The sequence below is a fragment of the Zootoca vivipara genome, chromosome 7 (genome assembly GCF_963506605.1).
Source record: "Zootoca vivipara chromosome 7, rZooViv1.1, whole genome shotgun sequence".
Taxonomy (NCBI): Eukaryota; Metazoa; Chordata; class Lepidosauria; order Squamata; family Lacertidae; genus Zootoca; species Zootoca vivipara.
The window spans coordinates 63341294-63485472 of NC_083282.1; the positions used below are offsets into that span (position 1 = coordinate 63341294).

The following is a 144179-nucleotide window of genomic DNA, read 5'->3' on the forward strand; positions in this document are numbered from 1 at the left end:
TGTCCTGCCCTTCTCCTCCTGCTAGTTGCTATTTTGAATAAAGGGGGAAAACAGACACATTAAACGCAACCACACACACACATACGCATTGTCTAGCTTGGCCCTGGAACTCACAGACAGAACTGATAATAAATAAAATCAGATGGTTGCTGAGACAACATACTTTGTGACCTGGGCATGGAAGCACTTTCTTCCAGACATAGAGCTTGGATGCAGGAGAAACAAGGACAGACTAAAAGCCAGAGGCTGAGCCTCAATGAACTTTGAAGACAAAATGGGCTTTATTTTTAAAATAAAGGACATTTTGAAATAGACAACTTTGTGGTTTTGACGGCTGGAGTGGAATCTGGAAACCTTGGGTTTTGTTCCCAGGTCTGTGACTGAACTGATGTTTGGAAACCACAAAGTGTGTGCTCTGCTTCTTATGCATTCTTCATCTGGACATTGAGGACAATAAGCACCCATATTTGCAAAATGATGACATGTGTGCTCTGTATGTACAACTCCTAAGGCATGTGTGTGTTGAAATGACTCACAGCTCATCCATTGCATTCATGCAGCCATCCTGGAGAATCTGAATAAGCAAAATGACTTCTTTCCCCTTCCCTTTCCCCTCCAATAAGCTGACTGCTCCATTCTCTGAATCATCTAACCTTTCATCCAGTTTTGTGCAATTGCTGCCTTCACTGAGATTGCACAGAGAGTAGTGTGCAATCCTACTATACAATGTTTTGCTTGGATTGTATGTCTCTGTGATTCATTAAGGTCTTCCCCAGTTTTGATTCACCGACTGATATTTAAAACATTTAGACAACACCTGCATTTTTTTTTAAAAAAAGCTCGATGTGATATGCAATTCTAAGCGGCCAAAAGAAAAGGATGATCATATCATGAAATATAGAAAACAGGTAAAAGCAGAAATGTTAATTATCCTCTCACTACAGAAACATCCAATAACTTCTGTTTGATGACAGCTGGTTAACTAACTGTAGGTCCAGAAGCTGTTTCAGTGGACAACATGCCCCAAGACAAACAATCATGCCAGTATGATGGGTATGTGTATACCTCTGAACAGTTGCTGAGGAACAGAAGTGGACTTAGTAGTGTGAGAACAGGATACTGGACCATATGAGCCACTGTTCTGATCAGCAGGACTCAATGGGGCTTTCTCTCAAATGTTAATATTTCATTTGGTAAGGTTTAGTCATTTCACCTGGATTCACGATGCTGTGATGCAAAATATAAATGGTTAATCCTGAATCAAGGTGTCACAAATGCCAAATGTCAATGTAGCCTTCAATGTATCTGGGGTGGCTTGGGCCAGTCACTTTCTCCCAGGCTAAATTCTCCACCTGTAAAATGGAAACAAACACATGAAATCTGCTAGATTGGCTGCAACTCGAAAGCAAACTAGAAAAGCCGTTTGTATGCTGAAAATGGTTATGGAACTGACCTGTGATAGTAATATGCACACATTTTGTTCAGCTCATGATAAATATACTTGCAGTGATTACCAATTCAGACAGGACTTTGGATTTGAGCCAATTGAATTGAGCTTGGTTGTGTGTTTAGCTCATCAGTACTTCAGCTGATACAAGGCTTCTTCCAAGGTTATTGGCACCTACTTATCCATTTCTGGGCGTGTGGCGAGTTTTATTTACAAAAGTGGAAGTGCATCTGCTCTTGATTCCTTCTAGATTTCTATTTCTGTGAACTGGTGCAATCAGTTATCAAAGAACAGTTGGCTATTTGATTGCTACCTTTAAAGAAACAGAGTAATCCCTCTGGGGTTTGTTGTATTTGGCTCCAGACTTTTTGCTTTGAGAGAACTGGGGTAAACTTCAGTCTCCATCAGTTCAAAGAATGAAAGCTTGTTGCCATAAAGTCAATAAACATCACACTCCAGAAGAAAGTTTTTCCATGGACTCTGCTGGCTTCCCCACATACTGATGGTTCAACACACCAGTCAACAATGTTTGAATTAGAGTTGATGGTACCTTCTCTTCTTTCTGTCTGGAGAATCTTGGTTTCTTTCCCTCAGTTTTCTTTCTTTGATTAGAATCCCCAACCATCACACACCTTGCCACTTACTGAAAAAATGATTCTAATGAAGATCCGCTTTGTTTAATAGATCATTCAAGTCTGATTAGCTAAAATATTTCCTGGCTAGTTGCCCCAGCTGAAAGAGTTGCAGAAACATTCTGGCAAACTGACACTATACAGTATATTCTAGCTGGAAAGGAAACCATAGCGTTTCTAATATACTCAGTGGTTGTCTGAGACAGACTGTTCAGCTACTAATTGTGTTTTTTTATTTTCAGACATAGCTGTGGATGAGGGCAAGGGGTGCTGGATTTTTCATTAGTGTTGCTGGAGCCCTTTGCTTTGGCAGGGAAGACACTAAAGCAGACTTCCTCAACCTCAGCCCTCCAGATGTTTTGAGACTACAATTTCCATCATCCCTGACCACTGGTCCTGCTAGCTAGGGATCATGGGAGTTGTAGGCCAAAAACATCTGGAGGGCTGAGGTTGAGGAAACCTGCACTAAAGGAAGCCACTCATGAGCAATGAATTACAAGCAGGCCTTTCCTTTACATTTCCTTATAATCCCAGGTCCTCAGGAATTCTACCCAAGTTCTCACCTGAGGGGGCATGCCCAAACTTTATAGAGTAGGAAATGAGTTGAACGCACAGCATAATAATTGCAGCTAGGCTGATTCACTGGCACCTCCACATCTTTCGCATTTCTGAAAATTGAAAGTAGTAAGGTGAATACATTTATTCAGTCCCACTGCTCCTCTGACACAAGAGCATTTTGCATTGTGTACCTCAATTGCCTGGTCCAGCTCAGATCTGTATGAAAACCAGGAGTAGGGCCAAATCTCCACGATTTCCTTGCAGAAGGGCCCAGGTTCATTCCCCGAAGAGTTGCTTCATGTAAGTGAAGTCAATATAGATCTAGATGAAACAATGGCCTGAATTGACACAAATTAGCAAACCCTTGGCAAATGGGCATCTCAATTCACTATGTAGCTCCAGCCGTAGTTGGGATGCCTGGCATTCGTGAATTGTGCTGCCCCTTTTCTGGATTCTAAATTGGGGGTCCCTTTCAAGATTGTCCGAGTTAAAAAGTTGTGATTAGAATGTGGTGGTGAATAATTGCTTTCCTTTGAGGTCCTCTAATTTTGGGTTAGTGCATAGTTAAATTCCTAATTTAATACTTCTCCTGTCACAATCAGAGCCAATAATGAACATCCTTATATTTATTGGCTAGTGGGTCTTCCCTTACAAGGGCTTTGGGTTTGAGAGATTGGATGCATTCTTTCCTTTCTTCAGCTGTTTAAATCATCTCCATAGACTTTGAAACATTCCAGTTGTTTGTCCTGGCTATGTGAAATCTTGCGTCAACAGGGGAAGGAAAACCCTCATCTTCATGCATGTGGCCAGGAGCAAACACCAGCTATATGAAGAGTTCATAAAGTTTGTGGATTGCTGAAAACTTGCTGAACCTACCTCGGTGTCTCTAGTGCCTTATTAGTCCAGTGCTGTGGGGATGCTATATTTATTGTGTCCGATGAAGTTAGCGACATTGCTGCAGAGGACACTGTTGGTTGTCAAATGCTCACTTAAATAAGCAGTGGTGGCAGGTAAAACTACCAGTGACACCACAAACCCCATATGATTGCATGGGGACTGAGAGGAAATTGTCTGGCAATTTGAATGCAACCAACAGAGGCAGATGCCTGAGTTTTGCAAGCAGGTTTTCGAGTTGGGGGAATACTGCTGATTTTGCTTGTCAGAAACTGGTCCTGCTTTAAATAAGATATCTTTATTGTCATTGTCCCCTTGCGGGAACAACAAAATTACTCGGTTGCTACATCCACTCAGATAAAGCATTCCGCATAATCCAAAATTACAAAACCTAATTAAAAACAGTAAATATAATAATAAAAAATAAGTAAAATAAGTAAAATAAGATGACTTCAAAGTCCAGGCTTTCCATTTAAGGCCAGAATCGCTCTAAAGAAGAAACTGTTCCTGAGACGGCTCGTTCTTGCCTGCATTGTTCTATATCTCCGTCCCGATGGCAGGAGCTTAAAGAAATGGTGACCAGGGTGCGTTGGATCTCTTGATATGTCTAGTGCTTTTCTATGGCACCTGGTGGTGTAGATTTGTTCTAAGGTGGAGAGTGAGCAGCCAATAATGCTCTCTGCTGTTTTAATAATTCTACACAGCCCTGCTCTGTCCTGAGAAGTACAGCTTCCGTACCACACACATAAACCGTACGTGAGCACGCTCTGTATGGCACAGTGATAGAAGGCAAGCAGCAGCTTTTGTGGAAGATGGGTTTTCCTTAAAATTCTCAAAAAATACAGTCTCTGCTGCGCCTTCTTCACAAGCCCCCTTGTATTAACACTGCAGGACAGATCCTCCTGTAACTCAATGCCTAGAAATCTAAATGTTGTTACCCTCTCCACACAAATTCCGTCAATCAAAAGTGGCTGGACCTCGTTCTTCTGTCTCCTAAAGTCCACCACAAGCTCCTTTGTTTTCTTTGTATTTATGAGCAAGTTTTTAACTCTGCACCACTCTGTCAGCCACTCCACCTCATCTCTATAGTCCGTTTCACCCTCCTTATCAGAGGTGAGCCCGATCACGGTTGTGTCATCTGCAAATTTGACAACCCTATTACTAGGGTGGGCAGCGACACAATCATACGTATAAAGAGTATAAAGGAGCGGACTAAGCACACATCCTTGTGGTGTTCCTGTGTTAGTCCTAAGCATGTTAGACATATAAGGGCCCAACCGGACCCTCTGGAGCGATCTGAAAGAAAGTCCAGTATCCACCCACAGAGTGATAGTGGGAGCCCCAGATTTCCCAATTTAGTTATCAGACGTCGCGGTAGAATGGTATTGAATGCCGAGCTGAAATCTACAAAGAGCAGCACTGTATGGCTGAATAACTGATTGCCCCTCTGCTCAACTTATGCAAATGTGAATTAAAAAACAACCTCACATGCATCTATGCTGTTTTCTATTTCCAAAGAAAAGGACCCTATAATGGTTAACTCTTGAACCTCCTGGCCTCAGTGTGTCATCTATAAATGGGGCTTATGGCTGCTTATATGACAGGGTTGCATCAAGGGTAGAGATGATAGATGGTACATCGTTTTGAGAACTAAGTCATAAATATATATAGTTTTTATAATGTTTTATGTATGTCTTAATTGTTTTGTGAAATTGCTTTGAGATGAATCATTAGGAAGTAATTCATGAATGAAATATATAAATTGCAAAAAGGCATTGCAATGACTAACTGCATGTGGAGCCCCTTTGATATGTGAAATTACAAGCAAATTGTTCCCAGCTCTAGGCAGGCCTGGACGGGGCTACAATCTATGTAGCAGGCAAGGAGACGAGAGGGAGGGAACTATTAAATGCCCAGTGTGAATTTCTGCTTTATTCTTAAAACTTAACATGCTTGCAAGAGTGGAAAACAGCCAAGGTTGTCCATAGATATTTTTTTCTTCTTCATTTGCACAGGAAAGGGAAGCTTGAGCCACTGGTAAATGAGCATGAGGATCAGTAGCTAAGAGCTTAGTGTGAGCAAGGATTCCCAGATGAGAACAAGTGGTGATTGTCTGTGAGTGAAAAGGGACTCTTGGGAGATCTGTAAACCTATTGAAGTCACCTCCTGGTCACCTAATTCTCTTTTATGAGCAACATAGAACAGAGAGGCGTGTAGGACGGAGAGAGGAATTTTAACGAAGTATACGAAGTATCAGCTTCTTCTAGCTCTCTGCAGGGTGCCTTGATCTCTGCTTGGCCAAAAGTTCATGTAATTAGTACAGAAGGAGATGGCTGAATGTGGCCCACAATGTAATAACCAAAGAGCTGGTGTTCTCAGAGCCCAGAAGCCTGAAAAGGTTCCCCCTGCCACACACCAAATTCGTTCTGCTCTTTTGTCACAGAAAATGCCACCAGGATTTGGCTACTACAACGGGCAAATGGATTTATTTTATTTTCAGAGCATTTCCCTTGGAACAGTCAGAGATTATCCTCCTCTGTGGAATGTCTTTTCCTGATTCAAGATTAGAATAAGATTAGTGATTCAAGATTAGAATAGGGAGTGAGTGAAAATGAGCAGTTCTTTTAACCTCTTCATAGATATATATATATGACTGTTACCTGTATGCTGGAATTAAAGGCTAACTTGAAGATACCAGGTATATCCATCAAATCCAAGCCACGCTTTCTCCATCACTTTATATGGTGGAACAAGCAGTTGTACTACTTGTGAAATTATTTAGCTGAATATTGCCCTGTGTAGTGTTGACAATTTTTTAGAAAAAGATTTCCCTGGAAGACAACACATAATTCAAGGCTTTTGACAGTCTCAGAAGTAAAACCTTTATTTTTAAAAAGCCCAGCTCCAGCCATTTTCGTATGTGGATGCTTCAGCTGAGAATACTTCCTTTTTTGGGGACATTTTTATCATCCCCAAAACACCCCCCTGCTACAAAGGTGTCAGAAATCACATATTATTTACTCTTGGGTGTGTCATTGTTTGCCCCGGGCCTCCTGCAAAGTGTGAAGTATGGATTTGGGGGACCTGGGGTCAGAAATAGTTTAGAATAGATTATGTCAGCTTGATTTGTTTCTCAGTTGCTGCCTTTTAGGTAGCAGACTCCTCAATTGTATTTTGTGAAAGCCAGTTTATTGATGGTAAAAGGCAATGAGTGTTGGAAGCTCCAGAGTACGAAGGCCTCTGGATAGCTTCAAAATAAGCAACAGCCATCGGTTTGAGGGAACCAAACATGTTGGGTTCTCACAATAGATGCATCCGAGGCACGATCAGATGATGAGAACAACTGTAACAGGATAATCAAGCTCTCAATGTGTACAATGCTGTGGAAATGGGAACACTCATTACAAACATTTTTTTCCCTTTCTGTTGCTGCTGCCAGTGTTGAGCAGGCCAACAGAATTAGCCAGGATCTGGAAGGGAGTGTTTTCCAAGAGTTAACGGCACAGATGTTTTGGAAATTTAAACAGGCTGTCAAATGTAACATTTGGGAAGCAAAAAAAGCTGTTTGTGTTTAAAGCAATAATAACACCACTGTTTAGTTCTGGGTTTTTTATTTTTTTAAGAAAGCCTGTCTTTCCAATTCACACATGAGTCTTTCATTCTACAGCTCTTGCCATGGGGTAAATGCAGCATCTACACAACATAGATACCATTGGGTAATGACATTTGCCCCCCCCCCCCGGAACAACTAATGGGAGTGTCCATGTGAACCAAGTTTAAAAAGCAAAGCTAAACTCTCTCTCCCTCCCCCCCTTTACAGGATGGCAAAACATGTAGGCAGTTTTGCCCCCCTTCTCCAACGTTCCACAACTTTGAACAGCTAGGAGATCACCAGAGAGACGCAACAGTGTCTGTGTGGGAAAAATCATAATTTCAAAAATATATTTAAAGAATTTCTGAATGTTGAAGCTGAAGCAATTGAAGCCATCCAGTTGTGCAGATGCACTGTGGTATTCCTTCACTCGGTGTCATAGCTGTCAAGTTCTCCCTTTTTTTTAAGGGAAATTCCTTTATGCTGAATAGGCTTCCTCGCGAGAAAAGGGAAAACTTGACAGCTATGCTGTGTTCATTCCTACTCTGGTCACTGCTGTGGATGCACAACCAGACTTGTCAAGTCCCCTCTCTGAGGCTGCTTTCTAAGAACAGAGAAAGGCCCTGTTGGGCCTATCCAGTTCAGTATTCTGTTCCCATAATAGTCAACCAGATGCCTATGGGAAGCCCATATGAATATTATGGCATAATAATATGTGGGCAGTAGCTATTGTTCCCCAGAAAATAATATTTAAAGGCATACTGCCTCTGACACTGCAGGTTATATATGTTCATCATGACTAGCAGTCATGGGATACTAGTGATCATAGCTATTATACTGTTCTAAAGGTAAAGTCACGAAAGACTCTGGGGTTGTGGCGCTCATCACGCTTTACTGGCTGAGGGAGCCGGCGTACAGCTTCTGGGTCATGTGGCCAGCATGACTAAGCCGCTTCTGGCGAACCAGAGCAGTGCATGGAGACGCCGTTTACCTTCCCGCCTGAGTGGTACCTATTTATCTACTTGCACTTGACATGCTTTCGAACTGCTAGGGTGGCAGGAGCTGGGACTGAGCAATGGGAGCTCACCCTGTAGCGGGGATTTGAACCACCGACCTTCCGATCGGCAAGCCCTAGGCTCTGTTCTAGTGTGCAGCAAATACTATCCATGCCTTTCCCCAAAAGAAACTGGGATATCTTCAGGTGAGGGGAAAAGATGCACAGGGCTGGGATGGCTCTATTGTTTGTAGGACAGGAATATGGTGGAGCATGCTGTAACACCAAATTGAATAGTTTTCAGGATCCTGGCCCCTGCATTGCAAATAAATCAGATTTGTGGGATCTATTTTACAGTATAATGGTCCTAGAAGTCCCCTGTAACAGAAATAATGACTCAAGTAGTGCAACAACAACAATGATAATTATTTAAAAGTAACTAGACTGAAAACCTAGGACTCAGCTATACAGCTGCAAATAAACGTTTTAAATGTGTTGTAAAGCACAATATACAAATGTGACACTAGATGGCGAAGGTGAGCTATGCCAAATTCAATGCATTTTTCAAAGCATTTTTAAATGTGTGTAGATTCCACCCTAGACATATCAGCCTGAGCTCAATGGGACTTGTTTCTGACATGTATAAGGTTGCACTTTATTTGCTGTTATTACTGTGTAGGGATAATACTCTGCCTCATTCAAACTATATCAGTATCCATCTTTTTGCTACCTTAGAAATACTTCTCTTGGCTTTTTTAATGAAAAAAATAATATTAGAAAGCACTAATGCAAAACTGAAAAAAGTTGCAAAACCAGAAACTTATCTTCGAAAGTGCAAGGCCCCAGTTTACTTGATTAATTAAAGTTTGCTAAACTTTGTTGATAAGAGCTCAAGCACTAGATACATAACTAAGCATCATGCAAAGTCAACACTGCTGTAAACATCTTGTGAAACACAGTCTTGCGCAGAAGTCCCGCTGGGACACATTGAGCCATTAAGACTTCAGTCAATGACATGCTGAAGCTTTCGTAATATCTATCGCTGAGAAGTTGTCTGATTTTGAGCTCGCTGAGTATAGCAAGTGAACAAGACCTTTCTGTTGCTTATACAAGCCATCCCTCTTACATCTGCTGGGCGGGTTTCAGCCAAAGCCAAATAACATTTTAGCAGATTGTCACTGTTCTCTAGTCTGCAGGTGTTTGGCCTGAAGCTTGTCCAAGTAACTTGTTACAGTTCTCGTGGAAGATCTCTTTCTCAAAATTCCTTAAAACATGTTCTTACCATACCAAACGTCCACAGCCTTTGATATGCACGGTGATCTGTGCCACACACAGCAGTGCTCATTTGAAGTGCCCATTTCCAATGGAAAAAAATGCTCAGTGATCAGTATCAATTAACCAAAGAGACTACAGTTATCCTGCCAAGGTGGAACCTCACATCTTAGAAACTTCTATGACTTTCCTGATCTGGGTTAATTGCTATTTTGTTCCACAAAGCACCTGGATCTGATCAGTCTTTTTCATTAACAAATCCTGGCCAGCATTTCTGGAGGCTTAAAAAAAATCATGAGGAAAGTCCCCTGGCAGCCAAAAAGATGCAAATTGAGAGGGAGAAGCACCAAGTGAAGTCTAATTTCAGATGTAGTTCCAGGAAGCTATTAGGCATGTTACACAATGTGTCAGGTGCAGTTGGCAAATGAGTAGACAGGGCAGGGTGTTCCCTTTCCTTTAATCTCCTGGTTAGGCAGGTAACTGCAGGGTGAAAAGGCAGCATGTTCACCGCATGGGGTTTTCACCCAGAGACGGTATGTTGCTTTCTTTAAATGGCAATAAATTTTGAGGCACTGTCCAGGGACTGGTAATCTGCTTCTTTACTCCAGGGCAAAGGAATACTGTCAGCTGGGTAATTACTATCCATGCATTAACTCTTTGATGTTGCAAAGGTTCCAAAAACTCATTACAAAGGGAACTGATGAGAAGGTGATTCCCCTGGTTAGAGATAGGATGCCCTGCTAATCCCCACCCACTTCTTCCTACAAAAAGAAAAATGGCCTGCTTTTATCACAGGGAACCCTGTTCTCTCTGTTCTCCTGTAGGTCTTTTACCTGGACCTTCTGTGATGAATGCAAATGATTCTCTAGTAGGAAGAAGTAGGTGAGGAATTTCTCCTTTGTGCAACAGGCCTTTTAGCTAAACAGCTAGATGTTCAAAGGTCTTTAAAGGGGTTGTGCTGGTTTCCTCTGACTGTTTTTAATTAATGCCCCCCATTGGGCTCTAAACCCAGGAAAATTACCACAAGGGGGCATTTACAGGGGAGAATTGTCTCACACAGGACGGATTAAGCAGCACTCGTCCCTCACAACCATTGTGAAAGTTCATGACTTCTGAGCATCTCTTGAAGTTCTTCAGCCCAGTAAAGGGCCCAGTGAGAAGAACTCTTTGGACTTGCTTCTGTTCAGCCTGCTTGCTGAACATCAGGCCAACAGCTCATCTAGTCCAGTGTCCTGTTCTCACAGTAGCTAACCAGATGCCTGTGGAAAACTTGCAAGCAGGACCTGAGCTCAAAAGCACTCTACCTTGTTGTAGATTTCGACTCGGCATTCAATACCATTCTACCGCGACGTCTGATGACTAAATTGGGAAATCTGGGGCTCCCACTATCACTCTGTGGGTGGATACTGGACTTTCTTTACGCTCCCAGAGAGACCGGTTGGGCCCTTATACCTCTAATATGCTTAGGACTAACACAGGAACACCACAGAGATGTGTGCTTAGTCTGCTCCTTTATACTCTTTATACGTATGATTGGGTCGCTGCCCACCCCTAGTAAAAGGGTTGTCAAATTTGCAGATGACACAACCGTGATCGGGCTCATCTCTGATAAGGAGGGTGAAACGGACTATAGAGATGAGGTGGAGCGGCTGACAGAGTGGTGCAGAGTTAATAACTTGCTCATAAATACAAAGAAAACAAAGGAGCTTGAGGTGGACTTTAGGAGACAGAGGAACAAGGTCCAGCCACTTTTGATTGACGGAATCTGTGTGGAGAGGGTAACAACGTTTAGATTTCTAGGCATTGAGTTACAGGAGGATCTGTCCTGGAGTGTTAATACAAGGGGGCTTGTGAAGAAGGCGCAGCAGAGACTGTATCTTTTGAGAATTTTAAGGAAAAACCATTTCTACAAAAGCTGCTGCTTGCCTTCTATCACTGTGCCATACAGAGCATGCTCATGTATGGTTTATGTGTGTGGTACGGAAGTTGTACTTCTCAGGATAGAGCAGGGCTGTGCAGAATTATTAAAACAGCAGACAGCATTATTGGCTGCTCACTCTCCACCTTAGAAAAAAATCTACGCCACCAGGTGCCATAGAAAAGCACTAGACATGTCAAGAGATCCAATGCACCCTGGTCACTACAGTAGTACCTCTACTTACAAATAACTCTACTTACAATTTTTTCTACTTACAAATGGAGCTCCGTCCGCCATCTTGGATGCGGTTTAGCTAGGATTTTTTCTACTTACGAATTTTTAGATAGGGTTGCTTCGACTTACGAATTTTGCCTCCCAATGCATTCCTATGGGAATTGACTTACAATTTTTTTCGGCTTACAAATGTGTGTTCGGAACACATTAAATTTGTAAGTAGAGGTACCACTGTATTTCTTTGAGCTCCTGCCATTGGGATGGAGATTTGGAACAATGCAGGCAAGAACGAGCCGTCTCAGAAACAGTTTCTTCTCTAGAGCGATTTTGGCCTTAAATGGAAAGTCTGGACTTTGAAGTCATCTTATTCCACTTGTTATTTTGTATCATATTTACTGTTTTTAATTAGGTTTTGTAGTAATTTTGGATTATGTGCAATGCTTTATCTGAGTGGATGTAGCAACCAAGTAATTTCCGCAAGGGGACAATGACAATAAAGATATCTTATATTATCTTCCTGTGATTTCCAGGAACTGGTATTCAGCAGCATTCCTGCGTGCGACTGCATTGTTCATTCTCCTGTTGCTCTCATCCCGGCAATAGTGGTGGTGACAAGGAAAAGCAGTAGATGACTCTGCCTGAATGTTCATTGCTTCTCTGCCAATCATGTACTTAGAGAGAGGGAGGCCCATGGAGAGGGTCTTGTACAATGACCCTCCAATACCTGGAGCTGGCACTGCTAGAAATCAAAGTCATATGAAGAATGGTCAATTCAGCAGAAAGAACAACAAAGCTGGCATCCATCTGTCTCAGCAGACAATGGAAGATGAGGGGACGAGGTCTAGCAGTTGTAAGGTTGCAGTACCTGCTGTGGCTGTAGAGACGGATGTGGGAGAGACATGTTTTGTTGCATCTGGAACAGATGAATGTGTCCGGTTGTGCTACTGAACAACAGCAAGAAGAAATCATTCAAAGTCTTCAAATATTATACACATCCAAAAGTAACAACTAGTGAAATATTTATTCTGCTATAAACCCAGTTACAACCAGCTAGCTTTAATCATATTGCCAACAAAGACTTCCTAACCATGAAAAAGAATGAAAAAATAATAATTTGCATAAAAATCCTTTGTCTTTAGTGCCTAGGGTTGTGTGCAAGAAACATAGTACCTGCACAATATGCCACCTTTGGTTAAGACATTGCTTACTTTTTATAGTTTTGTTCAGGCCACCTCTAACAAACTGTGCTACTAGGAAGCTGCTGCAGGGGTGATCCATGGAATTTTGCTGCCTGAGGCAAATGACATGATGCCACCCTCACATTCCAGAGACTGGCATTTGAGTTTTAATTCAATGCTGGTGACAGGACCAGCATACCACACCTGGGGGCAGCAGACCAGCTTATGGGCTGCAGGGTAGACCAAGTTAGATGTTTCAGAAGGAACGGTGAGAGGCTGCATCTCTACCCCGCAACATCTACCACCTGAAGTGAATGCCTCTAATGCAGGGGTCAGCAAACTTTTTCAGCAGGGGGCCGGTCCACTGTCCCTCAGACCTTGTGGGGGGGCCGGACTATATTTTGAAAAATATATATATATGAATGAATTCCTATGTCCTACAAATAACCCAGAGATGCATTTTAAATAAAAGGACACATTCTACTCATGTAAAAACATGCTGATTTCCGGACTGTCCGCGGGCAGGATTTAGAAGGTGATTGGGCCACACCCGGCCCCCGGGCCTTAGTTTGGGAACCCCTGCTCTAATGGTAGGGCAGTCTTGGGCTAATGTCTGCTTCTTAAGTAGATACAGTCAGTTGAGCCCTTGTGCTGTACCTTGAGGAAAGTTGTGCGTGATTAATGAAGTGCAGGCCTGTGTTTACTTGCATTTCTGCTGTTGAAAATTATCTAGCAAGAGCCCACAAGGAGGGATGATTTATATATAAACAGCATCCTGTTGATAGGTGGGAATGGCAGTGGATTTTTTTTACAAAGAACTTGTTAAACATTATATAGCACTTTATGCCTTTGAGCTATACCAGTCACAATGAAGTTTTTTCCTTCTTCAAAAAAAAATTGCAATGCTCAGTGGAGGAAATCAGACCACTAATTAAATTATTTTGAAATGGAAGAAAGTAAGCTGTTTCCCTTAGAAACTGTCTTTTTTCTTTGTTTCTGCCTTAATCAAAAACAAACACTTGTTGCTGCAGAGGCAGCTCACCCCAGTGATGCAAGCAAACCAAAGAGAAGGATTAAGTCTGTTTTCCTTCTTAATGTTGGTCATATAAAAGCGATCCCAAGATATTAGAATTTTAAGTGTCTCTTATTTCAACTTTACCAGGCCCTTGATGTCAGGAGCCAACAGGGCTAAAGTTCCTTGCTTTCTGCACCCCATGTGGTGAGCTGCCCAGGGCTAAACAGCTCTGAAGGTTCCATGGATTATGATGCAGTGACACTCAGCCTGACTCAGAAAGGCACAGGCACTCCACTGCTTTCTCCAGATCTGGTAGGGTTATGAAGGCTTTCAACTGAAGCCTGTACTTCGCTTGAGTGACAAGCAGCTTTTTCTTGACTATATCTGCCCGACTGCTCAAGCTCACTGTATGTGTGCACATCTCACTCTGTTGCATGTCCAGTTGCTCATCTGTGGGATTTCCCCTCAGGGACTGGTCCTTCCACTTGCCTTTTGTTTAGGATAGCCACCTATACATTGCCATCCCCTCTCCCAAAGACATAATGCAACACACACACAAAGGATAGAAGAGGACACAGATTTGCATAGCATTATGATGCTCAAGTGGTGCTCCTCACTTGCATGACGTAGTTTTGATGTTAGTTTAATTTCTAGTTAGTATACTTATATGGTGTTAGCATACCTTTTTGTTCAGTTTTACATGTATTTAAATTAAATACTGTTTAGTTGTATTTTAATGTTGTTCCTCTCACTGCGATAGTGTAAACAACAAAGAGCGGGTTACATAGGAGCCAACTTGTGGGGGCTTCGGCCCCCACAATAAAATACTGTGCACTGTATCATATGATCAGTTATGTGGGGTGGTGCTTACCTAGGCCCCCCACAATATTTTATTCAAGTTGGCATCCCTGGCAGGTTAGAAATAGTGCCAGGTAATAAACAAGAAGTGCTTTAAATGTTTGGTGTAAATGTGGCCTCTATCCGAACACACATGTTATGTACGGCTGGATTAACAATTAGGCTCCCATTTTTTAGGCCTTTAAACTTCCCAGCTCAGCCACAATGCTTTCTGAGTGACCTTGCACCAGTCCAGCTCTCTCTGCCTTAACTTCCTCAGGAGGTTGTCATGAGGAAGTCAGAAGAAAAATGCATGTATGTCTGTATGCTACGTTGATCCCCTTGGAGGAATAACATCATTTCTGACTTTGCTGAAGCCAGGAAAAGAAAAAAAAATGGTTTGAAGAAATGCATGTAGTGAATGATATTTGAAGGTTTTAGGCTTGATTTAAACACATGTGGTGTTCTTTTTATAATTTGTTTGATTACTTCTATTTATTCAATTATTGTAACATGAAGTGCATACAATTTAGATCAGGCTTCCTCAACCTCGGCCCTCCAGATGTTTTGAGACTACAATTCCCATCATCTCTGACCACTGATCCTGCTAGCTAGGGATCATGGGAGTTGTAGGCCAAAAACATCTGGAGGGCTGAGGTCCAGGAAGCCTGATTTAGACCTTCCATCCTCTCTGCCATAATCCCCTCATACTTCTAATCTGGTCCTGACCAGACATATGTAAAACATTTTCCCCTTGTTAGCTTTACCACCAGCTATCACCCTGAGTGCTGTCAGGCATGTTGCCTCCAGGTGAGGCCTCCCCCCTCTTCTCCATAATTTGTGTTTATGGAGGGCAGCAGAGCTACCTGGTCCCAGCTGTAACATCTATTCATAGAGAACTAGGCTAGGCCAGATGGAGGAGGTACCATTTCTTTTCCCATCTGTTACCCACATCATGCTGCTGCAAGTGAGGTTTTCCCCCCTCCCCTGATTCCTGTTCTTGAAGCTCCACTCCACTGGAGGCCAGTCTTCTGAAATGCCTCCAGGAGAGATGCCAGAGAGCCAGGATGACGTAATTCCCACCCAGAACCTGGCCTCTCATGGATGAAATACTGGCAGATCCACTTATTGGGGTGGGAGGCTCAGTGCCTCTCCCTGTGCCCTAAGGGCATAGCTTTCCTGCTTTCCCCAGACTTGGAGAACAACAATTGCTTCCACAGAATAGAAGTCAGCACTGGCACAATTGAACAAGAGCTCAGCACATACCCGTTCTTCAAGGAGTCCATGCCGACAGCAGTAGAGGCCTTGCCAGCCTACGTAAAGCCTCAGCTCTCTTGGCTGAGACATCCTCTACAGCTCAGCCAGCAGGGCCCACTAGGAGCTGCCCTAGGTCCTGACCTGACCTGCTTAGAGAGACATGCTTTGACGTTGCCTAGACTTGCCTGACCTATTTTGAAGAGGCTTTGTTTGTTACTTCCACTTTCTCTGTTAACCACAAGTGCTAGGAGAAAGTCATTTGCTTTGGGTCTAGGAGGAGCTACATTGAAATACTACTCGGAAACGGTCTTAAGTACACATTGTGATAATTTTTTGGAATAATCTTATCATTTGGTCGTTGGCAATGATTCACACATGCCTTCTTTTCACTACCAGTGATGTAGAGTTATTCTGCTTTCCTGACCTTTCTGTAAGCTTGAAATAATGAAGGCTTTTAATATTGTCAGGGAACCTTTTAACTTCACTTTTTTGCAGCTGATTGATAGGGCTGGGAGACCTGCGGTTCTTTGGATGTTGTGGGACTCCAAACCTCATCGCCCACAGCCAGCAGGGTCAGCAATTAAGGATAATGGGATATGTACGTAGTCCAACGTCTGAAGGGCCACAGGTTCCTGAGCCCTGCTTCAGTGTTCTATCTGTTGCCTTCACAGCTTTCTTATTTTTTTCCAAATTTTGTTATTGCAGAACACATTGAAAGACATCAAGTGATAAGGTGAAGTCAAAATGTTATAAATAAAGGCCATAACAAACCAAAGGGTGGGAAATTCCATGATGGAGAAGCTGCCACTTCCAAGCCCTAGTAGCTTGTGTAGGCCAGAGCAGAAGAGCAGGAGCAGCTTCTTCGTCTTTCTCATGGTGTTGTTGTTGTTGTTTTAAATCTTCATTTGACGGCAGTAGGAAATTAAACTTTGACAGCTCTAGGGCTAGCATAGTTTTGTAGCCTGCTTGTGGAACAAGGGGGCTTAGGACTCTCTGGGCCCACAGTCTCCCCTGATTCCCTTCCCCCACCGATCACCCCATTTCAACCTCTACCATGGGTAGGATAGTGATAGTGTCCCAGGCACAAGGAACCTTAGAAATGTAGTTCTTCGGGATGCCTAATTTGTAGTACAGACTCAGTCTCCAGAACCCATGACTGTTTAAAGTGGCATCATAGGGTACTCCTCAGCCTGGTCTCTGACATAGGGCTTTAAACATATGGTGTGACCCATAGTTGAGTGTTCTATGAACACCTGTGATCTAAACACTGGGCTTGCTTTTTCCAGAAGGCCTGTAAAGATGCTTCTTTTTGCCTTTGGACTCTTGCCTCAGAAGCAAACAAGTCTCCTCCTTCAGGTATTTTCATTTCTAACAAAACTGTATTTGTCTTTGGCAGCAACGAGTCAGGGAGATGGTTTTTGAACTTTAAGCTGTTGCTGTTAAACAAAAACGAAAGGGGAAAAAGGACTGGAGATGATATTTGCCAACAGAGGCATCGCTCAGCACACAAAAAATAAAATAAAGAAGTCTGTTAAAGCAAACTCAGCTTGTATTGGGAGAGGGACAAATTTAGGATGAAAAGTTTCCATTTTGGTCCGCTGGTGGCTATTAGCATCTGGCAGTTGTATCATGAATTTTTGGTGCTGGAAAAACAGTCTGATGGGAACATGGAACATGTGGCACTCTAGGGTCACTAGAAGCGCAAATCAACCCAACTTGTTGCTGCTATTTATTTTAGGAGCACTTCCAATAATATGCCTTAGCAGTACTAATACTTGTTTTGTCATTTCAGCTTCCTGATATGTAGAGAATGCGATTCTCATTATTCCACAGTATATAAAGATAATGATAAACACACGAGACAGAAGCAGCAACACTTTCTGTACATTAATGCATCTTAAACAGCAAGGTAGAAAAAGAAAGCTATCACTGCCACATAGCTTGTTCTGTTCTGTGTACAGAGAAAACATGGAGGGAAAAGATGGATAAATCAGCAATATTATGTATATTTTTTTCCAAATTAAGATGTTTACCCCCTTGTTGAATTACAGTGTAAACTGTTGCTTCTCCAGCCATCATCCTCTGATATTGTGAAATAAAAATCTGGAGCAAAGTTCCCTGCCTCTGCTTTGCCAATCATCAAAATCCTGAACTGATTCAAGAATAAGCATCACTCATAACAAAAACAGGACATATCAGCAAATCATCACCACCACAAAGGATGAGGTTGCACCCTTTGTGGTTGGAATCCAAATCATATGAAATTTTAAGTTCAGTTGCCTCTTCTCTGCAATTTTGACACAACCTTTGTGGAAGCCACTGAGGTATAAGCTAATGAGGAACCAAAAGTGTCAACTCTCAAAAGTTTGTTGCAACATTCAGCCCTGACAGGGAGAAGCTGGGGAGTCACAAATGACAACGATTCAGGAGTTGCAACACTCTGTACCAGTTTGTGCATTCACAAGGAAGACTTTTGGCATCTGGAGGTAGAAAAGCACAAGATGGGCAAATTTTCATTGGCCACAAGAACCCAGGCAGCAGTTTTGAAACCTGCTTTATAGTGAAAGCTGGATAGGTAGATGGGAGAGTAACTATCTGTATAAGAAAGTAAAAATTAATAAAAACACACTAACTAAAATGCACAAATGCCTACCATTAAAACAGCTTTTGTTAGGAGCTTAAGTGAGGAGAAGCAGGTTGGGTAATAGATATTGAAAACATGCTCATTTTGGGGGGGGGGGTATTTCATTTGAACTCACCTGAAGCAGCACACCTCACTCAACGTTTCAGGAGCAAGATGTTAATCCGTGGCTGATTAAACTATTATAATTGTGCCTCCTCTCAATCCATTAATTGTTTGTTCTTGGGCCTGAAGCTCTGCTGAAAGCCTCACAAGTCTGCACAATGTTCCTGGTTTTGTATTTAGTTATACCCACTATCCGAACTTGAGATCTGAACATTTTAACAAACACTTCCCTAATGCAATATATGTGGCATTGGAGAAGAGCTTAGGATTGGATGTCTACTGTACTGGATTCCGCACCCACCAAATATTCATTTTCAGACTCTGCATAGGGTCCTGCATTGAACTTTGCCAACAATACCCCGATAGTGAGAAGTAAATCCCACATTCTTCAGAGAACCTGCTCAGGGTGGAACTAAAATTTATGGGGAAATCACTGTGTCCCCAAGCCTGTTTTTCCTTCATAATGCTAATGCATTTCTGAAAAAAATTAGTGCGCTGGAGAGGTGGTGCTTAACCTCTATTCCTCAGTTCTGCCCCCCAATGTCCCCCCAAATGTTAAATATGTTTCTCCCACAGCCAGCCTCTGAAGCCAGAAGCAAGTCTGCTGGTGGGGTGGGGTAGGTGGTAGAGAGAGGAAGGAAGTGTCCATGGAGAGGTAATTGCTTAGGTTAAGTGCCTCTCACCCTGTGCACAGCCAGTGCATAGATCTTTCCCTCTAAGTGCCTCCTTCGCATTCATGTTATCTTGGCAAATGTTGGTTTTGGAACACATTTGCCAAGAGAACATCTAGTTCCAACCTTAGACAGGCATTGAAGTGATTTAAATCAGAAATATGACAACAAATGCAATTGTACAAATGTTACATGCAAAGGTAAATGATGTGTAAAAATTGAAGCTACAAATATTTGGGGTGTGTGTGTGTGTGTGTGTGTGTGTAGGATACACTGATCACTTAAGCCAAGTTTTAGAAAGACATACTGTATGTCTCAACTTACCTTCACACAATTCAATTCAAGGCTTGGACTGTAGGTATGGTCTAGATTCTTTGCTAAGCAAAATAAACTATTTGCAGTTAGCAGACGTGAAGAAACAAGTACACAAATAACTACTCAAATGTAGAAATAATGGTTTTGCCTATGCTTCACTGCACCGGAGCTGATATTTGCCCCTCTCTGCATAAATGTAGCCATTTTTTTTGCCTGGGGCCATTTGAGGTTTTTGTGGGGCTTGCTTTAGCCCCATCCCTTTAATAACTACATTTCCTTCTCCCTTTATGATGCCTGGTTAGACCCATTTCTTTTCCTATTAGTCCTTCCAGAACCTTCTCAAAACTTTACTTGAAAGTTGGTCTTCTGTAGTAAAGATCAAAACATCCGATTCTCACAAAGGTTTGCAACAACCAGTGTGCAGATGTCATGAAAGAGAATCTTACACAACAAATTGTTCTAGATAAACAATTTAAAAGGATGGCAATTACTACCCCGACCCTTTTGTCTGCTGCTTCTTCTTCTCCTTAAAATGAACACATCCTAGGAAATTCTCTTAAATGTGGCTTCAAAAAGGACTAATTATTTTATGACTGAGCCCAGAATAGGGAGGATGTGGTCTGCAGTGGGGAGAAGGAAGACTGTGGTTGAGGTCTTATAAACCCAAGTGCCCTTGTTCAGTAGCAAAGTTCACTGGTGAACCAAATGTTCTGATGGAAACACTTTGTTGACCAATCCGTATCCAGATGGATCCAGTATCTTGAACCCAACGGCCAGTTAATTCATAACCTTGGGGAAAATGGGGCTGCAGGAACAAGCTGGGAATCAAGAGGAGAGTCAGTTAGAGGGGTCTTCTTGGTTCAGCTGAGGCTGCAACCTCCTCAATGCAATGAAGAGGGCAATGTGAGCAGCGGGAGTGGGGATGAGCATGATACGCTCTGCCCTCCTATGACCATATCTGTCACTCTTCAGCTTGTTGAATGTGACTCTCCCTGCAGTGGGGAACATTCCGTATCCGTGACCGCTCCCCACATTGGCATTCCGAAATGCAAGGAGAGGCTCCATGGATACAAAAGGCTCCCACTGCACTGTGCAGACAGTAATCTTCCATGAATGGAAGGTGATGAAAATGACATGTGTGGGCAGAATACAACCACCCCCATTCTGTCAGTGCAATATGTCTGCTGATGGAGCATTCCCTCCTTGCCCTGTGCCCTACCCAAATCTCTTCTGGAGGACTGGAGAAACCCCAATAACATATTTGGGGGGTGCAAGGGGGAAAGAAAGGGAGGAATTTCTATTTTGAAAGTGTAATGAGTTAGCTGGATACTGTCTTTTGCATGTGGGGGCTGCCCTGAGCTGGTGCACTCATCTCTGTTGTCCCCTGTCAGGAATGAGCCAGCTCCAAGTGAAGGTTTGCAGCTAACTGCAGAAAGCAGCCAGGAACAGTGAGCCTTAGATGTTAGTCAGGCAGGGGAGAGCCGGCAGCTGCAGACTTTGGCTTTTCCTGACCTTGACGGTGTGTACTTCCTGATCAGGCAGTAGCTGAGAGCAGGCTAGAACATGGCTAAAACTCACAGGAAGCACAAATAGGCACAAATAGACTCAAACTCTCAGAATAGGAAGAGGTTGGAGCTGATCCACTAAGACCGAAGAGTCAGCAGATGGCAGGGCTCCTAGATAGGAAGCAAACAAGAGATGTAAGAGTCGTGAGTTCAATATCTTCTGTAGACGCCAAAAGAAGTCTTCAGAAGGGTCATCTTGAGTAATGGTGCCGGAGGCTTTGTCAGAGCCATCCAGAGATATCTGTCTGTTTTTGCAATAGATCCTTCTTTTTAATAACCTACACTTACTGTGTTAGCAAGCTGGGAACCTGGACTCCTGACACCCCCACCCCCATGTGCTTACATTTCCATTTTTTGTCATTTCCGAAGAACTTTAAGTTGATTTTAAAAGTTCTGCCACCACCTCTTATAGACAAGCTTGGCATCTGCAGTGTTGTATTAGGCTTGGGTATGGGAAGTTCAGGTTCAGACCTCTCCTCAACTATGAAGCTTGCTGGGAAGCATTGAGAAAGTCATTACTTCTCAGTTCTGTCTCTCATCATTATCAGAAGATAACACACAACCACCATTAAAAAATAACACTTTGAGTGCTTTACAGGACTAGTGTGACTTGATTTTCTTAAGCAGGTTTTGGTTAAAATTCCTGATCATTGTTTTAGCCCTTTATAAAATAAATAGGTAACATAAAAATGTAAATTTCCTATGGGGAAAATTAAACACACACACACACACACATATATCATGTGAGCATTCTGAAGCAACAAATGGATTTACATAAAATTAAAATCAAAGTAATTATTCAAGTATTCAAATTCTGGGCTATTTATGAAATTCAGTGCAAGTTTCTATAGAGAACACAAGAGCTCAATGGAACAGACCAAAAATCCATATAGTTTAGCATGACTGTTTCTTACAATGGCCAATGAGATGTGTTCTCGAAGTCCATAAGCAGGGCAAAGGACAATTGCTCACTCCTATTGTTGCTCCAAAGTCTCATTTTATTTATTTCACAAAATTCATATACCACTTGTTTGTAAAAACAAAACAAAGTTAAACCTAAAAACACTTTATGAAAAGAATAAAATAATTAAACCTCCAGCAAAAAACAATGATCCCACATTAATTTATGTAACCCCCTTTCCAAGCCATCATAAGGAGTGGCCATTACCTCACCTGGTGGCAGTGAGTGCTGTAAATTAATTGTGCCCTGTGTCACAAAGTACTTCCTTTGGGCTGTCCTGAACTTTCCTCCAATTGATTTCACTGACGGAATCTGGAAGTAAATTTTCTCAGGCATGCTTCGGGGACTGCACAGCTCCATATCCTCTTCCTGAGGTTAGGAAATCCATTTTTTTTACTCATCTGCAGTCCTGTCTTGCATCTAGCTTTCCCCACACATACTTGCGGGGGAATCTCAGTAGTTTTTGCAATTGCTGAGTTACATCATCTCCAGTCTGGAAAACAGCCACCCAGATGACATAGCATGAATCCTCCCCACACATTTCTCATTCTGAGTTCCCCCAGTTTTCCTCTTGGCATGGACAGATGCTGTTCCACGTAGTCAACACACCACAGGAGTCATTCACAGCTTTGTTGTGCATGTATGCTAAACCCTATCCACACATGAATGTGGCCTAGAGTAAATAAATGGCAGCTGAGAAGTGTCAGATCTGCAGCACTATTCACTTTGTATCCATTTAACTTTTGCCTTGCGGCAAATAAGCTAAAATGTGTGAGTGGGGTGGTTTTATGCAAAATCTGTCCATGAGCATCATTTCAAATATAGAATATGGTCCAACTTGTGCCAGAAGTTTGGAAATTTAGTATAAAACCATATCACCACTTATTCTTTTTCCTTGCTAGCTAGTTCACCTGTGACCCCAGGGCTTATCTGTAAGTACTAATTCACCTGTCTGGAAATTAAAATTTATGTCTTTCTTAAATGCAAAGAACATTGGGTTGAACGTAAGTCTCGACTTTCAGACTTATTATGACAAGCCTGCAACAATCTACCCATTACCTGCTACTATTGTGTGAAATCTGTGCATTCAGGCCAAACTCTCTACCTAGTTAGGAGCACACAATTTGCAAACAACACTTGGTACCTTTTAATTCTTCTCAAAGGATAATCCTCTGCAACCCAAACATTTGTATCATCAAAAGAGGCTGGCCAAGTACAAGGTATCGCTGTACTGTTACATTTATTTATGCTGTCTTTCTCATTGGCTGGGAGCAAGATGGTGACGAGGTTCATACCTAAGAGTTAAATTTGGGATTCCAATAGGGAATGCGAGGATATCTAAAAAGATGCAACTGTTTTATATTTTCAGTTTCCTCTGAAGTTCATGATTTAATGCAGATGTACCGCAGAAACAGTCTTTATCTCACTGCCATGGGTGCAGGCATAAGAGTACATCTCATTTCTTTTTAAAGTAGGATTTTATAATGCTGGAAATATTTGGTTAAGAGTTCAGCTGGGCAAGAAAGGATGGTGATTTTAACAGACATAATCTGCAGATGAACTTGATTGGCAGCTATCTTCCTCCCTGGAAAGGATCTGAAGAGTAGGTGGAACTGGAAGCAGTCTGAATAGGCTGGATGCCGGTCCTCCGCTTAGTACAACAATCTGGAGAGCAAGCCTGTGTCAGAGTTTCCAAGCTCTTTGAAGAGCCGCCAGGTCTTGCACATGTTTCCGATTAATACAATCTGAAGACAGCACTGGAGCTGTGGTTTTCTCATGTCAACCTGACATGCTTGGTAAACAAAAAATAAAATAAAAATCTCAAGCCATGCAAGGACCGCATTTCTTTCCTAACTCCAATGCAGTAAAGCTTCAGACTCGGAAGTTGGTTTGCATACCTTCCATCAATTTGGAAGATCAATTTAATACTCCTAAGTATTTTAGGGCAATGCTTTCATGGTATCTGCAAGTGAAAATGCCTTTATCCTTGAATATATGAATATTCCACATTGGTGGCATCTCTTCCTATTATGGCTCCCTAGCCTCTCCCCCTAATGTTTCCTTTTCATATAACACCTTGTGCACAACTTCCCCTTCGGCAAAAGGCAGCCTTTCATTAAGTAAGAAGCTACCAACCCCTCAACAACATTACAAGATGCCATGCATATTCAGTATTCATTTTACTTAGCTGTTGAGACAGTAGCTGCTCCAGCCCACCCTCGGATACTCTTTCTTGGAATTCATTACCTGCCACTAGAGGGTGCTGAAAAGCAGTGATTGCTTTGTCTCAGCTCCCCAAGTCAGAAGCTGTCTCAGGGGGCCAAATTAAATGTTGTTACAACCCCAGTGTGGGAGCTGCTGAGAAGCTCTTTCACAAGACTGTGCTCCATGCAGGAAGCATAATGTCTGAAAAGCACCACCCACTACACGCACCACCCAAATTGTATGCTTAATCCTGTCGAAGGCTGAGCCTTAAGATTTCAACCATTTTACTTTTTCAGCCATGTCCAGGGTCATGTCCCAGATTCAGCTTCAGGGATTTGTGACAGCCAGTGAATATTTCCTTGGGCATGTATTTCTGTTCCTTCCAGTACCTGTCTAGACTACAGGCAGACATGCTAAGCTCACAAGGTTGCTGCTTGAAGTGAACTGCCTTTACAGTTAAGCATCCTAGCCTGTGATTTCACTCTGGAAGCTGACAAGCAACCCATTACATGAGCAAGTAAGCATGTCAACAGATTCACTGGCAGGGAATATTACAGTCTGCTGTACTAAATTTTCTTTATACTTTGGGAATGAGACTAACAAAGCCATAAATGGAATAAAGTGAGATTGTTGCTAGGATCTGCTGGTGAGGAAGGGCGCCAACTGGAGGGCCTACCTAAGGGCAGTTACACTTGAGTAAATGTCTAAGCATGTTGCTTATTATGGCAGGCTGAGAGATGCTTGCTGAAAAAATAATAATACAAATGAGCTTGGAGCAATAGATTTATCCACCTTGTACTGGAAAGAAACACAAGGGGAGAGAGGAGAGAGAGAGAGAGAGAGAGAGAGAGAGAGAGAGAGAGAGAGAGAGAGAGAATTGGTGCAGACAGAATCTGACAAGAGCTGGAATAGGTAGCACAGCCAAGAATACACACAAGTGAGCAGCATGTCATATCGGGCCAGGGATAGAGCAGATCATTAAGCAAACAGTCTGTGAGCAGCTGGAAAGAAACTCTGTGATCACTAAAAGTCAGCATGGGTTTCTGAAAAATAAGTCATGTCAGACTAATCTGATCTCGTTTTTTGACAGAATTACCAGCCTGGTAGATGAAGGGAACGCTGTGGATGTAGCCTATCTTGATTTCAGCAAGGCCTTTGACAAGGTGCCCCATGATATTCTTGTAAAGAAGCTGGTAAAATGCGGGCTAGACAATGCTACCATTCAGTGGATTTGTAACTGGCTGACTGACCGAACCCAAAGGGTGCTCATCAATGGCTCCTCCTCATCCTGGAGAGTAGTGACTAGTGGGGTGCCACAGGGTTCTGTCTTGGGCCCAATCTTATTCAACATCTTTATCAATGACTTGGATGATGGGCTTGAGGGTATCCTGAGCAAGTTTGCAGATGACACCAAATTGGGAGCGGTGGCTAATACCCCAGAGGACAGGATCACACTTCAAAATGACCTTAACAGATTAGACAACTGGGCCAAAGCAAACAAGATGAATTTTAACAAGGATAAATGTAAGGTACTACACTTGGGCAAAAAAAATGAAAGGCACAAATACAGGATGGGTGACACCTGGCTTGAGAGCAGTACATGTGAAAAGGACCTAGGAGTCTTGGTAGACCACAGACTTGACATGAGTCAGCAGTGTGATGCAGCAGCTAAAAAAGCCAATGCAATTCTGGGCTGCATCAATAGGAGTATAACATCTAGATCTAGGGAAGTAATTGTACCACTGTATTCTGCTCTGGTCAGACCTCACCTGGAGTACTGTGTCCAGTTCTGGGCACCACAGTTCAAAAAGGATACTGACAAGCTGGAACGTGTCCAGAAGAGGGCAACCAAAATGGTCAAAGGCCTGGAAACGATGCCTTATGAGGAACAGCTTAGGGAGCTGGGTATGTTTAGCCTGGAGACGAGGTTAAGGGGTGATATGATAGCCATGTTCAAATATATGAAAGGATGTCATACGGAAGAGGGAGAAAGATTGTTTTCTGCTGCTCCAGAGAAGCGGACACGGAGCAATGGATTCAAACTTCAAGAAAGAAGATTCCACCTAAACATTAGGAAGAACTTCCTGACCGTAAGAGCTGTTCGGCAGTGGAATTTGCTACCAAGGGGTGTGGTGGAGTGAGTCTCCTTCTTTGGAGGTCTTTAAGCAGAGGCTTGACAGCCATATGTCAAGAATGCTTTGATGGTGTTTCCTGCTTGGCAGGGGGTTGGACTGGATGGCCCTTGTGGTCTCTTCCAACTCTATGATTCTATTCTATTCTATTCTATTCTATATTAAGGGTCATCACTCAGCCAAAACCCTTACTTTTACATTAGTTGTAAAATTACAGTCATTTCAGATTTCCCAAAATGCCACTAGTGGAGGCTGCCATTTTGTGACACCCCCCCCCCCCGGGTTGCTGTTCCGAATGGGGCGTTCTGGTACATTTAAAACCACCACAAGCCTGATGGAGCTTTGAAGCTGTCCCACCAGAAAGGTCTAGCCAACATGCAAAATATAAGCAGTGGTTTTACTCCACTTTCACACCCAAATCAGGGCTAAAAGTACAGCCTTTTGAAACTTCAGCCTGCATGTTTCTTTGAGGAGAAACAAAACTGTCATGATAAAGAATAGAAACAGAACAGAACAGAACAAAACAGAATAGAATACAGTGGAACTTCAGGTTGCGAACCTGATCCATGTGGGAGGCACGTTCGCAACCCGCACCATTCACAACCTGCAGCACCTCGTCTGTGCATGCTGCGCGTGACACGATTCGGTGCTTCAGCACTTCTGCACATGGGAGAGCACCGAAACCCAAAAGTAACCCATTCCAGTACTTCTGGGTTTGGCTTTGGCGTGTCTGTAACCCAAAAACGCCCAACCCGCAGTGATCACAACCCGAGGTATGACTATAGATAGCAGCAGCACAAGGAACCTGCACCAGGGTTCTGATCCTGGGCCTGTTGTTGTTCAACGTCTTTATAAATGACTTGGATGAAGGAGTTGAGGGAATGCTCATCAAATTCGCAGATGACACCAAACTGGGAGGGCGTGCAAGACAGAATCAGAATTCAAAATGAATTTAACAGATTGGAGAACCGGGTGCAAGCTAACAAAATGAATTTCAAAAGGGACAAATGTAAGGTTCTGCACTTGGGCAGGAAGAACCGGATGCACAAATATAGGATGGGGGACACCTGGCTTACTCGCTGTACATGTGAAAAGGATCTGGGGGTCTTGGTGGACCATGAGTCAACAGTGTGATGCAGCAGCAGCAAAACGAAAAAGAAAAAGAAAAAGAAAAGCTAATGCTATTCTAGGCTGCATCAACAGAAGTATAGTGTTCAGATCAAGGGAAGTAATAGTGCCACTCTATTCTGCCTTGGTCAGACCACACCTGGAATACTGTGTCCAATTCTGGGCACCACAATTTAAGGAGGATGTTGACAAGCTGGAACATGTGTAGAGGAGGGCAACCGGGATGATCAAGGGTCTAGAAGCCAAGCCTTATGGGTAGCACTTTGTACGTTTAGGCTGGAAAAGAGGAGACTGAGAGGAGATATAATAGCCATCTTCAAATATCTTAATGGCCGTCACATGGAAAGAGGGAGCATGCTTGTTTTCTCTTGCTCTGGAGGGTAGGACTTGAAATTACAAGAAAGGAGATTCCGACTAAACATTAGGAAAAACTTTCCAACAGTAACAGCTGTTCGGCAGTGGAAGAGAGTCCCATGAGAGGTGGTTGACTCTCCTTCCTTGGAGGTTTTTAAGCAGAGGTTGGATGGCCATCTCTCATGGAGGCTTTAGCCGAGATTTCTGCATTGCAGGGGGTTGGACTAGATGACGCTTGGGTCCCTTCCAACTCTATGATTCTATGACTTTGTGCACTGTATAGTTTAGGGATCAGTAACTGGAAACTCCTAAGCCAAATCTGGCCCTTGGAGGCATGATGCTGGGTGAAAGAGGACCATGAAAGGGAGAAGCAACTATATCAATGGGACACACTGAAAGTATATTTGGAGGGGCAGGAGTTATGGACTTTATTTTCTTATAATTTTTTGCCATTTTTCTTCCATCATAGAACCCAATGTAGTATATTTGTTTCCAGCCACTAACTAGACTGGCAGTAGCACCCAGTCTTGTGAGGCACAGCTGCAAAACCACCTCCCAATAGATTACCTGGATGGGACTGGTGGTCAGGATGCTCAGGCGCACGAGATTGGCTCCACCAGGGCTTTCATGTAGCCTCAGCCACTGCCCTATCCCAGCCCTATTCAGGTAAGCAGTAGTGGTGTCAGAAAGGCAGATCTGCTTCACCACACTGACCACTACAATCAGTAAGGTGATGGCTTCAAATAGCTTCAGACCATACCCTGGGGCTTATGCCATCTACCCTCCATTTCTCTTTTGAAACAGACTTTCAAACCAAACTAGCTACTGCCCAGGACCCATCCAGCAGACGAGCAACACAGCAAGTGGAAATATCTGGCAAAGCACATTTTTGTCTGAATTTGGACAGTTCTTGCTTACAGTACACGCATAAGAGCCAAGGATAAGATTGTGACTTGCTGAAAATACCAATGTGGTTGTAAAAGCTGGGTTGCTGTTTCCTCCCCTCTAAAACACAACTATTCTTAGAACAGAAACACTGTCCTGCAGAGATCCTTTGTCTTGGCTGTGGGTGGGAACAATAAGATGGGAAATAAGTGGGCAAGTAGAAAAAGGGAGCTGAAACTAGTTGCTCTCCTGAGTTCTGAAAGACTTTATAACTTAAAGAGTTTGTGCGATATTTATCTTGAACTGGTTTGTTGAACAGACAGCAGTTGCTTTTTCAAAGAAAACAAGAGAACTATGAAGAGTTTTATTCTTTGCAGCCCCTACGGGCTGGAACACACATTATAGGTCTAAGCCCAAAGGCTACACTGTGGAGGTCTTCAAGCTGAACAAGCTGTCTCTCCAGCGTGGGAGCAAAGGCACCAGAAAAAAAGGGTTTCTCTTGGATTATATTACCTAAAAAATGGCCAAAATACTCTTAAAAAAACAAAAAACCTGTGTAAACATACTCATTTCCATCCCCATTATTAGCTGGCAAAAGGAAGCCATCTGCGTTTTTACAGCTATGGTAGGAAGAAAAATGCTTGAAGGCCCATCCTTTTAAATAAAAGAAGATTATTAATCATAGTAACATTTTTGTCACCCAATCCATAAATGCTCTTGTACAAACAGAATAAGGTTCTTAACTTCTCCAGACAATCTTACAGTTTTTGGCTGCTCTCATTGAAGCACTCAAGTTCATTTAGTCTCTGAGGACCATTCAAGCAATTAGTAATTGTGTGCATTGCTTTTAAAAAGCAAATTACAGATGCAAACTGGTGGTGGTCTAGATCAGGGTCCTGGCATGAAGATTAACCCTATGCTCCCTGTTATGGTCCCAATCTGAATTGCTTCCTCTTCCTCTCTATCTCCTACCGCACACACCAGCAATGTGCAAATGGGAGCTTCTCCCCTCTGACGCAAATAGTGTCTGGATTGGGACCACAAAAGGGAGCAAAGGGCTAAAGCCTTGTAACCCTGAATGTTAGGGTCTGATCCAAATCCCACCCACCCCTGGAACCTGACGTCTGCTAATTGCATGAATAGTGTCTCATTTAGTAAAAACTGCTGGGCAGTTTGAGTATCATTTTATTCAGAAGCACCAGGATGCTACATACATAGTTGCATTCCTAAATGCCATTAAGATTGTGTGCTTTTTTGTTATTACTGCAGAAAAAAAGTGGGTGTCTGAAGCATCCACTAGAACTTTTTGTTTTTTATTGGGTCATGATCATAGGAAGATTGTTTCAGATCTTCCTACCTTCCAGCCCTAAAAGCTTTGAATGATAAACTGTATTCAGGTTAATCCAACAGAACTGCCAATCAATTCCTATCTACATTGGTCCCAATCCAGCTAAGGCATTTTAGTTACTTATTAAGCAAAATGGATATTCCACCTTACATTATAAAGAGGATCTCGGAGCAGGTTGCAACATACAGTTTTGTTGTACGTATACCCACTGACGTGGGACTAAGAACATAGAAACCACCTTACAATGAGGCAGAACCTTGGTCCATCTAGCTCACTACTGTCTGCACTGACTGGCAGTAGTTCTCCAGGGTTTCAGGCAGGATTCCCTCCTCGCCCTGCCAGAAGATGCTGCGGATCAGACCTGGGATCTTCTGCATGCAAGGCAGATAGATGTTCTACCACTGAGCTGCAGCCCTTTGCCATTGGACATTATTAGGCATGTGCTGTAAGATAGTAATTCCAGGTACACTTATTTGGGAGCATATCACATTAAAATGATGATGCATATAATATTGTGCATATCTCATTATGCTGTGAACCGCCCCGGGATCTTTGGATAAAGGCAGTATACAAATTTATTAAAACAAATGAAAAAAAATCAGTAAGGCCTACTTTGGAGTAAAAATAGATTTAGCTGCATGTCCCATTGAATGCAACAGTCAAATAATTCATCACTCATGTTAGTTTGTGTGGGGTGTCATTAGAACTAAATTGAGCATGATTAGGATCTATCTTAATTTTAGCTGCAGTTGACCTAAATGAAATGTAGAAAGGACTGGTGGTTTCATTCCATATTACAAACTAGATAATTTCTCTTATTACAAAATATTTGCTCAATTGTTTCCTTTAAAAGGGCATCACCAACCAACTTAAATAAAAAGGTTTTTTACCTTCTAATAGGCACAATGAAAGATGGTGAAAATTGACGATTTTAAATAAGCTTTGTAAGATGTCAGCTGAAATCTATGAGGATGTATAAACATGAAGACCACTATGGAATGGCTGAAGGTGCAGAATTATGTATCTTCTGATATGTGGCCTGAATGAATGCAAAAATTAAAATATCTAAGTTAGCTTACTTGGGTTTAATTTTGGCTTGGATGAGGAACTGAAGGATATCTGGAATTCTTTCAATGGACTAATATGACAGCTTTTGCTTTTTGTCTATTTCAAGACTATAGAATGTCACACATAAAAACTGCTGTTTCGTGGTAAATCAGGATGTGGAAGGCAAAACTGCAAAGTATTCCATTTTCAAAATCTTGCTATGACAATCATGTTAAAAGGGAAAGTTGCAGCTAACAAAATTGTAAAAAAAAGAAAAGAAAAAAGCTCCTGCTTTTAAAAGGAAAGAGATGCAATTAAAATATACAACACATCGTCAGTTTCAAAGATTTTAATAAATAATGAGGATTCATTTCTTTACTGTATAAACTATAAATATACCATAGAGTCCTCATAACTTAAAATAATTTACAGGCTGAGGTAGGGGGCTGGGAGGAGGTGGGTATAGGATGGAGGGTTGGTCTATCTCAGAGGTTCTCTGTTTTCCTACTGATTACGCATACACAGGCAGTGTCAATCCGAATGAAGCGCCAAGATGCCTGCTTGCCATCCATTGTCAGTGCCTTGACAAAGGTGTGTGTGGTGGTGCAGTAGGAATTCCAATGCCTGGCATCAATGCCTCTGCACCCACTGGACACTGGCTTAGGGTCTCTGCACTTGGTCTCGAAAAAGTACTGCTTGTAAGGGGAGTTGTTATAGTTTACGTCCACCACCACAGTCACCTCTTTGCCTTTAATGTCTGTCGCTGTGGTTTTGTTGGCAACCCACGCACTAATACTGTCGCACACAGAGTACTCTCCTAGGTTGTGCACAGGGTGAGTTGCGCGCTTGGCTCGGATCGTCCTGTTCGTAGAGTCTGTGCTGTCTAGGAACTCCACACTCGGCCCATCCCTTGACAGAGGTGGAGGCTGAGTGCTGAACAAAACCCGAGGTGACTGGAACCTCCTCTTCTGAAAAACCTTTGGATCCACTATGATGCTTGCAGCTTGCCCGGATTTGCTGTTCACTACCTTCCCAGTAACAGGCTGGCTGGGGTCTCTGTGCTGAGACGTTTTCATAATGCCAGATGTTGCAGGAGACCCCAGTGGTGCATTATCTTCAGTTTTTGGTGCTGCCCGTATGCCGATCAGAAATGCTATAATCAGAGTGTAGCACAGCATGGACATTACGCTATGCACCTAGGAGAGAACAGACCAGGAACATTACTGTGAGCGCACACACAAAAAAAGGCGACATGCAAAAGGTTCCATTTCAAGCCTAGTCAATAGATATGTGCTGATAAGGCAGTCCCGGTGAAAACACACTTAAAATACTCCATCTTCTTCATGAGGGCCTTGCATGTGGATGCCAGATGTGGCTTTCCTCCCCACCCCTTTCAGAAAGACTAACTCACATAGCAGTGATGTGCTTCATAAAGTGGGAACACTAGGAAATCATAACTGGGTTATTGTTAATTCCTGTGGTTTTTGTTATTAGGAGATGACTTATAGAGCCATTGTTTGGCGGCTTTAATGTGGAGTGCTGCTCCTGGCAAGACTCTCCACCGGTTACAGGGGAACTTTTGGAGAAAGATATTTATCTATCTCACAAGAATTATTTTCTTCTCCTAAATTGGAATGAGCCACAAAGATAGCAAACATGGGTAAAGGAGGCTTGCTTGGTGCCTTCATTATACATCTTTAGATGCCAGGTGAAAATGTTCCTCTTCAACCAGGCCTTGAAGGGCTGATTAACATTCTGTGTCCTTTTAAATGTGTTTAAATTTGTGGGAGAGGGGCTTATGGTTTTGTTTTCATTTTTATTATGTATTCTGTGTTTTTATTTTACATTTTTATGCTGTGGACTGCCCTGAGATCTTCGGATGAAGGGTGGTATACAAACTTAATAAATTAAATTAAATTAAATATTTCCACAGGGAGGCCAGAACTGGAATATCTCCAAACAAGATACTAGACGCACATTTGGGTGGGCAGTATGGACATGATCAGCTTTGCTAAAAATATATCCAAATAACATGTAAGAAACTTGCAAAAAATGATATACTAAATTAAAAACTAATATATAAGCCCTGATCTGACCATTAACCCATCTACATTTGTCAGTTTTGTCAGTAGTGAAGCATTGATATATCATGGTGTTATTATTAATTTATTACCAACACTTCGCTTTAAATTCCCAGGGCAGGTTACAACATGAAAACACAATATTAAAAACTGTTTGGAACAACTTGCAGCCACAAAAAGAATGGAGGGTCCTAAAAATATACATCTCAAATGTTGAAAGCCATTTGCTGCTTAAGGGCATTGATTTCAGGGAGTTGAAATGCATGTAACTTGCGATCACAAATGTAAACTGAGTAAATGTTGTCAAAATTGATTTCCCCTTCTTCTTTGTGTTGTGTTTTGGCTGAATATACTGAGTGGACAAAAGTCTCAAGCTCTCATAAGGAAATGGTTCAGACTCTGATACTAGGCATCAGTTGCAAAGCCCTCCTAGCACTTGTTAGCCACACCTCAAATCAAGTTATGTTAAGACCCAGAGTGAAGCCCTGTGCTGTGTGGCAGCAAGTGGCAGATGTTTCTTGCGCAAGGGCAAAAGAAGCACACCAGCCATATACTGAAGGAATATGCAGGCCCCATTTCCTGAACAATTCAAATTAAAGTCAGATGTGTCAGGACAGCTCAAACGAGTTTTCTGATGTCAATAGGGATGCTAATGAAAAAAGGTTTGCACAACAAAATCCAGACACCAGCACATAGTAGCATCTCCGCCTTTGTTGTTTAAATACAATCCCATGGCATTTAACTCCCTTCTGAATAGCAAAAAGGAGGTTTGGGATGGCCATAAAATGCAGTTTGGGGTTAAATGCATGGACAGATTTGCTGCTTTGAACTGTAGCAACATTCAAAAAAGGATTTATCTCCCTTCCTTTGGGTCTTTTTATTGCATAGTTTAGATCAGGCATCCCCAAACTGCGGCCCTCCAGATGTTTTGGCCTACAACTCCCATGATCCCTAGCTAACAGGACCAGTGGTCAGGGATGATGGGAATTGTAGTCCAAAACATCTGGAGGGCTGAAGTTTGGGGATGCCTGGTTTAGATAGTATTAGGGTATTTGCTTCCACGTCAGCTTCCTAACATTAAAAAAAATCAAATTGGATATTCTTGTTGATGAAATAGATTAACAGAGGAAAGAGGAATAATTAAAAAGCAAGGACACAGGTCAGGTATGATTGTCACATGGAGTTTCAAGCTGGTACAGTTCTGTGCACCATCTGCAATGAGTACACTTCAGTATGGGGACCACATCAAAGGTCATTTCTGTTCTTCCATTCATAGCCCCTATAGCACTATTGTTTCTTGGTAAGAAATTTTATTAATATTCACAGAGCATGCTGTTCACAGATGCATCTATCTTCAAGGAGAGCAATAATGCCAACGGCAGGCATAGCTTGCAAGCATATCTCATTGTAAGTTTTATCAAGTAGGATTTCACAATGGCTTCAGCATGAAAAATTTCACAGTTTTATCAACAGGGAGAAAATATAGTCTGGCATATGGTAATGCCAACTGGATAAGCTCCTATTGCCGTAATTAACTAATTGCATGTATCACAGTGTAATCATGGCTGTCCCAAAGCATTTTGTTGTATGAAGAACAAGCAGAAGAACAAGTTTTGTCTCCACCCATTTCCGAGGAAAACCTTGGTCCCCTCCCAGTGGTGCTTTCCCACAACTAGAATCCTGTTTTTTGCATCCTCCCCTCCCCTTTATCACTTTTCCATGACAAAAATCAGCTTAAATACCAAAAGACTTTAAAAGATGCTTAGAAAAAATAATTAGCTTGAAATCAGTAGGCTCATGTATGCTCCCTTTTATAAAATTCAAGGGCACACAATTCACTGAACCAGTCTCGTTCTCGTTTGATACTCTATCCATAATTTCAAAATTGATCAAATGATTAAAAATCATTTAATGACTTCTACCCCCCTGCTTCTAATTTAATGACTATTGCACTCAAATCCAGAGTGATGTTGACCCTGTATACCATTTCTATAATGTATCCTTAATGGGTAAATTGGGAATTTTGTTATGAAGAAATAATTGTGAATACGGAATAGGGGACAGTATTATTTGAGGTGAATAAATGTAAGAGCATATTTAAATGTGCACCCCCCCCCAAGCCTTTTAACATGTTGCTACACAGAATATTGAAGTATAAACTTACTGAACTCTCCATATTGCTAAAGCTGTCCTAGTAAAATGTGGGGCTTTCCTTTCCCAGTAGTAAAGATTTGAATTGTTGATGAAATAGTAATCAGTTTCCTCATATCAATAGCAAAGCTTTTCCCCCTTAGATCTTAAACACAAAATTATTAAAAGAAAGACCGTTTCATTGAGAAAGACTGAAATTGTTATAAGGTACCCAGGTGGCGCTGTGGTTAAACCACTGAGCCTAGGGCTTGCTGATCAGAAGGTTGGCGGTTCGAATCCCTGTGACGGGGTGAGCTTCCGTTGCTTGGTCCCAGCTCCTGCCAACCTAGCAGTTCGAAAGCACGTCAAAATGCAAGTAGATAAATAGGTACCGCTCTGGCGGGAAGGTAAACGGCGTTTCCATGTGCTGCTCTGGTTTGCCAGAAGCGGCTTTGTCATGCTGGCCACATGACCTGGAAGCTATACGCCGGCTCCCTCGGCCAATAATGCGAGATGAGCGCGCAACCCCAATGTCGGCCACGACTGGACCTAATGGTCAGGGGTCCCTTTACCTTTACCTTTACCAGCTTGAAAGCTCGCTGCAAATTGCACCCTGATCCTATTTCTGTTTACTCAGAAGCCCCACTGAATGTATCAAGACTTATTTCCACATAAACATGCATAGGATCAGTCTGTTAGTCTTTATTATCTGAATATTGCTTATCTATAAATGCCCATTAAGCTTGTGTTTTCTATCTCTATCTCTATCTCTATCTCTATCTCTATCTCTATCTCTACTCTATCTCTATGTATCTCTATCTATCTCTGAAAGGTCATTTGAATCTATTCAATCAGCAGAACAATAATAAGATAAATAACTGGTCTGTCCAACTCTCCACACACTGAGATACCTTTGTTAAAAAGGGACTTCAAAGACCACCAACACTATCCATGCTACAATTAGGTCACAATCAGCAACTAGTGAAATGTATGCAAAGTTCAAGAGGATAAGCCAAGCTACAGCAGAAAATAATTAAAACATACAGGAGACATTCTAGAAAACTTGTATCTGGAACAACTGATGGAGAAGACTGTGTCTGAGAAGCAAACCTGAAAGTCAGTCACTGAATCCTTGGCAAATACAAATACAAGCCACTTTATTTATTAATCTCTCTTTCATACATATATATACAGGACACACACCAACACCCTTTCACTTTCATACATACATTCACAAAGAGAAGCAACCAGCTGGGAGGGAGAGGGGTGGGGCAAGACAGCGGGGAAGCTGCTGTGGTGCAAACGCACTAGAGGAGCCAATATGGTGCTCCTGCCCGTGTGTTTGCACTGCCATTCCCCCCACCCCCCAACACACCAGCATAGGAATGTAAGAAGCTGTCTTAAACCAAATCAGACCATTGGACCTAAATCAGTATTGCCCACAATGACTGGCAGCAAGCTCTCCAGCTTTCAGACAGGAATATTATCCAGCCCTATTTAGAGATGCCAATTACGGAACTTGGGACCTTCTGTGTGCAAAGCAGATGTTCTACCATGGAGCAATGGCTCTTCCCCAAGCAAATAAGATGGGACACAGGCACCCTCTTTCTTTCACAAAAGCACAAGAAGGAGCCCTAGGTTTGAGCAGTACCATTGCAAACTGCACCCCGATACAGAATTCTTTCCACTGCTGCTGCTGCTGCACTCTCACCAACAGCCTTTCTGGCTGGGTTCCAGCACCTCCATTAACCATAACTGCAGCTGAGCCCAAGATCAGGCCAAACAAGCCAGCTTGGACACCAGATTTTTGAGAACTTTAAGTCTTCTTTAAAGTGGCAAGCAAAGGATCTTCCAATTTTCAGTGGGGAACTTTTAACCATGAAAAGGAGCATGGCTAAGCTTTCATAAAAATACAAATTATATAATAAAGGTATACTGTACTGTGATAAATTTAGTCCTTACATACAACAATCTTTTCCATTCAGCTCTTGTACCACTAGCAGTTAGAAAAGTCCTATTCTCTGAGTGCTTCCCCCCACTTCCTCTAAAGTCTTGCCACGGTTTACAAGCAACAAATACCCCCCCCCCGGCCATTCTTAAACAGCTTCAAGATAATAACCATCTCCCTTTCCATTGGTTGTCTCTTTTATGCAGCATTGTGGGTCAGTTTTTGGGTTATCTTTCTTCTCATACCCAAAGGGATTTACAGACAAACACAGATTTCTGGGCCTTGTGCCCAGCATGACAAAACCGCTTCTGGCACAAGGGAACACCGTGATGGAAACCAGAGTGCACGGAAATGCCGTTTACCTTCCTGACACAGCGGTACCTATTTATCTACTTGCACTGGCATGCTTTCGAACTGCTAGGTTGGCAGGAGCTGGGACAGAGAAACAGGAGCTCACCCCGTTGTGCAGATTTGAACCGCCAACCTTCTGATCGGCAAGCCCAAGAGGCTCAGTGGTTTAGACCACAGCACCACCCGCATCCCTACAACCAAATACCCTGTTTCCCCTTTTTTAATACGTAGTCAGAAAGTAAGCCGTGGCAGGGTTTTTAAGCATTTGAGAAATATAAGACATACCCCCAAAATAAGCCATACTTCCGCTCCGCGGAAACCAACCCCCACAGGCACCTCCACTCACAGAGTCACTCCATGCAGCTGGCACTGCAGGAGCGCGATCAGCTCTGAAGTGGCGCTCCAAGAGCTCCGCTTAACAGCTGATCGCGCTCCCGCCTTGCTGGCTGCATCCCCGCGCTCCGCCTTCTCGTCCATCGCCGCCCTGCCGCTTCTGTGCTTGTCGCCACCGCTGGGCTCATTGCTTCTTCCTTGCCTGGCCTGGCCTGGCCAAGGAGCTTGGAGCGCCCAGCAGCGGCAGGCGGAGCGCCTGAGCCAGCGGCCTCTGCCTGGCCCGGCCTAGGATGCCTGCTGCCCCGCCACCCAGAACCAGTGGCTGCTGCAGCGCCGAGCACTCAAGAGAACCGAGCAGCGCCCTGAGCCAGCGCCCTGAGCTGTAAAAACTGTACCGGTAATAAAAAAAAAAAAGACATCCCACCGAAAGTAAGCCACCCTGTGTTTTTTTGAGGAAAAAAAGTTATAAGACGGTGTCTTAAAAAAGGGGAAAGACGGTATAGGCATACAAACAATACCTAGGCAGAGATATTCACATCTGGAATTGTTTCCAGAAGTACAGCTAGTGAGTGCCTAATTCCAAAATAGCTTTCTCTCAAGTGTTGGTAGAAATAGTAGCAGCTGATGAGCACTTGGCAAAAAGACATGTCAATTTAAGACATTTTTCAGCAGTCTCTTGCACTTTTGTATGCTTCTTTTAGCATTTCTTTTAGCATTTGCCATCATACCAACAACCCATCCAAGTCTCTTACACTGACTGACTACCAACTTAATTTCACAATGCAGGACACTTCCAGAGTGTTGCTATTTTTGGGTGGGATTCAGTCACATACTGGCAAACTCAATTTGTGCACTAAAATTTTATTTAGAGATCTTATGCAACAAACTTGCTTCTCCCCCCCACATATTGGATCGCTTGCACGAGAAATGTACATGGGGAAAATGACTGGAAAGTGTAGGATAACGTTTTCATGATACAATGTCATCTAAGCACTCTGCAAACGAATCAGGATGAATGCTCAATTATCAGATCAGCCGGAAGTGACCCCAGACTCCAATCTAGGCTTTCCTTTCTCTGACAATACAGTAAGAGTGCTTAGAGGTGTTTCCTTGCACTCTGATTGGCTCTTGCATTTCAGTAAAATATCTACATTGGCCTTTAGGGCTGCATGTTTATTAAAGTGAGGCAAGACCAGTATGCAGCAGGTCAAAGAGTTACAAATTAAACCAAAGAATGCATGCAAAGTATGAGAATCCTCAGCATAGAAGCAAGCAAAGCATCAGCAGCAATACAAACGAGTGGACATAAGGAATTTTTCCAGACTATTTTCTGTCCTCTTCCTGTTGTTAAAATAGCAAATTATTCCAGTGCACAAGCTTTAATCACATTTAATATTCAAGTTTGTATTTATTTCAACTGACAATAATTTCAATTATTTTCAACAAACTTTCGGGGATCGTCCCATTGTTTTCAATGTGCATTTTTTCCACTTGTTTTAATACACCCTCTGACTCTGTGGTGCTATAAACAATATTTTGGAAGGGACACTGTGAAAAAGGCACTTGAGCAGTGCTGGGTGTGTTTGAGTTTACTGAGAAGGGGCACAGGACTGGGCAGAGAGGCAAAGGGATCCATGTCTTTATATTGAGAAAGTAGCTGTGTGAACACAAAAGGGCACTTTATTGATGGGGAACTTTGAGTTCTGGTAGGGAATTTCCTCATCCTAAAAAATGCCCTGCAGCATCAAGTTTGAGGGGATGCCTCAGACTTCTCCCTGCTGGCCAGAGTCTAGGTGACTCCTCATCCTGGCAAAGTGGAACTTTGAGGAGATTGTGCAGCTTTTCCAGGATGACTGACAATGTAAGAGCTGTCACTTCCCAAAATGTGTGACTTAAGTTGCTTGCATCACTCTTTTATAGCAAGGAACAAGCATGATATCCAGAACAAAGAGCAGCAGTGTATTAAGTGTAGTGGGAAAAGGCAAGTAATGGCAGACATATCATTCACAAGGCTTATTGAATCTGTGGAGCCAACTACACAGCAGGAAATTCTTGAAGCAAGTTGCTAAGGGTAAATGTTAACAGTAGACTGCTTAGCTTTTCCTATTGAAAACAGCCAACAGTTACACTGCAGGGGGTTGTCAGGTCATACTTCTCTGTATGAGTACTTAGCTCACACTAAGAAAATATAGGTACTGAACCAAAAGAGCCCAATTAACAAATGAAGATAGGAATAAGCCATGTCTTTACACCTCAGCTGTCCTAAGTTCCCATGGAAACCCCATAGGCTGGACTTTCCTTTAAGTCCAAGGCAGCTGCCTACCATGTGTCTGACAACTGTTTACTGGTTTGGGGCTTTTTTCGTTTTTTGTTTGTTTTGTAAAGTTATTTTATTTTTCAAGAAACTGGTGCTGAAAGTTTAAGAGTAAAAGGAAGGAATCCGCTTAAAAACAAATGTGCTGAGCAGTCAACCTCCCCAGCAGAAGTGGGTTGCCGGATGGAGCTGCAGCCACTAAACTAGTCTCCCAGCAGATGGATCACTGCTGCTTACTAGGCAGGAGAGAGATGGGAGTGAGATGGTGGGGTTGCTGTAGTGGTGCAAATGCACCTGCGGAGCCGACCCAGTGCTCCTGCCAGTGTGTTTGCACCATGACGACCTCTTCACAGCCTTGCGCCTCCTCCTCTCAGTAAGCAATAACCAACTCACTTTCTCTTCCACTTCTACTCCTGACCTGCTTTCAATTAAAGCCCAGGGGAAGGAATTGTGAGATAACTTGTCACATGGGGCTTTTCCCGATCGGATCAGGAATGGCAAGGGAGCAGAATGTTGGAGAAACCTTTAACTGGAAGAAAAACCACAAACCACCCATGGCTACCTTGCAATTAAAAAGTAGGTCCAGTCCTTTGCCCACTAAATTTCTAAAGTGCCATGTGAATGAAGCAGAAAAATGGAAGCCTCTTTCACAGGCGAAGCAAACTTTTAAGTAGGCCAGAGGATAGGTTTCAGTACAGCACTAACCTGTACATTCTTCTGCACTACTATGTTCTTCCTCCTCCTCCCTTGGGAAACTAAGCTTAGGAGGATGTGGGTAGTCCCTTATATCTATCTGGGTGTTGGCCAGAAAGTTGCTCCACCAGCAAGATCTTTACTGGAACCAGCTGGCATAATGCACCCAATCTTAGTCACAATTGCCTGTGCAGCAAGAAGTGACTGAGACTGACAAGACAGGGGCACTGTGGGTTGGTGGTTCTTGAGTCCCTAAAGTTTGTTTATTTCTTATTTTGGATAGGATTAGTTTGACTTCACCCCCCCCCCCAAAGGTGCACTCCTCCATCGTCTCCAGAGACAGATGATTGCCAACACACAATCACCTTGAAGGAGCAGATGCACAGCCTCTGTTGCTTGAGACTCAAGTGACTTCAGTGGCCCAAAGCACCTTTCATCAGCTTTGGTTGTATAACCAGCTGCAGCCTTTTCTCCTGCATGGCTGTGAAGGAGAAGCTATAGGGGAGTCTTCCTCAGTCTGAAAATGCTGGGAAAGCCATGCTTTTCATTTGACTAGCCATTTTATGCTGTAGTACTTTTTATATTTCTTTAAATAGTTGTGTTCCTCTAAATCTTATTGTATTTTTTATGTTTCATATTATATCTATAGATCATTTACTGCCCTAAAATCCATTTTTGGATGAAGGTGCAGTTTACAAATTTCTGAAATAAAGTAGATAAATAGATAGGTTGTTGTTCCCAATGTTCTGGAATTCAATTTTCATCAATGAGAATTGTTTCAGAACAAAAGCTGGCTGCTGTTCTCTTCCCACAAAACAGAAAAACCTCATGCCACACAGAATGTACAAAATTACATTCTTTGTAGGACTATCCTATTAAAACAATGGTTTTGCTCTAGGTCCACCACTTTAAGCAATGATAACCACAGAGCTACTATTACGGGTTTAGGCCAAAAATAATTTCATTGGATTTCCAAGCACTGCCACCCTAAGAAAACAGAGCCTGCATTTCAACTGGCAGCTTGTTTTAACCACAAGAAAAAAGTTCCAGTTTCAGCAGTTTTTTTTCAATGTTCTTTTCGTCTATATTTTCTGGATTCACCATGAAGGCTAAATCCAGTAAACGAAGCAGTGTCAAGCAAACGATACTAAGGATAAAATCTGTCAGTGTTTCCATTGTCAGTCCAATTCTCAGGGATTAACATCATTCACTGAAATGAAAACTTTCTTTGCAAGTTGTCAATCCAGATATAAATTATTTCCCCCGCTTGCTATTTGAGCTAGTTGAAATCCATTCAGTTTAATAGCAAGCAGCTATATGCTTCTACCCCCCCCCCCAAAAAAAAAGGTTTGTTCTCTTTGCTCATGCAGAGGACAAAACCAGACAAAGGTCACAAAAATTAGGCAGGGAAAACCAAAATCGGAAGACCACTAAAAATAAAATCCAACTGCCTTTAAGGAATACTATTCCATATTTAATACTGCACTGTATGCATGATCACAGTATGTGTTTTCTCCAAGATGAATGCCAGTACATAATATTTATGTCAAATCCTTTGAATTCTCTATTTCTCTGGGCATTAGATGGTAGTTGTTAAGGATAATGAGCCTCAGTGGACCTCAGTGATGGCAAACTTAACTAAGAGTAGTATCTTGAGTGCTTCTGCAATTACGCATTATAGTCCTATGCTGTTAAATTCTGCCAAAAGATAAAGTAAATAGAACAATAATTCTTTTATATCCATGCCAGTGAAAGTAGGTTTGTCTAGGTATCTTGCAGTAGTAGGCTCTTAGATTTCCCTTACTTGCTTCCCCCCTCAGACACACACACGTTGCAAAATTTGTGAGTGGATTAAAATTGCTACACTGATTTTCTCTGTTGAGAGAGAAGTTTTTACTATGCCAGAACACAATTTCTAGGCATGCTTGCTGAACTTTGCACAGCTCAAGAAGAAAACTGCTGCCCGTATCAAGTCACTAAATCGGTAACCCACCAGGTTTGTAAGCCAATAATTTTTGCCTTTTGCCTCTACTTCAACTAGTTGCTCCATTCATAATAATTCATAATTCAGAGCAGAGTTCAACGTGGATTAATAGGTTGACTCTACCATAAAATGGAATCGAAACAAAAAATAAATTTTTTTCCTTCCAGTAGCACCTTAGAGACCAACTAACTTTGTCATAGGTATGAGCTTTTGTGTGCATGCACACTTCTTCAGATACACTTCAGATACTTCTTCAGATACAGAAGTGTGCATGCACATGAAACCTCATACCAATGACAAACTTAGTTGGTCTCTAAGATGCTACTGGAAGGAATTTTTTTATTTTTTGTTTCGACTACGTCAGACCAACACAGCTACCTACCTGTAACTAATAAAATGGAATGTTTTATTTACTATAATTACCTGTGTAACTCATTGCAACACCTCCAACTTTCCCATAAACACTCTGCTAATTGACTGTTGTATAAATTGTATTTGTCCTTGCAATGCCTGTTTACACATTTATAATACAAATATTTCTTTACATCCAAGAGCTTCACATGTATTTGTCAGTCCCTATGTAGTGGTGATCCTTGATTATAATTCCATTATTAACCTCCCCATGCCCCCCCCCCTTTTAGTTGTTCACTTTTATAGGTTGAGGCCAACAGGAGCTTTGCTGGCATCCAGTCTACATTTCCTTTCTTCTTTTTGGTTTTCAGAATCCCAGTTTTGCTTTTAGATAATTCAATAAAATTTAGATAGCTATTGAAGGATATGGCAAAATAATCTCTGTCCTGGCTCGGACTGGCTGCAGTGCATGAAAAAAGAATAACTGGTGAAGAGGAGCAGGACTCTTACTGCAGTTGCTCTGATGTTATGGAACAACCTGCTGAGTGAGACAGAAAATTGTACTTTTCTGGTGGCTTTTGCAAATGGACATAAAGTCTACCTCATCCAGGAGTCCTACAGCCGTGGAAAGGGTATTTTGGTCCTATAGTGCTGCTGCTAGAAAGCGCACTGTTATTTTAAATGTTTCTTTTTTATTACAGTTGACGGTTTATTTGCTAGATATTGCATCAAGCCCTTAAGGGACAGCATACAAATGTGATATTGCCTCAAGCCCTGAAGAAACAGCATACAAATGTTTATATTTATTTACACACACACACACACACACACACACACACACACACACACACACACCCTTTGGTATCTGACAAATTTTGTCAACAGCATGGTTAGTGTAATAAAGACTGAGCTATCAAGGGTTGTTTGAAGCTCATATTCAAAGTGGATCCATCTACCCTTTCATTAACTAAGTAGCAAAGGTCAGGGGGGAGATGAAAACCTGCTATCCTAAATTTCCTCGATACACATATAATTACATTTCAAAAACAAAAAAAGCTCACAATCTTCTAGTGTTTCGTGTTTCTGGTTCCATTTGACCATGACATCATGAACAAAGGACAGCTCTCCACCCAGGGAATTGGCTCTGGGGTTAACAAGAGCTCCATAGAACCCATCTGCCTCAAGAGACTCCGTTTATTTGAGTAAGAGAATCCTTGAGATTAAGAGCAGATTTCTTTTTTTCCCACACCTATAGAATGAAGGAAACCAGGCGCTCTCTCCCTCACCACTAACCCCATGCAATTTAGATATTTAAGACTCAAAGGAACATGAATTCATACAATTCCCAGCAGAAACTGCAGATGCCCTCCCTCTCTGTACTGACTTTCTTGTTTCAATTATAGCCAATGCCCAGAGCTTAGTCACCCATTTTGGGGAAAGAAAAATCAGTGTAACGTCTTAATAAAGAGTGTGCTAGCACCCCTAAACCAGTCATGCCACGCGGAATTCAAGTGCTGAAAGAACTCCAATTCAACTATGTTGAAAAATGTAGCTTTTTACTTCCATGTTATGATCTCAGGCTTAATACTGTTGAAGGTAACTCTTCCTGAGTTAGTTATTTCTAAGCGTGAAGGAGAAGTTTGGTCTGCTTTTTGCAATGGATCAGTCCAGTTTTGGAGCCTTCAACTTGCTTGCACATTATAAAACAACTATCAGCCAAAATACTATTTTTTTTTCATATTTTGTGGTGCATTCAGTATGAAAAATGCACAAACATTCATTTTTTTTGAGTACATACAAGAACATGCATCTTAAGAGAAGAATGTGTATAAAATGCTTACAATTTAAATATAAATTAATGTACTCTTTCAAAATATCTTCAAAACTCCAGGCCAGAACAGACGTATGACTGAGTAGCAATGAAACTGACGTAGAATTGAAATAGGTTCGTTTGTCCTCTTTTGTACTCACTGGTGTCAGCAAATACATACATTTGAATGACTACATGATGTTCTCATACTCACTATATGTGATCATGTTCACCATGACCAGCTAAAATCATGCACTGGGGGAGAAAGAAGCAGCACAGTTAATTTTTTTAAAGGTGACACCAGACAGAAGCAGAATGAGAGCAATGGTTTTGAACAGACATGAAAAACCACATGAAAATGTTGAAAGCAAAGCTTTGGAGAATACTTTTTTACTCCTTGTAAATGTTAAAGAATGAAAATTCAGCATTGCTCTGATGGCTGACCTTTCAAGTGAAAGAATCTCCCACTTTCTTCCCTCTCTTTTTTGCTTCTAGCTGAAAAATCATAGACATCTGCATTTAGATTCATGCATATGCATTCAAAATGTAGCACAGTTGACTTTCTGCGGGGTTCAGATTATGTGATATGAATGCTGATAAGCTGCTATTTCCTATGCAAACATGAGTTCTAAAATGTTCCTGTTAATAACCTGAAAGAGCCAAAATGTGCTCCAACTATTAACAACTCATAATTCTCACTGTGCATGGCTGGAATGTTTTCACACTTATACACATTTCCCTTGTGATCTGTGATACTCTGTTTCCCTTTTGAGATCTTACTCCTTTCATTTTGCAGTTCTGTAAAAAAGGTGATTTCATTGCTTTGTCATTACTCATAATTTGAAACATAAAAGACTAGGAAACTATATTAAAACCTGAGTTGTATCATCAGTAATTGCAGCCACATTGTTGGGTTGCACAGTTCTCAGCACAAAATGAATGCTAAGGTCTTGAGTTTATATAAGGACACTCCTGAAATCGCTATGTAATTAATGATACAGCCCCTAGTTTGCATAAGCATCCCCCATGGGAATCTGGCAAATATTTATTGGAAACAAATGAAGGAGAATCTTCCAACAGCATCTGTATCTCCTTTCTCCTACATTGTATATTGTACCAGCAATTCTCCCTTGCTTCTAATTAACAGAGATAGCCACATAGCATGTGTATTTATACGGTTTCCTCTGTTGAAAGAGAGCCTTTCCATTTTTTAAAATTCGGTGATGTGCCATTTCCTCCCACCCATGCTGAATATGCTGGTTGCAGTATTTAAAATCTCCAGGAAGACACTTTTAAGAGCAGACTCAAGTATCTTAAGGTTGGAACACTTCTGTTACTCATCTCTTCATTTTTGTATTCCCATCGAACTCAATGGGACTTACTTCTGAGGATTGCACTGTTGACTAAGCATTAAGTTCCACTGAACATAAAGGAAGTAACTTCAGGTTAAACATGTAGGATTGTGATGTAAAACACATTACAAAGCACATCACTGAAGGATCAGAGTTTCTGGGACGTATGTCAGCAAAGAAAATGCATGGAGCTAAATTATATGTTACTGAAGTTGCTTATTTATTTTGAAAATTCACAAAATACATTGGGCTTATGAAGTAGTAAGTGCACTTCCCTAGGTATACATTACACAGATGGAATTGAGTGTTTCCACAATTAATGCTCCCTCAATGAGAGTTGAGACAACAAGCCCTACCAGAGTCTATAGACTTCAGAGATTTTATCACCAAGCACAATGAAATGGAGTCAGATTATAAACAGACATAGCCAACACCATAGTAACAAACTTGAGAACAATGCCTATTTAACAATGAAATGTTTGTTAAAGCATCTGCTTACAATTCTCTTGCATGGGTGTTGGAAAAAGGCTGCTTGCTTCCTCTTTAATGATCCCAGGGGACTACATTATTAACTCTCTGAGATTCTGGTGCTCAATAAAGCTTCTGCCAAGTATACGGATCAGGGATGCGGAGATATACACACACATTTTTTTGAAATAAATTGAGGAATTGTGCTTTCACAGGTGTGGCAAGGTCCTACATTATTTCTGCCATCACTTATGGTGTGTGGTTAGACTAACTGAGGAGAGGGGTGTACAGAATATTGATGAGTACTACTGTGTAAGTATGCCCATGTGTATGTACAGACAAGGTAGCAATTCCTGGTTTAGGCAACATTATTATACAAATGTACCATATGTTTCCATGTATAAGACTATGTTTCTTTTAAAATCATGCTAAAAAGTGGGGGTTGTCTTATACATGGGTAGTGCATAGGGTGGGCGTTTGATTGGTTACTGCCGCGGCTGTCAGCGGCTATTGTGCGTGTTATTGGTTGCTGCATCATTGGGTGGTGTTGAGTGGCTGATGCTCCGGCAGTTGGGCGGGCGCTTTGCAGCTTCTAGGACAGATGGGAGGTGCTGGGACAGATTGTGTGACTCATTGCAGGTGAGCAGTTTTCGGCAATCCCCCCTAAAAAAGCTCAACAATCCTGGGTAATCCTCCGCAAAAAAACCTCAACAACTCTGAGCCATCTCCCCCCACTTTCTTAAATCTGAGTCCCCCAAAATAAGGGTAGTCTTATACACTGGGACGTCTTATAGACAGAAAAGTATGGTATGTACAATTGAAAAGCGCTATGAACATAAGCACTCCGTGAAAAACAAGTCCAATGTGTTTCCCTTCCTATGTGTTAACAATTGATGGACCATTCTACCCAATGTGACCAGTACAAGAAACACTGCTGTCACTATAATGACCTACATTATATCCTTAGAAATAATACCAGCATACAGCTAAATATGATGGGCTACATGGTGGTACGATTGCCCAGGATCACTTCAGAAGGAATGAAATACAAGAGGAAAAAAGCACTGTATGTAGCAATAAAGGTGGTGGTTGTAGCAAGAACAGACATAAGAAATGATAGGATTAAAAGAGTTGGCGGATGGATTTCAGATTCCCAGACATCACTACTTTCTTTTTTTTAATCCATTTTTATTAGGACATCACTACTTCCCAGGTAAAATGCAAACCGTGAGGACACTTAGTTCAGCACCACTGAGCTAAGCCATGGATCTGGATCTGGGCTTATGATTTAGCTCAGTCTGGGCAAATTGAGCTGTGAGCTATAGGTTATGGTTTGTCTGGAGAGTACAAAAGCACAAGTCTGGATGTGAACATGGTAAGCCAAACCATGGCCTAACTCAGCTCAGCCCAGCCCAACCCAGCAGCAAAGTGATCAGGGAGGAACAAAGTGCCTGTGATCTCTTCTCTGGGATCTCCCTTCACCCCATTTGCTCTAGGCCAGGCATCCCCAAACTTCGGCCCTCCAGATGTTTTGGACTACAGTTCCCATCTTCCCTGACCACTGGTCCTCTTAGCTAGGGATCATGGGAGTTGTAGGCCAAAACATCTGGAGGGCCGCAGTTTGGGGATGCCTGCTCTAGGCCATGGCTTGCCTCAGTGTATAACATGCAAACTGGGTCAATAGTTTAAAGCTTGAATGTGAAAATACTGACAGTAACAGTCTCTTGCAATTTTTGCTAGCTGCAATGGACTAGCAAGGTCACCCCTCCGGAAATATCTCTTCTATGCATAGTAGCTGGACTGCTGCAAATATATAGGCATAAATTATAGGGGTAAACTTCAAAGGCCTGAATGAGTCACTTACAGCACAATCCTAACCATGCTTACACAGAAGTAAGTCTTACTGATTTTAATAGTGCTTACTCCCAGGTAAGTGAGATAAGGATTGCAGCCTTAGTTGGCAGTTATATCTCTGCTCATCTTCACATCACATGTGAATTCGTCTTAATATCTACTTTATATTTGCTCTGAGATGAGATAAAACTACCTTCCTTCCTTTTAAGGTTTATAGGGCAACAATGAATTTAAATTGACGAAGTCATATATTCTGTAGTCCCTCTTGTGCTTAGCTATACAGGTAAAGATGCACATAGCTATATATGTGCTGAGCTACACAGCACGCTGCTCTTTTACCAAGGTGGTCCCAGTGTCACTGCTGTAAAGTGTTTCTACAAGAATGTGTTATTTATTTAGAACAACACAGCACAGCAGCAAGGGCGGTTGCATTTTTCTGCTTTACAGATTGCTGGGTGTGGATAATTAAGATATTAAGCATTCCGCCTCTACATTTCCAGCACCCAGCCCAGATAGACTCTATAGCAAGAATAGTGGGTGACCTGATTGGCAGACAGTGTGCTCTGTTTCTGAGAATCATATTGGAAATCATGCTCCAAGCATTGCTGGGACTTTGGTGGCATTGGAAGCCAAGTTCATCTGGTGAGAAAATGATGGTAAGGAGAATCAGCCTTAAGGGGAATCTCATAAAAGTGAGCAGTAAAAAAGGAGAATGTTGATTCTGGAAACCCCGGCGTTGCCGCTAAGAAACAAAGGCAGGCTTCCAATACCAATTAATAATGTTTCTAAATTTTATGGTCACACAACACACACAGAGAGCACACGCTAGATAGATAAAAAGAGTATACACATTTCTAATGACCAGCAACTGTATTTGGCACCCCATCACCTCCAGGGCACTACCATTCTGTTAATGGTCTGCCACAGGGCCAAGCAGTTGTCTTTGACAATCCCAAGTGCTAACAGGGTGACACAGCCACTGCTGAGCGACTCTGACAGAAGAGATAGTGCAATCCAAATTCGATACCCAAGACAAAAAATGACCTCCGCAGAACAAACAGTTCTAAAATTAGCACTGTTAAGGCCCAGCATGCCAGGGGGCCTATCAAAATAGTGAAAGGGAATGAGTTAATGGCCACATTCCAGACCGTTAGAAAATGCCTCCTTATAGGAAGAGCAGAGGGCTTGTGTAGGATTCTTCAGGCAAGAAGAGAAATGCACCTGCAGTACTGGAGGGATAGGGTACATCTAGGGAGCTGGGCATGGAGCCAGGTAGTTTTGGCAACCGCGTAGCAGTAAAGGAAACAGAGAGAGAAACAACTCTTCTATTCTGGATTCCAGATAGCTGTACGGTCACAAGCACATGGAGTGAGCATAGGAAAGGCATGAAAACAAACAAAAGCAGTCTGCTAGCAAAACTAGTTAGCAAGATGATTCAGTCTAGATAACTAGTATTTTGCATTGCTGGGAGCATTTAAGCTTTGGTAAAAGTTCAAAAATACCTTGGATTTTTTAAAAAGTGAATTAAAAAGACATGATTGAACTATACCAATGTATCCTCAGGCCAGATTAAGTCTGTATCTCTTGTAACTGCAAGAATTGTTGGGATCTGCTGCCCTGTGTAAGTATCTCCCCCAATATTTAAAATAAATCACTCGGTGCCATAAGAGACTAGTGGAAAATGCATGGATTTTATGATTGCCTGAGCAGTAGGTTGAATTGAGAGGTTTACCAGCCATTCTGACCCCAGCACAGGACACATGGTCAAAAGTCAGCTTCTGGTCAAGAACCATGTGGGCTGGCCTGAAAGTGAGGGTCATCAAAATGTGTGGGGCCTGAGCTCTGAATATAGGGAGGTCACTTAAGGTCAAACTGAGTAAGCAAAAGCCACAGCATTATTCTACAGCATCCCAAAGGAGCAATGGGTCATCTAGAGAAAACATGGGAAGAGTGATCAAATCAGATCCAGGGATGAAGGAGCTTCAGGCTGCTCTACAAGGTCTTATTCAGACAAGCATGCATGTTCTTAGACATGTTGCTGAACTCCACCAGCCCCAGCTAGCATGGCCAAGAGAGAGGTATAATGGGAGTTGTAGTCCAGCAGAATATGGAGCCACGGGTTCACCACTTGTGCATTAAATCATTATGTTTCTGTATTCACCCATATCTGTGCAGGGCTAAAAATTATACTTCTAACTATATCCCATGTTTAAATTGCCCGGATAATTTGCAACTGTTGTGAGGAATGTCAAATCTGATAATATCCCTTGTCCTCATCTATTTCTTAAATTTACATCCTGCCTTTGCACGAGAATAGGCCCACAATAAAATAAATACTAACGGATAACTCCAAAATTATGAAACATATCACAATATATTATGGAGCATTTTAAATTATTATTATTATTATTTATTAATTATAACCCTGCCCATCTGGCTGGGTTTTCCCAGCCACTCTGGGCGGCTTCCAACAGAAGTATTAAAATACAATAATCTATTAAACATTAAAAGCTTCCCTAAACAGGGCTGCCTTCAGATGTCTTCTAAAAATCTGGTAGCTGTTTTTCTCTTTGACATCTGGTGGGAGGGCATTCCACAGGGTGGGTGCCACTACCAAGAAGGCCCTCTGCCTGGTCCCCTGTAACTTGGCTTCTCGCAGCAAGGGAACCGCCAGAAGGCCCTCAGCACTGGACCTCAGTGCCTGGGCAGAACAGAATTTGCTTCCATGTGGAAACTGGCAATACTAGTTAGGAAAGACTTGAGCAGCTGGATACCCTGGATTATGTATTGAAGCCAAGGAGTCACTGAACTATTATCGCATATGGACAAAAGCCACTCAGTTCAAAAAGGTGAGGGTTAGTCAAATGGCAAATCCCATTTGGTTGTGGTTGTTGGCTGAGGTTGTGGTAACATGGGTATTATTTCTAACCAGGCTCCTTCTGTGACCATATAAAAAATTTTTAATTATACAATTATAAAACTTGCAGGCAATGAGTTAAATTAAATTAAAATATTTAATCACATGGTTATAAAAGCCTGCAGGCTACAGACAAGAACTATCTATTATTGAAATTGTCTGAAGAGGTCTGTTTTTTCCTTTTAAAGTATTCTCTTGCACACAGACCACCCCTTTCCACATAGAAGGCTTTTCCTTCCTTGTTGCCAACTTTCTCTTACAGGAAAACTGGAGGCAATGAGTTGAGTAGCTGTAGGCTCAGGCATGGGAAGTTTTATAACACCCACTTTCTTCCTCTTAAACAATGTGACTACTAAGCACCTGAAGTCACAACCACCTCCTATTCTGCAACCCCTTTTGCACCCCAACTTTCATCCTCAACCCCATGTTCCTGGGCGTGCGCGCACACACACATACATGTGCACGCTCTTTGTAAGATTTTTTTGGAGGGAAAGTTCATTGGGAAAATATTACTGCTTTGACACTAATTTTCATTTCAAAGACTCACATTAGTTGAGAGGTACGTACAAACTCACTCAACCCAGCCAGCACCATATAGTGACAATGAACCATGGTGATCAGGAAGAAAACTCCAGAACCAAACTTCATGACAAACAGTATGTCTCCTTCATAGTAGAGGCATTCCCTCTTTTGTTTGGTTACTTCAAGGAGATTCTTTCCTGTTTTTAGAGGTCTGTTACCCATATGAGGGGGTTGTTTTTTCTACTACATGAATTCTTTCTTTGTTGCCTCATGTTACAACTCTGAAATACACTTGCTGTGTTGGAAAAAAGGTAACAGGGAAAATCTAATGAAAGCTTGAATTATATGTTACTTTACATTTTACTCACTGTGTACATCAAACAGATGAAGAGATCCAAATCTCAGTAGCATTTACTGCTATGTGCAATCAATACTTTGGGTTAGGCCTTTGTCACATATTTAAAAATGGCGCACCAGTTTTAGAGTGTGCAATCAAGGGTAGCTATTTTATTGTAAATTATAATTGTTGAAGGGTTAATTAAGTAGGTCCTGACTTGTATACCCTGTTGTATAACCTGCAGCCACATATTTTAGTTGATACATTCCTCCAAATATAAGATGATAAATAATGACCTCAAACAACCCTCTTATTTGTCTATATGTTCAACTTTTAATTGCATACGGTAAATAATTGAGCACTCATAAGTCACTATTGGGAAACATCAGATTTGAATGTTCATGCAGATATGACATACAGTAGAGTTAAAATCCCAAAGCCACTCAACAGTTAAAAATATGGGGCACTTTCATATTAAACAAATATTGAAATTTCTACTTTATCTTATTGACTACTTTATCTTATTGACTTAAAACTACAATAAATGTGAATATTTTCGTTCTTGCACTTTAAATTATGTTTAATTGTGCATATTTGCAATAGCTCTATTGTCGCAAAAATGCTAGGGCTTTTCAGAGAGAGAAAAAACAGTATTTATTTTCTTTTCGAACTACTTGTATTGCCCCATTTAAATACTTATGCCATATGCAGGTGCTAATCTACTCACAGGTAGCAAACAAAAGAGAATGCTTGAGAGAACTTGAAGTGGTGTATATCCAAAAATGGAAGTGAGATGCTGAAGAAGAGGAAGAGGTGGAGGAGGAGGAGGAGGAGGAAGAAGAAAAAGAGGAAGAGGAAGAAGAAACAAAGTGAAAGCAAGCAAAGCATGTTATGAGTGGGTTACTCCATCACCTTTTAAGCTAAAGTCCCCACTCGGGACCATTTCCAGCATCCTCCTAGTTACTTTAGAGGGCCTATATCTTATGCTTACCATGCTTATTACTTTCTCTGTGAAAAAGCCAAACACAAATGTGTACCCTTCCCTGCTGCAAAAAGATGGCATTATGTAAGCGCTAACTACTCTATTGTGAGGTCATGACATAGCCCTCGAGAACCTCTGTTTCTCCAACACAGTTAGTTCATTCACAAAGGCTTCCAGCTGTGTTAACTAAAGTCTAATCAGAAACCAAGAGGGAGCCCAATCAAGCCAGAAATACCTTTCCTTCTACACTGGATTCAGTGTAAAGGTGACAAGCCAAGAACAGGCCATCCGCTGTTGCCTGGTTCATGACTCCCAAAGAGGGGTGAAGGAAGGAAGGAAGCTAGGGAGAGAAAAGCTTGAATATAATCCATGTTTTGACAGGACCTTCTCAGTTCCTGGGAGAGAAAATTGAGAATAGGGGCGAGTGGGTGTTCTAATTTTCTGGAGGTAAGGCAGCTGTTATAGACCTCGCAACACAGTCAGTTTTCTTGCCCATGGACTATACAAATGAAAAGGGGATGGATGGATAAGTGGAAGCTATGGACTTCTGGAGTGGCTTTTTCCTAGTCTTTGGCTGACACCTTCCCTCACCGTCTTGTAGTAGAACAAGGGTATTCTTTTTATCTATACATTTACTAGGGTTTTCAGATTATTACAACAGTACAGTCCCTTATTCTCCTTTCAATCATATACCCCATTTTAGCTACAGTATAGTTATAGATTTATATGTTGTAAACTGCCCTGTGATCCTTGGATGAAGGGTGGTATATAAATAAATAAATAAATAAATAATAATAATAATAAATTTATAGGTGCTAAAATGCATATTCAAGATTTGCATTAGTCAATGTTAATCCCATGGAATTAGCATACAGTGTGTGAAGAAATTCCTTCCAGCAGTGTCTTAGAGACCAAGTTTGTCATTGGTATGAGCTTTCATGTGCATGCACACTTCTTCTTCTTCACAGTCCAATGCAGACAAGATAGCTCAGAAGGATGCCATGGTGAATGGCAACAAAAGCCACCCAAATTTCCTAGAGAATCAAGAATAATTATATCCCCAATCCATATCCGTCCATCATTTCCTATGTCCATCTTTTCAGTTCTATGTCAAGAGACCACTTAGGGTTACTTTGACAAACCTATGACCACAGGTAGAAACAATATGAGATAGCCCTGCTTTCTCAAAACATGCTGGTATGCTTCTTGGAAACCCATAGGTGATATCAAATGCCATGTGAGCAGACTTCCCTGTTCATTCCTCCATGGAATCCCCATGCCCCCCAATCTACTCCATAAGGTTCCCCAACTTTCTGGCAAATATCTGGGAGATGCATAAATAAAAGTCCACTTTATTTATGGATACAGTTGTGTACTATCCCTTGTTGTCTTTGATCATGGTAGCCAGGTTTACATATTACACAGTTTACTTACTCTATTTTAAGGTGCTTTTAAGGCAGATATGTGCTCACATTCCTAACAATAATATCATAGCAAGGACAAGTTGCCATTTGGCGTAACCAGGAATGAAATAAATAAAAGCAATAGACTCTAAATTATATTACTCCAAAGTTTAATAGCTAACACTTTCTGCTGAGCAGAGGGAACTCCCAGTTTTGCGCAATGCAAAGTGACAATAAGATATCACATCAAATGTGTTGCCAGCAGAGCAAAAGTGATATGTATGATTCACTTACTTTGCTCCAGGCATTTAGACTGAAAGAAGCTGATGCATAATTAAATAATCTTTCTTTTGCTTCCCTCTGTATAGTAACAGCTTTACTTTTACATGGCTTCATGCTTTGATGTAAAGTATGCAGTTTATCTAGACAGACCACAATTAAACATGTAGGAAATGCCTTACATGCTGATATGATGCCATATGTAATGCAAGAAAGAGTATCACAACTACACAAACAGAACCCTGTAACAAATCAATGCAGTACTGAGAACTCCTGTTCAGGATTCTAGTCAGTCACACACTTACATACGGGATCCTCCTATCCCTGTCCTCCACTTTTGTTTCCCAGCTGATAGGCAACATTCTGTGGCTCAAGGTCAGTCGACTCTGAGTCTTATTCTGATGGAATTAAAACTTGGTGGATCAGGGAAATGCTGTGGATTTCAGTAAGCCTCTTGATAAGTCCCCTAGGATATTATTGCGAGGAAGCTGGTAAAATGTGGGTTGAACAAGGTAACTCTTAGGTGGCTTTATAGCTGGTTGACTGACCAAACCCAAAAAGCACTCATTAACGGTTCCTCATCAACCTGGGTGGGGAAAAGAACATGGTGATACAGTATTACTGTGTGTTCTGTCAAATAAAGCGGTTCTTTTATCAGATATCAGGACAAAAGGAATGAGGAGGTGGAAGGTGAACCAAAGAACCTTTATTACCGAAAACAAAACATACATACTCAATGTCCCCAATCTGCTCCGTGGGTAGCGAGGACATGCAACCTACCTAAGTTCTCCGGCAGGCAGGCTCCCTTCCCATCCCACATGCCTGCCTTTTATAGAGAGCCTTCTCTTAATTGGCGACACCTGTGGTCAACAAGCTCTTCCCTTAAAGAAACATCCACACAGAAGCTAAGTTTGGGGCGCGGCACGGCTATGGGGAGAACTCTAAGACATGCCATCCTATCTCCTCGTCACAATGTCTTCCGTCTTGTTTCCCATACACTGTGCAAAAATACTGGTGGAAGAGACTTGGTACAATCATTCCCTCTGATTAGAAGCTGTCAATCACAAAAGAGTACTCCAACTCCTGTCCCTCCAACCTGGCATAAAGGTCACCCCTCCTTTCACGGGATGAAAGTGTGTCTGCAAAAAGTTAAGCCTATCTTCACAGTTTTTTAAAGGTCCCCAAAGGAGGGAGAAAGATTGTTTTCTGCTGCTCCAGAGAAGCGGACACGGAGCAATGGATTCAAACTTCAAGAAAGAAGATTCCACCTAAACATTAGGAAGAACTTCCTGACAGTAAGAGCTGTTCGGCAGTGGAATTTGCTACCAAGGAGTGTGGTGGAGTCTCCTTCTTTGGAGGTCTTTAAGCAGAGGCTTGACAGCCATATGTCAAGAATGCTTTGATGGTGTTTCCTGCTTGGCAGGGGGTTGGACTGGATGGCCCTTGTGGTCTCTTCCAACTCTATGATTCTATGATTCTATGAAAACCAAATGGTCCCGAACTACTTTGTGGAGCTCTGCTTCAGTTGGGGCACTTCAGAGAGACCCTGCTTTGCTTTGGCCAAGCCTCAAATCTGTCCAAAATGTCCCACTTCAACTTGGGATTCAGGGCTTGTCTGGGTCTGATGCACACTCCTAGAAGAAACTAACCTTCAGCCAGTATTGCTGGTAAGTGGCCAGGTTCATTTATTAACTAGGTGGCCACATTCTAGGACAGTTGCAGTTTTCAATCACTTTTCAAAGGCAGCCAAAACATAGTGTGTTGTAGTACTCATGTTTCTATAGTAGGTTTTTTTTTAAGCATTTAAGTGTCATTCTGATAATCAGTGATGTCAAGCTTGCCAATGCTTGAAATGAGCAAATGTGTTTCACAACTCAACAAATGCTGTTTGTAGATCACTTGCTGGCAGTCTGCAGATAGATGGATGGCAACATACCTACTGATTCATCAATTAACTGGGCACAGCAAAAACTTTTCTATTTCTATTCCAGGAGGCCTCTTCTGTTCTTACTCTGTATGAGGTGAAGTATCTTGTATTGTAAAGAAAACCCAAATCTACCATCAGAGATTGGTGATGGGGGAATTTAGCAAGTTCTTGCCATTCCTGAGATGCTGAGTTACATACAGTACTGGATCAGGAGCTAAATATAAATAGCCGACATGGCAGAGAACAGGTAGGGAGAGGGTATGTACCATTTTGGGTTGCACTTGAAAATTTTATACAAATATGAGTTTACGATTAACTCATATTTTATTAAACTGAGCACAGTGAGGCTTCAGAGTAAGTCTGCATGTGACTAAGACTGCAATCCTGCATGTCCTATTGGAAACAATGGGAAAATTTAGTTGGGAAAAACTTAGTTTAAATGTTCCCATTGGATTTTAGAAGTGACTCGTTTTAGTTGGATCAGAACCTCAAAGGGGTTGTGGAGGGAACCATGGTGGTATTTTTCATATTAAAAGAGCTGTGATGGTAAAACGAAACAAATTAAGTTGCTTATTTTCTGACTAAGAGCATGAGCTAGAAACCGATCCTGCTTCCTGAGCCAGGCAAATAATAATATGCAAATATTTAATTATGATGATAATCTTATTGTCCTGGGGTAAATTGTGGGGGAGGATGGGAATAACTAGAAATTTGATGCAAGATATATTTGAGTGGATTTAATAACTAAAACAAAGCATCTATTCGTCTGCACAGCAAGTGAAAATCTACCTTTTCTAGAAGTATGGGCCAGATTTCAAACATTTTATTGTTAAACATAAATACAGCATTAATTTCATTCCTCTTTGAGTGGTTTTCCTTTTTATAATATCTATGGTGAAATGTCCTTTTGGGGTTCTTCACAAGTGCCATCCAGTTGCCGATACACCTTTTCTGGCGGAAGGTAGCATAGAGGGTGGTCAGGGCATAGATGCAGGCAATCTTGGATGAGACTGATTTTCTAGACCCATTTCAATCTGAATTCAGGCATACACACACACACACACACACACACACACACACACACACACACACACGGAGAGAGATGGGGGAGTGTGACCCTGTTGATTCTCCTTGATTTCTCAGTGACCTTTGATACAATTGACCACAGTATCCTACTGGATTGGCTGTGTGAGATGGGAGTGTAGAATACTGTGTTACACTGGCTCTGCTCCTACCTTCAGGACTGATTCCAGGGCACGGGCCTTTGGCCTGCTGGGAGATGTTTTGTAGGGTGCCACAGGGCATTATTTTGTCCCCAATGCTACATCTATAAGAGGCTACTGGGATTGATCGTTAGGAGTTATTTGGAGCAGAGTTTCTTTAGCACTCCTGCCAACCTAGCAGTTCGAAAGCACATCAAAATGCAAGTAGATAAATAGGAACCGCTATAGCGGGAAGGTAAACAGCATTTCCATGTGCTGCTCTGGTTTGCCAGAAGCGGCTTTGTCATGCTGGCCACATGACCTGGAAGCTATACGCCGGCTCCCTCGGCCAATAATGCGAGATGAGTGCCGCAACCCCAGAGTCAGTCATGACTGGACCTAATGGTCAGGGGTCCCTTTACCTTTACCTTTTCATTAGCACACTGATGACACATAGATCTTTGTCTGTAGCACCTGAATCAGGAGGTGCTGTGCAAGTCACAAACTAATCCCTGGACTCAATAATAATAGTCTGGATAAGAGCCAATAAACTGAAATTAAATCCAAGAAAGACAAGTAGTTTCCAGGTCTGGGAAATTGGTCAGTTGCTTGCTCTGAATGGGATTGCACCGCCCCCCCCCCGAAAGAATAGGTGTGTAACTTGGGGGTACTCTTTGATCCAGCATTGTCACTGAAGGCTCACGTGTCTTTAGCCACTAGGACACTATTGCTGGGATGCTGGCTACAACTGTCCCTTGACAGGGATAGCTAGCTAGACAACAGTGGTCCATGTGGTGGTAACCTCTAGACTTGATTACTTTAATGCACTTTACATGAGGCTGCCCTTAGGAAAGTAAGAGCTTCTTGGGTCAGGCCAATGGCCCATCTAGGCCAGTATCTTCTTCTCACAGTGGCCAATGGGAAGCCTGTAAACAGGACTAGAGTGCAATAGCATGTTCCCCTCCTGCGGTCTCCAGAAAGTGGCATTCAGAAGCACACTACCTATGACTGTGAAGGTAGCATAGCCTTCATGGCTAGAAATCACTTATATCCTCCATGAAATTGTCTAATTTTCTGTTAAAGCCATCCAAGTTGGTGGCTCTCACTGTCTCCTGTGGGAGCAAATTCCACAGTTTAACAATGCACTGTGTGAAGAAATACCATCTTTTGTCTGCACTTGAATTTCATTGGGAAGCTGCAGATAGTACAAAATACTGCTGCATGGTTGCTCTCTGGGGCATCTTATCAGGAACATGTGACACTTCTGTTGATAGTGTTGCACTGGCTGCCAATTTGCTACTAAGCTAGGCTCAAGGTTATACTACCGGTGCATAAAGCCCTATGCAATTCTGAACAACAGAATCTGAGAAACTGCCCCAGTCATTTACATTTGTGGAGGAGCATCTGTTGATGGTGACATACACCTTTGCAGTAAGGCATGCTGTGACCTGTAGCACCTGCTCTTTGGAATTCCCTTTCTTCAAAAGTGAAGCAACCCCAATATTGGTTATTGTTTTCTATATCTGTTGAAAACTTCTTTCTCCGAAGCCTTCTCAAATTAGATATATTTCTGTAGTTTTTTTAATTCTTGTTTATTTATGTGTTTTAATACTATTTTATTATCTATGTTTTATATTCAGATATTTTCTGAATTCTGATAAATTCTGAAACAAACCAAAACCAGGACTGGTCCTGCCCTGCCCTGATACTAAAGTGTTTGGCCCTTGTAGGATTAAGGCAGCAAAATGTCTTGGGCCAGCACTACATGTAATCCTTGCACTGTTATAAAAAGGTAAAGGTAAAGGACCCCTGACAGTTAAGTTCAGTTGCAAATGACTCTGGGGTTGCGGAGCTCATCTCTCTTTATAGGCCGAGGGAGCCGGCGTTTGTCCACAGAGTTTTTCTGGGTCATGTGGCCAGCATGACTAAGCTGCTTCTGGCGCAATCAGAGCAGCCCATGGAAATGCCCGGCAGAGGAGTACCTATTTATCTACCCGCACTTTGATGTGCTTTCGAACTGCTAGGTTGGCAGGAGCTGGGACTGAGTAACGGGAGGTCACCCTGTCGCAGGGATTGAAACCGGTGACCTTCTGATCAGCAAGCCCAAGAGGCTCAGTGGTTTAGACCACAGCGCCACCACATCCCATGGGTGCACTGTTATACCTTCCACTAAATATAGGTGAATGTGTAGGGGAAAGATCAGGACTCAGAACCTACAGGCCATGTTTACAGCGAGGATGTGCACAAACATAGAATGCCAACATAATGCACAGTGATGTAGCTGCAGAGCAGCAATTAGGCAAAGCCTGATGGAAAATCCATATCCCAATCTACTGCAAGTCAGTATTAATTAGACAGCAAAACAGATGGTCATGGTTACAGTCTGGTATCATTATATTGCCATGGCTATTCACTGCAAAAGTTTCATAAACATTTTTCCTCTTGTCTGGTCATTTTATATGCACTTTAAGGAATATTTAATAAGGCATTAAAACAAACCTCCCTCACTAATCTGGAATAATTGGCTCAAGATATATAACTGAACAGCCATGATCTTATGCCAATTCCTCCATTATATATGGACTTGTCAGAATTCAAAAAAACACTAAAAGTGGTTCATGCTGCGTGAATACACACACAGGCACACACACGGTTCCCAAATTAATTCTGCAAAAGCACAATACTCCTACTCTGTCTTGCGGTAGAAGTACACTTCAAGGAGTACACTTCAAAACCAGTGGGAGAACACTTCAATCTCCCAGGACATTCTATACAAGATCTCAAAGCAGCTGTTTTATTACAGAAAAATTTCAGGAACAGACTGGAAAGAGAAGTTTCTGAATTGGAACTCATTACCAAACTTAAAACCATGGAGCCACCTGGGATGAACAAAGACATTGAATTCTTATCTCATTATGCATGATCAAGCTTTCTTTAGCGCCTCAGCCCTTGCTTTTTCCCTGCAGGACCAATTGCAGTCATCAGCAGTCGTTAACAGCCATCTACAGGTTTACCACTCCCATCAGCCCATCACCCATTCCCACCCCCCCACCCTCTGTATATACATAAGGGTCTGACTCTTCTGTTTCAAGTGTATCTGAAGAAGTGTGCATGCACACGAAAGCTCATGCCAAAATAAAAACTTAGTTGGTCTTTAAGGTGCTACTGAAGGAATTTTTTTATTTTGCTTCGACTCAGACCAACACGGCTACCTACCTGTAACTAAAACAGGTACAAAATGGCACTTTGATTCCCTCTTGTTAAGACTTCTGGAATGAGATAGACAGATAATATGCCATATTCAATGCCATGTGGTCAGTTTAAGGGCTGATCAGGGAGTTGATTCCAGGTCTTATCCACCTGGTTGTCAGCACTTCACTTCCCAACAGCTATCAGAATGGAGTTGCCCTATGTGACTAGGAGTTTTGATGGGGGCAAGTCCCATTGGCACCAATGGGAACTTTTTTCTAAGGTCCTTAGTTACACTGGGGAGGGCAATTTCCATTCCAATTATGACATGTCTTGGGTGGGCTGGGAGAGTGAAAAGTGTTTCTTTTTTAGACTCCTCAGTTCCTGTAATTAGTTCAGGGAAAAACAAGATATGTTCCAAGGCATTGTACTATTGACACAAGACTTTTAAGGAGCTCCTCTTCTTGCGAATGCACGAGATAAGATGCACGTTCCAACTGAAGCAGAGAAGAAATCCTATCAGTGTCCTAGAGAGAGGGATTAGACATTTACTGGTGAAGGGGAGGTTAATGATACCTGAAGACTGACAACTGATTTCTACTTTATTTTTTAAATGAATATTTTCCTTGTTTATAACCGAAAAGCTTGGCCATTACATGTCTTTTGCCATTTAAAATCGTGTACTTTTGTAAACCAGTGAGAAATCAGGAAGGAGTTGATAAGGAGGGGGCTGGAGATTATAAACACACAGACATTATAACCAGCTTGAAATAATTTTGACAGCCCTAAAAGAAGGAGCACAATGGCATCACTTAACTCCTATCACAAGCTGACTTCTATTTTTGGAAGAAACTAAGGTCCTAGTGAGATACAGCTCTGATAATACAGGCTAGATCAGCAGCTTGTAAATGGAATACTCTTTCCTTAGGTACTTTTGTGGCTTAAATTTTCATATGTTTTAGTAAAACTTGCCTATATTTTACAGGACTCAAAATACTAATACTAATGCCTGAAATGAAAAAAGAAGGAAAGCATTGTCAAGAGCAGCCAAAGTCGGGGTGAGTTGGATTTGGGCAGCAGTAAGATACTTTTGTTGAGTATTTATAGAACACACCATTTTTTTCTGTGTATAAGATAGTGCTATTTGCTTAAAAAAAAATTAGGCAAAAATTGGGTGTCATCTTATACATGGATAGTGAATGCAGAGGGGGGACGTGTGATTAATGGCAGCAGCAAGCAGGAGATTGGCAGCGGTGATTGGGTGGGTGATTGGTGACGGCGGCAAAGCCTGCTGGTGATGGGCTGTGGTTGTGGCAATTAGGCAGGTGATTGGCAGCTGTGGCAAACAGGCAGACAATTGGCAGCTGCAGTGAGGTGTGCGATCGGCAGTGGCCGCGGCAAGCAATCGGCAGTGGCGGGCAAGCGGGTGAGCGATTGGCGGAAGTGACCTCCCCCAAAAAGCTAAACATCTTAATTTCTTAATTTTGGGTTTAAAAAAAAAAAAGGAGTCGTCTTATACATGCGAGGCATTTTGTACATGGAAAAATACGGTATATTCTTTGGTATGCATTGGGTTTATGACAACAGGTTGATGAAATCACCTAATCATTTCCATGAACTGTCACTAAAACATGGAAAATGATATTTCTCTCTATACTATGCTAGGGAATGATCAAAGCTGTACTATACCTAGTAGGGTGATGACTTTTTTACAACCTCATTTCCCTGTATCATAATTTGATGAGCTTTCATTAAAGATTAGATAAAATTTTATGTTCAAAGAGATTTGATTTAAAAAAACCTCACACACAAAATGATTTTAAAAAAAAATATTTATCAGTTTTTTGACCATTTTTGAAGTCACTGTAATCAGATATAAAATTGAACCCAAGCTTTAGAGTCACATATATACAACATTATATAGGGTCATCAAACACACAAGGAAGCTTTTTTACCTGCAGCAACAGTATAGACGATGTTTTGCTACCTCTCCTGTAGGTTCTTTTCCCAGCATGTCTGGCAGGGTCTGCTGGCTGAGTTTTGAGGTCCCAAAAAGGGGCTTTTACCTTGTGCAGGTGTGACATTTGTATACCCTATGTTGCTAAGAACACTCCCCATTGTGGAATGTGGTGTTGTGTCCAAATTTGATATGAAGTACATATAGAATTGTTAATACAATTTTATGAAATGGTAAAATGGTATACAAAAAAATTAAAATGGTTTGTGAGTAACCTTTTTTAAATATTTCAATGGCCTATACCTCATTTTAGTCATTAATAGGCAAAAGTTCATCCATTTGTGCTACAGGAAATAATTTTTGAGTACTTCATGTAGCCCCAGCAACTCCATGATGCGGGGGGAAAGATAAGATCATGACAGTACACCCTCCCCCTTTCCCAACAATTAGAACTGCACAGTAACATATGGCACCTATCATTTATTTACACTGAGAGGCTTGGGAGATGGAAGGCTACTGCTGCCACCATAATTTCCAATTAAAATGAAACACTTTTAAGGCTGTAATCTGACTTACCTGAAGGTAAGTCCCACTGAACTCAATGGGGCTCCTGAGTCACCATGTATAGGATTGCACTGCACACCACTCTTATTTCAACAGAACTGTTACGAGTGCATAACCCTCCTAAAAACTTACTGCATTGCAAAATTCAGAGAAGTGTAAATGTCAAAGGATAGCTGTGTTTCAGTTTGCTTATTGTTTCTGAAAATGCAAATTAGGTTAATTTTTCATTAAAATTCTTAACAAATTGAATCTCTCCCCCACCCATATGACTGTGTAGTAAAGCCTAGATATATCCAACAGTGGCCTTTAAACATTGCTGTGAAAATCACCTTCATATACCAATGAAATTTGGCTATTCTCTTTGGTTCATATCTTCCTAAATCTTTTTCTGTTTGGGTTCCAATATACAGGTAATAAAAACTCATATGCAATGTGTGAGGGACAATGTCAGCTAATAACAGTGTAAGCTCATACAGTTGTAGACTATTTGTCTCAATATGTGCTCCATCAGGAACACATCTCTTAGAGTGGCTGACAGATTTATATATATATAAAAAAACAGCAATAATACACATAAAAAACATCCATGAGGCAGGTTAAAACACTACTTAAAATACAATGAAGGTGAGTAAGATTATATCTGCTGCCTGCCTGAAAGATATCATGCTTAGTACCAGGTTAAACATTGCTAAGGAGGGAGTTCCAACCTCTTGACTAGCACAGTCATGCATGGAAAGAAGTATTTGTACTGGAAGGCAAAGTGCTAAGGAGTATGTGTAGGATCACAGGATCACAGCAACAGCTTGGGAAGAGCTAGTCCCAATACTGTATTTGTCCAGTAACTAATGCAATATACATGGACATCTTGTATGTTTCCGAGCACAATTCAAAGTGTTGGTGCTGACCTTTAAAGCCCCAAACGGCCTCTGTCCTGTATACCTGAAGGAGCATCTCCACCCCCTCGTTCAGCCCGGACACTGAGGTCTAGCACTGAAGGCCTTCTGGCAGTTCCCTCACTGCAATAAATGAGGTTACAGGGAAACAGGACATCTGAAGGCAGTCCTGTTTAGGGAAGTTTTTAATGTTTAATGTTTAATGCTGTATTGTGTTTTTAATATTCGGTTAGGAGCCACCCAGAGTGGCTGGGGAAATGGGCGGGGTATAAATAATAAATTATTATTATTATTATTATTATTATTATTATTATTATTATCCAGCACTGAAACCTAGTGCAAAATGTAGTCGCTTTCATTGTCCTCTGCAGAGTTATACATCTCTGCAGTATTGAGTGGAATAAAGTTAAAATACTTTAGGAATAACATAGCAACAAAAAGCAAGTAAAATAACCTTAAGCCTCACTCCTGCTTGCCACAAAGACTACTGGGAGAGACCTTTTCTCTCTTGTGACTCATGATTTATTCTCAATGGAACAGGATTTCTTCAATGAGGAAACAGTAAGAAACAAGGCTACATGGGGCAGGGTGAAGAAGAAGATTGCCATAGAATGGAATGGAAAACTGGAAGGAAGCAGCTAATGGAGAAAGGAAAAGCAACATGGGAAGGGAGTATCTCTGTTTTGGACTAGCTCGGCGATACAAACTTGTTAGACATGCACTACAGTACTGGAAAAATTTACGGCTTCATCTTGGTAACAGTACACAGGCCCACCCCCTTCCTAAACCAGTAACTTCAAACAATACACAGAGGGGAAATCTTAATTTTGATGGCTTTTGGATCAGGCCTCAGGAAAATGACTACATGTCTGGGCTGCTGTTTTGTGGAGGAAAATTGGAAGAGGAGATCTGAGAAGCACTTCCCCTAAAGCAAAATCACATTTATGCACTCTCTGCATGGCATGCCATCCTTAACAATGTACGGCTAACAGGTACAGGAATGGAAGCAACACAATAAATGCACCTCACAGCCCAACCTAGGGAAGCTCTTCTGCTTACGTACTGGGTGCTCCATAGGAGAACTTTATTGTGCAAACCTCCCAGGTGCTTTAGGTTTCACTTGTACCACTTCTTGGGAGGGGGCCATGAACTGATGCACGCTTATGCCGTTCCATGCCACTCAGATAATGTATGCACAGGATGCTTCAGTGGAAGGGGAATGGGGCAAGCCCATGCACCCCCAACACATGTGCTTTGAATGGGTAAGGGTGGGGTTGTTGTTGTTTTTGGATTAAATCCCCTACTGCTATTCATTGAAGTCTACTATCATAATCTTGTCTACATGCTGGCTGTGAGATATTTGTGGATTAGGCCTATGCAGCTTTGCACTGTTGTCAGAAACACAGCATTAGCACACTTTATCTCAGCCCCAAGCTATATTAACTGTTGTAAATTAGGTGTGATATCATTATGGAATACAGTTCACACCACCAGAGTTGCCAACTTTTTTAAAACAGGCACACTTCTGGGCCTTTAGCATGGCACATACCTGTGTGAAGGGCAGCTGCAATTTATCACTCAGCTCATTCAAGAGTAATTACTTCTTATTCTTTAAGGGAAACATGTCAACAGTTCTTTATATTAGCTAAAAGTATTCTCCTGAACATTCACGTCAATAAATGTCATTCTTTATCCAAGAGTAAAATACTAAAGGCTGCAACATTGTTCAATCTGTCTGCCAAGTCATTTCTAGACTCCAGTTTGAAGTGCTGGTTATTGCATATGAAGTCTTTAAACCATTTGGGGGCAGATTATTTGATGGACTGTCTTCTTCCACATTAACATGCTCACAAACTGTATATTTCACCAGAGGCCTTGTCCAGTACACAGTGCAATACACAACATTCTCAGTTGAATTGCCATGTTAATGGAACTCCCTCTCCAGGAGGCCAGATTGGCCCATTCTTTAATGACTGTACCTTTAGTAGGCAAGCTGCAAAATCATTCTTCTATTTTGCCAGACCTTTAGTCTGGGCTGAGTTTCTGTTTCCCTGCAAGGATGTGTTTCATTGGTTCTAATTTTAGAAGTTACTACTTTTTATTAGTTATTGTACTTTTGCATTTTATTGTTTGCTTTTAATGGATTACAAATTGCCTTAGGGGCCCATCTGAGTCAAAAGGCAGGGTGCAAATATTTAGAGAAATAAATAAAATGAAATAACATAGGAGAAAAGGCTTGGAATCACACAAATTGCCTCTCTGTTTGCCTGAAGAGCTGATCGCTTGATTAGAAGAGGCGTGTCTCTTTGGGTAGTGTTTCATTTCTTTGGATTGCTAGTCAAAGCATGGCAAACACGACAAGAAAACAAGCATCACCAGACATATTATTAATAGTGGCCCCCAGTAAAATGCAATCCAATGAGTGGGAATGGTGGCAAAAGTTGAGAGCAGAGCTGGGGAACCTCTGTCCACCCTCCACCGATACTGCAGCAATATACAGTAATTCCCGTCATCCCTGACTATCCTGACTGGAGCTGATACGAATTGAAGTCGTTCAACAACTTCTGCAGGCTGAAAGGTCCCCCAGCCCTGGCTTATAGCATCTGGTGAGAAGTGCTGTTACAGTGTTATCAATAGCACTGCAGTTGAGATTAGGGCCTGAAAGCCCCAATTCCTTACTGTTTCAGGTGGAGCTAGTAAAAGCACTCTCCGAAAATAAGCCATACCCCGAAAATAAGCCATAGTGATAGGCAGTTTAACCTTGTAGGTTAAACTGTACCATATTAAAAAAATAAGACATCCCCTGAAAATAAGCCACCGTGTTTGTTTGTTTTTTAGGAAAAATAAATATAAGACGATGTCTTATTTTTGGAGAAACACGGTATTTCTTCCAACGTTAAGTGAGATGCAATAATAATACAAGATGTCTACACCTACAGTATGATCGAAGGAAGCCAGTATCACAGCTGCAAGAAGCCAAGTACTTAGGAATGAAGAATGTATGCAAATATTATGAAATCAGCTTTATAATAGCCATTGTGGGAATATGACTGGTCATGGTCTATTTGCAAATTTGACTCTTTCGGCACTATACTGGCTTACACGCAATACTACGAACATAACTTTAGCACACATCATCTCCACATCCTACTATCAAATGTTGTAAATTAGACATGATGTCAATAGGGACTGCATAATTTCTTTTTATTAGAGCTGCCACCATTTTTTCCCTGGCCCCATGCCAATGCCTTTAATTTACTAAGTGATGCTTCTCCCACCTCTTAACTCCATGCCAGCAAAAGCTTCGCCAGGTACATTTCTAGGTATCAGGTGGCTGCTAAAACAAAAACTACAACTACAACTGCATAGCTGCCAAGTTTTCCCTTTTCTCGCGAGGAAGCCTATTCAGCATAAGGGAAAATCCCTTTAAAAAGGGATAACTTGGCAGCTATGCAACTGTGCCTTTAAGTGCCAGTCTTATGTGTCACTGACATTTCAGGAAAAACATGAGCAATATATCCAGTCCTATCCAAGCTGAATATTTTTGTCCAATGTGGCACACTCCTGGAGTTTACAGGAAGCCAGTTCCTTCTTTGAATGTGTTTTAGTGCACTGGCTACTTTATTAACCCTGAAGAACCTCTTTCTTCTGAGTTGTTTGTATTTTTCAACTAGCTTCTCCCTGCTGGGCAATAATTATGCATTTGTTGAAAATCCAATACAAACATACTCCCCCCGCCCCCACAACGGAAGAGAACAGCGCCCAAAAATGTTATAAATGAGCCACTGAGTCTTAACTCAGTTTGTCTTGGAAAGTGGCTTTTGTCTGGTTGGAGCACAATAAATTTTCAGGGCTGTGCATTTCCCGACATGTTAACTTCTAACTTGTCAGAGCAATAGCTCATAAATTAAACAGCAATGATACGAGGCAAACAGGATCATTGGAGCAACATAATATTATGACACTATTTCCTGCTTGCCCATCAATAGAAGAATTACCTTATTGCTAAAATGGGATAAACAGGCCAAACTGATGTGAAGTTTGTAATATACTTTAGTTCTGTGCAGCTGTTTCCACCCTTTAACTAGTAGATGCTACATAGGACCCTCAAGACCAGGCATCCCCAAACTGCGGCCCTCCAGATGTTTTGGCCTACAACTCCCATGATCCCTAGCTAACAGGACCAGTGGTCAGGGATGATGGGAATTGTAGTCCAACACATCTGGAGGGACGAAGTTTGGGGATGCCTGCTCAAGACAGATCAGGATTGTGGTGTGTGTGTGTGTGTGTGTGTGTGTGTGTGTGTGTAGTGTGTGTGTGGAGGAAGGCTTTAACCCTTTGCCTGCACCACACTCCCACTGCAACCCCCATCCTATGCCTGCTACTCAAAATGGGCATCAATTGGAGCTTTTCTTCCATTGCAAATAGGAGGTAAAGCAGTCAATTCCAATCAGAACTACAACAAGGGCAGAGAACCAAAGTGCACCATGCTATTTCGCAGTCTCTCTGTGCTGGCTACTAGTTGAAGAAAAAACAGCTGTGCACAACCAAACTGCATTACTATGTCTAGTTTTGCCCTAAGATAACTTGCATTGATGGAATGTCATTAATTCAATGGGACTGCAACGGCATAAAAAGGGGCTGAGAATCACCATCTATGAAATTTATATCACTGCTGCATGACTTTCTCTGCACAAAAGTTACTTAATTACATCGCTGAAAGAGTGTCACGGCAAGAGGTACATTATAGGAAAGATACTGAAAGTTAGAAGATTTGCTTGGGTTAGGACTTTGGTAAACCATGAATTCCCAAATGTTAAATTAGGACTGCAAGAATGACAGGAATGAAAATGGGAGGCAATATATACAGTTAGAACAAAAATCAAAGGGGAGATAAGCTTTCCAGATGGAACAGACAGTGGGGTTCCTCTCAAATAGATAACATTCTCTTGATTTGTCTCCTTACTAAAACATTTTACTGCTGTAATGTATATTCTGCCTAAATGTGAACAATTTTAGATTCAACTAGCGATATACTTTGGCAATACTGCCAAGCAGTTATACATGTTACTTAACATTTTAATTGTCTAAAGTCACATTTTTGCCTTACAGTACTGAGACGACACATATGGAAATAATTTGGCTAGTAGTTACCAAACCCTCTGGATCATAGGCAGTCCTGATCCAAGGCATTCTGCCCCACTGACCTCAATAGAGAGTGATCCTGGCTTTTTATATTTATTAAAATGGCTTTGTCATTCACAGTATCATATTTCAAGGCAGATTTATTTTAAATGGATTCAATTACTATGGACTAGTGTACTAAAATAAACTGTCTGAGCCAACCATGACCTAATTTACACTTTTATAATTTGCTTTATAAGTCTATAATCTATGACATATAACTTGAAATTCCTCAGCTTGGATTTTCCTTGTCCGATATTTACCAAATCTAGCTGAAGGAGAAGTTTCCCAAGTAACTGAAAAATATTTTCTGTCCTGTACTCATATGTGAAACTTTTTAAAATCGTTTCTGACAAGTTGTAACTTTAGTTCCCAAATATGTGCTGCATTATCTCTTGTTTTGAAGTAGGAGCCTCTGACTCCTAGAAGATATTGTTCCACACATGCTGGCCAGCCTTCCTCTTCTAAAGCTACACCTTTTTTATCACTATGTCCAATCTTGAAAACTTGCACATGGCATTGCAAAGCTCAAGACTTTGCAACTGGGATTACAATAGCTATTAATAAGTTAACTGTCTGTTTACATGAAAACCCTAATACAAGTAGGTTCAACCGGAAATACAGTGATATTGAGTAGGATTGGGGAACCTACAGTGCAAATGGAATGTGAATGTTTTTTTAAAAAACTTTCTATGACTGCAATCATGCACTGTGGAAATGTTTACATCATGGACTAGGCAAACTAAGGCCTGTTCTAAATCTAGCCCATGGACGGTTCGGGAATCGGAGTGTTTATACATGAGTAGAATGTGTCCTTTTATTTAAAATGCATCTCTGGGTTATTTGTGGGGCCTGCCTGGTGTTTTTACATATCTCTGGGTTATTTGTGGGGCGTAGGAATTTATTAATTTTTCAAAATATAGTCCGGCCCCCCCACAAGGTCTGAGGGACAGTGGACCGGCCCCCTGCTGAAAACATTTGCTGACCCCTGGTTTACATCTTGCCTACGTCAATGGAATCTAAGCAGCCTAATGTGCACAGGATTACAGTCTATGTTATTTATTTTTTTCCTTCCATGGCTGAATACTATGTGTTTGTTGTCTTTGTTTTGTTTGTTTTCTGCATCAGGTAATAATGGGAAAGGACCAGTTTTCACGTTCTGCTTTTCTCAGCATTTGACTCCTTGAAAACCAGTACAGTGGTACCTCGGGTTACAAACACTTCGGGTTACAAACTCCACTAACCCAGAAGTAGTACCTCAGTTTGAGAACTTTGCCCCAGAATAAGAATGGAAATCGTGTGGTGGTGGCGCAGTAGCAGCAGCAGCAGGAGGAGGAGGCGGCCCCATTAGCAAAAGCACGCCTTAGGTTAAGAACGGTTTCGGGTTAAGAATGGACCTCCAGAACTAATTAAGTTCGTAACCCGAGGTACCACTGTAAATGTATTTTTAGTTTTACTTTATATTTATTTGGATTTGGTCTGGGGTTTTTTGAAAGTAAAATAACAGCAACTGAGTTTGGCACTTCTGGACCCAAGCAGAAAATGAATAAGGTATCAAACCAAGCAACATTAGCTTTTATATGAAAATATGCTTCTGCTGGAAAGGAACTGGAATGGGACTCCATCCACTTGAAAGTCCTCAAATGCATATCCTTCAATGACAAATGCCATCCTACTCTGCATGCCATCCTGCTCTGAAGTAACGGTGCACATAAACCAGCACAGGGGACCCAGTGTTGATGCAGGAGAACAATCTAAGACCAAATCTGAGACCCAATGTAGATACAGCTACCCAAAGCACTCATGCAAAGCCCCATTAAACATGCAATAAAAGTGGCTTTTAGAGGGTGAGGCAGAATGGAGAGGACTGTGGAGAAGGAAAGCCTTGCATGACATTTAGAGTTGTCAGTGCCATTCCTAGGATGGGGGAGGGATGGGTTTACAAAACCTTTCTAATAAAGCAGGGGTGGGGAATCTGTGGCCCTATATGTTGCTGGACTTCAACTCCCATCATCCATGAGTATTGCCCAGGGTGGCTGGAGTTTATGGGAAAGAAAGTCCCAACAACATGTGGAGAGTCACAGGTCCCTCACCCCTTTAAAAAAGCAGTGTTAAGAGGGAAGCTTCATGATTCTGCTACTCTGTTAAAAAACAGACTGGCACTTAAGTTACAGTACAGTAGTACACATGTTATAACTTATTCCATAACAGTAGATAATTGAGAATGCCTTCATCATGGGGGGAAATTTATCCATACATCTTACAGGGAACATAATTGCAGACTTTCAGAACTTTAGATAAACTGCAGTACTTGGAATTTTGAAAATGTTTGACTTTTATTGCTACATCTCCTTCATTGGAGGTTTTTAAGCAGAGGTTGGCTAGCCATCTGTCATGGAAGCTTTAGCTGAGATTCCTGCGTTGTAAGGGGTTGGACTAGATGACCCTTGGAGTCCCTTCCAACTCTACAATTCTATCATTATCTGTCTCTGATCACCTGAGTGATTATACGGCTGATAGAGCCTACAGTATTATTATTATTTGGGGGGGGGGAATGACAGATGCCCCTAATTTGATGCCTAAATTGAAATGGAATTCTCTTGAATGTCTGTTTACTTGAGTGCCATTGTTGGCCCACTTTTATGCTTTGAAGCATGCAACTTTCTTCCAAGGCCACATTCATCTGCACACACTCTTGGGTGCAGGAGAAAAGAGAAGCAGGAATGTGCTGTATAGGAAACAAGCCACACTGTAAAAATGAGTGGAGCTGACATCTATTTAAAAAATGCCCCTTGAGACCCATGATTTCACAGTCTTTAGAAAAACTGTTAATTAATTAGAGCCATAAAAACAAAATTCCAAGCCTTAATACTGTTTAGAATGCGAAAAAAGGGTCTTAGGTGGCAAGAAAAGCAGAGGTACATTTCACGTAACATGAAACTGGCAAAGCAATAATCCATCTCTCATTGGAATACGAATTCCACTAATTTCCTCTGTGTGGTTCAAAGCTGTCAAACGGAGCCTAATCTTTTATTAGTTTCCCAAACAGTCACCACCCCACAGAGGAGCTAAATAAGCCTTAAGCATAGCAGCTTTAAAACTGGAACTTGCATAGCTATTCAAAAATAAAATAAATGACCCACTGCCAAGCTAAAAATTTTACAGTCATGTTTATTGCAGCTCAGTGTTAGAGGCAAGACCTGTGATTATATTTTTTGACAACAGTTGTCACATTTAACCAAGACAGAGGAAAATCCCCCAAAGCACAGCCAAATAAATCACCATACCTGCTATTGGGTGAATTCCTGTAACTATGCCTGAACCTGCTCAGCTGAAAATCAGTGTAGTCTCTGCTGCTTAAATATGCATCTGTCAACAAAACAATATAGTAGAGGGGAATTTGCTGATAGCTTAATACTACTGGTTTCAATGTGATCTACATCCACAAGCTCCTACTTCTGACACAATCTGGGCATATTTATATTAAAGCAAGGAAACTACTACAGGCAAGAAGGGTTCCTTCAGAAAATGGGAGTCTCTTATACAAATCAAGAGACACAAACCGGCATGTGTGCGCACACACAAACACAAAACAGAAGTGGATGAAGAGGGGTGGAAAACGAAATAAAGAATTTGAGGCTCTTGTCACTAAGAATATTAAGAACAAGGATTTAAAGAAAAAAGATTTACATTCCCCAGAAGTATGAAATCCATCTGGGAGGAAGTCAGATGACAAGTGAACTAAAGATGTGCTAAAGAAGTATAAAGAGATTGCAGAAAAGTTGAATAAATTCTCTGTGTATGTCTGCACTGAAGGTGTAGGACAAAAACCCAGGAAGTCTGAGAAACAGTGTGGTGTGACAGTGAGAGTGTTGGACTGGGACTTGGAAGAGAGGAAGAACCTTGTACACCACCTTGAGTTCATTGGGAAAAGGGTCTGGACTTGGCAACCCCACATTTTAAGTGGCCTAAACCTATTAAGAAAACTAAAAACAACAACACCCAACACCCAACTTTTGGCTTCCTAGCTCTGCCCTGACCCCAACCAATTTGTTGCTTGCTTTTAGAGCTCCATAACAGCAAGGCTTGTCTTCTTCTCCATCAGTGGTGAACCACAGCTACAGTACAGCCTGCTATAGTTGTGGAGGAAAATGAGAGAAACTAGGAGAATGGATCTGTTAAAGCAACAGGCACTACATTTGAAGTAGCACCTAGTAAACCAAGTTGGTATGGATACCTACTCATCACACCCCAATAATGTGCTGCCTTGTCTGTCAAGCCAGTGCGTTTAGGTCTCTTTCATATTTACTACCCATGAGTCGGGCCTAAGGTCTGAAACCAAAAATAACTAAATTCAGCGGGAAATTTTTTTTGGGAAGCACAATGGGTAATTTAAAGTAACCGTACACATACATTTTAGATTAAATTACATATTGTTGTTTAGTCGTGTCCGACTCTTCGTGACCCCATGGACCAGAGCACGCCAGGCACTCCTGTCTTCTACTGCCTCCCGCAGTTTGGTCAAACTCATGTTCGTAGCTTCGAGAACACTGTCCAACCATCTCATCCTCTGTCGTACCCTTCTCCTAGTGCCCTCAATCTTTCCCAACATCAGGGGCTTTTCCAAGGATTCTTCTCTTCTCATGAGGTGGCCACATATATGTGGTGGTTAATCTGGGTTTCCTGATCACATCTCTCTTCTCTGCCCTCTTCTGGTACTAAACACACATACCAAGCGTGCATCATACATACCAAGCAAACACATACCAAGCGTGTTAGGTTTTCAGATACAATTCTACAATTGTAGGGGCTAGCAAAGCTGTATAGCTGAACACTGGGGCAGTAAAGACCCCAACAGTAGTTTCTGTTGGGTGTCTGATGCTTCATTAACATAATAACAACACTGTTTTCCATGCTGAGAAGCAATTATAACAGGAATCTCTCACACTTCCTCATAGTAGTGAAAGTGCCCTTATAATGCAAGCCTTGGCATGTGTGTTAAAACACAGCACCATACACACAATGCTTTGGTCTGCTTTATACAGGGTCGGCTCTACAGCAAGGCTACAGGCAGCCGCGCTGGGAAACGGGGCGGGTTGGGGGCGCCAGAGGGATCTTCACACCTTGGCACTAGGGCGCCAGATATGCTTAAGACAGCCCTGGCTTTATACCTGCAACATTTTTTAAAAAAGAAAAACAATAGGTCTTGAAACAGGAGCAACATCCTTTCTTTTACCCCATTCTCTTCTTCTGAGTATAACTTGAATAGACATGGCTAACAATTTGCTGCAATGGCCACAGTGTGATAATTTGGCTTCCAACACATTATCCAATAGGTACCTCAAGCAAATTCCTGTGAATCTGAGCATTTTATACAAGCAGGTTTCTGCTCATAGATTTGCTTTAAGTCCCTCTTATTAAATTAAGTGATCTTTCAATAGGGCATTGTTAATGAAAGCACGACATATAAAAGGAGAGCTATTTTGGATCTTCATTGCAGATCTTTTTAAAGAGCCTATCAGGATGCTTTTGAAGGTTCATGCTCAAGAGTTTCCAGCAGTAGAAACTTCTCTAAAGCTTTACCAACTAACTTTGAAATGGCAACATTTCAAAGCAAATTACTTGGGCTTCAGGTTTGGGACCAACGTAGGTTTGCTACACAAAATGACTGTTATCATTTAGTGCTACAGAAAGTGGTTTATGATTGCCCATGATTCTGCCTGTCATTAGCTAGAATACATTCTTTCCTCTGCACCCATTTAACCCAATCCCTCTCATCTTCCTTACCACTGCTCAAGGTAGATTCATCAGAGTAACTTGGAAAGTGTAATCATATGTTGTTACTGTTCCCAGTAATGGAAAATTGGATTTTGATATGGCTACTTGCCAATAGACCTTCTTTTCTATAAAGCCTGTAATACCATAAACCCAGAACCCTTGGAAAGAGAAGAAAAAGATGTTTCCTGGGAAGCAAAAATTTCTCTCCTCTTAAAGATTCCAAAGTGTTCCTTAGAGTGAACACTGACACACAAGCTGATAAGCAATGCTGAAAAAAGGTCAGTTCAAACACAGATTCTGTCTGAATTTTAGAAACCCTGCTTACAAAGACTTTTCTCAATTTCTCGAAATGCCACCCACAGTATTCTGGGTTTCACACCTGAGCTGACTTGATCTAGTAGGTTTTGTTTGTTAGGTATGCTCAACATTTAACACACGAGATGAGAGGGACCACAGGTTATGTTCCCTTTGCAAGTTTTAGATCAAATGCTCCATAAAGTTAGGGGTGCCTGACTTTTAACCTGCTCCTGTGTCCTTAACAGCAAATGCAGAAGCAGTAGTTGAACTGGTGAAGCTTTTCTCACCACTTTTTCTCTCCTGTTTGATATCTGCATGTCAACCTGTTGTCAAAGGCACAAGGGGGAGTAAAAAGGTGACAGTTTTGCATATAGTTCTTAAGAGCCTTTTTGGCAGGACCTACTGGAAGATTTACCATTGGGTTGCTACATTTGACCACGAGGCTCCCCTGCCCCAATTACAAATTGAATCCCATGCACAAGCACTTAGATCACTGCATTAGAGCAACAGATGTATTTCATCTTCCTTAGTTATGGAGGTTCTAGGCAGTCATAATAGCTCACCCTTTTCAGCCCAAGGAACAAAGACACACACACACACACACACACACACACACACACACACACACATACATATACACAATACCCTCCCCATTCCTTTGCTGATGTGTGGAGGGAATTTTCTCCCCATCATGGTGCTGGGTTGGGCACTGCAGGGCAGAGAGAAACCTTTCCACCAAGCCCAATGCTATGATGGAAGGAAGATTGCTCTTTTATTACTATTGTGCTGCTGGGCTGGACAGAGATGAAACACCCAGGGCTTCAATGGAGAAGAAAATCCCACCTACCCAGCCCAACTCTCATTCTCCTGCTGGCCTTATGATTGGTAAAATAGGCAACAGCAATGGTGCTGAACAAGTAGTTGGTGCTCTGGTAAGAGGAAGAAACCCTCTGATTTGCTCCACTCTTTCCTGGGATGGCTTAGGAACCATCAGAACACTCATTTCAGTTTCTGTGGATTTGAACCCTTGTCTCCTATATTATTTATTTATACATACATACCCCGCCCATCCGGCTGGGTTTCCCCATCCACTCTGGGCGGCGTCCAACAGAATATTAAAAACACCAAACATTAAAAACTCAGATGTCTTCTAAAAGTCAGATAGTTATTTATTTCCTTGACATCTGATGGGAGGGCATTCCATAGGGTGGGCACCACTACTGAGAAAGCCCTCTACCTGGTTCCCTGTAACCTTGCTTCTCGCAGGGAGGGAACTGCCAGAAGGCCCTCAGAGTTGGACCTCCTAGGCCCTAGTACAACACTACAACCATGACACCACACTGGTTGACTTTAGGAGAATATTAGGAACAATGTCTTGAAGGTGAAAGCAGTTACAAATGAAAATACATAATTAGGTAGAGGGTTGGTAGGGACAGTCATCTATTGAGAATGTTCTAGGTCTGCATTTCCTGCATCAGGAAGGGGGTTACAAGGTTCCATCCAATTCTAGATGTAAAATCCTCCTTCCAGTCATATTGATGCACATTTAATAATTCAGCTTGAGCCTGATACGATTTTAAAAGTACAAGGAATATAGCTTTGCTCCACATTTTAAGTAACTCATAGGAGCCACAAACTCTTGCATAAGCCATTGAGCTTTGAGCTGTTGAATATGTACTTCGGTTCTACTCTAGCTTTAATCGCATACAAATCTGTATGAAGCATAAACCAAAGATTGTAATTGTAAAAGATGCCTCTCCAATTTGGTCCAGGAGGAAGTATTGCTAGATCTTCTTGAAGTTATGTTAATTCCTGCATTGCACAGGGTTGGACCAGATGGCTCTTGGGATACCTTCCAACTCTACAATTCTATTATTCTATCCCCCCCCCCCACCTGAGGTGTATGAATGCACTTTAGAAGATACCACAGAAGAGTGAACAAATCTGGACTAGGCTGTTAACTCTAGATAGATAGATAGATAGATAGATAGATAGATAGATAGATAGGTAAAGGGGCCCCTGACCATTAGGTCCAGTCGTGACCGACTCTGGGGTTGCGGTGCTCATCTCGCATTATTGGCCGAGGGAGCCGGCGTACAGCTTCCAGGTCATGTGGCCAGCATGACAAAGCTGCTTCTGGCGAACCAGAGCAGCACACGGAAATGCCATTTACCTTCCCGCTGTAGCGGTACCTATTTATCTACTTGCATTTTGAGGTGCTTTCGAATGCTAGGTTGGCAGGAGCTGGGACCAAGCAATGGGAGCTCACCCCATCGCAGGGATTCGAACCGCCGACCTTCTGATCAGCAAGCTCTAGGCTCTGTGGTTTAACAACCCACAGTGCCACCTGTGTCCCAAGATAGATAGATAGATAGATAGATAGATAGATAGATAGATAGATAGATAGATATGTGATGGTTCAATATTCTGGTGGCAGTGGTTGCAGGAAATACTTCCTTCCAGCTTCATCTTACATGATAACTGTCTCTTTCTCGTTCTTTCTCTTTGATAAACCAGATGTGGTCTCATTCATTCACCTTCAGATCAGACCACTTTAATGTTCACTATGTGGGGCTGCACTTGAAGACAATCTGAAAGTTTCAAATTTCAGCAACCAGAAGCTTGGACAGGAGCCAGTCAATCAGTTCAAATTACACAGATCTTGTACCAGCTTAACTGATCTTGTTTCCAGGCTTAATGCAAGAAGCTGGTTTTGACCTCTGAAACCCCAAATGGCCCGGGGCCAGTATTTCTCAAGAATCCCTACCATCCTCCCTACATTTCTGAGACATTTAGTTCAGCAGCCAAAAACTGGCACCCTCTCCCCATGAGAGGTTTGCATCACACTGGGGGTGTGTGTGTGGAAAATGCATAATTTCAGCAGTCTTTTTTGAAGATTATCATTCTATTCTGCTATACTGGGGCAGATGGGGCTCATCAACCTGGGAAGGTAGCTTACCTAGGAGAACGAAAACTCTGATATAAAGGCTAAAAAATAAACCCTACACAAACTTGGAGTGCAGTCTCTAAGATAGTGCCTCGTACACCTCCTACCGGCAATTCCTACAGCCAAGCCCAGGACCTCCATACACACTGCTGAGGCCTGAAGAGGTCACTTCAGGGCTGCTAATGCACACTCCATTGTCTCTCAAGACGGACAGATGCTAACAACAAACTGCTACTGCCTTTTTACTTTTTTAGGCTGCAATCTTATGCACTCTGACCCGGAAACTCAATGGGAATTAATTTTGAACTGACTTATAGAGGATAGCATGTTTTAGAGATTGCCATGGGATTTACTGATATTCATGTTGTTATTTTGCTTTCCGGCCCCCCTTTCCCCCTTTGTCTCAAAGGGGCTGCATTTTTATCTCTTTGCTGATTCCATCTGGAAGACACAATTATAGCAAATGGGATGTCTGAACTCACTGAATTATCATTATTGCATCTATTAGTCTACTTATACAAAAAAATGTATCCAACTGACTTAACAAGATAAAGCAGATAGAATATTTCCTTAGGTACTTTTGCATTCATTTACACCTCTCTACATTTTTATCATCTACTTCTAGTTTAACACTTCAGTATTGGGGAATCTGCCATTTGAACAAACTCTCTGAGTGCTTTAAATATTTAAAACAGCACCATTTGGCTATTTTCTGTTATCCAGAAGCTGATTTTCCAAGCACAGTAGCTATTATCAAGTCCAGATCTCAAGATTCTGAGCCAACATTGAATTCTTGCCTTGGTAGAGAAAAACTAATTTTGATGTATAGATGTGTGTGCGTATTGCAGTTGTTGTTTTATAAAAAGATCTCTGCATTCTCGTGTTCTTTACTACAAAGTTTTTGCTATCATTTACAGTCTTATGGGCGGTCTACTATTTCCACTAATGTAAATGCTAGAAGACCAAAGCAGGGTTAAATTAGGCAAGCACCATTAACTCCAAGACAGCTGCATGTGTACACACTAGTAAGTTCTCTCTCATCTACCTGTAACTCAACTGTATATCTATCTCTTTTGTCTTTTGGTAATCATACAAAGGCCAATAGAAAGGGGAAAAAACCCAAAAGCAGAGGATCTCCCCCCCTGCTTCTATAGGTGAATTAATTCCAGACCATGGATTGCTTAATGTTTAACCAATAACAAAGTAAACTATTTCCATCTGAAATGCCAGATATTCATGTGGAACAGTCTTCCCCCTGAAATTTTGTTATATTATTAAAACTACTCCTTCACCTCGAAAACAGACAGGGTTTCTGGCAAGCAATGTAAAGCAAAAAAAATGGAATCTGTATGTGTAATCTAGCTCACAAAACAGTACAAAACTGAAGAACACATGTCGAGAGGTGGTAGAATAGGGATTTTTTTACAACTTTATCCAATGTATGCTTACTTAGAAGCAAACTCCATTAATGTCATTACAACTGTGTAAGTGAAATTTGTGGTTTTATTAGCCAACCTACTTTAATGCATGCTATTAAATCAATCAGGAACAATTCATGTTTATTAGACGGCTGAATTCAGCACATATTTGTTAGATGGGAATTGCCAGCAGAGGTCACCATTGCTTTAAATGGCCATGATAAACAGTGACATTTTGAAAAACTGTAATGGATGGTCTGGGAGAGCTCCATCAGCCTGGCCTGGACTGACATTATGTGACAGAACTGAATTTTGTATTATTTCCATGCATGTTATACTTTATGGTGTTTAAGCAAAAAGGAAACAGTTTCATTTTCAGCAGTTGAAACACGACCACAATACAAGCAGAATTAAATTGTTTAGTACAAATAATAAATACACCTCTTCTTTAAACTGATGCTTAGAAAACGAAGTACTGCGATCTGTACCTGAGTCTTGAAACAAACTTTCCCCCCTTTGAAATACATGCAAGTGACACATAATTTTAATGTGTACAGAAGCAAAACAAATCTGCATCAACAAGTGGGATCTATCTCACCAACACAACTTCAGACTTCATAATATACCAGCTGAATTTATCTTTGCATGTTGTTCTGTAAAGAATATGCACTTTCCATTCAGAAACAAGTTAGTTTTCTTGAATTGAAACTTTGACTCTTTAAAGCAAGGTGAACAGACACAATCTCACAACTCTTTAGCATTCTGCCCATTTTTAAAATGAGAAGACAGAGAACAACTAAAAGAAGAAGAGCAAGGTTGCTTTTGAGCAAAGTTGTGCTCATCTAATACCGTACTAGGAGAAAGTAATGGGCAACAGAAACTTCATGACTTCCTCTCCTAGCATCTTGTGAAACAGATTTTGTCCCTTAAGGGTGAGTTCTCTGCATTTCTCAAGTTACTGAATTATCATTATCCCAATTCCACATACTCCTTTGAAAGTGACTGTATCACTGAACAATGTCTCCAGATGTTTCAAAGATAGTTAAGCAATGATTCAGATACTTGATGTTAAGGTCCTGATCGTCTTTGGCTCAATATATGACTCATCCAACCCATTTGGCCTTTGGTCCTTATTATTATTTTTTTGTCCTGTAGGCGAATACCTGACCCCCAATAATACAATTTCATGGACCATAATGACGTCTCTCATTTTATAGCAGTACAGTGCCATGGAACTGTCACCACAGCTGAATTATTTAATGATGGAATGTCGATCAAACAATGAGAGCATCAATGGAACCAGGTAAGATAAAGTAAAGCTAACATGAGGTGTTCTAGACAGAATCTCTTCCTACAACTTAACAACAAAGTTCTGATGCGTGTTTTCAGTTAAGCTAAGGTACAAGGCTATGTTATGCTGTACAAGAGAAAACCTACACCTAGCTTATACAAAGGATTTACACTCATACACCGATGCTCGCAAATTTTCAAGCTTGTGACAATTTGAAGAAAAAAAACACAGCCGGACAAGCACACTATTTATATGTATCCATTTATTTCCTGCAGGTTTCCCACCCGACAAGGCAATGCTCAAAAGTTAAGGGGAGGAAGAAACAGATCCACAAACTGTCCCAAGGAGCTACAAAAACAAAACAACCCCCTCCCGCTCATCTGCTCACCTCTTCCCCCTTCTGTCTGGCATTCGCTTTCAGGGGTCGGGGGTGGGGAGCTTAATCACAAACCATAAATCAATGAGCACCGTCAGTTTCCATCCTGTCCCAGCAGGGAGTTTGTAGCTGGAGGGGAACTAAACCCTGTACGTGTCTGGGGGATTTTAAAAAGTGCAAAAACAGCGCGAGAGAACCACAGCCTTTGCCCTGATTTACACCAGAATGCCTTGCCCCCCCCCCGTGCGACAATACGCAGAACTATGCGTAAACGGGGTACTCATGCTGTTTATGGATTTATTTATTTGATAAGGGACCCTGAACCCTCTAAGGCACGACTTTCGGACGCGGCTGCTGCTCCCCAGAGAAAGACGCGCCACTAATCTTCGCTCATCCCATAGGCTGCTGGGCTTTCTTGGTCCAACACCACGAGGGACCTTCCTCCCGAGGTGCCATTTCCAGTGACAGCCCAGGGGTGGACGCAGCTTGCGGCCGCTTGCGAGTTTGCGGAGAGGAGCCGCGAGAGGTGGCCCCCGTCCCGTCCCCTGCGGGCACAACCGCTCCACGCCAGGCAACCCGGCAACCCTGGCAGCCCAGCAGCAACTTCTCCTCACGCGCCTGCTGCGTCCATTGGCGACTCACCTCAGCGCTGCGACCGCGGGCAGGTGGAGAGAGGCCCCCCTAGGAGCTGCTGCTGCTGCTATAGGCGCCGTCGCGCAGGCTCACGCACGGGATCCTCGAGCGCCTCGCTCCGTGGCCACTTTCCCAACGCACGCGAGCCATTCACTTCGCGCGCGCGCCGCAGCCTCATTCACGGCGCTCTCGCTCAACTCCGACCGAGCCGCCGCTGCTGTTGCGGCAACTGACTCACGAGAGAGAGACTCGCCTGGGTCCTAGCGCCATAAAAAGGCGCGGGAGCTGCACAGACTCGCCGCGCGCAGCCCAGAGACGCTCGGAGAAAACGTCCCCCGAGGGGCGCGGAGGTGACTCCCGGGGAAGACGTCGCTCGCCCAGGCCGCCCGCGAGCTTTTTCCCGCCCTCGCGCTCGTCCGCCTTTGCTGGGCTCTCGAGAGGGACTCGCAGGCACGTGCGCGGCTCCTGTCTCCTGCGGGAGATGAATGGAAATGCAGGCGAGCGCCTCGAGAGGCTTGCTCGACTTCTGATTGGAGGAGGGCGGGCGGAGCGCCCCGCGCAGAACCTCCCACAGCTGCGCCGGGCCACTCCGCGCGTAGGGGAGGCGAAGGAAGGCGAATGTTCCAAGCCCCCTTGAGTCATCTATTTTGGGGCGATTATTCAGTTTCGCGCCGGAATTATCCGGAATAATTAAATTTGGCAGCTTGGTTTTTTTTTGTGTGTTTTTTTTAAGTTCTTCCTGGCGGTCCACTATAAAATACCTGCTCCGTAAACAATAAATAATCCCAGTTCCTGTCGAATTGAGCTTTGAAAGAGCAGTAAAGTAGATTCATAAAAAGCAAGGTTTGGATTCATGAAGAATGCAGAGTGAACCCGATTCACAGGTAGATGAAAACAAAATAAACCCCACTGCAGATTAACTGAGTGATAACTCCGGATTCTTGGTTCATGAATGATGAATCCTTTCCCACTCAAAGAAGATCCAACAGACCACCAAACTGCGAACAGAACGGTGTCAACTTTTGGAAGGGAAGAATTCCATTTTGAGCCACCAACATCAGTCAATAGCCATAAGAATATAAGAACAGGATCAGGCCAGTGCCCCATCTAATCGGGCATCCTGTCCTCACAGTGGCTGGCAAACCAAATTCCAATAGGGAGCCTGCAAACCGGAGCAGAGTGCAGAGGCACTCTCTCCCGTTGTGATTTCCAGCAACTGGTACCGGTATTCTGAAGCCGGCTGCCCCCAACAGTGGAGACAGAGCATAGCCATCAAGGCAAGTAGCCTTCTCCTCCATGAACTTGCCTGTTCTTCTTTTAAAGCCATCCAAGTTGCTGGCTATCACTGCCTTCTTTTTGGGGGTGGGGGTGAGTTCCATAATTTGTGTGAAGAATTCACTTTGTGAAGAATTGCTTTCTTTTGTGTGCCCTGAATCTTCCAACATTCAGCTTCTACAAGTTCTAGTGTTAGGAGAGAGTGAGAGAAAAACTTGCCTCTATCTGCTTTCTCCTAGCATACATCATTTCCTACACTCCTATCATGTCACCGCCCACATTTTCTCTATATTAAAAGGCCAACCAAGGTTTTAACCTCTCCTCACAGGGGAACTGCTCAATCCCCTGGATCATTTTTGTTGCCTTTCCCCCCTGAATTTACAACATCCCTTTTTAAGGTGAAGCAACCATAACAGAACATAGTAACAAGTTTGCTAAACTAAAATTGGGAATCTTATATTAAAAAGTGAATACATAGCCAATTAACCGTTCACAAATTGCTAATTGGAGTTTAACTAGCCATATGCAAACTGCAAATTCTGAACAGGATGCTGGGCTAAATGGACCATTGATTTGATCTAGCAAGGTTCTTCTTCTGTATATGTACAACTTTCAAAATGTTGAGTAAGAAATTCAGTCACTGCTTTTGCACCAGAATAAGCAGAGCTCATGCCACAATAAACCAATTAGTTCCCAAGGTGTCGCCTCATACTTGGTGCTCCCAAATAACACACCTGTTTGCATAATATCAAATTGCATAATTTATCAATAACAAAGCAATAAATCATTTATTCAGACTCTGAATATAAATATGCAGTTTAGACACATTATACAACTCATATTTGTTTCATCTCTTTGCTGGCAACAAAGATGGATAAGGTCTCCAAAAGGGATGTAAGCCTGAAACTAACAACATACCTTGTGCAGAGATGGCTGCCTGCTTCACACTTCCATAGAACATAATGGCTATCCCAGCATAGCTGCAGTATTTGCCACTTCCATGTGGCCAGGGATGTAATGTCTTCATTTGGCTTCTCAAATGATTTCATTGTAAGCACCATTCCAGCGCATTTGGTTCCCAATATGATGAAACACTGCTGCTAGTCTGAAAATATGGGAAGTCAAATTCAGGTGGTATGAGAGTTGCATGGAACCTGAAATGTATGACTGTACCAATTGTGCTGCAGACTATGTAATAGAAACATTGAACTTCTTCTTTTTCAAGATACAGCTCCAAAATACTCAATTTTACAATATCCTTTGATGGCAACCTTACTGAAAATAAAAGAAAAATTCCAAAGTGCTGTGGGAATTGTGTATGTTTTTTTAAAAAATAATGAAGATGAATGATAATAGGCAACACCTAAACTAACCATGAGAAAGTCCTGTTCAGAAACACAACATAACTTGGGCCATCTTCCTTTAGAATAGACTGAATCATGGAATCATAGAATCATAGAGTTGGAAGAGACCACAAGGGCCATCCAGTCCAATCCCCTGCCAAGCAGGAAACACCATCAAAGCATTCTTGACATATGGCTGTCAAGCCTCTGCTTAAAGACCTCCAAAGAGGGGGCTCCACCACACTCCTTGGTAGCAAATTCCACTGCCGAACAGCTCTTGCTGCCAGGAAGTTCTTCCTAATGTTTAGGTGGAATCTTCTTTCTTGTAGTTTGAATCCAGCCTCTGATCCCAAGTTCAAATGTGTAACATGATTTAAACATATCTGATTCCATCCAGCAGAGGAAAGTGTGAGATGAGTACCCTATCTTTTAACTCTAGGAAGACTGAAGACTGAAGTAGGAGAGCATAATCCCATTTCAGAGTTTGGAGTGACACTCACTCAGAACTAAGAGTGACCAAGGAGGATTCTCAAACAAGCATATTGCCCTCTCTTTACCCCAAACTCATGAAACTTTAGGACGGTGGTTGCACGGAAGCAGGAAGATGAAGGGAGATCTCCCAACCACATGGCTGCTCAAATGTGCTAAGCCACGCCCCCGGCCAACTGGATTGGCTGCCTGGGGGCCGTGAAGTGGCCGGGGACTCCCTCCTATTTTGGACTACAGCTGCTGGCTTGGGGCTGATGGGAGTTGTAGTCCAAAACTTCTGGAAGGCACAAGGTTTAAGAAAGGTGTTGTACAGAAACTATATTGGATTAAAAGTGGGGGATAGGGGGGGATATATAGGAAGGATATCTGGGAAGGTTACAGAAAAGGAAATATGAGAGAAAGCAGGGAGCATCACAGTACTTACCATTCTTGCTTGCTTGGAATAATTTGATAAATATGCAGCTCAAAAGAGAAAGGTCTTAAATTTTGATAGGGGAAAAGTTTGGTGTGCTGAAAATGTATCAGAATCCTTGGATCTGAAGAAGTGTGCATGCACACAAAAGCTCATACCTATGACAAACTTAGTTGGTATCTTAGGTGCTACTGGAAGGATTTTTTTTTTTACTACTTCAGACCAACACAGCTACCTACCTGTAACTAGAATCCTTGGAAATTAGGGATGTAGTATGCAAACTCTAGCAATCCTCTACAGTTATGGTTTGGGTAAGCAGGTAGGCAGCAGTTGTGGGGCAGTGAGTTTTATTTTAAACTCCTGCACCTGGAATGCTTGTGTACTATATATATGTAATGACTAGAAAGTACCACCTAGTTCTGCTTTATATATTCTAATTTTAAACACACATGCAAACCAATTAATGGTAAACATTGCAAGATTTGGCTTACATTTTGACTGTATTTTTTTTTTTGACAATGTCTATTCACTGGTAGAGTGCAAAATGCACATGCATTTCAGTTTCTTTGGAAAAGAGCGAAGCACCTGCCTAACCTCAGTGCTGAAATCAATGGGACTGAAATGTTATATAGAAAGAAATTATTTCGGAAATATGCTTTAGGACACACTGGGATCCATTCTAGACCCGGTTATGCTGAACACACTGTGAAGCAGTAATTCGGATTGCTTTGTGTTTCTGAATATTGTGGTTTATGTTTTAATTGCCTTATTGTTCTTACTGTGAGGCAAACAGTGCACGCAATCCACCTGTCTTCTCACAGAAAAACCACTTGGGAGATGTTTTATATCTTTTACCTCCCATTTCTCCTCCTTCCTTCCAGACCAGGAGGTGTCTGGAGTTGTGGAGGGGAGACTAGTACTCTTAGCAAGCCCCAGCAGAGCAAGACAGGGACCCAATCTGCACTTTCCTTTCATCTTTTCTTAGTGTGGACTTAGTGCAGGTGAATTGGCTAGGCAATGTGAATAGGCCATGTCCTGTGGCTAGGCGAAAAACTTAACCAACTCAACAGAGTTCAAGTTAAAACAACAAATTGATTATCCATCATTCATAACTACAGCTTGACATTTGTTACCATTCACTAGAGTCAATAGGAACTCCACCATGCAGGACTGATAAGCGGACTTGCAGAGAAATGTAAGAAGGAAGTTTGTTCTAAAAGCCTGATCACTGATTCTTCAAGCACACCAAACAAATTCTTCACTTTACATTGATTTCCTCTAATATTATGTTGATTTCCTCTTTGCCTAATTTTGATTTTAGATGGTCTAAAATTCTGATTGGGAAAGTAATTATTTGATGCTTGTGTTTGTTTTTGTTAACTTAACAAATCATCCAAACCTATATTATGCTCATTCTGAGAAGCTCTTTATTCAAATAGAACTGAATATTAAATGTAAATAACTGCATATTTTTGGGATTTTATGTGTTGTAGCCCCTCTGTTTTTACTATTTTTGATTATGTACTACTGTTACAGTTTCTAGCTACTGTTCCCATTCTGCTGTGAGTTAATGGCCAATGTTCAACCTACAAGCATGCCTTTTATACTGGGCACCAACTTCTGAGAAGTCTTTAGCTCAGGGTCTCTCCGGGGACTGAAAGGAAGGATATAAATATTTCAATTTGTAGGTATGCTACTCTTTACTATATCAGCACTTGTCCGCCATCACACTGAAAACCAAGTTTAAATTCAGGAGCAAAAGCAGGCCTTCCCACACTTCTCCTATTGTTGTTGCTGTTGTGGCTGGAGAGTGGAGGGTGACTTTCTTCCCTTTGTCCTCCCCCTGCTGCTTTGGATGAGAGAAGGAAGCCTGGGGGATGAGTGAGCTGTGAGGGGAAGGGGTTTGGGGGATCCGTAAAGGGAGGGGGAGGAAGTTTGGCCAGTTGCAACAGACTTGGGAGTTTGGCAGGGGTTGATTAACCCTATGTTAAGTAACATCCAGCACCCCATCATTTCCTGTTTTAGTAGATACCAAATTCAAACATTCATCACATTTAAGAAAAACAAAAACAAAACTTGTAACAGTGATTTATTTCGTTATTAAATTTATATCCCACTTGAATGGGATGGCAGAAAATATACATTGATCACAGGATGGTTAAGGCTGTTGCACACATTACAAAGCAGAAAACCCAAGTTTGCCACCGTGGTATACTTGAGACAGAGCTCAAGTCAGAGCTGGCTCTCTGATGTCAGAGTCTGCAGGTAATGTGTGTTTCCAATTCAAACATGCGTTCGCCTCTTTTGCATTCTACATTTTAAGGTGGACACTTCCCAAATGTAACAAATTAAGTGACCCTACGATAGCGTACCTCAGTGATATTCTAAGCAATTCAGCTTTAGGTATCTACTAGCTTGTAAATGAATGAGAGGAATGGAGACTCTTTTGCCAGCTTTGTGCAGCTCAGCAAGGCTGTACTCAATACTGCTACTAAGTAGAGAAATGCTAATATAATCTTCTGATTAACATCTTGTATCAGTTTGCTCATGGCTGCAATGTACATGACATATTCCCCAATACTGAAATACTACTGAGACTTAACTTTAATCTACCCTGATAATTTACAGCATTGCATCTCCTCCAATAAAAAGGCTGTGTTATATTGACAGTGCAACCCTGTGCACATCTACTTAGGAGTAAGCAGTGCTTTTTCTCTGACAGTTGTCACTAGTACAAAGTACTGTCACATATTTTTTTGGTTGCCCATTGCAGCCATTCTGTGCTGGTACTCATCACACACACACACACACACACAAGCATGGGAGTAAGTACTGAGTTCAATGAGAGGTTTCCCAATGTAAGTGTATATAGGATTGCAGCCTGAATTTGTTTGTCATGCATTGAATTTGTTTCCATTTGTTCTGTTCCATGGTTAAGACAGATAGCTGAACAGCTGAGTGAAAAACAGGCTCTAAACTAGTCCGTATAAATTTGCTCCAGTGAGCATGTGTATGGTGAAAGACACCAAGAGGAAAGCCAATTTAAAATGTACTTAAAATAAGTGACAAATGGTGAAAAGTTGCAAAAAATAATTTTAAAAATAATAATCAGTAGATGATATAGAAGTGATAAAACAGTAAATTATATTTAAAAGATTGCATTGATAAATGAGACAATTACAATGAGACTACTATAGGAAACTGTATTATTAAGGCATTCTAAAACAATACATATAAGAAAAGTCACTTAACATTTTAAAGGAAGAGGTAGACCAGGGCTTTCTGGAATGACGAGTCAAAGGCTCATATGTACCAGACTTACTATGGTGAGGTTTCCAGTGGAAGACTCCTGAGTGAAAATAATTCATGAAGATTGGAACAAATAATAATAATAATAAAGAATGAAAAAGGAAAGGCTCTCCTCCACAAAACAACAACAACAACAACAACAACAACAACAACAACAACAACAAGTTTTAGTTCCTTGTGTTTCCCCAGTATAAAACCCTTTCATTTCTTATCTTTTCCCACACTATGATTGATTCATGTGGTAACACCTCTGAATAAATTTACTCCCTATTAAAATTAAGCTTTCTTTAATTTATCTCCTTTTCATCGCAACTCAATTTTCCTTATCGAATGTAAGCCATAAATTCCTAAACCTGGAAGAACTTTGAAATCGCCTGGTTTCTAGCTAAGATCATACATCACTTTCGCAAATAATTTTCTCATCCACGAATCCCTTTGGTGAACTGTCCACCATCCAAGCACTCATCTTCAAAGGACTCATCACTGTGTTTATCTCAAAATTTGTATGGTGGGGGAAAATGATCTGTGTATACAGGCATGATTAGCTGCTCTCTTTTCTGCTCCTCTAGCCTTGGTGTATAATCACCGAAAGCAAGCTATGGTTCATACAATTTGTGGATCTGCTCCTTCTGTACAACCCTTCACACCAAGAACCCAGAAAATAAGTCCAAAGAGGACCTAGTTAACTTTCACATTGCAGATAAATGGGTCATATAGTCCACCTAATTAGATTGCTTTTCATGGAGTTCCTGTTTCTGCCATATGAATCTACACTGTAATCAGTATGTGCGCAGTTGAACTGGGGCACAATCAGAAAATCGATTCCCCGCTTGATTTCCTCTATAATAGATTGTAATCCAGACACGGTCATGGTGGGAATACCCAGTGCTGCATGGATGAACCAGACTCCTCGATTTGGACTGTAATGAAGTGTAAGAGTACAGATGTACCAGTTGTTATTGCCCATAGGATAATATATCTCCCATAAAGGACTTAAATTGAATCAATGTTATAACGGGTGTAATTTGTATTTATGGGGAACCTAAAGAAAAGCGACAGATAGTATTAGTATTCAAGATGAATTGTGCCAGGGTGGGCTTGGCTGCTCTTAATTGGAATGTCTCAAAATAATTAGCAGGCAAAGTATCCACTGACCCGGAGGTAAGGTAATTGTACTTCCGAAACATACAAAAGGCCTGGAGCCCTATAGGTCCTTGTCAGCAACAATAGTTTATCACTCAGCTGCTGGCTATTAGCAAGTTGTTGCCAGCTCAGAGTAGAGTACATAATCTATTTAAAACATGAGCCCTGCTGTGAAACTGGAAACAAAGCAGCGTGATGCTGGCAAGGAGAGACAGATGACCCCGTGATTTCACTGTTTGATTATATTTCAAAGTGGTTGTTACATCCCAGGGGCAGTCAAGGTGTTTAAATACAGGGTATGTAACCATCTGAAGATAGGATCATCTGAGCTAAAAATTGAGCATTTTAAAACTTCCTGTCCGTGATTTAGACCACTATTCATCTCCTGTCCCATAACCTATTTTCTCACTTCAGGCATTGGTGTAGGTTGTAGGGGTCCCAGGCCCTGAATGATGATTATTTGAAAGCAAAATAGCTACACTGACCAATTTAACAAGGCAGCTTTGGTGATAAGACATTGGCTGGCTAATTTACACAAATACTTTTTTGGAATGTAAAAAACAAACAAAACCCTTCCTTATTTTGAGGCTTGCCACCTTAAGGACAGTTCTCTACCTGCTGGAGGAGACTCTTGAGAGTCCCATGGACTGCTAGAAGATCAAACCTATCCATTCTTAAGGAAATCAGCCCTGAGTGCTCCCTGGAAGGACAGATCGTGAAGCTGAGGCTCCAATACTTTGGCCACCTCATGAGAAGAGAAGAATCCTTGGAAAAGACCCTGATGTTGGGAAAGATTGAGGGCACTAGGAGAAGGGGACGACAGAGGACAAGATGGTTGGACAGTGTTCTCGAAGCTACGAACATGAGTTTGACCAAACTGCGGGAGGCAGTGCAAGACAGGAGTGCCTGGCGTGCTATGGTCCATGGGGTCACGAAGAGTCGGACACGACTAAACGACTAAACAACAACAACCTGATCAAAGGGATGTCAAAGGGCAACTCCAGCTGAAAACCTCTGAATTACAGTTTAACAGGCAACTCCATTCTGTTACTTGTGCCTTGAATAGAGATTACAGCTTTAAAAACATAGTTTACCAATGCAAGGATGTTTGTGCTATCACCAATGTTGCCTTGTTGATTGGTCACTGTAGTTATTTACCTTTCAGGTACTGTAATAATCACTATCCTTTTTGCATTTCATTTCCCTCTGAACTCACTTCTCTGCAGTGCTCTGCCCATTTTCCAATTCAAGAATATACTTCATGCATCTGATGAAATGGACTATGGTTCATGAAAGCTTATATGCTATAATAAATGTGCTAGTCACAAAACTTTGTTGTTTTTGCTACAACAGACTAACACAGCTACCCTTCTGGAAATTGTACCAAGAGTTTAGTTCATCTGATTAGCATTCCATTATGCAAGCCTCTGGCAGGCTAATCATGACAGCTGTTGTTCGGCTGTTTATTCTCAGTGCACAGCAATTTCATTATCAACTTGTTATTTTAATTAAAGTAGGAAATCCACAAGGAGGAGGAGTGAGGACTATTCTTCCAAGATGATCAGCCAGAGAAGTGGGCTCAGCTCAGAGATTAAATTCATTGGAAAGTAGCTTCACCTTTCCTGCTACATTTGTTGTTGTTGTTTAGTCGTTTAGTCGTGTCTGACTCTTCGTGACCCCATGGACCATAGCACGCCAGGCACTCCTGTCTTGCACTGCCTCCCGCAGTTTGGTCAAACTCATGTTCGTAGCTTCAAGAACACTGTCCAACCATCTCGTCCTCTGTCGTCCCCTTCTCCTAGTGCCCTCAATCTTTTCCAGGTTCCTATGCAATATTTTTCTTTACAGCATTGGACTTTCCTTTCGCTTCCAGGCATATCCGCAACTGAGCAACCTTTCGGCTTTGGCCCAGCCGCTTCATCAGCTCTGAATCTACTTGTACTTGTCCTCCGCTCTTCCTCAGTAGCATGTTGGACGCCTTCCGACCTGAGGGGCTCATCTTCCGGCGTCATAACTTTTATATGCCTGTTGTCTTTGTCCATGGAGTTTTCTTGGCAGGGATACTGGAGTGGCTTGCCAGTTCCTTCTCCAGGTGGATCATGCTTAGTCAAAACTCTCCACTATGACCTGTCCATCTTGGGTGGCCCTGCATGGCATAGCTCATAGCTTCTCTGAGTTATTCAAGCCCCTTCGCCACGACAAGGCCTTGATCCATGAAGGAGCCTGCTACATTAAAGATGCTAAATAATTTTCTTTATGACAACTCTTAGTGAGTTTGTTATTACAATGTTACAAGTGGGACCTGCAACAAAATGTTGCAACATAACATCACCCCTAACAGGAAGTTCAAGGTTCAGGATTCCAGACAGCCAGTCAGCCTTGCCTTCCTCCAGGATAATGTAAGGCAGGTGCGATTGTCCAGATACAATATTGTTGGACTATGACTCCTATACCTTGCCGACAAAGGTCCGTATAGTTAAAGCTATGGTTTTCCCAGTAGTGATGTATGGAAGTGAGAGCTGGACCATAAAGAAGGCTGATCGCCGAAGAATTGATGCTTTTGAATTATGGTGCTGGAGGAGACTCTTGAGAGTCCCGTGGACTGCAAGAAGATCAAACCTATCCATTCTTAAGGAAATCAGCCCTGAGTGCTCCCTGGAAGGACAGATCGTGAAGCTGAGGCTCCAATACTTTGGCCACCTCATGAGAAGAGAAGAATCCTTGGAAAAGACCCTGATGTTGGGAAAGATTGAGGGCACTAGGAGAAGGGGACGACAGAGGACGAGATGGTTGGACAGTGTTCTCGAAGCTACGAACATGAGTTTGACCAAACTGCGGGAGGCAGTGCAAGACAGGAGTGCCTGGCGTGCTCTGGTCCATGGGGTCACGAAGAGTCGGACACGACTAAACGACTAAACAACAACAACAACAACAACATGACTCCTATTATCCCCGATCATTGGCCATGCTAGGCTGATGGAAGTTGGAATTCAACAAACCTATGGAGGGCAATGGGATTAACCCCCCTGCTAGAATGATACAGGAACAGGGCATTACATTTCCACTCCCTCCATCTTCTGTTTTTCTTTTCCTACTACACTCAACATGCTGTGTCTAGTGAGTTTGTTCAGGCTCACTTTGGCTCCCTCTGGCATGTTCCCTCCTACAAAAAACCACTCTAGCTTTCTTCCTTTTTTTTGTACTTTTGCGAACACTGAGGTTCGCTCAGTCATGCTGATGCCATGCTCAGATTGCTCTGCAGTCGCACTTTGGCTTCAACCCTGTCAGCCCTCATCACTTGAGCTTGCTACAAGAGGGAACAACTGAATGTGCCTGATTCCCACAGGCCAACAATAGGTATGTGGATGTATGAAATGCAACCATGGGGAGGCTACCCCAATATCAAGCTGTTCATCTAAAGCATTTGGGCAGTCATATGATTTCAGAGAACCTCTGTGCATAGCTGTCAAGTTCTCCCTTTTTTAAAGGGAAATTCCCTTATGCTGAATAGGCTTCCTCGCGAGGAAAGGGAAAACTTGCCAGCTATGCCTCTGTGAGCTTCGTGCAAGCAAAAGCTACCCAAAGAATACTGAAGATTATTTCTCATACCAATAACAAACTTAGTTGGTCTCTAAGGTGCTACTGGGAGGATTTTTTTAAAAAAAATTTTTTGTTTCATATGAACACAGTAAGCTGCCTTACACTGAGTCAAACCATTGGTCCATCTTGTGCAGTATTGTCTGCCCTGCCTTCCCATTACTATGCGTAATACTGGAGGCATCAAGAGTGTGTTTGATAGAGGAGCAAATTGGCAGAAACAGGCTGCGGTAAAGATTCCATGTACACTGTGCCATACCTACTAGGTGGTCATAAGGCAGACATTTAAAGAACAATACAAAGACAGTAAAAGCCTAGGTTAAATGCACGTAGCTGTAGTAATCTTTCCAAAATGTTTTCTGCATGTTCCGGACAAATACAAACCAATTTGGTTTAGTGGGGAGCAGGGTTTACTCCAGGACATGTTTTGCAGGGCTTGCAAATCATTGGGCACTGCTGTGTAATACAGATTATGCCTTTTTATGGGGACATTCATATTCCAAAGAAAACAAATTGCTTTGAAACACATTGTCTTAGTTAAAGGTTTTAACGTGCTTTGAGATTTCTAGAAGGCACAACTTTATATAATACAGCCATGTCGTAGGAAGCCAGCAGTAATGAATTCTCTATGCATCTGTGCTCTGTATGGATAACTAGGCATGGCACTATATTTCTAAGGTTAATCAAGGTAGATTGAATTAAAAGATTATTTGATTCATAAAAGATGGAGTTAGACATGTCTGCTGTGGTTTGCTTACTAGAACATACTGTGAGTTCTTTCAAGCACGGTTGTCTTGGCTGGTTTATGAAAGCACTGAGTGGACACAATTTTATAAATAATGTTCATAACCAGGGAAATAGATCCAAACGTCATTGTACCTCCTTACAAAAATCTGGGGCTGTCTGAGGCCTCCTTTGTACACTTAGTTATGAAGAAATCACTTTGATGTGGTATTATCCATCCATCTATCTATCATCTATCTATCTATCTATCTATCATCTATCTATCTATCTATCTATCTATCTATCTATCTATCTATCATCTATCTATCATCTATCTCAAAGCATTTTTAAGCTGCTTGATAGTGTAGAAATCTAAGTGGTTACACTATGTACAGTACAGTATAAAAACAATATTTATTAAAACAAAATTATAGCCTAAATAAAAGAAACCATATAAATGTATCTAGAAGCAAATAGAACAAATTCAGGGAGTTCATTCTAATAAATCAGTGTCTGATCTTATGTGTCAAGGAAAGCCTCAGGAAAAAGACACAGAGAGTACTACACTACAGTAGTCCAATTGTGAGGCTTTGTGGCTGTGTTGTGCATGTGTGTGATTCAATGGGTTGAATCCAGGCTTAGATGTTTTTAGTGCAGACACACTGAAATCAATGGAACTTTAATGAGTCATGACTAACTTAAGTCCCATTGATTTCAATAGGGTTTACTCTAAGCATGACGAGTTCTGGATTCAACAACAATTCCTGACTGCATGGGTCTTTCATGTCAACCTGCCCTCTCCTGGATACCTGAATACTTGCTACAACAACTTTGTTGGACTGGACATGTTGTGCGGATGCCTGATTACCGTCTTCCAAAGTAACTACTCTATTCCGAACTTTAAAATGGAAAGCGTAATGCTGGTGGTCAACAAAAGAGGTTTAAAGATTGTCTCAAGGCAAATCTAAAAAAATGTAGTATAAACACCAACAATTGGGAAACACTTGCCTGCGAGTGCTCCAATTGGAGAGCAGCCTTTACCAAATGTGTCATGGGCTTTGAAGACACTCGAACTCAGGAAGCAAGGTAGAAACGTGCTAAGAGGAAGGCACGCTTGGTAAATTCACACTGTGATCAACTGCTGCCCGGAAACCAATGTCCCCACTATGGAAGGAAGTGTGGATCCAGAATTGGCCTCCACAGTCACTTACGGACTCATTGTTAAAACCATGTTATGGAAGACAATCTTACTCAGCTACTAGTGGTCAAGAAAGAAAGAAAGAAAGAAAGAAAGAAAGAAAGAAAGAAAGAAAGAAAGAAAGAAAGAAAGACTTATTACAACCAGGGTGGTCAAAGCTCTTGCTCTTATTTAGTTTCAGAACATGTTCATATAGTATGAACATGTACTCTATTATTGGGGGTGGTGGTGTCATGAAATAAAGGAGATATATAAACATGGCACACTCATAGCTGAAATGAAATGGACCTGATGTTCTGAGGAGAGTTGCATCATGGAACCCTTTCCAAAGAGTCTTGTGTGGTATCACAATCCTAGTAAGCTTGGCCCAGCTTTGACTGGACCATGGAAACTCCCTCAATATTTTAAGCATGGCTTGCTAATGGAAACACCATAACCACTGCAAACAAATAAATAAAAATTTAATATTACATCAAGGAACATTGATTTGGGCTCTCCATTAGGTTCATTCTGCTAACCTATCATTCATTTAAATCCTGCCTTCATTTAGACCAGGCATCCCCAAACTGTGGCCCTCCAGATGTTTTGGCCTACAACTCCCATGATCCCTAGCTAACGGGACCAGTGGTCAGGGATGATGGGAATTGTAGTCCAAAACATCTGGAGGGCCGAAGTTTGGGGATGCCTGATTTAGACCCTTTGGTTTGTCTTTTGCTTTACTAGGCTTGGTGACAATCTTGAAGCCCCCCACCCACCTGGAACCCCCCTGACTAGAACTGCAATGTTCATTTCACTACCTAGAGGTGGACAGGGAAAACTTCCTCACATTCTTCTCCTCCATGTGTGTGGCTGGCTTTGGCTAAACTCCATTGAAAATAGAGGAGTGGTTCAGAAGGTGAACAAAAGATGGCTGTTCTAGTTAGGTTGCTATTGAATTTAGGAGCAGTGGGAAAGAAAAGGTCATGGAACATAAGCATGACCTTAGAAGGAGCAGTACCATTATTATTATTGTTGTTGTTGCTTTATTACTCTGGGGCAGCTTAAGGAATGCGCTGTCAAGCCCACAGCAAGGATGGAGGTAGACGCAAACACAGAGGAGGATGCTGAACTTAAAAAGAATCTTGTAAGTAATCACCTGCTCTGATTGCTAAAGTAGCTTACTTGCCTTTCAGACTTTTTCTGTGTTGTTCTTTCAGACTGCAGAAATTAAGGCTGAAATTAAGTGGCAGAGAGATGTATCCGCTGAGAACAGCATTGTTTCCTATAGAGGAGAGTGAAGACTGTCAAGGGGATAGTCCATTGTTGGGAAGGCTGTCCCGTCCAAGGTCTGTTTAAAGATAAATAAGTCTATGAAGGGGAAGCAGGAACCTTGAAGTTGCCCAACAACAACTAGCACCTGAACAGCCGACTGATCAGGCATGGAGGTTACCTGCTATTCCCCACTATGGTGAGGTGTGTTGTATTTCTATTTAAATTGTTGCAATTATTTTTAAATGTGCATCTATAGATAAATGATCATGTGCAAATTTTAGGCAACTCCCCCCCCTTTTTGATGATGCATAAGTGACCACCGTCAATCATCAGAAGGCATATAATGGGTGGTATGCAACTAAGTTTTACTCAAGAGTAGAGACATTGCAATGAATAGGCTTCACTTAGTCATGAAGTCATAGTTGGAAGTGACTCAATGGGCCATCTAGTACAACCCTCTGCAATGCAGGAATCACAGCTAGACAATTCCTGACAGAATGGTCATCCAACCTCTGTTTGACAACCTCCAATGAAGGACAGCCCCACCACCTTCTGCAGTAGCACTGTGGAACTGCTCTCACCATCAGAAAGTTCTTCCTACTGTTTTGTCGGAATCTCGCTTCTTATAATTTGAATCCATTGGTTCAGGTCCTACCCTCTGGAGCAGCAGAAAACAAGCTTGCTCCATCTTCCGTGTTTATTAATTTCAACTAGTCTGAGTAACAGTTGAATACTATCAACTAAGTGTCACTGCAGTTCAGGCAAAGGAACTCTGAGACATCTTTTTTAGCACAAATCCAGATACGGTTTTGTTTTTTAAATGCTTTTTCAATGTATTCAGTTTTGTTGTTGTTGTTATGAGTAAGATAATTCAGTTATATGAATATTTCAACAGACTATTTTTGCAAGTACATTTGTACTTTTCTTTCTAGAATACGTGAACGGGATCTCTGGGCAATAAGGTTCAATTTCTCTTCTTTTTTCCCATAGACAAACAACTCAAGAGCTAAAACTGCGTCATAACATTGCAACTCCAGCTTGAGGTTAGACCCTCCGCAGTGAAATGTCCTCTCTTAATTTATTTACAGCTTTTGCCAAAAGCCAGCTGGAAGTGGAAGCCCTGCAAATTCACACTAAATGGTGGCAAACTGATTTAAGAGTATGAAGCAGTCAATCAGATACCTTTGGATGAAATTTCTGCTGCTAAAAAATGAGAGGAGAATGCTAGAGGCAACCTAGAAGCAACTTGCTGATGGTCATGCAATTCCACTTTTCAACAAGAACATCAATGGGAGAAGCCATCAGTCCCATCCCCAGGGAAATCTGTAATCCAACTGGGCTTGTGGATGAGTAACGTATGATATTTAATGTATGGCTTGCAGCCTATCAGGCCAGTTATTTTCTGGGAAAAGTCCTTTCTTGTCATAAGAGATGGTCTATCAAGCTAGTCCTAACAAATTGACTGTATATTGAAGCTACAGTAAGTCTGGGAGGCATCAGAATCAACAGAATCTTTAAGATTAACTTAAGCTATTTCTATCAAAGTGGTTTTCAGACACAAACAGGAACTCCAGCATGCTCCCAGTGTTTTAGTGTTAGGAAGGTATATTCCATGAAAGATAAACAGGGCCCCTACAATAGGCTCATGCTTCATTACAAGTTGTTTAAGAACTGTGCAAACAAAAAATTATTAAATATATGTATCTTGTCATTTCCCAGCCCAACCGACAGATGCTGGGAATTGAACCTGTGTCTCATCACATCTCAGGTGCTTTTTTTTGCATTTTCTTGCATCTTCCAATGCCTACTTCTTGCAAACTTCATGCCAATTATGCTGATCTCCATGCTCATTGTTGCTAACCTGCGGAGTATGCCTGGGCAATTTGGGGTTCACTCAGGTACCACTGTTCTCATTGAAGTATATTGCACAAGCAGTCTAGTACCTCCTATTTATGGTACTGTTTCCCAAAATTAGAGTTTAGCAAAGAATTGCCTACTCAGTAAGCTCCCAAGTGGGCAGAGCCCTAGATGGAGCTAGCTTAGATCAGAAACTGAACTAGACAGTTTGTTTAAATTGGCAAGAAGTTATCTGGGAAATTAATCCAAGCAGAGTACTTGTTTTATACTGTGAACTTGTTTATGGCATTTGCTGTCAGGAGAGCAAAGGAAGCTGGGCAGAGGGAATAAGAAATAGAAATAAATGTGTGAACATCTGTGTCCTTTGATAAGCTAGAATCAGAGCAACAGGGGCACATAATATTCTGCACAGGTCAGCCACAGAGCACAGTATGCACTTAGTGTGGTGACAATAAGTCAAGGAGTTGCTTGCAGATTGGAAGTCTGGACCTTGTGTAGTGCCCTTTTGAATTGACCCAAAATGTATTGTGCTTGGACAGAATGACTGAAAATATCTTTTCCAACTCTCTGATCTATTATTGAGACATCACTTTGGCTTGTGAAGTGAAATAACTTTGTTACCAAAGAATCAGTAAATCAAATTAGTAAATCGAATATCAGCCTGATCCACTATTCCATGGTGTTCGTGGAAAAAATGACCCATCCATGGTGCTTCTACATCAGCATTCCCTCCAAGGAGCTATGCGGCTAAAGTCTGATTTGCACATGTGGCAAACTTGGTGACCACTTGCAGTGTAGTCATGTGGTTCAATGGGTACCTGTATGCACTGGTGGAGGAAAGGGGTGTGGTGGGTGCAGTCTGTCCTGGTGTCATCCCTTGGGGGGTGACATTGCTGCCCTGTCCCCCTGGGATGGTTGCCAGGGGCAATGCACCCCCTATGATGCTCACCCCACCCCCATGGATGGCTCACCCCGCCCTCATGGGTGGCTAGCCCTGCCCCGGGTGCACAAAATGTGCACCACTCTGGCTGCCAGAGCAGCTAACTCCACCTCTGACTGTGTGGTTGAAATAATTGCAACAGGCCCACCTCACCTCTGGTGGTAGCTGCAGCGACTGGGTGTATGGGAAAATACACATGGAACAAGGGATGCTTCATGTACTCCAAAGCTAAACCATGAAGGGAGCCAGTGTGGTGTAGTGGTTAAGAGCGGTAGACTCGTAATCTGGTGAACCGGGTTCGCGTCTCCGCTCCTCCACATGCAGCTGCTGGGGGACCTTGGGCTAGTCACACTTCTTTGAAGTCTCCCAGCCTCACTCACCTCACAGTGTGTTTGTTGTGGGGGAGGAAGGGAAAGGAGAATGTTAGCCGCTTTGAGACTCCTTCGGGTAGTGATAAAGTGGGATATCAAATCCAAACTCCTCCTCTTCTTCTAAAAGTCAAAAGCAGCACTTTGCATTGGGCTTAGAAATAGACTGGGAGCCAGTGTATGCAGAGTAGCACAGGTGGAATATGACCATAAGTCAAGTCAAGTCTCAGTTAACAGCCTCATTCTGCAGTTCCCAATCAGTCTTCAGCCTTGTGTCGCACCTTACAGTATTAAAACCTGGAGGCACCCAGAGCATGGGTGATAATTATTTTACAACCTCATTTTCCTGTATCATAATTTGATGAGCTTTCATTAAAGATTAGATAAAATCTTACTTTCAAAGAGATTTGATAAAAAAAACCTCACACACAAAATTTAAAAAAATTCATTTATCAGGTTTTTTTTTACCATTTTTTAAGTCACTGTAAGCAGATATAAAATTGAACACAAGCTTTGGAGTCACATATATACAACATTATATAGGGTCATCAAACACACAAGGAAGCTTTTGTTAGCTGCAGTAACAGTATAGAAGATGTTTTGTTACCTCTCCTGTAGGTTCTTTCCCCAGCATGTCCGGCAGGGTCTGTTGGCTGAGTTTTGAGGTCCCATAAAGGGGCTTTTACCTTGCGCAGGTGTGACATTTGTATACCCTATGTTGCTAAGAACACTCCCCATTGTGGAATGTGGTGTTGGGTCCAAATTTTATACGAAATATATATATAATTGTTAATACAATTTTATGAAATGGTAAAACGGCATACAAAAAATAAAATAAAAATGGTTTGTGCGTAACCTTTTTAAATATTTTAATGGAATATACCTCATTTTAGTCATTCATGGGCAAAAGTTCATCCATTTGTGCTACAGGAAATAATTTTTGAGGGAAAAAATGAAAAAGTCATCACCCTAATGGGCAGTGTTATGTTTCTCTGCACTGTCCAGCTCCCCTACTGGCTGTCCTCTAGCATGCAATAAGGATATGTGACCACTCTGTGCTCAGTTAGTACCACAGGCCTCTCCAAGTAGTGATATCTCCTTCATTTACTTCTCTTTCTTTTCATACACAGAGAATTTTATGAGGTTTTCATTGCATTTTTGGTGTTATAATTTAGTCTGGAGTCCGCATTCAAGCTGTCAGATGGGTAGCCATCCGGCGTGGCACTTAACCTGAGAGTTACGATAGTGGCTATATTAAGAGAAGAGTTCAGGCTTATAAATGGCACATCCTGTAAACAGGCTTCAGTTTTCCCTATAAAGGGCACGCACAAGACTTTTGGTTCTGCTATAAATGTGGCAACAGTTGTCTACGGTTTTTTTTTATTAAAACAATTAAATGAGCTATAGTTTGTTACGTTTCACAAAACAGAGTTATGAAGTTTTAGTGTGCTTAGATTTCTGAGAAATGTACTATTATCTCTTTTAATAGGAAAAGGGAAAGGTTCCCCCCCCCATATTCTGTGACTTTGAAGTAAACCAGGAATGGATAGCCTACTGAGACTCCCACTCTACAGGGTGACGTTGCCATATTACTAGCTTGGGGTGGGGTGGAAATGCCTTGCTTACTAGAATGCCGCCTCTACACACATAAAACGTTAGGCTCTTGTTCTGATCTATGGGGCACGTCGCTGTGATGTGACAGCCACACATGTAGCTTTGATAATTTGTACCGTGCGAATGGTTTATAGGAGGACTGAGGATGCCGCCAGAAGCAAGACTTTTACAGGGTGCAATAAAGTGTGGAAGGAAAGCCAGGCTTGCCTGCCTGCTGGACAGAATCATCATTCTGAAAGTCTTCTTTAAAATAAAAAAGAGCCATGAATGTGCAACCATTCAAGCCAAATTGGGCTGATCTGGGCCAGTCTGAGATTTGGCTGGAGCAGGTTGATGCAGCCCTGAATTGCCCAGATTCAGGTCCACCCGGAGACATCTGGGGCTGTCTAAAGGGTTTTTTTCCAGAAAATAAACCTAAGTAGGAGCCTTGAATGGTGTTTTAAACCATGGGTAGGCAAACTAAGGCCCGGGGGCCGGATCCGGCCCAATTGCCTTCCAAATGTGGCCCGTGGATGGTCCGGCAATCAGCGTGTTTTTACATGAGTAGAATGTGTCCCCCCCAATACTCTGCCCCCCCCACAAGGTCTGAGGGAGAGTGGACCAGCCCCCTGCTGAAAAAGTTTGCTGACTCCTGTTTTAAACCCTAACTGAACTTGCAGCTTGCAGCTCCCCACCTCCCAGGACATGTTCAGTTAAGGTTTTAAAATCATGGGACCTTGCAGTGTTTAACTAATATTTTAGTTTAATTAGTAATTTAATTTAATTAAACACTGCAAGGTCCCATGATTGGGTTCAGGGCCCAGATCCTGGTCAAATCGGGACCATTCCAGATTCCCAGATTAGGCTCCTGCCCCAAGAAAATGTATCAGGGTGTGTGTGCAGAGCCCTAGTGTAAATGGGCCCTAGGATTGCACACAAGCCAACAGGCTCTGTTGAAGTGAATGTTGAAAATATGGTTAGTGCCAGCACTCATGCTTTGAAAATCCCAAGCAGCTTTTTGTGAATGTCAATCATGTCATACCTTGCTGTAAGTACACCTTTCTCACTAGAATCTGATTAACGGTGGTACAGTACTTCACATTGTCAGAATTGATTGTCAGAATTATCTTATGAATGATTAGATATAGATGTAAACCTAGGGAAGGGCATTCACAAAATTCATCTTGGATTGTTAACATTTGTACAGTGCATGAATGCTGACATTCAAACACATTTAAGACACCACCAAAATCATTATCCATGTTATGTATATTGCATCCATGACAGCGACTGATCAGGAGTATGTTCTGTGTCTTATGCTTTCCAGAAGTGAGAAATGTTTACTTTTGACCTATATGCTAATTTTCATCTCATCAACCACCCATGATTGCTCTGTCTGTGAACTAGTATGTGCGTTTCACTGTAATATGCATATACGCTTCCAAAACACCCACAGCTAAAAGTGTGCACCTACAACAACTCCCCTGGTGCCCCAGATACCGTCACATGCACACATGCTTCTAGCCTCTAGGCAGCTCTCCCCAGGTCTGTGTCACATGGAGCAGTTGCAGCAACAGTGGGCTCATGCTCCTCCACTTTATGCACCCTCATCTGACAAGGTGCACACACACTACCTGACCACAGATGGATCTTATACATTCAAGTAATTAATAAAAGAAGGTTGGAAGATGTTACATGACATTTAGATCATTGCCCTTATCCTTAAAACACAGAAGCACAGAACAAAGTTATGTGTAGATTTTATCATATCCCAAAGATTTGTTAGCAAGATTTATATAATTCAGTTGATTCAGTGGTGGAATTATATAACAAACTTAATTATGTCTTGAGTTTGCCCTTATGTTAGGAATTTTTGAAGAAAATTCATAGCAGGGGCTGCTGAACTGGAACCCTCTTATAACACTGCTCCAGTGATTTAAGTGTATAATCAAAAACAAACTGGTTGCATATCTATTAGTTGTGGTTAAGATTATAATTGTACTAATCAGGAAATCTAGAGATCTTCTGGATTATTTGTCACTGAAACAGGTAACAGAAATGATATATTTATATAATGGAATTGGCAATGGGAAGAACTTATTGAGATGAGTATTTCTTGTGGTATACTGGATGTTTTGTAATAAGTGCTTTTGTATTACTGAATAATGGTATGTTTGTTTTTTAAATTGCATGGGAATATCTTCTGGGAATCATACAGATACATTAAGCGATGGAAATCAATTCCAGGTGGAGAGTCAAAGACTAAGGTGTATTATTGCTTAATGGGTTGGGCTTTTTTTTTTTTTAAAAAAAAAAAATCTTATCACCAGTTCTGGATGAAGTCCAACAATGCTGAGGACTGGATTATGAAAACTGGCTAGCATCAGTATAGAGATGAGCACAAGAGGACAACCTGCACCACACCTTGTTCTTTGATCCTTATCTTGGTGTCAATGTTTCACGACATTCATGGGTCCTGCTTGCTCTCATTTTTCAGATGTTTGCCTTTCAAAGTCAAAGTGGGTTTTGTCACCTTGTAAAATACATTGGTGGTGGTCTGTTCTTGGGGTTGAGGATGATTCCCACAAGCATTTGGGGATGCACAGGGAGATTTTAATTTTTTTGTCTTCAAGAAATAAGAAAAGCAAAGTTATCATATAAATTAGGTCTGAGCTAAAATGGACTTCCAAAATTCTCCATTCTATTTGTGGGCAACAAAATTGGTGGGGTGTGTGTGTGGGAATTTGTTTGAAGTCAGGACATTTTAATCAGCCCTAATTTAAATATTCCACCGCAAGGTCTGTTATTGATTAGGCACAACACAGCAACCTATGGATTTGTGGCATTTATAGGAGTTACTAAAAGGTAAAGGGACCCCTGACCATTAGGTCCAGTCGTGACTGACTCTGGGGTTGCGGCGCTCATCTCGCATTACTGGCCGAGGGAGCCGGCATACAGCTTCCAGGTCATGTGGCAAGCATGACAAAGCTGCTTCTGGTGAACCAGAGCAGCACACGGAAACGCTGTTTAGACGCCTGCTTCTTGGGAGAAAAGCAATGACAAACCTAGACAATATCTTAAAAAGCAGAGACATCACCTTGCCAACAAAGGTCCGTATAGTTAAAGCTATGGTTTTCCCAGTAGTGATGTATGGAAGTGAGAGCTGGACCATAAAGAAGGCTGATCACCGAAGAATTGATGCTTTTGAATTGTAGTGGTACCTATTTATCTACTTGCACTTTGACGTGCTTTCAAACTGCTAGGTTGGCAGGAGCTGGCACTGAGCAACGGGAGCTCACCCCATCACAGGGATTCAAACCACCGGCCTTATTCTGATCAGCAAGCCCTAGGCTCTGTGGTTTAACCCACAGCACCACCTGCGTCCCATAGGAGTTACTAAAGTAGGAGCTAATTCTCTAGAGAACTTTCAGATTTTACCGCCTTAGTTTTCAATCCAGGGTGATAAAAAGATCTCCCCTTGCATTTTCTCAGCCCCTGATCTACAGTAAACAAAGGATATCCAAGGTAAAATAGACATGATATAGAAGATTCCCAAAGAAGCTGAACACATCCACACAGAGGTTAAAGACTACTGTTTATTGCTGGTTATTTGGAGTGAACAATATTGGTGACTTTCTATATATTTGAACTGTGATGTCCGGGCTGTTCTCAGAGACTGGAGACTGGGAGTTACCATTATCAGAAACTGGATACCAGTCACATACTGAGATCCGCTAACAAGTCCTTGATTGACAGGAAGTTATTGGTTTTTTGATTGATGGCTTGATTGATATTGTTGAAGGCAATTTGACCCATCCTGCCAAGTTATTATGGGGTTCTGTCAAGAGTCAACTGCTGTGTGTTGTTCTATACCAACCACTCACTTTTAGGCCCTAACCCCATGGCTGGGAACAAGAAAATCTCTCTTTCCCAGTAGTTACTCTTCCACATCCCCCTTTCTACCGAGAGGACTTTAGTGAAGACATGAAAAAACAAGCCCTTCATTCCAATGGCAAATTTGCAGTGAGAATCTTTCTGTCTATTTTTGTCCAATTCCAGCTGGACACTACTCAAGAATCTGATATTTCCCACTACTTTAACTTTTTTTTTTGTTCTTCGTACTTCAGCTGACTCTGTGAGAGCAAAGATTCTAAAAGGTAGAGCCACAAATTCAATTAAAGCAGGAAGAATAGAGAATATAGTTTTTGCCTAGGGGTTATATTCTATCAATGCCCTGTTCTCCGCAAGTTCCCATTCCCCTGCCCCCGGCCCTCATAAACAATATTTGGTAGCATCAGGCAGATACTGTACAAATGACCAGGACATTGATGCTTTAAACCAGGAACAGGGCAAATGCACAGCTCCATTCATCTTGTCATCTTCCCCCACCATCTCAAAAAATGGTTCTACTGTACTGTAGTTACTTTTCATTCATTGGTAATTATGGAACTTGCCATACCTTGCTGCAAAGATGCCTTTCTCGCTAGAATCTGTATAACTGTGTCACTTTGCATTTTTGCCTTTGAATGCCTGTTGCTGGGAATCACTGGAGGGCAGAGTGCTGTTACGCTCATGTCTAGCTCGCAGGCTTTTCCCACAGGTATTTGATCAGCAACGGTGAGAACAGGATGCTGGACTAGATGGGTCATTGTCCTGATAAAGCAGGCTCGTCTTAAGTTCTTAATTTTAATATTATTGTTTGTTTATTGGCTGCCTATTACTACAAAGGTCTCGGGGCAAGGTACAACAAATACAAAGAAAATGTAAAAATTACATAAATAAATGTAATAAAAAGTGATCATGTGCAAATTTCCAATGATTAACTCCTGCTTCCCTAACTACATCTGTATAACAATTAAAACAGCAAACCAACAAAACAATGGTGGTAATAAGTGGTATTAAGTTAACATTCTATATGTAACCTCCTTCCTACCAGGAAAGTGTCTTTGAATTTGTCTTTAAATTTGGGGTGCACATGTTGTTGGGCATGTGTTGGGCACTTTAATGGCATGTACTTCTAATGCTCTTGCATGACCTTTCCTATATCTGAGCACACAACACAGATCCTGGCAACTGTGGGCTCAGAGCAGCTGCCCAGTGCCCAGTGAGGAATGTGTTGGGTGGTGGGGAACAAGTTCCCATCTGTACGTATGCCCTGTAAGAGTTCTGAAATGAGGAGCAACGCATGCAAACATTGAAAATGAGCACCTCATTCATTTTTTGTGAAGCATTCTCCTCAAATTTAATTAGTGCCATGCCAATTCTGCCCTCAACATTTCTTCCTGTGCAAAAGAGGCAGTTCCTCTCCCCACCCACCCACTCTACCTCTTTTACAGGTAGGAATATAGCTAGATATAAAGTTTTATAATGTTGTTTTATCAGAGTTTGCACCATGAGCAGCCAGCAAGGAGGAAGGGAGGGCACCCCTGGCAGCTGCATAACTACAGCTTACTGAGAAGGGCAAGGTGGCAGGGAGATCAGTGCCATGGAGATGCACCAATGGAGCCAATCTAGCACTCTGGCGCCAACCTCCCTGCTGCCTGACCCCTCTTCCTATTGGTAAGCAGTAGTGACACTGTTGCTTGGAAGGCAGGTGCATACCCCCACCCCCACCAGCCATTCCTGGTCTGCACTAATAATCAAAATCATAATAATTTATTTATACCCCGCCCATCTGGCTGGGTTTCCCCAGCCACTCTGGGCGGCTTCCAACAGAAATATTATAATACACTAATTTCTTAAAGATTAAAAGCTTCCCTAAACAGGCTGCCTTCAGATGTCCTCTAAAAGTCTGGTAGTTGTTTTTCTCTTTGACATCTGGTGGGAGGGCGGGTGCCACTACCAAGAAGGCTCTCTGCCTGGTTCCCTGTAACTTGGCTTCTTGCAGCGAAGGAACTGCCAGAAGCCCCTCGGAACTGGACCTCAGTGTCCAGACAGAGCGATGGAGATTGAGACGCTCCTTCAGGTATACTGGATCGAGGCCGTTTAGGGCTTTAAATGTCAGCACCAACACTTTGAATTGTGCTCAGAAACGTACTGGCAGCCAATGCAGGTCTTTCAAGTTATGTGGTCTCGGCGGCTGCTCCCAGTCACCAGTCTAGCTGCCACATTCTGGATTAATTGTAGTTTCCGGGTCACCTTCAAAGGTAGCCCCACATAGAGCACATTGCAGTGGTCCAAGCGAGAGATAACTAGAGCATGCACCACTCTGGCGAGACAGTCCGCGGGCAGGTAGGGTCTCAGCCTGCGTACCAGATGGAGCTGATAAACAGCTGCCCTGGATACAGAATTGACCTGCGCCTCCATGGCCAGCTGTGAGTCCAAAATGACTCCTGGTCCTTCAGGGGCACAGTTACCCCATTCAGGACCAGGGAGTCCTCCACACCTGCCCGCCTCCTGTCCCCCACAAACAGTACTTCTGTCTTGTCAGGATTCAACCTCAATCTGTTAGCCGCCATCCAACCTCCAACCGCCTCCAGGCACTCACACAGGACCTTCACCGCCTTCACTGGTTCTGATTTGAAAGAGAGGTAGAGCTGGGTATCATCCGCATACCGATGAACACCCAGCCCAAACCCCCTGATGATCTCTCCCAGCGGCTGAATATAGATGTTAAAAAGCATGGGGGAGAGGACAGAACCCTGAGACACCCCACAAGTGAGAGCCCAGGGGTCTGAGCACTCATCCCCCCCCACCACTTTCTGAACACGGCCCAGGAGGAAGGAGCGGAACCACTGTATGACAGTGCCCCCAGCTCCCAACCCCTCTAGACGGTTCAGACTTACCCCTCAGCCGCTTTGTAAGTAAGATATGTGCGAGTGAGTACGACAATCTGTTGTCAGCCTGCAGCCTTTGCATCCTGCATGTTCTCACAAACTCATGACATCCACTGTTGGGCTTTCCTCTAAGCATGGGCACCCAGGAAGGCTGCAGAGCACAGACCTTCAGAGAGACGATTTGTAGAAGGAAAGGAAGGACACACACGGACGGACACACACACACACACACACACACACACACACACACACCTCAGTCATCTCAAAATGAAGGGAAGAACAAGAAAAAGCCCCACAAATTACTGATGAGCAATGCCCTTCCCCATGTTAATTTTCAAATGTACCCCCCCCCCAATTGATTGAAAAACAGTGGTTGGAAAAATGCAGGAGAACATTTTGGTACTATGCAAAGTTTCAAAGCAGGTAGAGAGAAGTTATTCCAGTGGTTCATCTGCCCATCCATAGACCCATCTTTTGGTCCTAACACTGGGGACTCAATACTTCTTTCTTTCTTTTTGCCATATATTTGCATGGAGGTTGCTGTTCTGGTACCCACCTTAGGTCAGGTCCCAACCCACCAGCTGAAGACCAGCACGTGTGTTGGCATAATAAACAAGGCAGCAAGCCTTCTAGAACCTTGCTCTGAACATGGCACATTTACGTCCTCCTCACTCATTATGGCAGAGCAAATGACAAGTATAGGAATGCCTGGACAGGGAGGCATCAAGTAAATTTGACACGTCAAGTAATCTTTCTATTTTTCCTGAGATCTCTGAGAATAAATCTTGCCTGTGGCTGTCATCCAGAATTGCTCATAAACACATCTCCCTCTCTGTACGTCTTGGGGTAAGTTTGTTTTTGTACAAGAGGAAGGGAATGCAGAAAATCTTCCGAGCTGTCACCACAGAAGCTGATCCACCACCGAGCAGGCAGAAGTCCAAGAAAGCACATGGGCACAAGTGCAGGCAGCCAAGAGGACAGATGTATCAAGTCAGGTTTATGAGGGCAGCTTTCCCAGCCAATGAAATCCAGATTGCTGTCTGTGCTGTCACAACCCCAGTATGGTAAATGGATGTGAAAACAGATAATCCACACTTTGGCAGGAGCAACACAGATAAAACCCCAAAACATAACTTCTAGGCCACATCAGATGAATTTTCCAATTCAGCAGAAAGTCTTGGCTTATGGAGAGCTGCAGAGGTCACATTATTCATAAATTGGTTGTACGTGAATAAATGATTATCCAGTCCCAGAACAGGGAGGAACATTTTTGAGGATGGCAGAGTGCAAATCTATAGTTTGATTTCAATTGATAGAATTTCAGTTATATTACTTGTGAGTAAATGCTGTAACAAATGTCTTTTTTACTCCACTGTTCCAGTTTAATTGCAGGTTGACAAAATATGTGTAATTCTTCACAGTGATCCCTTTAAATCAGCAATGATGTAGTGTACTTTACTGTAAAGTACGCCGGACACTGAGGTTCTGGTGGTTCCCTCGCTGCGAGAAGCGAAGTTATGGGAACCAGGCAGAGGGCCTTCTCGGTAATGGCGCCCACCCGCCCATCAGATGTCAAAGGAAAAAAACAACTAGCAGACTTTTAGAAGACATCTGAAGGCAGTCCTGTTTAAGGAAGCTTAATATCTGAAGGATTATTATATTTTAATATTTTGTTGGAAGCCGCCCAGAGTGGCTGGGGAAACCCAGCCAGATGGGTGAGGTATTATTATTATTATTATTATTATTATTATTATTATTATTATTAATAGTGGACTGTACAATTTGTGTTTAGCTTTACTGCTCTAGCTATTTTATATATTTATATTTAGTTTATATCTTAGTGGTTGTTTTTGTGAGATGCTGAGCAATAGTTATATGATCCCATAGTTGAGGAACTACCACTTTATAAAGGGAAAAAGTTGAGTTAGCATGGAGGTTGGTGCTGTGTTGCGGTATGCCGCTGAATACTAGTTGTTGTAAAATCATAGTTGGGGAGAGAGTGCTGTTGTACTCTGGTGCTGCTTGTGGGCTCCACATGAGCATCTGGCTGGCTATTGTGAGAACAGGATGCAGGACTAGATGGGCCTTTGGTTTGATCCAGCGTGGCTCTTGTGTTCTTGGCTTCTACTACCAGTGATACACTGCCAGTGGTACCAATAACTCGTCTGGGGGAGCAAGTGCTGATCTACTGAGCTCCTCCCTGTCATTGAAGTGGCACTGATGCCACATCAAGCTCCCATCAGTCAGCCTTCCATTGGCTTTAGAATGACAGCATTCTTCATCGTGTTAGCCATTTTGCATGTCTTTGAATAGAAAAGTGGGAAGGGAAGGAGAAATGTGATCCACACTATGAAATAACAAGCAAACCCATCTGATCTTCAGATAGAAACTTTTTGGGTCTTTAACAAAGCCACATATGGGGGGAGTATTTTGCAATAACTTGGTTAGTGTTATATAATATAGGAGCATGGGCTGTGGGGGAGTGCAAAAAGCATGTAGCAACAGGAGGATATGGAAATGGACAGGTAGTTAATGGAGGAGATGCAAATATTCTGCCTTTTGAGCACCTGATGATACTAACTCGGCTCCTTCATCGGCTTGATTTCTAACCCTTCATATTGTCCAGAAAGTCAGATTTCTTGCTAGGATTGGATTCTTTACTGTGGCAGCCCCAATTATCTGGATCTTTCTGTTGATTAAGTTTAGGCAGGCACCTTGGTTATACAGTTACTGATGAATGCTAGAAATGTAGGAGGTTGTAGAAGGTGGGGAAACTGCAGATGGTGGAAGGTTGAAGCACTCTTACTTTTCATGACACCTCTGTCCCCAAATTCTGCTGAGTGTTGCATTTCTCCGTTACAGAGTGTTATCCCCCTAAATCAGTTGTAATGAAGTTGGCAGGAGGCTGTTGGATGGATCTGAGACTCCGCAGAATTACATATTTACAAAGTACATATTTCTGCTAGCTTTCAAATCTATAGGGCTAGTTCAGTAAATAAAATTGCTCTACGAAATCCTGAGCTTTCTTGGTGTGCTCTCTTTTTATCTGAGGAACCCGTGCTTCAGGATGATTCATCATGCCCCAATGTCCAGGCTTCCCTATGCCATCCTGAAGATACAGCAAAGAAATGACATAGAGGATAATGAGGCACAAGCGTTTCATTTCCTGTCTTTTGTTTCTTTGTTTAACATTAAAGTTTACCATGTGACACTTCATCCTTCACTCAACACACCCTTTCAGTTTGCCACACCACCATTCTTAAAAGAGGCAGGAGATAGTACACTACAGAGCTAAGGTGGGTATTGATGAATAACACTCTTATTTGATTGCATTAGGAACATGTGAAGCTGTCTTATACTGGGCGAGATCATTGGTTCATCTAGTCCAGATTGTCAACACTGATTGGTAGCAAAGGTTTGGGGCAAGGGCCTCTCTCAGTCCTACGTGGAAATGCTGGGGATTGAACCTGGGACCTTCTGCATTCAGAGCAGATGATCTGCCACTGAGCTACGGCCCTTCCCCCAAACACTGTTTGTACCAGGACGTCTCCTGCTTTCTATTAACAGGATTTCCTAGCTTACATCCTGGACACTGGAAAGAGCCCTTTAAGTATCCTGTCATGTAGAAGAGAAGGCAGCCAAGGTTCCTTCTGCTCAACTTGTCTATTGTCCTGTCATGATTTTAAATGAGGTTCCCAACCCCCCACCCCACAAACCCATCATCATGTTAAAGCCTACACTGATAGAGCACAGTGGAAATCACAGATCCGGTGCTTGTCATTGCCACAGAAAGAATTAATTCAAGGCAGAGTTCCTCATGGAACTTCATGGTTTTTAGACGGGATGAAAAACAACCAACAAATCACAGAACATGTCAGTGGATACAGAGGTAAATGATGATCTGATGATGGTTTTGAAGGGATCACTTACAAAAATTTTGAGGATCCATACAGGGCAGTCTCGAGCAGGTCGCGCGCCCTGGTGCTGAGGGGCAGAGATCGCTCCGGCGCCCCCGCCCTCGCAGGGCGCAGCATGGTTTCTGCGCGGCTTTGCCGCGCGGTGCCCTGCCTACCAGCGTGGCGCCCTGGCTCACTGCGCCACCGGGGATCTATCTAGAGCTGGCCCTGGATCCATACAAATCTCAGATCCATGATTTGCACCATGGTAGCACTGGAAAGCACTGGCTGTTTTTGTTTTTTTTTACACTCAGGCAATGGAGGCAGATGTGATCTGAGATTTGATGCTAGCTATAAGCTTTTCAGAGGGTGGACCAAATTGTTTCAGCTCTATGATCTACCAATAGGCCTCAACTTCTTTGCTTAATTGTTATACAAATATCTGTCAAAGAGAATTAAAGGTGAAAGCTCCCAGTCCCAAGGAAATGTTTATGCCATGAAAATATATTGTCATTTTTTTGGGGGGGGGGGCAAAAAACCCCCAAAATCCCCAACCCCCAAATAGTAGGCTTGCTTATAGGATTTATTTAGTTCATTTAAAAAATCTAAGGAATACACAATACTAGGGTGCAGGTGTTCTGACATTTCTGAACAGCAATTTTATCACAAGGATTTAAAAATGCTTCATTAAGTCTTGTGGAAACAAGCTAAACTATGTGAAGCTTGCTCAGAGCTGTTGATGCCGTCACTAAGACAAGAGGCTTGTCTTCACAACCTACCCCCTCCAACCTGAAATCGTCATGCTTCCTAGAGTCTCAGACCCTTTATTTTAGGACTGGTGGCCTACGTCGATTTATTAGTGGAATTTTCTGATGCGTTCATTAATTGTACAGGTGAAATGTGATTTTGAAAGTTATCTTCAAACCTGCAGTGCCTCCTGTGATAGAGTGTCAGTGGTAATGGGACTCTCGTAGAGTTAAGTTGGTGTGTGTTTCTCTTGGCCATGCAATAGATTCATGATGATTTTATACCTGTTGCTTGTGTTATTTAATAAGGCAGATGATTGTCTTCATTAAATGGTGTCAAAACATCACCTGCGGTGAGATACACTTATTTATTTTAATTAGTCAATTATACACTTGGTTTAAGACAGGGTGTATCTGTGCCACAATTTCACCACTGTATGTATAATATAATTAATAGTATTATGTCCTCATTTCCCCACAGTAATTACTTCTCAGTTTATGTTTAGTCACTGTCAGATTACCCATCACTGTTGTTTAATTTATATCCCCCCAGTATGAGCACAGAGTAGCACTTGAAGGTCCCTAACTTTTCCTTCCATTTTTGTCCATCTGTTACTCAAGCAAAGGATTGTGGGATAATCATTAGACTCGAGATGATGAATATGGACTATGTATGTAGCAGTTGATACAGCACAGCTAGGTGAAAAAGAAAACATGGCTTGTGCACCTTTAAAAGTTGTGTAAAAGAGGGGATTTCAGCAGGTGACATACAAACCTCTCCCACAAACAACTTGGGTCAGTCAGAGACCGACTAATAAGTCCACAGACAGAAGGCAAAATCACAATGTTTTGCTGCAGACCTTACAGATGTATCAATGTGGCATTACAGGCCCCTTTATGCAGAGAATCTGAATTCCTTTACCCAACAGTTCCTTATTTATACAGTGCTCCTTATGGAGAAATGCAAATCACTATGTGAATTCTGTATGCAAGAAAAAACAGAAAGAAACAATAAAAATAGTATGCTGATGGGAATACACTACACTACCCATAAAGGTTGGCTGGCCTGGCAATGTCAGTTGCTGCCAGCTGCAAAAACATGTGGAACTGGGATGGGAAACATCCATAGACAAGGCACCTGGGAGAACAGATTAGCAAGGCATCACCATTTTGTTTCGAAAGGTTAGCCAATGAAAAGTGTTTGGGGAGAAGTGCAGCTCATCATTGGAGAACATACCTCCTGTGTGAAGGTCCCAGGTTCTGAAGCACAGCTGCGAAAGGCTTCTGCTTGGCACAGAGAGAGCTGCTGTCAGTCACAGTAGTGTCTGCTTTTCTTGGCCATGTCCACTACTGACATGTGGCCCCCAGAGGGTCAGTCAAGAGGGAATGTGGCCGCAGGCCTAAAACGATTCCTTACCCCTGCAACAGACAGTACTGGGCTAGACAGACAAATGATCTTATACTTATCTGAAGTATGAGTGTCACAGTAATGAGAGCTACATGCAATAAGTGGCTCTGCGGCCCAACTAGAAGAATGAATGGGCAGGAGGCTGGGTTATGGGGTGGGAGAGGACTCTGCAGTGGCTTCTGGACTTCTTTCCAATTGGATATAAAAGGAAGTTGGGGATTATTTGCTTTTTGTTAATAAGACAATTGGTAAATACTGATTTTAACAACAAAAAGGCAGAGGAACAATCTGCCTGAAGTAAGAGCTTGAGTTCAGTTCACTGAGGTGCAGTTGGCACTGGTGGGGTTGGGTTACTAGGTGCAGGTCTGGGACCTTGGGCACCCCAGATGTCCCCCAGGTGACCCCAGTGATGGCCTAGCAGGGCCCTGACAACAGTGTGAGATGAAGAAAAAGCTGTATCAGCAACTGTGACTCGAGCTTCCTACCATTTTTATTTTTTTTTAAAAAAAATGATCCCAGGGCAAGAATAGCAATGAGCTTAGCCAATGTGCCACCCCCTTTGAGGTAACAGGGCCATTGAGAGCAGTGAGGGATGGACCAAGGTCCAACCTTCACAGCCGTGGCATTATTGATGTCCCCATAAACCCACAGGTGGTATCTGATTGGCTGTCTTCACTGACACGCTCAGCTTGGGGCCAGAAGATTCAGGTCAGACAAAAAAAGGGGGGGCTTCTTCACACAGCACATAGTTCAAACTATGGAATTCACTCCTACAAGGAACAGTGATGGCTTTCAAAGAGGTTTAGATAAAATCATGGGGGATAAAGCTATCAGTGGCTTATCCTGGATGCCTTTGGATATTAGTTGCTGGGAATCACAAGGGTTGAGCTGAGCAAAACAACACAACACGATGGCCAATAACAATGGACTAAACACTATAGACTAATACAAATGAACAGAAATTACAACCAAATTCTCTAAATCATCACCAGTCATGGTAGAATAATTCAAAAGTTCGATATATACATAATCTGTCACCAAATATCGCCAGAACAGAGATTGGCTGATGAAGCATTGAACAGATTGGTTATCCGGAAACTCTGTTCCGGCCATCGTGTTGTGTTATTTTGCTCAGCTTGTCTATATTGCAACACAGGGGTCTGCTAGGGAATCACAGGGGGACAGAGTTCAGCTAACCACAGGTCCTGCTTGCATGCTTCCCAGCAGCATCTGGTTGCACATTGTGAGAACAGGATGGTGGACTAGATAGGTCATTGGCCTGATCCAGCAGACTGTTTTTTCGTTTTACCCTATACATCAGTGCAAGATAATCAGAAGTACTTAAACACTTCAGTATAAGCATCACCTCTCAGCAGCAGCTTAGCAAAATCAGCATTAAAAAGCCATGCCTTGACCTGGTGTTTAAATGTCAAAAGCATATGCAGTAGAATGAATAAAAATAACAACAACAACAACAACAACAACAACAACAACAATACGGTAACAATACCAATAATAATAATATTATTATAAAGAAGGCTGATCACCAAAGAATTGATGCTTTTGAATTCTGGTGCTGGAGGAGACTCTTGAGAGTCCCATGGACTGCAAGAAGATCAAACCTCTCCATTCTGAAGGAAATCAGCCCTGAGTGCTCCCTGGAAGGACAGATCGTGAAGCTGAGGCTCCAATACTTTGGCCACCTCGTGAGAAGAGAAGACTCCCTGGAAAAGACCCTGATGTTGGGAAAGATTGAGGGCACTAGGAGAAGGGGACGACAGAGGACGAGATGGTTGGACAGTGTTCTCGAAGCTACGAACATGAGTTTGACCAAACTGCGGGAGGCAGTGCAAGACAGGAGTGCCTGGCGTGCTATGGTCCATGGGGTCACGAAGAGTCGGGCACGACTAAACAACAACAACAACAACAACAACAACAACAACAACAACAATTTATTATTTGTACCCCGCCTATCTGGCTGAGTCTCCCCAGCCACTCTGGGCGGCTTCCAATCGAATTTAACACAATACAGCATTCAATATTAAAAACTTCCCTAAACAGGGATCCCTTCAATAAATAATAATAATAATAATAATAATAATAATAATAATAATAATAATAGTGATGATGATGATGCAAGGAGTGTTAAAGTTGTGGTACCAGTGCAGAGAAGACTTTTCTATTCATGTATGGGTTTTGTTTTTCTTTGGTTTTACTTTTTTCAGAAGCTAGCTTTCTAATTGCTTCTAATGCCATGTAAACATTCTCCTCACATGCTCATTTTGGCTTTAATCTGAGCTGGTTCTGCAGGCAGGATTAATTTACTCCCCCCCCCCCCTTTAAGACAGAGGTGGGCATTTCTGTCTAATGATTCTAAAGCAATTATTGCATCTTTCTGAGCTTTGGGAGGGTGGAATCAAGAGAAGTTATGGTAATCCAACACTTGCATAATCTACCAAGAATTAGATGGCACATATGAAAATCTCTGTTAAAAATCTGGTAGGAATTAGCCTACTCACCAATAAGGAAGCAGTGTGCACAGCCCTGGCAATCTGTTAAAGCATTTTACCCTGTATGTGAATGACGACATAAGTCGCCTCAGCAATTGCTCTGCCCCATTAAGACAGGGAAGAGTCCAAGATCATCAGTTTAGGAGTAAGGTAGTGGAAAATTGCAGGTGAACTATGACAAATTCATGGAGGTTAAAGCTCTCCAAGACTGCTAGCCATGATGGTTATGTTCTACATCCACCGTCAGAGGCTCTGGACCACTAAAACCAGTGATGGAAACTGGTTGTTCTGACATATTTTAAATCAGGGGTCAGCAAACTTTTTCAGCAGGGGGCCGGTACACTGTCCCTCAGACCTTGTGGGGGGCCAGACATTTTTTTTTGGGGGGGGGGAATGAACAAATTCCTATGCCCCACAAATAACCCAGAGATGCATTTTAAATAAAAGGGCACATTCTACTCAGGTAAAAACATGCTGATTCCCAGACCATCCATGGGCCGGATTTAGAAGGCGATTGGGCTGCATCCTGCCCCCGGGCCTTAGTTTGGGGACCCCTGTTTTAAATTAAAATAGGGGGCAGCTGGAGCCTCAGGGGAATTGGCCCATCATACATCACTTCATTTTGCCATGAAGTTGGCTAGCAGTCTGGCCTTTGCCAACTAGCCAGAAAGGAAAAGATAGCAGGAGAAGATCACTGTTACCCATGAGACTGCAAAAGGTAAGAAAAGAAAGGAAGAAGCAGGCAGCGGTGACAGAGAGGGAGAAGGGTGGTGGTCTCAAAGCTAGCAGCAGATCTGCTGATTCGATTAATTTGTAACCTGAGTTTCCAAGACAGGAAGAAACTCTGGGGTTCATTGATCCACTGTGCATGTTCTATTACCGTATTTTTTTGCTCCATAGACACACCTGACCATAGGACGCACCTAGTTTTTAGAGGAGGAAAACAAGGGGAAAAAATATTTTGCTTTCTTTAATTGCCCTAGGCGTGGCTCTGGCTCGGGTGCAGGCTCTGGCTCTGGCACGGGCTCTGGTTTTGTGCAGGCTCTGGCTCTGTATGGGCTCTGGCTCTCGCATTCGCTCCATAGGACACACAGACTTTTCCCCTTCCCTTTTGGGAGAGAAAAGGTGCGTCTTATGGAGCGAAAATACGGTACCATGAACTTTGTTCTTTTCAAAATGGAACCCATAATCAAACTTAAAACACCCTGAAGGAGATAGCTCATGGGGAATGGTATGTTCAAATGATAAGAAATACATTCTTTCTGTGTCATCTTCATTGTGTAAGTATCTGATAGATGCAGAAAGCATTTAGAAGGATGCAGTTATTTTAAAGCCTCAGTACTGAGCCCTTAAAAACCAGGAGGCAATAGTCCAGTCTTGCCCTTGGATGATGCACTGCACAATATTTCTTCATCGCATAATTCTGAATAAAAGATTGGGCTGATACCTAACATGTATAGTAAGGTGGAGCTAAGCTTGATGTGGGATTCATAAAGTTCCCTGGCTTTGGTGCAGTTAGCTATCAGTTTTGCTTTTTACTAGTGTTCCTAGATTAATACAAAACAAAACACAAGTCACAAGTCACAGCTTCTATCTCCTCTGCCCAGCAGCTGCAGAATGATCTTCCCCTGGAGGACAGTGTATTTTATTGTAAATACTGTCCTATCGAAATACTCAGTTTTACAGCAAGCTTTAAGCAAGCACAGTTGCCCTGAAACTTCACCGGAAAACTGAATAACAGGGTTGAACTTATCCACATTCTCTAAGCAATAATCTCTGTGCCTCAAGGTCTCTTTGTCTGCTCTTCAGCTTGACATTGCTTTTTAATTCAGCTTGGACGTATGGCGTGGTTTTCCTGAACTGTTGTGATATGTTTATGTTGGACTCCATAAATCCACTGGCTCTTACATCTTGTTGATAGAAATGTTAACTCCGACAGAGGAAGGGCTGTGTCCAATAAAAGCACCCCCCCCCCATGGAACCCCTGCATTTAGCAGTTCCTCTGGATAGCTTTTCGTGTTATAGTGCTGTAAAACAACAATGCTAACGGTCCCAAAATGGCAATGATGCCACTATGCACTGAGGGGCACAATTTGGGGGAGAATGCACTACCGTAGTTGAATTCTGGCTCTGCCACAGGCTCAAAGAGTTTGAGCTGCAGCTTTTCCACATGGCTCCATTGAACCACTATGGAAATGACTTTGCTCAATGGCAGATGTGGATTATATGGCCCCTCACACACAGATGTCAGAAAGGGCACAGCTTTAGCAAGAGTTTGTCGGAATTCCCGCTATGTTCATCTGTTGCATGTTAAGATTAGTAGTCAATCAGCTAGTGGTTTCATACGGCAAAGAGCTTATATAAATAGTAATGATTTTGCAAGAGGGTGGCCAGATGCAAACGAGGGGAGCAGGACTCCTGTATCTGTAAAATTTGAGCAGAAGGAATTTCAGCAGGTGTAGCTGGCACGGCCAACAAAACAGAAGCCTTGTCCTCTTTTGCATCTGGCTATTCTGTTTTACAGAAGTGTGCTACCTAGATCTTACAAGCTGGGAGGCACAAAATGTGGTCCGTAAGCGTAGGATGCTGCAACAGTTTAGAATGCTGCAATGTCAGGCCCTAAGGGGCTATTTGTACTCTTAGCTGTGCCGACCGTTTCACATCCATTGACTTCATAGCCATTAGTATCTATTAAGACAAGCTAACTGTGCAGTTACAAGATGTGAAGTGCAATCCTATACATGTCTATTCAAAAGCAAGCCCTATTTGGTCCCCAGGTAAATGAATATCAAGTTGAAGCCTTAATAATATGTGAAGTGGTACCTGATGGTTCATTTCCCTTGATGTGCCAAAGAAGTGTCGACTTCAGAGGTGCAGAGGTTGTGGCCCTACAAACGCTGTTGTACTCCAAATTCCATCAGCCTCAGCCAGCATAGCCAATGGTCAGGAATGATGGGAGTTGTAGTCTAGCAACATCTGGATGGCCACAGATCCCCAAGTTTTGTTCTACTTTCTACAGGGCAGGGCCAGCCCACTCATGAGACAAGGTGAAGCAACCGCTTCAGGAGGCAAGATACACAGGGGCAGCAATATAGTTCTTTATCCCACAGGGATCCGCAGGGATCCCAATGTAGATCTTTATCCCACCCCCACTCCTGTTTCTGATTTAGATACTAGTTACAAGTAGATAGCTGTGTTGGTCTGACATAGTCGAAACAAAGTTTGTCATAGGTAAGAGCTTTCGTGTGCATGCGCACGGGCGCTTACTGGCGCGGTGGCGTGCTTCCAGGGTGGAAAAAGCATCGAAAATCCATTGTGCGCATGCGTATGGGCCTCCCCTGACCCGGAAGTGCACCAGAAATGACCTCTTCCGGGTCGGGAGAGGCCCATACGCATGCGCACAAAGGATTTTCGGTGCTTTTTTCCCGACCCGGAAGAGCGCTGCCGTGCTGCGTGCCGTAAGAGCGGGCGGCGGGGGTCATCGCGGGCCGGATTGGCAGGCCAATTGGGGCGCATCCGGCCCCCGGGCCGTAGTCTGGGGACCCCTGGCTCAAGCTATAGCCTGGAAGAGTAAGAATGATAGCAAAATTTGGATGCTTCTACTGAGTCTCTGATCAGGCAGCAGAGGTTGCACATGTAAACCATCTGGGCCTTGCCAGTGTGCCAAATCCACTTGAGCTTTTTGCTCTTTTGCTGCCCCAGCTATTTTGGCTGGTGTGAGTAGCATGAGGATCACTGCAACACAATTGCGTAAAAGAAATAAAATAAAATATGTGAGGTGATGCTGAGAAGCTCAGATTCTGGACTTTAAATTGGAGAAGTGTGAGATCAGTAGGGTCTACCTGACCAAAGGTGTTTGCAAAACAGCCTAAGAGTTTTTCCTCCAGTGTGTTTTGCTACAGAGCTAATCCGCTCACATCCTAACCTAAATGTTAAGCACACGGTGAGGATCGTTTCCAAGATCTGACCTTTTAGCTAAGTGGGGATGGCCATTAATGAAAGTGCCAAAAATAATAATCCCCTGAACTAGAAGATAACATAATGAGGTGATAACAGAGATGTGGGCTTTCAACAAATTCATGCCGGAACAATCACCCAGATGTGTTTATAACAAATAAATCTCAACACCAAAATAACATTTTAATCTGCATAATAGTGCGTGAGTAACAGACGCCAGATACTTGACCTCTGTTTCTCTAGAGTTTTAAAGTTGCAGAATCAGCCTTTATTGAAAACTGAACAATAATAGAAAACATACACCATGAAAGACTTAGCTATTTCTATCAGCACACTGTGGTCAGCCCTGAATGGGAGAGAGAGAGAGAGAGAGAACACAAGAAGCTTTAAAATTTGGCATGTGAAATATAATAGTGGGAGAGAGTGGTGGTGTATTCTGAACCCCTAGCCTACCTGGCAGCATGTCAGTATGTCAAGTCCCCAGTCTGGAGTCAATCCAAGTGCCCAAAGTCAAAACCAAAGGACAGCCCCATTGAGATCTTGGCACATCCAAGCTGAGGTCCATCAATATGGGCAGTTGAGTAGATACAGCACCTTGGCTCTGCTGCCTTTTTATACTTTGCATGCTGATTGCAGCATCTGGGCTTGATGAGGCATATGACCCTCACCTGTTCCAAGCCTCCTCCAGCTGAGGAATCACACACCTCCTCCTAAAGCTAGTGAACCTCACTTGCCAACTACTGAGCTGGGCTGTGGTCCCTTGCTTGCCCCAGCCTCCTAGGGCGTACCTCCTGCTGCTCCCTTCACCTCAGAGCCTACCATGATTGTGGAGACAGAGGCCCCTCTGGCTCTGGTGATGGGTCCGGCTGCTCTGGTTCCTGTGCATTGACCCCCTATCCCCTTGCCATCCTCCATCATCTTGTGAGTACTTCCTACACCAACCTCTTCTTCCCCATTCCCAGCTTGCCCTGATGTGTCCCAGTCCCGACTACATCCCTTGCCAGGATCCTCTTCCTTCTCCCCATTGTCCTGCCAGTTCATGGCAGTACAGTATCTGACTTTTAATCCTAAAATCTTGAACGAATAAGAGCAGAACAGTTTGCACCCACTCTTTTAATAATTATTGGTTGTGTTCCCAGCAAAGTAATGAATTACAATAGGCATAAACGTAGCTGATTTATAAGTTACAGACATGCGTGCTACATTGCTCCTAATTTTTTTTCTGTGACATAAATGTGAACAGTACATAGAGAGTCAAAAGGTGTTTTCTACCATAAACAAAATATAAAATATATTTGAGAATACAGTTTGATCCTCAGTTGATTTAAAATATTTTTCTCCACCAATGGCATTCAGTTTGATGCGTTCAGCAGTGGGACTGTGAAAATGTGGGGAAGAGCCAATTACCATAGAATCCTCTATTTATTGCTTATATATAGGAAATGATTGAATCACTAATCTTTCCTCATTTAGAAACAAGCCAGTCTTTTTGAAACTATACTGATAATAGTAAGGTTATATTTCACAATGCAGTGGTCCATGTGGTAGAGGACAACAGCCAAGCTGCCCTGAAATTGACCCCACCACAACTTACTTGGACAGGGCAGGAGCAGATCTACTATGAAACTAATGAAGCTTCAGCTTCAGCTTAAGCCCCAGAAGTAAATTTAGTCCACATTGCTTTAAATTTTTGGGTTTAGTAGACCTAATTTGAGTTGCACCACTCAAATTGATTAATTTTTTGTTGTGTATATTTCAACAATCCTATAGTTTGAGAGTCAGTAGAACAGATGTTGTAAAAGTGTGGTGATTTGCCATGGAAGAACACCATTGAAGAAGGTAACAGTGGTTGCCCAGACCTCGTTGCTGGTTGCGAAAGGACCCCAAACACAGTTCAAGCTTCTGGGCCCCCAAAATGTAAGGGATGTAAGAGGGAAGTGATTTCCATTTCATGAACAGCACTGTTTCCCTTCTGCTGCAGTTCAGTTTCTACCAAAAACTACTTCACTGTCTGCTGTTTGACATAAATTATATAACTTATTCAACCATTTATGTAACTTACATTCATTTAACAGCAAAGAAAGCATCAAAACACCATAAAACAAGCTATTAATTACATATCATTTTCAGACTTTGAAAGCAGCAACAAGGATGTGAACAAATACCAGTTATATTTGCTTGGCTGATTTCTGTTCCCAGCCACACAGGAACATGCAAACAGCAGCAATTTCCATTGCAGAAAAGGAAATGAGGGGTGTTTCTTGTCATTGTTTCAAATCTGCTTCATGTATGTGTGCTATCCTCACCAGAGATAAGTAAAACTGGCCATAATAATAATAATAATAATAATAATAATAATAATAATAATAATTCATTATTTATACCCCGGCCCATCTGGCTGGGTTTCCCCAGCCACTCTGGGCGGCTTCCAACCGAATATTAAAAACAATACAGCATCAAACATTAAAAACTTCCCTAAAACGTTGTCTTTTAACTCAGCGGGGATGTCGGTACACCAAAAGGAATCCTGTACTGTCCCTATTGCCCAACTTCCAGAACATGCACTCAGAAAACTGGGTCTTCCCGATAGGACGCCTGGTGCAAACTAATGACTTCCTTAAAATCACTGCAACCCCCCCCCCTCCCTGCCCACATGACCTGGGTTGCTGTGTGTAAGACAAACCTGGTGGACAAGCAGCGGCAAGGACAGGCCCATCTGTTTCATCCAACCAAGTCTCTGTCACACATGCCAGGTCAAGTCCTCCATCCACAATCAGGTTGTGGATGGCAGTGGTCTTATTCTTCATTGACCTGGCATTACACAGCAGCACCTTCAGGCCATGTGGGGTTCCCTTGCTGATTCCAGTATCCTTCCAGTCAGGACCAGACCCGGAGGCAGGGATAGTCTTCAAGCAACGACTAAACCTGCCTCCTTGGTAATAACATGGTCTGGTCTTAGAGTAGCTCTTCCTCCTGCCCGTGATCACTGAGATCGGGTGTCCCGGTGCTTCTGCCCCTGTGGAACCTGCCACAGCCATTCTTTTGGCTGAGGCCCACTCCCAGGCAGCCCTGACCCTTTCCCCTTAATAAGCAAAATACAAACTATACAATAGCCTAACAAAATAGTAAAAATAAAAACAAAGCCAAAAACAATTATACTGAAATAAAACCCAACTCAACATTTATCCCGCCCCAAACAAAAATTGTCAGGGGATTGTTGCAGCTACTCCCGAGTAAAGACGCTCCAGTCCACTCTGTCTTTAAGGGTTTTATTGTGCATACTATTTACAGTGCAGAGATAACAGAAAACATGACCTCCTAGTCACTCACAGAATCCAGCAATGGCGCCCTTCTGCTTCTGGGCCAGCATAAAAGCTTGGGCACCCCGAAACGCCACCCTCTAATCCTGCATTTGGGCACGCGCTTCAACTCGTGTGCCGGAAGAGGCTGTGCTCCCTCTTCTACTTGTTGGCTAGGGCAGTGCCGGGGCTCTGCTACATCGCTGAGCCTTCCCTCCTCCACTTGTTGGCTGGACCTCCTCCATTCCACTTCCTCCTGACCCGCTGCTACCGCTCTCGCTGGGCAAAGTGCTGTTCAGGATGATGGGGGGGAGGCTCCCTGTAGGGAGTCCCCCTGACAAAAATAAAATAAAATAAAAAATATATGAATAAAAGCCACCGTTCACAGTGCAACAAAGTAAAAACGCTTTTAAAACACTTAAAAATATGTAAAACCATTTTTGACATTTGTTGCAGCTTTAGCAGCAGCAGCAATGTCCCAAGGCCTCACTGGAGCCTCTTAAAGCTGTGGTGGTGAGTGTGGGCCCTGCCCCATAGGCCCGATGGATGCTGAGCTGAAAAACACACCTTCTGGGGTAGAGTCAGGTATGCTTTACAGCAGCCCTGGCCTGGCTGTTTTAGCATTCAGCTCATCACAGAATTCTTTCTCTCCCCTTTAGCCTATGGCAACTCCCTGTTCACAACAAAAAGATCATAGGACTTGTTTGCTTGAGTTAAATTTCCCATTTGTGGGTACCCATGCAATGCAAGTCAGGTGATCTACTTGTCATGAGCATCCCACATGCTAAACACACACACAAATTGGCATCTACCATCCTAGGATTTCTCCCTTGAGAAAACCCTCTGGTGAATGTAGTGTGAATGAATTTATTGTTTGAATGAAGCTCCAGTTATCATACCCATTCCCCCCTCGCTTTTCATTACTCCCTGAGCAGGCATGTGAATGGAGAATGTCTGTTGTGAATGAACCAGCATCACTACAGGTACATCTCTCACAACCCAGGGGCAATCTGTGACTTCATTGGCTGAAAAATGTGCTGCCCTATTTCATGGGAATCAATTCTGTGAAGTGTTGGCTGTGTCCATGGAGACCCTGGCTCATTCCATGTTCAGAAACACTTGAGGAACATCATGTTGAGATTAAATTGACCATATGATCTGGCACTAAGTTGTACTTTGAGTGAATGGACAGTGAATTCGATTAGCAGGCAATTGACTTGCTAGTGCTTTGAAGTTACGCCAAACTTATTTGTAATGCCATTCTGCCATGTTTGTCTTTCTGTTAAGTCAAGCCAGGTTCTCTCTACATAGACATGTGATTTAACAGCTTCTGTAGTGTTTTTTTTAACATCAAAACAAGTTGCCATGGAAAAATTAAATCTTCTAATTAAAATACAATGAGGTCGCAAGTTTCCCAGAACCACACAGATCCTTAGGAGGAAAGAATCACAAACAGAAACAGCTCCCCTACGTCATATTGTAGTTTTCCAGGTCTAAATGAAGCATTTTAGGGGAAATTATCAGCCAAAAGCTTTGATCTAGGGTGAATCATTCTGGCATATACAGATTCTGGAAACCAAGCAGCCAAAAGCAGATGGTAGACCATTCATTGATGATTACAGAAATTCACTATGGAAAATGCTGATTATATTAAACTATTTTCCAATTCAAAAAGGCAGTTGCTATATATGGGAAATTCTTTATCAAATATTTTGCATAGAAGGTTCCCCACTTCCATTTGTTTGAGAATTATTGCAAAACCAGGCAGACTGTACTTATAAATTGACTTAGCTGAAGCTGTCTCCTAACCCCAGCATCTTTTCCTCTCAGGAAACAGTACTTTTCCCTGTGCCACCTTTCCTCTTAGAGAAATCCCAGTGGTGGATCTTTATAGTATCGGGTCATCAGGTTTGCCTTTCAACAGTATCATTGCTTAGCTATCAAGACCAACATAATCTATAAACCTAATTACTGCTTTGACTGCATCCCTTTCAAAAACCTGCACATGAAAATGAGAGCAAGCTTTTTCTCACAAAAAGAAACACAGCACTGGCTGCAATCAACAATAATCATATGTTGTCTCCACCCACCACTAGTTGCCTGCACCGAGTGGCCTCAGAGAATGATGAAAAGCCCCATATGCATCAAAAGACCACTTGGTCTTGGATGACCACTGTTGTGGATTGAGATGGGCCTCCAGATCAACATCTAAATCAGCACTGACCATGAATGTGGAAAGCTGCTTCCACTACTGCTCGACTGGGGAACTTGACCAGAGCATATATATCCTTTTAAAAAAATGCTAGTTTCACGTTTGGTGACTTACAAGTATTCTAACAGGTTTGTGACAGTGTCCCCCCTTTCCCAGATTACAACCAGATGTCCCTTTGCCATACCCTCCTTCTTTCCAAATGAGGAGGGGGATATTGTCCTCTGGATATCGTTGGATACGAAGAAAAATGAAGTGACGTTTTGTTAGCGAGCTCTTCAGCCAACAAGCACATATACGTAAGAATATGAAGCCAACAGCCAAAGCTCATAGTAGATGACGATGTTTTATTTCATTTATGAATCACTTCCCCTGAGGCATCCTGCTATGATTTACAATACTAATAAAAACATATCTAAAATAGTTACATATTGTAAGGGGGACTCCCTACAGGGAGCCAGCCCCCATCATCCTAATGTCCACCTCCACCAGTGGTTCTGAAGCAGCCAGAAGGAGAGGGGGAGACTCAGAGAGGGAGATAAAGTAGAGTGAAGAACAATGGGAAAGCTCGGAGGCGGAGGGATGCAGGCAGACGCTTGGGAATACTGCAGAGCCAGGGAACTGACTGCTGACGGAGGAAACTGAAAGGGCATTGCTCCTTCCGGCGTCAGAAATGAGGAGAGCACTGCAACGCAGGTCAAGGGGGCGGCGTTTTGGGGTGCCCAGACTACTTTGCTGGCGTAGGAACAGACGTACGCCATTGCTGGATTCTGATTCGGGATGAGAGGTCATGTTTTTAAGCTGTCTCTACACTGTAAATAATTAGCACAATAAACGTCTTTGAAGACAAACTGGACTCAAGCGGAGTTACTCTAGAGTAGCCACGATGACCCTCTGACACATATATATAAACTATTGGCAAAAAATGGACATAAAAACAGCTTAAAATAACTGCAATAAAATAACTGCATGAAACCAATTCAAATCCAATATGCATTCCAACTGAGATAAAGATATCCATTTAGAAAGCTTTTTGAATGAGGAACATGGGGGGGGACTCATCTCCTGATAAGGATGGTATCTCATGCAGAATGCTATGGTTTGGGTATGTGTGTTGGGGGGTGGAGATGATCTTTTTTTTTACAGCAATAGCTACACATTGAGCAGAGCCTGGTAGGTAATTGGTAGCCAGTGCAATTCTTTCAGCAGTAGCTTTATGTGATGGTAGTATTCCACCCCAGTGAGCAGTGGGCAGGTTTGCCATACATCCAGAATTTCCCGGACATACCTGGAATGCTGCAGTCGGAAGCAGTGTCAGGGCAGAAAATGCCTGGGAAAATCTGGCCATATGGCAACCTGTGTTGGCAGGGTCAATTTTGCCTGAAAAATTTCCCTGAAAAATTTCCTGAAAAATAACTCAAAACATCTGATTTTGCAAAGAAGGAAGGAAGGAAGGAAGGAAGGAAGGAAGGAAGGAAGGAAGGAAGGAAAGAAAGAAAGAAAGAAAGAAAGAAAGAAAGAAAGAAAGAAAGAAAGAAAAGCTCCAGAACTTTGCAAAAAAAAAAAAACCTCAACAACTTTTGTGTCTGGATTTTCACTTTTTGCCTTTTTGAAATATGGCAACCCTAGCAGTTGCATTTTACATTAGCTGCTTTTACCAGCACAGTCTCAAGGGCAGCCCCACACAGAATGCATTGCAATAACCTGCCTGGAGGTTACTAGTGCAGAGACATCAGTGGTCATCTTATGTCTCCAAGATGTTGGCTGTACTAAATGTGTCGTTATGTATATCTCATGCACTATTCTGAATAAGGCAATTGCAAAACTCCCAGCTATTCAAAGAGAGTACATATGTTAACACTCCAGATCTTAACATTTGGAGGATGATCCATAGAAAGCTTCAGGCAGCAAGTGTTCGAAGTGAATCAGACAGAATGAATTGAACTAGTATATATGCAATTGTTTCAATTTTCTTACATGTGCAATTCTTATGTTTTTCTTATATTGTGGAATTGCTGTGAGTTGCTTCATAGGAAATGATTCATACATGAATCATCATCATCATCAACAACAACAACAACAATATAGTAAGGGGCACTTAAGGAGAAAATCAATGAGCAAATCTAGAAGATTTCTGCTCCATATTTTCAAAAAAACAATTATACCCAATTTATCAAAATGATAGTCAACTGTAATAAGATGCTAGTTAAGATGTCAGTCTTGGTTATGTCCTTACCAGCCCAGCATTTTACAAGGCCTGTGCTCAAGACTATGAATTTGCCAGTGATTTCGGTGACAAGTTATTTCCACACTCCCTGCCCCCCCAAACCATGGAGTTATGGAGAAAGTTAATAACAAGAACAAATAAATAAATTAACCAAATTACATCCATAATGGTTTCTATTTAACTTCGGATGCACTTACTAATTTCAAAGCTGTAATAAATGTCCCCAGAAGATCACCAAGTGGTGCCTTCAACAAAATGTTGCAGTGTTGAATACTGTATTCCAGAGATGCAACCTGAGCTAGCTGTGTGTAGTGATACCATTTTGGCTTCATAAGCAACGACATTTATACCTGAACATCAGAAGTGGCATGTGCAACACAATATGCTCCTTTTCAGGATTCCACCCAACCAGCTATGCCCTTTTCCAGAACACTCCATTACATTGCACCTTTCTCCCCACCCACTGGTGCCTTGATTCCCCTCCTCCATTCAACAGGCATTCAGCACTCTGTGCCCACTGAGATACTTTGGAGGGAGATTACCTCATGAGGGTCCCCACTCCAAAATAGTTTTTGTACTTCTGCAAAGCTTGAGGTTCTCCTAAGCCTGCTCATACTCCCCTGTTGTGAATGGATGATGCCATTTTGACTACATAAGGATCCACATGGAGAATGAGCTCACTATTAGTATATAGGATGATAGCATAAAAGTCCACAATGGATTCTTGTTTGTTATACTTGTTTGAAAGTACTGTGGCTAATTAGCTGTGTCTGACTGAAATCTCTCAGAATGCTGACCTGTGTTAAATATGAATGTAGAAAATCCCATTCATCCTTAGTTAATAAATGTCCCCTTTTTTATGTCTAAATACGGCATGCTGTCATAAAGAAAAATCTAGCCTTCAAACGTCAACCCTGATTATTTTCTTACATCACTTTCCTTTTTGAGAAGTCAAAAGATGTCTCAAGAGTAATTAGAAATTGTCCCGGAATTAAGCTTCAGGGCTCAGAAGATGTTATGTTACTTTTGTGGAGTGAAAAAAATCTCAGTTTGAAATTTCATCCAGTTGTGGGTTCAAACATTATTCTCTTCCGTCAGGTATTTGATGCTGGAGTGCTCATCACAGTTCAAATTAATTAGGTTAGGTCAAGGTTGAGCCATCATTAATTGGATTTGGTTCTCTCTCTCTCTTCAATAAGTTATTTTGTACAATTGTCATACTTGTGGTTTCAAAAACAGTACAGTAATTCGGAAGTATGTTCTCTTCATATGGATTCTCAGTGGATTTATCAAGGTTTAATGCATGTGTTAGGAGAATCAGCTAGATGTTTGGTGTTTCACCAGGATCTTACTAATAGTCTCCAGGGAACACACAAGGAAAGAGACAGGGTTCCTATGGTGGACAGTCAACAAGGCTAATGGTCTCTCTACAGCAAGATAGCAGATTTTGGCTAAACACTAGGAAAGACCTAATGGTCAGAGCTTTTTCACAGTGGCCTCAGGAAGTAGTAGGCTCCTCTTCACTGGAGGTATTTAAGCAGAGGGACAGTGAAGTTGCATTCTGAATGGCAGGTACTGCATTGAATAGGGGGCTTGGAGATCCCTTTCAGCTCTAAAATTCTAATATTCTACCTATTCATGATCACCTTGCCTGTGTCCCTGTTATCCCCTAATACTCATTCAGTCATCCCAAGGTCACCACTCTCGTTTGCACTCAGAAGGTCAGTGTGATGTGATAAACCCTTTGGCTAGCTTTCTCTGCAGACAGTGCCTCAAACTGCATTGCAATTCACCGTGCTATTCCCATCTCTGGAGCAGGTGCAGATTGTTGTACTTTTACATGCATTTCCCACCTGATTCCCCCCCCCCACCCTACCCCGCCCCTCGCATCATTAAGTGTGAATAATATTCACTTGTATTGTACTTCACAGCCAGCCGTTCGTTGTGTAATAAATCTTCTGGGATGAATGCATTCCTTGTCATAGTAAATGGAGTGAAAAGGAACACAATAGTTCTCTCTCAACAGTCATTTCTTTTTTACTGCTCAGCTTAGGTCATCTCTGTAAAGATTTCCTGATGACAAAACATTCTTTCCTTCTAACATTAGCCAAACAGATGAATGAACCTCCACTGTATTCTCTTGTGAATCTGAAGGTGTCTCTTCCATGTCTACAACAGCCACACTTCTTTCTAAGCATGTGAGGAGACAATTTCCATCCCCAACTACACAAGAAGTGTATGCCTGATTGTATAACACATCAGCAGTAACAAAGCAGTGAGAAGCACCTTTTCAGTGGTGTGGTATCACTTATGTGTTACACAAGCAAATGTTCCTTCTATCTATGTGAACAGCATGCCTGCAATATTCCTCCAGTATAGCTAAATTCAGTCAATGAAGGAGATTACATGAAATACAATGGCTAGTTATGTCAGTGAAGAATACAAGGAACCTACAAGACCAGTTATAATGAACACCCCAGTTTAGAACTGCTGAGCAAGTTGCATGTGGTGTGTAGAGAAATGCAGTCTGCAAGGCCTTTGTATTAAGACAACTACATGTTCAATAACCAAGTTTGACTAGAAAATCTTTTTGGGGACTGTTAGATCTTAATTTGTGGGACTTTATATTTTAAGTATGCAATTATTTATAAATATTATCTGCCCTGGACCCTCAGCAATAGAGGAGTTTAAAAAAACCCACAAAAAACAAAAAAAACCCCATAAAAATAAGTAAATTGCCAAATACACACATGCTTTGCAATTTCAAGACCTGAAAAGGCCTCTCTCATCCTGTCAATGCAAGGATTTTTGCTTGCACAACAGTACTCCCCACTTCTAATGATACACATGGAAGTCAATCTTCAATGGGACCGCAGTGCTCATAGATAGGGCTTTATCAGTGTTCTATCAGTAGTAATCCTGATGAGAATCCCTACACACCTGCTGTAAGCTTTGGTGCCAAAGAGATCTCCCACCCACCCCACCCTAAGACAAATAGAAGTGTGGGAAGAGGAATCCTGTTTTATTACATTTGTTTCTCTTGTCTGCTGGCTTGATGCCATTTTATTCCAGTTCATGGCTTCTTTCTCTATTCAGGGTTTATGTAACGAACCCAATGACATTGCACAGCCAAATGTCACTAATGACAAACACATAGCTGTCAAGTTTTCCCTTTTCTCATGAGGAAGCCTATTCAGCATAAAGGAATTTCCCTTAAAAAAAAGGGGAGAACTTGACAGCTATGGACAAATAATGCCCATTCAGTGTCAAGGCAATGGTTCTTGGATTAAATTGGTCAATTAGAAAACAATTAGAGTATGTTGATGACACTTGCAGCATGACAGCCAATCAAATTTTTGCAAATTACTTACATCACACAAAGTCTATTCAGAGGGATTGTTGTTTAGTCGTTTAGTCGTGTCCGACTCTTCGTGACCCCATGGACCAGAGCACGCCAGGCACTCCTGTCTTCCACTGCCTCCCGCAGTTTGGTCAAACTCATGTTCGTAGCTTCGAGAACACTGTCCAACCATCTCGTCCTCTGTCGTCCCCTTCTCCTAGTGCCCTCAATCTTTCCCAACATCAGGGTCTTTTCCAAGGATTCTTCTCTTCTCATGAGGTGGCCAAAGTATTGGAGCCTCAGCTTCACGATCTGTCCTTCCAGTGAGCACTCAGGGCTGATTTCCTGAAGAATGGATAGGTTTGATCTTCTTGCAGTCCATGGGACTCTCAAGAGTCTCCTCCAGCACCATAATTCAAAAGCATCAATTCTTCGGCGATCAGCCTTCTTTATGGTCCAGCTCTCACTTCCATACATCACTACTGGGAAAACCATAGCTTTAACTATACGGACCTTTGTCGGCAAGGTGATGTCTCTGCTTTTTAAGATGCTGTCTAGGTTTGTCATTGCTTTTCTCCCAAGAAGCAGGCGTCTTTTAATTTCGTGACTGCTGTCACCATCTGCAGTGATCAAGGAGCCCAAGAAGGTGAAATCTCTCACTGCCTCCATTTCTTCCCCTTCTATTTGCCAGGAGGTGATGGGACCAGTGGCCATGATCTTGGTTTTTTTGATGTTGAGCTTCAGACCATATTTTGCACTCTCCTCTTTCACCCTCATTAAAAGGTTCTTTAATTCCTCCTCGCTTTCTGCCATCAAGGTTGTGTCATCTGCATATCTGAGGTTGTTGATATTTCTTCCAGCAATCTTAATTCCGGCTTGGGATTCATCTAGTCCAGCCTTTCGCATGATGAATTCTGCATATAAGTTACATAAGCAGAGGGATAATGAGACCTTATTTACTTAGATTTCTAAAGGGATCAGCCCATGTCTTCTTGGATTCAATTCCTAGGAAGGGAGGAACTGTTTAAACATGCTTTAGAGGACATGATAGAATTTCACTTCATAAGTACTTGTAGCTCCCAAAGCTATAAGTGCTTCTCAAATGAAGGGTATGGACACACCTTTATTACCATATGATTTCCATATGAAAAAACAACTAAGAACAAGCACAACAGTTTAACAATGGCTTCAGCAAGCTGGTGCTTGTCCAAGAGGCTGCATCCTATGGGAAAGGGCCATAGCTCAAAGAATCTGCTTAGCAAGCAGAAAGTACCAGGTTCAATATCCGGCATTTCCAGGTGGGGCTGAGGAGGAGGAGGAGGAGGAGGAGGAGGAGAAGGAGAAGGAGAAGGAGAAGAAGAAGAAGAAGAAGAAGAAGAAGAAGAAGAAGAGGAAGAGGAAGAGGAAGAAGAAGAAGAAGAAGAAGAAGAAGAAGAAGAAGAAGAAGAAGAAGAAGAAGAAGAGTAGTTTGGATTTGATATCCTGCTTTGATAACCCTAAGGAGTCTCAAAGCGGCTAACATTCTCCTTTCCCTTCCTCCTCCACAACAAACACTCTGTGAGTGGGGCTGAGAGACTTCAAAGAAGTGTGACTAGCCCAAGGTCACTCAGCAGCTGCATGTGGAGGAGCGGGGAAGCGAACCCGGTTCACCAGATTACGAGACTACCGCTCTTAACCACTACACCACACTGGCTCTCTTAAACCCTGGAGAACCACTGCTGGTCATTGTTGGTAATAGTGCTGAACTAGATGGTCCAGTTTAGTATAAGGCAGCTTCCTGAGTTCCTATGAAAGTAGGATGATGGTGCTGGATCTTACAGCTGTACAACCAATCCAACCAAATCCTGACTCTCTAACTGAATTTATGCTCTTCTGGATTGGGTCAAGGCAGCCCTGAATTGGGTCAGGTCCACCCAGAGTGATCTGGAGCTATTAAAATGAGGAACAGGGCATATCATGCCGTCAAGGAGAGAGAGAGAGAGAGAGAGAGAGAGAGAGAGAGAGTTGCCTGCATCATCTCTTTCCCCCCACTACCCTTGCCCCCTTATCTCATACCTTAAAACAGGGGTCCCAAAACTAAGGCCCGGGGACCGGATGCGGCCCAATCACCTTCTAAATCCGGTCCACGGATGGTTCAGGAATCAGCGTGTTTTTACATGAGTAGAATGTGTCCTTTTATTTAAAATGCATCTCTGGGTTATTTGTGGCGCCTGCCTGGTGTTTTTGCATGAGTAGAATGTGTCTTTTTATTTAAAAAGCATCTCTGGGTTATTTGTGGGGCATAAGAATTCATTCATATCTTTTTTCAAAATATAGTCGCCCCCCCCCCTCCCAAGGCGTGAAGTACAGTGGACCGGCCCCCTGCTGAAAAAGTTTGCTGACCCCTGCCTTAAAAGATGCTGATTTTGATTTATTACCTCCTCCTTCACCCTAAGGCCCCTGGTAGGTCACGCCATATAAGAATAGAACTCTAAAAGCTGTTGAAAAGAAATTATAATCAGAGGAATAGGGTGGATCCTGAAAACGTATATGAAGTTCTCTGTTCTGGGATGTAGGATCTGAACTAACAGGTTCAAATTACAAGAAAGTGGATTTCAACTCAACATTAGTAAGAGCTTGCTGTCAGTATCAGGTGTTTGAGCAGACTGCTTTGGAAGGAGACAAGTTCTCTTTCATCAGAGCTTTGCAAGCAAAGGCTGGAGAGCCACTTATCAAGGATGCTGTGGCAGTGGGTTTTCTGCATCAGCAGCAGATTGGGCTAGATGCCCTTTAAAATCACTTACAGCCATAAGATTATATGAATAAAGCATTTGTTGTTATCATACAACAGTGTCCAGTATGGCTTCCTTCTTCTTATGTAAAAGCATTTCTTAATGATTTAGAAATCTCTAAGTGGCATACAGTCCAAAAAACGAAACAAAAAACATACATACATAGAACACCACTGTTGTTGTTGACTAACTTGTACAGTGGTACCTTGGTTCCCAAATGGCTTAGTTGTCAAACAAATCGGCTCTCGAACGCCGCAAACCCGGAAGTAAGTGTTCCGCTTTGTGAACGTTTTTTGGAAGACAAACGTCCAATGCAGCTTCCACTTGAGTGCAGGAAGCTCCTGCAGCCAATTGAAAGCCACACCTTGGTTTTCGAATAGTTTTGAGAATTGAACAGACTCCTGGAACGGATTAAGTTTGAGAACCAAGGTACCACTGAAATTCAAGTAGACCCACTGAAATTAATGGCCACTTATTTCAACGGTCTCCTCTGAGTAAAAATTAGTTGAATATATGCTGAATACAGTGGTACCTCGGTTTATGAACACAATTGGTTCCAGAAGTCTGTTCATAAACTGAAGCGTTCATAAACTGAAGCGAACTTTCCCATTGAAAGTAATGGAAAGTGGATTAATCCGTTCCAGACGGGTCCACAGAGTACTTAAACTGAAGCGTTCATAAACTGAAGCATGGGTGTAATTGGTTCCGGAAGTCTGTTCATAAACTGAAGCGTTCATAAACTGAAGCGAACTTTCCCATTGAAAGTAATGGAAAATGAATTAATCCGTTCCAGATAGGTCCGCGGTGTTCATAAACCGAAAATTCATAAACCGAGGTGTTCATAAACCGAGGTTCCACTGTATCTATATTTCATTTTGGTAGTGATCCATTAATCCATTTCTTGTGAAAAAGTGAGTATGCATCCCTCACCCCTTGGAAACCACCCAGTCAAATGTAGCTTGTAATCTGTAAGGAGTTTGACCTGCCCAAAGTTATAGAGCAGAATGACTTGGCTCACCCTGTGCCCCACACACTGCTGCTACCTGTCAGTTTGCCCCATAGACTTTGGTCAAGAAATATATCTGTTTGCATGCTTAATTGCAAGGCAATGAATCACATATAAAATAGCATCACATCACATAAAACATAGCATCACATAACATTTGGAACAATATAAATAGCAAAAATACAGAAGTGTATAAAACTGAATAATCTGCCTGAGAAAACAAATCAGAACAAATGTCCGCTGTGCTTGTCTTCTGACAGTTCTCTTTCTGATGCATCTGAATCTTGCCACAACAAACACAGAACTCTGTGGGTGACATACTTACTTTAGTCTCCCACTAGATAACAAATTTTGTTCAGGTCATTCCCAAGGCCAGTGGAATCTGAAAAGTGAGCCAATTTGTTATTTACTTCCTTTTTGTCGAATGCCTAAATATCCCACTGTTACAGATAACTGAGGCTGTTATATTTTAGAGGGGGAAAAGAGAGGAATTTATCCTATAAAATGCAGTGCTACTAAAGGACAAAAATCACGTATGAAAAAGATGTCTTCACTTCCTTCGTTCAAAGTAGTTGAGATCTTCGGATCGGATGCTGCAATGCATCTGCCGTGAGCAACTGGGGGACTATACTGTTCTCCTGCACAAAGTGGCCTTTTGTCCTTGTTTTATTTCTTAAACTTGTTGTTGTTGTTTAGTCGTGTCCGACTCTTCGTGACCCCATGGACCAGAGCACGCCAGGCACTCCTTTCTTGCACTGCCTCCCGCAGTTTGGTCAAACTCATGTTGGTAGCTTCGAGAACACTGTCCAACCATCTCGTCCTCTGTCGTCCCCTTCTCCTAGTTCCCTCAATCTTTCCCAACATCAGGGTCTTTTCCAAGGATTCTCTTCTCATGAGGTGGCCAAAGTATTGGAATTTCTTAAACTAAGTGGCAAGAATGACACCTACCCCCTGATGGTACCATACAGTGAATCTCAAGTTTATCAAAGTGGCTGAGAGGCAAATTCAGTAGAGGCAAAATAAGAGCTGTATTGGGGACAGGAATATGCTTTCTATAAATAAAGGGTGCGGGTTGCACATTCCTCTGAAAAGATCACCACAATGCTGTGTTTCGAAAACGAGAGGTGACAGGGTGTTAGCCTGTTGAAAAGTTATTGCCTCTGCCCCAGAAACCTTCGCTCCTAATATTTGTGTGGGCTGGTTTTGGTTAGTCAAATGAGGAAGGTAAACAATAATATGCACATGCCTGGAAAACTATTTTTCAGCCATACATTCTGGGCTTCAGGCCTCTGACTGATGATAGGTTTCAAGGATCCGCCCTGGTGGATGCGGATTCAAATTCAGCCCTGGTTCATTGCCAGGGCTAAATGGCCTAGCCCCAGGATGACTTAGGGTAGGGACAGAGAAATCCGTCACTTCTCATTTGTTTTCACTCTTAAGTTCAGTTTCCCCCTTTCACATCCATTTTTAAAATACTCATTGCATTTCACCTCATATACACAATTTTGCTGAAAATACAAATTTGTGAGCAATTTCTCTCAAAAAATGCAATGCAATGTAATGCATTTTAGTCCTTACTCTTTTCACTAAAATATACTTTTTGATGCAAAATTTGATGCACAGAATTTGAAACAGCACAAATTTTGAAGGATCTCTCTGCGTTGGGGTTGGCAATGGTTTGGTACGTTCAGGGCCGATGCTACCATTAGCCCAATTAGTCAGCAGAGGGTTGCAGTACTGATCTTTGAGGGGCACAGTTTTCTACAGATTAGTTTTTGATCTATTTTATAATTTTCTGATAATATTTTACTTTTATTTTCTCTTTTGATAGGGTTGCCATTATTTCACAAAGTGAAAATCTGGTCACAAAAGTTGTTGACCTTTTTTTTTTTGCCCACTTCCGACATGGGTTGCTCTATATATTTATAGATGAAATAAATAGAACATAGAGTTTGTTTCAGGTTAGGTGATACTCACACACAGAGACATTAAAAAGTGAAAAGACATAAAAAGTGTCATGCAATGAACACTCTTTAAACTTGGTAGTTAATGATGCCACTGAGTGTTGTCTGGAAGCAGGCAAATTTTAACTAGCCATGTATCAGACTTAGGCATAACTGTTAGGCCACTGAGCAAAACAAGATGGGATAGTCAGATTGATGCTTGGTAGTATATCATCTTGGTAGTATATACTATACCTTAGTTGTGTATTGAGGCAAATGATTTTATATCTGTATTACTATTGTCTGTATTTGCATTAGGGTAAAGTAACTGCCTTTTGGTTCCAGAAGGTACAGCTACTATTGGTTCATTTAAACTGTTGTATTTGGATCCTCTGTCTTATTGGTTTCCTCCAAAAGGCAGCACTGTGATTGCCTGATATTGTTCCCTCTAAAATGTATCCCTTTCTAGCTAGTCCTCTGTCCCTATAAATGTAGCTTTCCTCTCCTCAGAGCTCAGTCTTGTTTGCTTTAATAAAGAAGTGTTACTAGAGAACTGTCTCCAGCATATTATGTCAAGAGAGCTGAATTCATGAACCCCACGTCACAACAACCTCAATAGAGATATTTGATGACACAAGCCTAAAAGGTTTATCTGGAAATACTTCTTGAATTGAAGCTAAGACCCTTTCTGGTACAATTCGTAAGTTCAAGTTTGCAGCATCCCTTGTTACATGGTACAGCATCCTTTTTTGAAGTCAATCTTACAAGCAAGCTGCTACAAAATAAGGAAGCTAATTTAAATTCAGCCACAAGCCAATTGCAAGTGACCAAGAATTACCTTGAGGGCTGCAGGTGTGATGAGGATTTGCAACACGTTTTGATAGATGCCACTGAGATTGCAAAGGACATAGAAATATTACTGAACTTTGACACAGAAAAAGTTCGAAAAAGGAGAAAGAACAGCAGTTTGAAGTATAAAGACCAAAGCAGAAATTCAAAATAGGTTTCTTCTATGCTCTTCTGTTGAAGAGAGATCCCAACAGCTGCAACAATATAATTCCCTATTTGGCTTCCTGTATGATATGGAGGCAGTGAGAGATTTTACTTTCTTGGGCTCCTTGATCACTGCAGATGGTGACAGCAGCCACGAAATTAAAAGATGCCTGCTTCTTGAGAGAACAGCAATGACAAACCTAGACAGCATCTTAAAAAGCAGAGACATCACATTGCCTACAAAGGCCCGTTTAGTTAAAGCTATGGTTTTCCCAGTAGTGATGTATGGAAGTGAGAGCTGGACCATAAAGAAGGCTGATCGCCGAAGAATTGATGCTTTTGAATTATGGTGCTGGAGGAGACTCTTGAGAGTCCCATGGACTGCAAGAAGATCAAACCTCTCCATTCTTAAGGAAATCAGCCCTGAGTGCTCACTGGAAGGACAGATCGTGAAGCTGGGGCTCCAAGACTTTGGCCACCTCATGAGAAGAGAAGACTCCCTAGAAAAGACCCTGATGTTGGGAAAGATTGAGGGCACTAGGAGAAGGGGACGACAGAGGACAAGATGGTTGGACAGTGTTCTCGAAGCTACGAACATGAGTTTCACCAAACTGCGGGAGGCAGTGGAAGACAGGAGTGCCTGGTGTGCTATGGTCCATGGGGTCACGAAGAGTTGGACACAACTAAACGACTAAACAACAACAACAACAACAACATGATATATCTTACGTATCATACCATATACCGTAGCTCTTCCAGAATTCATCCTTAGTAGGAAGCCCCTTCATCCAAATGGCTCCCCACATAGAACTCCAACATGGTTGCATTTCAACTGTGACAACCAAACATCTATGTGATATGCATGAACTGGGCACAACAGCAGACCTTGGAATCTAATCCTAAAACAGTTTTCTGGTGCAGCAGCTCATGCTGCTAGATCAGGGGTAGGCAACCTAAGGGTAGGCAACCTAAGGCCTGGGGGCCGGATGTGACCCAATCACTTTCTAAATGCAGCCCACAGATGGTCCGGGAATCAGCATGTTTTTACATGAGTAGAATGTGTGATTTTATTTAAAATGCATCTCGGGGTTATTTGTGGGGCATAGGAATTCATTCATATTCCCCCCCCCCCAGATATAGTCTAGCCCACCACATGGTATGAGGGATGGTGGACCGGCCCATGGCTGAAGAAGGTTGCTCAACCCCAGGCATCCCCAAACTGCGGCCCTCCAGATGTTTTGGCCTACAATTCCCATGATCCCTACCTAACAGGACCAGTGGTCAGGAATGATGGGAATTGTAGTCCAAAACATCTGGAGGGCCGAAGTTTGGGGATGCCTGCTCAACCCTGTGCTAGATTGTAAACTTGATTTGCAAAAACGTTGTAAATACATTAAAAATATTGGAAAGTACGAGGTTAGTGAAAAGCTAGGGGCTCGTAACTGAAACTAGTCACTAGATAGAACAAGTTCGGGCATTTCTCAGTTTATTAGCACTGATAAAATGAAACCTAGCAATTACAAAGCCTATTGCTAAGGTAGGATTCTTTGATGAGTTTTCTTTAAACCCGGCCCAAGCATTTACTACAACTGCAAGTTAGAGGGGAGAATGGAAGATGGGCATCTATAAACAGCTGAAATGTTCATGGACACAGTGAATCCTTCCAAAATGGGAGCTGCTGTTTAATGTCTTGTGTGTTTCTTTATAACTGAAGCCCTGCCAATAATTCCTCACCATATCTCAGTATTTTAAAAACATTTTAAAAGAGGCGCTGGTCTTTCACTTAGGAAAAATGTATCATGCATTATCAGTGTCTTAATATAAAATCGACTGAAAAATAATGTCTAAAGCCATAAATCAACCATAGTTCTAGGACTTATGGCTGGTTCTTTTATTTAAGGAACTCTTAAGACAGAAGCCATCTGCCTGGTGCTTAAACTCCCTCCACATTCACATATGTAACCAGGCAAAGTTTTCTCCTCACTTTCAACCATTCAATGAAGATCTATGGGATCTTATTCTGCAAAACTTTTTAAAAAATATTTTTGTTATTCTTATGTTTATTATGTTTATAGCCTACCCTTCCTCCAAGAAGCTTGAGGTAGCGTTTACATTCACAACACCAGAGACAGATTCAGGAGCACTTGAGGGACCAAGTGAGGCAGAACAGTATCTACAATGGTTGTTTCTATTCTTCCCCTTCCTGTCACCCAGCAGCCATTGTTGTCTCAACTTTGCCTGGAATGGGTTCAGCTTCAGTTGGCTCACCGTGTCCAATCTCCAGTCACGGTGAGAAACTGAAACCTGAAGGAGCGTCTCCACCCCCATTGTTCTGCCTGGACACTGAGGTCCAGCGCCGAGGGCAGGCCCGGCCCTACGTGCAGGCTGGGTGGCGCAGGGCACCATGGCGCCGGCCCGCCAGGAGGGCGCCGTGAGCTGCGCCCACCCGCTGGCCGACCGGTCCGCTGCGCAGCTGCGCCTGCCCGTCCGCCTGCTGCGCAGCAGCGCCTGTCGCAGCCGCGCTGTGCGCAGCGCCCACCCGCCCACCACGCTGGGAAATGGGGTGGGAGGGCGCCGGAACGGGGCGGGAGGGCGCCGGAAGGATCCGGCGCACCATGGCGCCGGGGGCGCTTAAGACAGCGCTGGCCGAGGGCCTTCTGGTGGTTCCCTCGCTACGAGAAGCCAAGTTACAGGGAACCAGGCAGAGCGCCTTCTCGGTAGTGGCACCCACCCTGTGGAATGCCCTCCCACTAGAGGTCAAAGAGAACAACAATTACCTGACATTTAGAAGGCATCTCAAGGCAGCCCTGTTTAGGGAAGCTTTTAATGTTTGATGGATTGCTGTATTTTAATATTATGTTGGAAGCCGCCCAGAGTGGCTGGGGGAACCTGGCCAGATGGGTGGGGTATAAATAAATTATTATTATTATTATTAGACTGGTTCGTACAACATGGTGAGACAAATGATACCTTACTGGAACCACAAGAACATGCAGATTCCCAAAGAGGAGTCCACAGCTGCTGTGCTCCTCTCCAGTCCTTTTTGTATTGAGCTAAGCCAAGGTTTAGCTTAGCATGTCATCTGAACCTGGACTCTCTCCTCACTAAGCAGCTGTAGCCAAAGTTTGCATGATCCTAATAAGCCATTGTCTGGCCGTGTGCCGTGTGAACTAGTGATTAAGCATCAATACCTCAGGGTCTGATGTAAATGAGAGGTACAGGGAGTTACAGATTTTTTTTCTTCCTATTTTTTCTTCTGCTTAGCATGCCAACTGATGGAGCAGGACATATTTTTGCTGTGTCTTATATAGACTGGTATATATGAGCATTAATCTATTACATTTTCTTCATTATGCTATGTTATGGGACTCTCACAATGTCAACTAATCCACCATTACTGGGGAGTTGGCCCATTGAATCCTGTCAGATTCACTTGCACATGAGTAAACATGCATAGGTTTGCACTACCGGACACTTCCTAGGCTCCTGCGCTATAGGGGATAGTAGTGAAACTTCCCCTTTGTGCTTCATTCTCTATGTATTTATGTGCCTGCTGTTTTCCCTTTTCATGAAACCAAAACAAAATCCCAACCCTGGGAGAATTCAAGAGTTCATTTGGACTCGGCCAATGGCCCTTTGGAAGGTAGCCATGGAACCCACTTGACAGTGTGCAGCGAAGCATTTCCCGTGTTCCTTCCCTTGAGAATTTCTGTGCTGATATGTATCAAAATACAGTTTTTCGACCATTTCTTTTTCAGAAATAACTGACACTTTTAAACGTTTTGCATAGTATATCATCAGCGATCTTTCCCATTTTGTTGTTAGAAAGCAAGACCGTGGCTGGGAGTGGACCTCTGCCCATCCCAAGGGGCTTTCTCAACAAATTCTCATGGCATGTTGGAAATAACTTCTTGATAGTAAAATTCCCTTCTTTCATAAACATCATGAAAAATGAAAGGATCAAGCATGATTTTTTCTTTCTTTATGAAACAGTGTATAATTTGAGAGGCTAAGCCTCCTCTTAACCCATTCATATCCCCACTCCAGGATTCTGGCTTCCCAGGAAATAAGGTTTCAGTGATTTTTAGGGTTGCCAGACTCAATAGTGGACAGGACTTCTGTGCCTTTAATTGCCCTGCTCTCTTTTGAGTCTGGAAACTTAAAGAGAAACCAGCAGACCCTTTGTTTAATTTCCAAGCAAAGGGTCTGCTGGTTTCTCTTTAAGGTTAAGGCACAGAGGTCCTGTCCACTATTGAGTCTAGCAACCCTAGTGAATTTACTTTTTTATTTTATTTTTAATTTTCTTGATTTACCAAAATATATGCAATGTCTCTTGTAACATTTTTACAAATCAGTTTCATCTGACAAGGTTTCAGTGATGATCTCAACCTGTAAAACATAGTTTGGGGAAAATGTTTTACTGGCACACATCAAAACAATAATAGATCATTATAGAATACTTAAAAGGTGCAAGCTGTTCCACTTCAGAAGCATTTCCATTAAAGGGGTAGGGGAGGGATTTTGTTTGTGTTTTAATGTGAACCTACCTAATCAATACTTCTCAGTGAACTGCCCAGAGAGCTCCAGGTATAGGGCAGTATACAAATTCAAATAATAATAATAATAATAATGATGATGATTAAAGAGCAC

The 144179-nt window shown here is 42.2% G+C and overlaps 1 protein-coding gene across 2 annotated transcripts; it reads right to left on the minus strand.

The window, feature by feature from the left end:
• Nucleotides 1–31519: 31519 nt before the first annotated feature.
• NGF (nerve growth factor) lies at nucleotides 31520–83421 on the minus strand. Of its 2 annotated transcripts, none has more exons than XM_035123389.2 (2): nucleotides 82960–83421; nucleotides 31520–32381 (listed from the first exon to the last, which is right to left on the minus strand). In XM_035123389.2, the coding sequence occupies exon 2, from the start codon at nucleotides 32367–32369 to the stop codon at nucleotides 31671–31673; it is 699 nt and encodes a 232-aa protein (XP_034979280.1). In that variant the 5' UTR covers nucleotides 32370–32381; nucleotides 82960–83421; the 3' UTR covers nucleotides 31520–31670. The 2 variants fall into 2 exon arrangements, with proteins under 2 accessions (XP_034979280.1, XP_034979281.1); XM_035123390.2 differs by lacking the exon at nucleotides 82960–83421 and adding an exon at nucleotides 41048–43189.
• Nucleotides 83422–144179: the final 60758 nt, after the last annotated feature.

Excerpts from the sequence above, each read along its gene's own strand:
- NGF (XM_035123389.2), bottom strand. The coding sequence starts at position 32,369 with ATGTCCATGCTGTGCTACACTCTGATTATAGCATTTCTGATCGGCATA.